This window comes from Helianthus annuus, chromosome 7 (assembly GCF_002127325.2).
Source record: "Helianthus annuus cultivar XRQ/B chromosome 7, HanXRQr2.0-SUNRISE, whole genome shotgun sequence".
NCBI classification, from domain to species: Eukaryota; Viridiplantae; Streptophyta; class Magnoliopsida; order Asterales; family Asteraceae; genus Helianthus; species Helianthus annuus.
The window spans coordinates 147,480,294-147,624,472 of NC_035439.2; the positions used below are offsets into that span (position 1 = coordinate 147,480,294).

General features: G+C 38.6%; 11 protein-coding genes, 2 long non-coding RNA genes and 2 pseudogenes across 24 annotated transcripts in view; 2 read left to right on the plus strand and 13 right to left on the minus strand.

Moving 5' to 3' along the window:
- Window positions 1–5,038: 5,038 nt before the first annotated feature.
- Window positions 5,039–11,996, minus strand: LOC110869195 (trehalose-phosphate phosphatase A). Its single transcript, XM_022118490.2, has 12 exons — window positions 11,855–11,996; window positions 9,432–9,725; window positions 9,211–9,351; window positions 9,068–9,139; window positions 8,881–8,979; window positions 8,733–8,789; window positions 8,072–8,173; window positions 7,367–7,444; window positions 7,185–7,254; window positions 7,015–7,085; window positions 6,015–6,107; window positions 5,039–5,303 (listed from the first exon to the last, which is right to left on the minus strand). Exons 2-12 carry the CDS (start codon window positions 9,723–9,725, stop codon window positions 5,253–5,255), a joined length of 1,128 nt encoding a protein of 375 aa, XP_021974182.1. The 5' UTR covers window positions 11,855–11,996; the 3' UTR covers window positions 5,039–5,252.
- A 3,056-nt stretch (window positions 11,997–15,052) lies between these two features.
- LOC110869196 (E3 ubiquitin protein ligase RIN2) lies at window positions 15,053–25,208 on the minus strand. 2 transcript variants are annotated; one of them, XM_022118493.2, is made up of 13 exons: window positions 25,038–25,208; window positions 22,734–23,174; window positions 22,078–22,155; window positions 21,789–21,875; window positions 21,460–21,581; window positions 20,157–20,253; window positions 19,967–20,072; window positions 19,133–19,290; window positions 18,917–19,054; window positions 17,943–18,010; window positions 17,359–17,574; window positions 16,489–16,852; window positions 15,053–15,247 (listed from the first exon to the last, which is right to left on the minus strand). In XM_022118493.2, exons 2-13 carry the CDS (start codon window positions 22,992–22,994, stop codon window positions 15,191–15,193), a joined length of 1,752 nt encoding a protein of 583 aa, XP_021974185.1. In that variant the 5' UTR covers window positions 22,995–23,174; window positions 25,038–25,208; the 3' UTR covers window positions 15,053–15,190. The 2 variants fall into 2 exon arrangements, with proteins under 2 accessions (XP_021974185.1, XP_021974184.1); XM_022118492.2 differs by lacking the exon at window positions 25,038–25,208 and adding an exon at window positions 24,913–24,932.
- A 4,195-nt stretch (window positions 25,209–29,403) lies between these two features.
- Window positions 29,404–32,752, minus strand: LOC110869199 (putative glycerol-3-phosphate transporter 1). The gene is made up of 3 exons (XM_022118494.2): window positions 32,617–32,752; window positions 30,512–31,539; window positions 29,404–30,231 (listed from the first exon to the last, which is right to left on the minus strand). The coding sequence occupies exons 2-3, from the start codon at window positions 31,503–31,505 to the stop codon at window positions 29,666–29,668; spliced, it is 1,560 nt and encodes a 519-aa protein (XP_021974186.1). The 5' UTR covers window positions 31,506–31,539; window positions 32,617–32,752; the 3' UTR covers window positions 29,404–29,665.
- A 5,615-nt stretch (window positions 32,753–38,367) lies between these two features.
- On the minus strand, window positions 38,368–39,652 carry LOC110867493. The gene is made up of 3 exons (XR_002551639.2): window positions 39,524–39,652; window positions 38,890–38,943; window positions 38,368–38,622 (listed from the first exon to the last, which is right to left on the minus strand). It is a non-coding gene; the product is annotated as an uncharacterized LOC110867493 (long non-coding RNA).
- A 262-nt stretch (window positions 39,653–39,914) lies between these two features.
- Window positions 39,915–40,538, minus strand: LOC110867223. The gene has a single exon (XM_022116351.1). It carries the CDS (start codon window positions 40,536–40,538, stop codon window positions 39,915–39,917), a length of 624 nt encoding a protein of 207 aa, XP_021972043.1.
- A 1,297-nt stretch (window positions 40,539–41,835) lies between these two features.
- On the minus strand, window positions 41,836–44,208 carry LOC110867224. The gene is made up of 4 exons (XM_022116352.1): window positions 43,440–44,208; window positions 43,221–43,346; window positions 42,512–43,115; window positions 41,836–42,052 (listed from the first exon to the last, which is right to left on the minus strand). The coding sequence occupies exons 1-4, from the start codon at window positions 44,206–44,208 to the stop codon at window positions 41,836–41,838; spliced, it is 1,716 nt and encodes a 571-aa protein (XP_021972044.1).
- A 1,039-nt stretch (window positions 44,209–45,247) lies between these two features.
- LOC110867494 lies at window positions 45,248–46,501 on the minus strand. The gene is made up of 3 exons (XR_002551640.2): window positions 46,374–46,501; window positions 45,770–45,823; window positions 45,248–45,502 (listed from the first exon to the last, which is right to left on the minus strand). It is a non-coding gene; the product is annotated as an uncharacterized LOC110867494 (long non-coding RNA).
- Window positions 46,502–46,769: 268 nt separating this feature from the next.
- On the minus strand, window positions 46,770–47,999 carry LOC110867226 (annotated as a pseudogene).
- A 10,108-nt stretch (window positions 48,000–58,107) lies between these two features.
- On the minus strand, window positions 58,108–60,604 carry LOC110869200 (pentatricopeptide repeat-containing protein At4g25270, chloroplastic). The gene is made up of 2 exons (XM_035975417.1): window positions 60,343–60,604; window positions 58,108–59,555 (listed from the first exon to the last, which is right to left on the minus strand). The coding sequence occupies exons 1-2, from the start codon at window positions 60,581–60,583 to the stop codon at window positions 58,249–58,251; spliced, it is 1,548 nt and encodes a 515-aa protein (XP_035831310.1). The 5' UTR covers window positions 60,584–60,604; the 3' UTR covers window positions 58,108–58,248.
- A 3,010-nt stretch (window positions 60,605–63,614) lies between these two features.
- Window positions 63,615–65,719, minus strand: LOC110869201 (pectinesterase 2). The gene is made up of 2 exons (XM_022118496.2): window positions 64,819–65,719; window positions 63,615–64,467 (listed from the first exon to the last, which is right to left on the minus strand). Exons 1-2 carry the CDS (start codon window positions 65,678–65,680, stop codon window positions 63,776–63,778), a joined length of 1,554 nt encoding a protein of 517 aa, XP_021974188.2. The 5' UTR covers window positions 65,681–65,719; the 3' UTR covers window positions 63,615–63,775.
- Window positions 65,720–73,211: 7,492 nt separating this feature from the next.
- LOC118480312 lies at window positions 73,212–74,212 on the plus strand (annotated as a pseudogene).
- Window positions 74,213–86,096: 11,884 nt separating this feature from the next.
- LOC118480509 lies at window positions 86,097–89,638 on the minus strand. 11 transcript variants are annotated; one of them, XM_035975425.1, is made up of 5 exons: window positions 89,383–89,638; window positions 89,213–89,285; window positions 89,058–89,124; window positions 88,834–88,973; window positions 86,097–87,451 (listed from the first exon to the last, which is right to left on the minus strand). In XM_035975425.1, exons 1-4 carry the CDS (start codon window positions 89,600–89,602, stop codon window positions 88,911–88,913), a joined length of 423 nt encoding a protein of 140 aa, XP_035831318.1. In that variant the 5' UTR covers window positions 89,603–89,638; the 3' UTR covers window positions 86,097–87,451; window positions 88,834–88,910. The 11 variants fall into 11 exon arrangements, with proteins under 11 accessions (XP_035831318.1, XP_035831315.1, XP_035831312.1 ...); XM_035975422.1 differs by having other exon boundaries at window positions 86,098–87,451; window positions 88,834–88,983; window positions 89,051–89,124; XM_035975426.1 differs by lacking the exon at window positions 86,097–87,451 and adding an exon at window positions 87,522–87,722.
- Window positions 89,639–91,124: 1,486 nt separating this feature from the next.
- On the minus strand, window positions 91,125–105,177 carry LOC110867230 (ethylene-responsive transcription factor CRF4-like). The gene is made up of 2 exons (XM_035975429.1): window positions 104,798–105,177; window positions 91,125–91,476 (listed from the first exon to the last, which is right to left on the minus strand). The coding sequence occupies exons 1-2, from the start codon at window positions 105,158–105,160 to the stop codon at window positions 91,180–91,182; spliced, it is 660 nt and encodes a 219-aa protein (XP_035831322.1). The 5' UTR covers window positions 105,161–105,177; the 3' UTR covers window positions 91,125–91,179.
- Window positions 105,178–107,271: 2,094 nt separating this feature from the next.
- Window positions 107,272–107,985, plus strand: LOC110867499 (ethylene-responsive transcription factor CRF4-like). The gene has a single exon (XM_022116485.2). The coding sequence runs from the start codon at window positions 107,272–107,274 to the stop codon at window positions 107,983–107,985; it is 714 nt and encodes a 237-aa protein (XP_021972177.1).
- A 36,049-nt stretch (window positions 107,986–144,034) lies between these two features.
- The window catches only part of LOC118480313 (LOB domain-containing protein 24-like), a 532-nt gene continuing 387 nt past the window's right edge, over window positions 144,035–144,179 (minus strand). Inside the window, exon 2 of the mRNA XM_035975095.1 lies at window positions 144,035–144,179. This exon is cut by the window's right edge and continues 140 nt beyond it. Within this exon, the coding sequence (XP_035830988.1) occupies window positions 144,035–144,179 (145 nt within the window).

Consider the following 144,179-nt stretch of genomic DNA (forward strand, 5'->3'; position numbering starts at 1 on the left):
ATGTATCAACCAACAATAATTTCAATTTTTTGGAGATAGATAAATAAATGGAACACGATCTCAAATCTAGAACCACAGAGAAGAGGAGAAGACATTACAGGACGATTTGGGTGGACCAGTGTCGAGTCAATTAACATGTGGGAAAGTGATGTAAGCAGTTTGTGACAAAATGTGACAACTAAGAAATGGGCCCAATGGGTTCGTGAGGACCACTAACCATGGATAATATTCTTATGTGGGCCCGGTACGTGTACAGGTGGAAAAGAGAGGGACTTGATTAGAGGTATCCAAAAAACTCGAATCCGGAACTGAACCCGAAAGAAAACCCAGACTTGGGTATTAAAAAACTGGGTATTCTAAACCCGAACCTAACTTTACCCGAACCCGAGTTTTTTGTATACCCGTACCCGGGTTTTAGTGATGTATGTAAGCAGTTTATGACAAAATGTGAACATGTGTTACCACCGCGTCGTAGGGCTTTTCCGGTGCCAGATCAGCAAACAACGCCCAGCAACACCGCCACACTGTGGCGCAGGTGGGAGCGCTGGGCAGGTGACTTGGGGCTGGCCACAACGTACGTGGGGGAGAAATGGTGTGGTTTTCTAGGTGTTTTTCTAATTTTAAACGAGTTACAGGTTTGCACTAAATCATGAATGAAGGTTTATGAACGGCGATTGTTGTGTAACTAAGGGGCTGTTTGGTAGCCTCTTAATGACCAATCAGATGCTACCTCTTAATGGTTTAAAACCTCTGAATGAATAAGAGGTAACATCAAGTCTGAATGGTTAAGAGGTAACCTCTAAATGGTAAATCATCACATGTCACATTCTTCTACCTTCTCATTGGTAAAATTCTTAATGGTTTCATTAAAAGGTAGCCTCTTAATGACCATTCAGAGGCTACCAAACAGCCCCTAAGTGAGTTAAAAATATATTAGGGTTGAATAAATTGTTCCTTGACCAAATGTAGTTCAATCCTAGACGTTGAACATAGTTCCAGACTTCAAGAACCTTATAAGGGAAAAAAAACAAATAACTAAAAACTGATGCTCAAAATAATCAGTCACTTTATTATTTCTGATCAAACGTGGCCTAACCCAGATTCCCAAACTTACCCAGTAAATATTAATCAATCAATTTAGAAAAAAAAAATTTAAAACAGAAGCAGTACTGACTCAAAACCCAAAGTTGACCTGGTCAAGAAAAAAGTGGTTCAACCTAGGGTGTAAACAAGTCTAGAGGCTCGAGAGCTACTTGTTATTGACTCGGTTAAAAGATCGAATGAGCCGAGCTTTAATGAACCCGAGCTCGAGCCTGTAATAGAGCTCGTTTAGTTATCGAGCCCGAGCTCGAGCCTAAAATACAAAGCTCGTTTAGGCTCGATAATATAATAATAATGATGATAACATTGGCGAGTCGAACTTTGGTTCGTTTAAGCGATATTGAAGCGAGCTCGAGCCGAGCTTTTAGCTTGTTTGATGTTGTTCTCGAGCTGAGTCGAGCCGAGCTGTTAAAATTATCACATTCGCTGCATTTCAATGACTTATATTAAGTTTCATGTGTGTGTATTAGTTACACATACATGTTATAATTTATTATTATTTTTTTTAGTTGTTTAGACATATCTAATGGTTTGTTTTTTGTTATGAATTGGGCTTATTGGACATCTCGTGGGAGCGGCTTATTGGACATCTCGTGGGAGTTATTTGGGCTTTGTAGAAGGCTAAGTAGGCTGGTTTTTGATGTCGGAAATTGCTTGAGATAAAAGAGAGTCTTCAAGATTTTCTGATTAATTCACTAAAGGTTCATATTCTCTCTCTTAGGGTTTTTAGCAGTGTGTAAACACAGATTCGTCTAGAATCTGTGATTAGTGTTAACATCCGTTAGTCGTGAGAAGATTATCATATTGATAATCTTTTAGGAGTAGTTGAAAGATTAGTTGTGAATGTTTCTTTTGTAATCAGGTCTGTTCGATTTATTGTGCAATTTCTTAGAGATCTGAGTTTAATTCCATGTTTTATAACACGAGCTCAAGCTTTGGGTTAACTCGGGAGTCAAGCTCGAGCTCAAATAAGTAGGCTCGAACCTAGCTACAAAACTCGCAACCCTAAAAATCAGATAAAGCACGTGTAGCAAATGCTGAATTTTCCCATAATCTGAATGACGTGATACCATTCTAGCAAATGGAACAAAACTCGCAACCCTAACAATCAGATAAAGGACGTCAAAAATAAAAATAAAAAGGGGAGACTATTTGCACACTTGGGTGTGTAGATAGTCAGTCCAAAAAGGGTTTTTTGGTCCTATATGCACACCCTGCAGTGTTGAGCTGTGGCCATAGCGTGGCGTTTTGGTCCGGTCAACCAGATAAAGACTGACGGGTGTTTGACGGGTCTGTTGACCGAACCAAAACCCCGAGCTTTGGCCGCGTTTTGGTCCTGTCAACCAGACACCCGGTCAGTTTTTTGTCTGGTTGACAGGACCAAAACGCGGCCAAAGCTCGGCGTTTTGATCTGGTCAACAGACCCGTCAGACACCCGTCAGTCTTTTGTCTGACTGACCGGACCAAAACGCCGCGCTTTGGCCACAACTCGACACTGCAGAGTGTGCATATAGGACAAAAAAAACACTTTTTGGTGTGCATATAAGCATTTGGGTGTGCCAATAGGTATTCTAAGTTTGTAACAGTTGGTGCAATATGGTGTACAAGAGGTGTAATCGGAGTTAAATTCGGAGTGAAATTTACAATAAGCAAACATAGTACAGAAAGAAACAAAAAATAGCTACATACCTAGCTAGAGATAAGTCACCAGATCAAAAACATTGACAATACTGTAAACATATTTGATACGAAGAGCAACATGAAGAGGTGTTTCTCGGCCAGGAACATCACGACTTTCGATCACAGCAGAAACAACAACAGCCTCTAGCTCAGCAGCTACTGATTCATGAGTTAGCCATCAACATCGATCCTTTGAAAAGAGCAGTAGAGAGATGATGGCAGCTTGCAAATATCCTTTGTAACGCACTTGAATTCTAAACAATCAATGTAGGGGTGTTCACCGGTTTAGTTTACGGTTTAATTGGCTTACTCGGTTCGGTTCATGGCCGGCCCTAAGGGTGGGCGGGGAGAACCACCGGCCAGGGCCCGATATTTCGAGGGACACATTTTTTATGAAAAAAACCCGATATGTATATGTAAAATATTGTTTTAATAGGGTACACTCATACAAACACAAATATAGGCCTCCTTACAAAACTATTCTTATGATTTAGATTAGTTATTAACCCCTTTGACATTAGGTTTAGACCTTTAGTGAACTCAATACCCAATTTCGTTAAGGTCTAAGGGCACATTTTTTCGAGCTCGAACAGGGTACACGAATTCTCAAGGCCGGCCCTGGTTCAGTTTTCAAAATTTGTACCCCAAACCAAACCAAACCAAATTCAACCGAATTCAATTCTGTTTGGTTTAGGTTCAAAACCAAACAAACCAATTTCAATCAAATTCAACCTAAGTACGTTTTTTCCTGATTTATACTCATGTTTGTGTTCTGAATAGCAAGTCTCGACAGCTAATTTAAACCGAATAATCAAACCACACAGCATATTAATAAAAGAAAGTTTCAAAGCAAAATAAAACAAACAAATAGTTTTACAACACAAACACATACTTAAAATTTCAGAACACATAGATAAAATGAACACATAGATAAAATGAAGAAGCTTCAAACAAGTCTACTGCCACAAAATATATATAAACTTCAAACATGAGTCTCTCTTCAACTTGAATGACCCTACATTACATAAAATGAAGATAATTTAATAGATAAACACACACACACACACACACACACACATATATATATATATAGTGAAAGTGTATTGTACAATTTTGCTTAACGTATGCTGTGAAAATATAACATGCGTGATTAGGTTTTTAACCCCATGCGTGATTTATGATTTTGTACATGCGTGATTATGGTTTTCAACATGCGTGATTAGGGTTTTTGAGTTTTATAACGTGCGTAATTTCATCTCGTACACATCGTGCGTTAAGGAATATTGTATGTTAACCAACCCCTCTCTCTCTCTCTATATATATATATATATATATAAAGTGTATCGTACAATATGTCTTAACGGACGTTGCGTACGCAATGACAAAATCGCACGTTATGTTACAAAAACAATGAAAATCGCATGTTTGGAAAAAAAAACTGAAATCGCATGTACATAAAAGGGAAATCGCAGGTTCCAAAAAAAACTCAAAATCGCATGAACGTAAAAAAAGTGAAATCGCATGTAAAAAAAATGAAAATCGCATGTTATAAACCAAATTGCACATGTTGATACTGAATCTCGTACGCAACGTACGTTAAGGCATTTTGTACGTTAACCGGCCTTTATATTTGTACGTTAACCGGCCTCTAATTATTATATAAAGGCTAGTTAATGTACAAAATGCCTTAACGTACGTTGCGTACGCGATGCATTATCAACATGCGAATTGGTTTATAACATGCGATTTCGTTTTTCCTTTATCACATGCGATTTCAAAAAAAACTTTGAACATGCGATTTCATTTTTCCTTTATACACATGCGATTTCTAGGTTCCTTGAAACATGCAATTTTAATTTTTTTGTAATATAACGTGCAATTTTACCATCGCGTACGCAATGTACGTTAAGACATGTTGTACGATATACTTTTTCTCTCTACATATATATATAATATAAATATGTATTCTGACCAACATTTGATGCAACCATGGGGATGCATATCATTTGGGCTAATACATTTTATATGGTTTAACTCAAAACTAACCTAAACCCATTTAAGTTGAACCCAGCCAATGAATTTTATGTCAGGTTACCCCTAATATTATAAGTTGATTAATAAACATATTTTTTTTGTTTTATGATATTGGTTGTAATTAATGATAACCTATTCTATGCATTTGTCCTTTGTTTAATTAGAAAAAGATTAAGAGATAAGTAGACTTAATGATAAAAAACAGTTATTATGAAGTTCATACTCGACAAAAATAATGGAATTGCTATGAAGATCGATAAAATTTACAAATATATAATATAAAATTCCAAAAAAAAAAGAGAAAAAAGATTTACAGTTGGCTGATAAGGGACTATGGGAAAGTGCTCATTTCTTCCAACTCCAATTCCTGTTGTTTTATTATTTATAAATAAATAAATTATAATGACGTCATATAATCTTCCTATACGTAAGTCAAATCATGGAACCAACTTCTTATGGATCACCAGCAAGTTGATAAATTCCATCACCTGTAATATAAAAACAAATTTTATATAGTTGGCAAATATTAATTTGATAATTCTGTTAAAAAGGTTTAAACCCCCAAATTATATACAAAACTTCAAATTTAAACCCCCAAATTACAATTTAAAACTTGATTTTAACAATTAGGGGTGTAAACAAGCCCAGAGGCTCGAGAGCTACTCGTGATCGGCTCGGTAAAACTTGATTTTAACAATAGGGGTGTAAACAAGCCCAGAGGCTCAAGAGCTACTCGTGATCGGCTCGGTTAAAAGCTCGAACGAGCCGAGCCTTAACGAGCCCGAGCCTGAAATAGAGCTCGTTTTGTTATCGAGCCCGAGCTCGAGCCTGAAATATAAAGCTTGTTTAGGCTCGCGAGCCTAAACGAGCCCATACAAAATTTTAATAATATATTAATAATGATAATAACATTGATGAGCCGAGCTTTGGCTCGTTTAAGCGATGTTGAAGTGAGCTCGAGCCGAGCTTTTAGCTCATTTAAGGTTGTTCTCAAAATACTTCGTGCCGAGCTCGAGCTTTGGGTTTTACTCGCGAGCCGAGCTCGAGCTGAAAGAAGTAGGCTCGAACCGAGCCAAGCTCGAGCTTCATAAAAACCTAACGAGCCGAGCTCGAGCCTGGTCGAGCTCGAGCTCGGCCTGGCTCGTTTACACCCCTATAATAACAATTTAAGCAATAAAAGTGATGAAACAAACACAAACCTCTGATGGATCTCTAAGAGAATAATATGCGCTGCTTTCTTTTGGGGCAGGAGTCACCAATATGCCGTAACCACGATTACCCTCTCTTAGAAACTGTTTAATATGTAAATATTCAACCCGTTAGCGTATTCACTAGGTGTTTAAGTTTTAAGCATCAGGTTCACAGGTTCGGGTAACGGGTCAAAACAGGTAAATTAGTGTCAAATACGGGTACAATAATTATGTTAGTTCAAAAATAATCTTAGTTTTTCCGGACACAATGATTTAAAGATTGAAAATTCAACTTGGGCTACTTTCAACCAGTCTGGCCCGTTTCATTTTTAGCTGGTAATTTTGTCGACCCGTTCTTTAGGATTAAAAATAATTGTTGACTACTTTCAACTAGGGCTGCAAACGAACCAAACGTTCGGCGAACAGTTCGTGAACCGTGCGGCGGGAAGTTCGTTTGTGTTCGTTCGTTTATTAAACAAACGAACACGAACAAGAAATTTCGTTCGTTTAGTTAAATGAACAAACATGAACAAAGGCCGTGTTCGTTCATTTATGTTCGTGAATGTTCGGTAACGTGTTCGTTTGTCTTGGATAGTTCATTTGTGTTTTTAGTTTTTATATATATTTAAATACTTCAAAATTCCGACAAATTAAATATCTAATAAGTGTTAGTGTATTATATATTCTGTTCATGAAAGATTGTTTGTGTTCGTTTGTTTCCATTGGTGTTCATGAACATTAGTTTGTGTTCATTTGTGTTCGTCAACGTTTGTTGCCTAAAATTAACAAACAAACACAAACGAACACGAACAAGTTCATTTCCTTAACAAACGAACACGAACAAGTTCATTTCCTTAACAAACGAACACGAACAAGATCTTGTTTGTGTTTGTTCGGTTCGTTTGCAGCCCTACTTTCAACCAATCTAGTAGTTTTGTCGAGTGTCGACCCATTCATAAGTTGATAACCTTAATAAGTAAATGGACGATTATGATATAAACAGATTTACCTTGAATGCATCTTCGTCGGTTCTGTCATCTCCTACATATATAGGGAGCACATCATCACAACTACTTAAACCTGCAAAGACAGCATTTGTGTTTGGAAATTATGTTATTATATAAACAAATATAAATATATAATTAAAGAAAATAGAACTAAAACTGGAATATTACTAACCAAGTGATTCAAGTAAGAACTCAACAGCCTTCCCCTTGTCCCACTTTAGCACAGGGCGGATCTCTAAAACCTAAGTATCCACATTAACAAGATAAAAAATTAAAAAAAATAAGAAAAAACAAGTTCAAAAGAATTAAAGAAATTACTCCTATTTTCTATTATGCGAAATAAAGACTTCATACCATTCGCCCATGTGTCAATCTTAGACGCGGATAGCGTTTCAAGGTGTCTTGGACGTAATCTGCCACTGCTTTCCAGCTCTGTGATTATGAAAACATTAGGCTAGTGGGTATGGTGATGGACCATCCTTGGAGGATGATCCGCCACGTAGGCGCCACGTCATATTCCTCCCAAGGATGGTCCATCCTCCAAAACTAGAGGGCATGGTAAGATGGTCCTAGTCATAGTCCTCCACCACTTTTATGTTTTTTTATTTTTTTTAATCTTCAACTTTTTTTTAACATTTAACAAATATACTAACAAAATATTTTCATTAATATTAAAACCACATTACATAAACATAAAAAAAACATAAATTAAAAAAAAAAAAAACATAGAGTTAAATTTGGAGGTTAAAGTTGTGAATGAAAGTGAAAATGGAATGGAAATATATAATTTTTATAAATATGACCGTTTGTTTGTTTGTTTAAAATGGAAAATAATTTTTTTTTTCGACGGTAACTTTTGGTTGGGCCCCACCTTTTTTGGACCGTCGCAAACGGCGAGAAGTGGACGAGGACGACGGGACGCGGGGGGCGGCATGGTGTTCCCTCCGTCGCCGGACCAGGACGGTATGGGGACGACCCCCATACCGAGTAGCCTTATATTTAGTAAAAAAAATCATATTTAAACTAATAATATTACAGTCAAGAAGCAAAACACGATACCTTCTCATCTACATTCCGGTAGTGCACCGAGACACAAAACTTGTTGTTTTCAACTTTTGCTCCTTCTATATTTTTGGTTGTCTCAACAAGGGACGTAAAAACCTGTTTTAAACATACACACACCATAAATATCTCCCAGTACAGAAATCTATCGGTCAAGGGCTGCAAACGAACCGAATGAACACGAACAAGACGTTTGTGTTCGTTTGTTAAGAAATATATGTGTTCATGAACGCTCACCGAACAAAATTTACTGTTCGTGTTCATTCGTTGAGGAAATGAACGCGACCATTTGTTAAGTTTAAGTAACGAACGTTCACAGACACAAATTAATGGTCATGATCAGAATATATAATACACAGATACTTATTAAGTATTTTATCTGTCGAAAGTTTGAAGTATTTAATTAAAATAAAAAAAATTGAAAACACTAATGAACTATCGTAAACAAACGAACAGGTTACCGAACGTTCACGAACATAAATGAACAAAACAACCTCTATTCATTTTCGTTAATTTAACTAAACAAACAAAATTTTTTTCGTGTTCGTTCATTAATTAAACGAACGAACACAAAGAAACTTCCCGTTGAACGGTTCAGTTTGCTTGCAGCCCTAATAATGTGTGTGATACAAAACTAAAAGCAAGTTCGAAATTTAACCTCGTTGATCATTGGTAAAAATTCACTAGCAGGCTGGTACAAATTTCCTTCGTTAACCTATATTAAATAAAATAATAAGATTTAAATGACCTGAATATATGTGAAAATGTTGATTCACATAGTTACCGAAAAAATAATAATTCGGTACCTCAGTGGTATGATCAGCTGGAGACTGAACCGGACACATTATGTCCATCCCGTGACTACCAGCATAATATAGTTCTTTCAGTCCTACAAACTTGCGTACCTGAAGAAAGATAGCAAAATGACACATATAAGTATCCAACCAGAGAGTTTAAGTAAAGTATTGGTAAAACAAAATACTTTTTAAGTACCTTTTCACGGCTTCTGCCGCTAATAATTGCTGTCGGAAAGCATTTTGCTACATTTCTAACAGCAGCACGCATCTGTTTACAAAATAGAATATTAAACATAATTCTAGCCAAAATTAAGATAACTAAGAATTTAAGATTCTCACAGCATTAGACATGAAGGCATGATCCGGATTGTCGACAATCGGGGACAGTGTCCCGTCATAATCTAGAAACAATGCAATCCTCTTTCCCTTCGCGTTATTCACAATATGTTCAATGGACGTAAGCGCAGACGGATACTTAAGCTGCACAACAAAACAATAACAGAAAAAATTAATATCTGGTTTCGGTCAAGTACTAAACAGGAGCATGTTAAGAGAAATACCATCCAATTGTGGTAAGCAACATCCGCATCATTCGGTGAAAACTCATTGCCGTTATATTTCATTATATTCCTCGGGGAAGAAGATTTCATGGCATCCAACCAGCTAGTAGAAAGAACGTCATCAAGTAGTCCCGGTTTTCTCCATGGAATTGTCAGAAACGGGCCTTGAGAGAAGACTTCGGAAGATGAATACGGTAGCAACGAGTCGTGAAAATCTAATTTCGGTTTGCTAATCGGTATGGGATCAGTGAGTATGGGGGAATTAGACTTAAGATCCATCGAATCTCCAAACATCTGTTTAATAAAGTTTAATTAGATGATATAAACAGAATCTGCACAACAGTCTTAACCAACTGACTGTTGCGCCTTAACACATAGTAAAACAAAGTGAAACAGAATACAAACATGATGGTGAAAGAAACTTCACATAGGTATGTAGATAGTTTAAACAATAACAATGTCTAGTATACCTTGAGAGATATATAATAAAAGTAAGATTTTAAAGCAGTTCTGTTGACTCGTTTGTCGATATATTCGGTAAAAGTTAAAACATCACCAAAAGTAGAAGCTGGCCGGAAACAAATACATGGAAGAGAAAGCAGGGACCGAGTTTTAGTGCACATGGTGGGGGCTTGAATGTTAGAAAAAACAATAGCATATGGAACAAGACATTATGGTCCAGTGTATGGGTAGCATTAAACAGGACAAGAATACACGCCAACAAATAAAGATGAATCATGCTAACAAAAGACCCCTGTGTAGGAATATCAGATACAACCAAACAAACATATAGTTGTCTGAACATGACCAGTCAATGTAGTGAGACAAATGCGCGTCTTATTCACGTCAAACTCTCACTAAAAACAAGCATAGCCACAACAATACAATACAATATATATAACAATACAAATAGCTAAATACTACCTGTGTGTTTATTTATCCAAATTTATCCAAGATAATGAACTCTCATTTTCTTTTGTTTCTTTTTTTCGTTTGTTACATGTTAGCTTTAAAATGGAAATACAGTAAACTACAAACTAAGGGTTTGACTACATAAAAGAAAACACCAGTGAACATTGCTTATTATTGTGAGTGACATAATGAGCCAAAATATTGTTCAATCATAGAGGTGAATGAACCAAGACAGCACACATCACACTCACATTAAGACAAGTGAATAAATGAGTCCAAACTACAGGCATTAAACCACAATAACTCACAGTGTCTCAAAACTAAAAAAGTGAAAGAAATGAATGGCGATCAAGCAATCAAACAGTACTCGCTCTGTTTGAAAACAGAGAATGCATTTTCAAGATACATGAAAACTTATTGTTCTCAGCAATACTATACAATGCAATAAAAAGGGACTGCAGATTCATGAAGTTTATAAAGCCTCAATTATATATGCAAACAAATACATTTAAAAACTCTCATAGCCAAAATTCATTGACCTAACATTCAAAATTCATGTAAAACTCCACAAAAACAACGTTAAATACGTTCGCAAAACAATCAATCCTAAATAAACCTACCAAAAACAATAAACAAATCATGTAAACAAACATAACTAACTCCTTTTACGGATCAAAATCGAGCAAAAGCAATTCAGATTAAAACTTATAACATTGTTACCACACATACTTTCTTCCTGTAAGAAAACTGATCCTAAAACTCCAATTCAACTCACGAAACCGAAACGAAACACCTACATAACCTAAAACATGTAAGAGCTCTCTATCACATCTCAATCAATGGAATCAAGTGTCTCAAGTACAAACTATAACAAACTACAAACCGATCGTAACAATATACACACTAATATACGTATATAACCTAAAAAAACACACGAAAAATATCATCATTCATCAACAATCAAATCAAATCACTAACCGCAACGAAAACTAACAAACTACAAACCGACTGCAACAATACATACACTAATATACGTATATAACCTAACAACACACACGAAAAATATCGTCATTCATCAACAATCAAATCAAATCAATAACCGAAACAACGAAAATAACAAACTACAAACCGACTGGAACAATACATACACTAATATACGTATCTAACCTAAAAAACACACGAAAAATATCGTCATTCATCAACAATCAAATCAAATCAATAACCGCAACGAAAATAACAAACTACAAACCGACTGTAACAATACATACACTAATATACGTATATAACCTAAAAAACACACGAAAAATATCGTCATTCATCAACAATCAAATCAAATCAATAACCAAAACAACGAAAATAACAAACTACAAACCGACTGTAACAATACATACACTAATATACGTATATAACCTAAAAAACACACGAGAAATATCGTCATTCATCAACAATCAGATCAAATCAATAACGGAAACGAAAATAGCGAAAATACGAAGAGAATAAACCGGCATTACCTCGATCGAATTGAGGATTACAGAAACCCTAGGTGAACTGAACTGAGCTGAACTGATATATAGAATTATTATAGATACAAAACGCGTATACGTACGGTTATGAAGAAGAAGAAGAAGAGAAAGAGAATGAGATGGTTAAGAAAGGGGTTTATATAGGGGTTGGAGGTTATGGTCGTGCGTCACTAATATGGTAAGAGTGTATAGCACGCGTGTGAGTGACGCGTGAAATAGTATGTGTCAATGCCACGTGGATATTGAAGAGTTGAGGAGGTGTGTGACAGTTAGATCTGACGTGGCCACGAGTAGAGAAAGTGTGGTCGGTTTCGGCGCCAGCTGGATATGGAGCACGACGGTGACGGTTAGACTAGAAGGTATGGGGGCCGGCTTGGCCCGGCTTGGCCCGGCGCCGGACCCCCACACCGCCCCCCTCTTCCGGCTTCCGGCACAAACGGCGACCCACAGCCGGGTCCGCCGTGCCTCCTTCTTCCTTTTCCTCTCACATATACCTATACATATATACATATATATACATAAAGGGGTTCATCCCCCACCCCCCTAGGTCCATCCCCTCCAAGCCACTCCTACGTGGCGCCTATGTGGCGGCTCATCCCCTCCAAGCCCATCCAAACCATACCTTCTAGTCTTACGGAAGCTTTGATGTGGACGCATTAACTTTCCTTTTGAGAGTTGGTTTCTAATTGTAGAAATACATATTTACTATAATGAGGTTTTGGAATGTGATTTTGTTGTTTTCTTAAACGAAACCTAAAATGGAAATTATTTTTGTTGTTTAGTAATCTGGTGGATAAATAAACCCACGATCTTTTAATATAAAGATTACTCTTGTGATTACAATCATTTTTTGTGAATTTATGTATAATTCATGAGATGACATTGAAAATTCTGTAATTCATTTATATGTAGCAATGTTTTAAAAACTGATTTTTAAGTCATACCGGGTTGTGCTTTAAAATGGTTCAATCAGTTGAATCGGGTTGTATCGGGCGGTTGAACCGGGTTACTGGTTAACCCTATAAATTCAATAAAATACAAATTCATCTCAAAAAACAATCCAATCTCAACTAGGATTTATGTAAGTGGTCATAGTTTTATATAAAAACAACTATTTTTATTGTAAACTATTAAGCATTTTAAGAATATTTTTATTAGTTATAAACAATATTGCATTGTATGAGGTAACAATTTCAACAACGACAAAATATTGAAATAGAAGGCACTAGATTAACTACCGAAAATATGGAAGATCAATATTACCCTAATATTGTATTTTTTTTTAAATTAAAAAATCAAATCTTAAGTTAATGCAAACTGATTCAATGGTTTGAACCGGTAGAACCGGGTTTACTGCCGGTACATAAGACATACAGTATTCGGGTTTTACCGGCCTTTATCGTACCGGACTCATGTCCGATATCCGGTTTAACCGGTATAACCAGCCGGTTCATACTGGTATTTAAAACATTGATACGGACAGGTAAAAGAAAAAAGAGATGGAAAAAGAGTAAGAGTATCGATTTTGATAATCATATCCAAAGTAAAATTATATATTTGTTCGAAACGAAAGTAACATTCCCTCTATAATTCATTTTTTTAATTAGTTTGAGCTAATCTTTCTAGAAAGAAATAAAGAACTTGTACTCGAAAAAAAGAACTTGTACTCGAAAAAAAGTTAACTTTTATATTGTTCGAAATCAATATAAAAATTAAAAACTTTTTTTATAAATATATTGCTAATACAAGTTCACTAAAAAATTATAAATATTCTAGTTAGTACGTATTGAGTTTATAAACACTGTATATTTATATTATACTTCTATAACTGGTTTATAATCATATTCAATGTTTTAACTACCGGTATGAACCGGCCGGTTATACCGGTTAAACCGGATATCGGACACGAGTCCGGTACGATAAAGGCCGGTAAAACCTGAATACGGTATGTCTTATGTACCGGTTCAAACCATTAAACCGGTTTGCATTATCTTAAGATTTGATTTCTTAATTTTAATAAAATACAATATTAAGGTAATATTGATCTTCCATATTTCTGGTAATTAACCTATTGCCTTCTATTCCAATATTGTGTCATTGTCGAAATTGTTACTAATAAAAATATTCTTAAAATGCTTAATAGTTTACAATAAAAATAGTTGTTTTTAGATAAAACTATGATCAATTACATAAATTCTAGTTAAGATTGGATAGTTTTTTGAGATGAATTTATATTTTATGAAATTTATAGGGTTAACTAATAACCCGGTTCAACCTCCCGATACAACCCGATTCAACCGGTTAAACCATTTTAGAACACAGTCCGGTATGACTTAATAACCGGTTTTTAAAACATTGATCATATTAGATCATGCGTAATGAGCATTGTAGTGATGTGAAGAGGTTTAATAACAACCCTAACATCCAAAAAAATTATATATTGTTTTATACACTTGTGTAATGGTTAACGCTCCTTAATGCCCCACGTTGACAAAAGCTTGTTACAGAATCGAACTTGAGACCAGCTTCATCCAACCCTGTCCATGTAGATTGAAGGCCAGCATACCAAACATCTTTTTTTGGAACTTAGATAACTCATGGAACCATCGATTATAATTATCTAAAAAGTTAGTAAATTGAAAACATCAAAGGTAGTATTTTAAACACATTTTTTTTTTGTTTTGAAACAACCCACCAACGGAAATTAATCTCATACATTTTTTCCCGACTCATATATTTAAATTCCTTCACAGAATCAAATCACTTCTCTAAAGTCGATTCCGTTACTTTTTTACCATAAATTTTTCGAAGAAAAACAAAGAATCTAAACGAGGTTTCCCCAAATTGCTAATGAACCACAAGTTAATGAGTGGATCGCTAATGAACCACGTACATTAAGGGAGGAGGGAGTCGTCCACACGTCCTAAACTCCCCAGAGTTTCCCGTGTGACGTATCAACGCAGCATCAGTTTTTTCTTCACTTTTCCCCAAATGCACAATGTTGTCTCAACTTTCCCCAAATTTCCTAAAAACTAGAACCCCCCCCCCCCCCCCCCCCCTTTTCGTTTTTTTCCCACTAATGAATATATAAATGTACCACTCTAGGAGAAAGATATATTAGTATATATCGTTATGTAAATTACATCCCCACTTTAATGATTTACCGAAACAAATAAGAGCTGTGAATTAGATAAAATTGATTTTATTTATAGTCTAAACCACCGACGAGACAACATCAAAGGGCTATATAGTTGAACAACTTTATTTTGTGTAGACCCTTTCTATATACATTAGAATAAATCTTACACATGGCCACACTGGAAGTTACATTTGAAGAAGATTATTCACACTAACAGATACTGAATTTGTTCGCTGCAAATCCTGCACAATTCAAACCAATTCAGTTTTCACCACTATTTTCACTTTATAAATACCCAAGCTTGCATAAACTGGATCATTCATAATCCTAAACTCAAGATTAAGGGAGTTAACTATAGTCAAAGTTAACCAATTAAAACACCCAACCACCTACAATTTATTTTATAAATAACTAGTGCGGCACGTATGATTATAAAAGTTATATTATTTCAATACTTTCTTTTGATTAGTACGCGTCGAAGGCGTCTGTTCCTAAGGACAACCAACTTTCAACCCGTTTCACCATTTGTCAAGAAAGATGATTACCTTTTTCTAGACAATTTGACCCTAATCTAACTTATTTATAATAAAAATAGGCGTGAATTTCAAGGATTGTCCTTTATCTTTATACCCATTTTCAGACACTGTCCTTTATGTTTAAAATTGACGAGTTTTGTCCTTTACGTTTTCATATCATACACGTTTTGTCCTTTAGGCCTAACCCAGTTAGTTTTTCAGTTAAATTTGGTCATATGCTTTACACATGAGGGCATTTTGGTCAATTCAAAGGTAAGTTCAACAACAGATTTACAGCTCAAAGCTTCTGCAACCTTTGAATTGACAAAAATGCCCTCATGTGTAAAGCACATGACCAAATTTAACTGAAAAAACTAACTGGGTTAGGCCTAAAGGACAAAACGTGTATGATATGAAAACGTAAAGGACAAAACTCGTAAATATTGAACATAAAGGACAGCGCCTGAAAATGGATATAAAGATAAAGTACAATCCTTGAAATTCACTCAGTGTTTTATGCATTAACAACTATGCAGTTAATATCGATGATATATCGGTTATCAGTCCCGTTAAATATCGGTCAGAATATCGGTACCGACAGTATCAGCGATCATGTCCGATATTTGACCGATATATCACTAAATTTCAAGTGTTAAATTGCTATATATATAGATTCTGCATGATATTAAAATTACTGATATATCTCACCGAGATAACCTATATCTCAAATATCGGTCCTTGACCGATATCTGATACACGTTGGGCAGCATTCAAACCATTTGACCGTTTCTTTTTACAGTTTGCGTTTTTTCAATTTATTTAATCTGTCAGTTTGACCGGTTAGCGATTGGAATCGATCAGATTATAAGCAAATGGTTTGAAATTACCATCTCCCCTAATACCTAACCACCTATACCAACCACACAGCAGATTAAAAATATTGACTTCTGTAAGAAAAAAAATGATACCCGCAATATTAACTCATCTGGTACATGTGGAAGCACTTCACGAACTGTTTCCGCCATTGCAAGTAAATGTGACAAGTCATCATCTGAAACACGCGGGGTAGTCGTAGCGAGTGAACCACCAGCATGCCCTCGATGTCTTATACCACTGGTAGAAGGGTTGTTTGAACTTGAAGTAGATGTGCTAGCCTGAGATGGACTTATAGGCCACAGATTCCATGAAGAATCTTCAAGGGCAGTTTGGGCATAAGTTTCACCAACAGCTGCAAGTTGCCTCATCATCATCTGAACTCTTCCCAGACCCGCGGGTCTTGTAGATGGATCCGACCCATCAAACCCCAGCCAACCCGATTCTGATCCTGACCCCCTGTATGACATATGCAGTGAAAATGAAGAAACATATCTTTTAGATATAGATGTTTTTTTTTTGGAGTAAAATGTCATTTTCGTCCCTGAGGTTTGGCCAGTTTTGCAACTTTCGTCCAAAGGTTTGTTTTTCCACATCTAGATCCAAAAGGTTTGAAATCTTGTCTTTTTCATCCGGCTCGTTAACTCCATCCATTTTTCTCCGTTAAGTCGAGAGGTATTTGGTCTTTTTTCATTTTATGTAAAAGGACCAAATACCCCAGAAAAAAGACCGTATTGCCCTTTAAGTTAAGAAAAAAGACGGAAATACCCCTGACTTAACTGAGAAAAATGGATGGAGTTAATGAGCTGGATGAAAATAGCTAGATTTCAAACCTTTTGGATCCAGATGCGGAAAAACAAACCTTTGGACGAAAGTCGCAAAACTAGCCAAACCTCAGGGGCAAAAATGGCATTTTACTCTTATTTTTTTCACAGAAAATGTTTTCGATTAATTTAGGAGCAAACCTCCAATCGTCACGTTCAAAAGGGGTCTGAATTTGATTTGGGATTACACCAGTAGGAGTATTTTGTAGATCAAGTGTAGAGCTTAACTGGCGGGCAAGTTGTTCGTCACTTGAAACATCGCCAGAATGAGGCACAGAATTTCCTTCGGGTGTGCCCACAAAGAGCGGTTTTCGACACGTGGGGCAGGAATAGTTGTCACTTAAACCTTGGTCTAACCTGGTATCGCGTATCAGCATGCCAACTCAACATATTAATCATCACATAACGACACAGCAACTTTAATTAAGATATATATATATATAGAGAGAGAGAGGAAGGTTAACGTACATTACGGCTTAACGTACATCACGTACGACAGGTAATTACGCACGTTCATTTTAAAATCACGCACGTTATAACTCAAAAATCCAAAATCACGCATGTTAAAACACAATAATCACGCATAATGAAAACATTAATCACGCATGTTTTGGAACAAATCACGCACGTTGTTGTACGTGAAGTACGTTAAGCCGTAATGTACGATATACTTTCTCTCTCTCTCTCTCTATCTATATATATATATATATATATGAAATTACTACCAAGATCTCAGACACGAAAGATGGAAAAGATGATTGCACGAGAGCTTCTTAGCCTTGGCCATTGGTTCCTGAAGATAACCAAGGTGTCATGACAAGAGTCATCAGATAGAGCAGCTTTAAATAGGACAACTAGGCCTGTAAACGAACCGAACCGAATGTTCATCAACTCTTAATGAACTTGTTCGGCGGGAAGTCCATTTATGTTTGTTATTTAATAAACGAACGAACATGAACAAAAAAAAAAAAATTCTTCATTTAATTAAAGGAACGAACATGAACACACGTTGTGTTCGTTCATTAATGTTCATGAACGTTCATTTATGTTCTTTTATTTACCTTTGTTCGTTTAAAATTCTAATAAATACATAGATAGTTATTTTTTTATTTTTATATAAATATAAACATAAGAGGGGCTTTCCAACTACTTATATAAATATAACTAATTAGTAATTGGACTTTAAGTAGCAAAAATGGGTTTTCCCATTGAACTTATCGTAATTGATCACTTATTTATTTATTATTTACATATAAAAACTAATTATTGTTAGTATGTATGAACCCTAATTTAGATGTGTTTTCGGATGAATTATAATGTATTAGACTTGCTCGTTTGTGTTCATTAATGTTAAATTATATTTGTTTATGTTTGTTCAATTGGGGTCATTTGTGTTATGTTCATTGACGTTTATGTTTATGTTTATTCAATTATGTTCATTTAAGTTTGTTGTTTATGTCCGTTTGTGTCCGTTTACGTTTGTAAACTGTTCATTTAGTTTTTAAACGAGCAAACATGAACGAACACGAACATGCTCATTTCCTTAATGAACGAACACGGACAAAAAAAATTGTTCGATTATATGTTCATGTTCGTGTTCGGTTAAATTCAAATGAGCGAACACATACATGCCTATGTTAGAGGTCGTTCGGTTTGTTTACATGCCTAAGGACAACAAAACTAAAGTTAAAATGATTACCCGGCAAATTGCACATTCATCATCATAAGATTGTATCTCTTCGGATGTTGCATCGGGGAGAGCCCCGTGAAGAGTTCTCAAAGCTATCCTTAACTTTACAAACCCTCTTATACGCTTTGCGATTGCACTTAACAAGGCCTGTCTATCACATAAAATTAATAAGCAAAAATAGCATGACGTATTTTTTGTTTTTCGGGTGGGTATTAAAGAACTTACACGTATATTTAAGAAAAGAACTGCATCTACAAGATGGAATGTCATGCCATGAAGCCGCCAAATATACACATAATGACCAAAAGCCATTAACAAAGTCATAATATCAAGAAAAAAGCCAAGATTCCTTAAAATAACACTCTTCCATTCCCACAATGAACCTGAACATAAGCATCATGTACAGAATACGAAGGTCAGACATGGAATTTAAGGAATCTAAGTCATACAAACTTGAAACTAGGGGTGTAAACAAGCCGAGTGGCTCGCGAGCTGCTCGAGATCGGCTCGAGAAAAAGCTCGAAACGAGCCGAGCCTTATCAATCCCAAGCGGAGCCTGAGCCTAAAATAAAGCTCATTTATTTATCGAGCCTGAGCTAGAGCCTGGCATGTGAAGCTTGCCGCGCTCATCGAGCCTTATCGAGCCTTAAAGACTTAAAGTAATATTAGTTTTTATAATATATAATAACATTACCCCTTATCTGAAGTTGTCTAGTAAACGAGCCGAGGCCAAGCTCATTTAAACTTGTTTACGAGCCAAGCCCGAACCTAAAACTAAGCTTGTTTAGTAAACGAGCCCAAGCTTCAATTATCAAGCTCGCGAGTCTAACAGAGTCCATTATTTATATTGTTTTTGTTTAATATATTAATTACCAGGTAATAAACAAGTCGAGCTCGAGCTTGAGAAAATACCAACGGGCAAAGCTCGAGCTTTGAAAACAAAGCTCGAATCGCGCCGAGCTTTCATAAGTTAATCGAGCTCGAGCTTAGCTCGGCTCGTTTGCACCCCTAGTTTTTAGTTGAAACATCAGATAATAGAAAGAAAAATTAACGTCTTGCCTGCTGTTGACGTATCCAAAAGCTTTGATATTTTGGAATTTGCGGTGCTGCCTGCTGAGTGATGTAGCCATATATCAAGCAGTTGAAAGCCATGAACCAAAATGGCCTAAACCAAGATGTAGACCCAAAATAATTATCATTCATGTTATGAAAATTAACATAAAAAAGAAGATAATATAGATCAATGTACCTGAAGTGTTTCGAAAGCTACGCTAAGTGGTTCAAAGAATAATAACAAAAACATAGATGATGGTATTCTTTGGTATATGAGTAGGCACGTCCGTATCCTGCAAATTGAAGTAAGAATATAGGAGACAAATAAGCATGAAAATGCTACCTAAAACAGAGTTGATGTGACATAAGCCCTTCAAGAAGATCGTGAAAGCAAATATTGTAAAGCAGCAAAATCACATTATTCAGATACTCATAGTTATTGTCCAAACAGTCAAACACGAATAAAGGTCTCAACTATTTACTTCTTCAGACAACATGTCAAAAATATTTTGAAGTTTGTAATTCGATTTAACCAAGTATAACACGTGAGCTTCCAACTAGAAATGCAGACTTTAAAATAGATGTTTTAGTTTCCGTAATAACAGAATCAAAAGAATCACCACTTTTGATTCTTACGTTAACATCATTTCAGGCGGTGAAGCGGTCTCGATGGAAATACATTTTGTAACAAATCATGTAGATATATTAGTTAAACCAGAATCTTCACATTGAGGACAAGTCATTCACTATAATTTAGAGGAAAGTACACGGATGGTCCCTCTGGTTTACCAAATTTTGGATTTGGTCCTTAGCTTTTCAAAAGTACACGAATGGTCCTGGTGGTTTGCACTTTGTAACGCATTTAGCCCCAAGCTTTTTCCAAAAGTAAATGGATGGTCCATGTGGTTTGCACTTCGTAACGCATTTAGTCCTTACCTTGGACCTACTAAAAGACTAAAACCTTTAGATTTGTTGGGTGGGGACTAACTAAATGTGTTACAAAGTGCAAACCACAAGGACCATACATGTACTTTTAAAAAGCTAGGGACCAAAGCCAAAATTTTGGTAAACCGCAAGGACCATCCATGTACTTTGGGCAGAATATGACTATGATCGTGAACTCTAAGCGAAGTTTCTAACATGCAAAGTTATAGTTCAAATTGAGCAAAGTCATTCAATATAATTTAAGAGGAAAGTACACGGATGGTCCCTATGGTTTACCAAAATTTTGGATTTGGTCCCTAGCTTTCCCAAAGTACACGAAACGGTCCCTGTGGTTTGTACTTTGAAACGCATTTAGTCCCTAGCTTTTTTCAAAAGTACATGGATGGTCCATGTGGTTTGCACTTTGTAATGCATTTAGTCCCTAACTTAGACCTGCTAAAACCTTTAGATTTACTTTTAGAAAGCTGGGGACCAAATCCAAAATTTTGGTAAACCACAGGGACCATCCATATACTTTTTGAGATTCATGAGATAGAAAACTTTTTAGTAAATACCAGACTGCGTCGACAGTGACAACCAGCAACAAAGCGGAATATACACGAAAATAAGTCCAAGGAGTTGCAGAAGGAGAGGCGTTCAAACGTTCAAGGCGATCCCTGGCTATTGCTTGAAACATCTGTATAAGTAAAAATAAAAATAAAAATAAAAATAAAAATAAAAATAAAAATAAAAATAAAAATAAAATAAAAATAGAAACCATAAAGATTTCCAAGTATTCACATCCCCACAAATAACTCTAAAACGGCGTTTTATTAAATGATAATAACAATAATAATAATAATAATAATAATAATAATAATATTAATATTAATAATAATAATACCTTTAAAGAGCATAAAACAGTCAGCCATGTTGACCACAGTCCTGCTTGAACTATTGTTGGTGGGATTACCAACGGAAGAAATGTTCCCTGTGATGACATCATCAATAGTATTAGTAAATCAGCAATTCGAGATTAATTAGTATATTAAGTTAACATAAGTTCTGGATAACATAGTTGGCCAAATAGTCGAAATGATCATAGCAAGCTACGTAAACACATCATATATATATATGAAGATAAATATCAAAACCACAATCTAATTGATAAGAAGCTACTGCATACAGCGTACCTTGTAGATAACATAATTAACTAACCGCTCCACCAATTTCCGAGATTCAGCCGCTTGCAGCTCAACAAAAAATAGTGTCTGCAGGAAGAATGTTTAATCAAAGAAAGACCAGTATACAATATGTAACGAAGAGAACAATTATTCGGTTAGTTTGTCGGTTTTCGGTTCGGTTAATAACCAAAACCAAAACCAAACTTGGGCTAAAAATTTTGCTTAGAAATACATGTAATGGAGGTATATAAATACATGAAAAAGATGTATAAATAAATGAAATACATGAAAGGGAGGTATAAAAGCTAGAAATATATGACAATACAAATGGTTCGGTTTAATTTCAGTTAACCAAGGGTACAAAAAAGACAATAACCAATTTTCGGTTAATTCAGTTTTTGGTTAATCGGTTTTCAGTTCGGTTTCGGTTAATGGTCCGGTTATTGCTCACTCCATGACTTCTCTAGACACTACTTAAATTCAATGGCTATGAAGAAATAGTTTTTGGTTAATCGGTTTTCGGTTCGGTTTCGGTTAACGGTTCGGTTATTGCTCACTCCATGACTTCTCTAGACACTACTTAAATTCAATGGCTATGAAGAAATAAATGCATGCACGTATCTACTTGTATTAATGCATATATAAGACACAAAAAACCTGAATACCTTAAGAGACAAGATGACCAGCATAAAAACGTTGAGAACAAAATTGACCACCAATGCAAAAGTGGTATAAGAACCCAACAATAAATCCAGTACGCGATTGGCAACCCCAGGGTGAAGAAGATCTTCACCCATCAAACCATCAGACTTTAGTTTCACATACGAAAGCTCTGACCAGTATCGGAGGCCGATAAAGCTCAATACGGTACAGACTGCTGAAACGGCTAAATAGCCCACACCCATGGGATACAAGGAAAACTTCATCGGGACAACAACAGTTCGAGGATTTCATGAGATAAAAATATACATGATCCCCCTTTTGCCCGCTGAACTGGTCACTATGAAAAAATTATGGAGAAGCCCACAAACTATAAGTTAGTTTGTACACCTCCCATAAGGGACCCTTCAGAGTAGCTCCCGAGATCAGATCTCAGTATATGTGACCTGCATCAGACGATTTGATATTAGTAACTGATACATCAGATCTCACTATAAGCATGTTTCCCAAAACATGCTTTGGAAAGCAAACAAAACATCTATGCATCTATAACTATCATACCACTTATGAACAAACCCCGATGATAACCAATGAAAGTAGCTGAAAAGAACATACTTCTAGTAAGCATCGTGATATTCTAACTGATTAGCTTCGGATACTCTTTACTGCATGACTAAAAGCTATACTAACTCAAATCGAGCCCAATGTGGACCAGCGTCTCAGCAGTTGAGTTATTGGTCTTATACCTATGCAGTTAATGCGGTAAAATATCGGATATCGGTAAAGGACCGATATTTGAAATATAGGTTATCTCGGTGAGATATCGGTGGGATATCGGTAATTTTAATATAATGCAGAATTTATTTATATAGCAATTTAACACCAATAATTCAGTGATATATCGGTTATATCGGTCAAATATCGGTGATATATCGGTCAAATATCGGTGATATATCAGTGATATATCAGTGTTATATCGGTTATATCGGTCAAATATCGGTGATATATCGGTTATATATTGGTTATATCGGTCAAATATCGGTCAATATCGCCGATAATATCGGTACCGATATTTTGACCGATATTTGACACCGATATTTTATTAAGGGACCGAATGACCGATATATCACCGATATCTCACCGATATTAACTGCATAGTCTTACACACTTATTACATTAAACTTTTTACTTATGAAAGATATTGCATATGAACATATCCCATTTAGCCATGGTCCTCTATATGGTCGAGATGTTTATGGCCACCTAACATCTAATTCTCTTCGGTGCACAAACCTACACTGCTACACAATTCACCTAATCTTCTCCATAATTGTTAATGGCGAATAGCGACAAATAGCGATAAGGTACCTATATTCTACATAGCGAATAGCGATAAATAACGGGCGGCTATTTTATAATTAGCGATACACTGAAAAAAAAGTTTAAAAAATATATGTATATTATATCAAAACGCCCTGGTATATATGCTATTATACATGTATATTTAAAAAATACTTAAAATCCAGCTATTTTATAGCTGTATTTAATTTCTATTATATGAAGAAACAAACTGTCGCTATTATCGCTATCTATCGCTACAACCCTAACAGCGAGCCTAGACCTATACGCTACGTAGCGCGCGATAGCAATCGCTACGCTCGCTATTGACAACTATGATCTTCTCACGTCATCCTCGTCTATTAATAAGAAGCACGAAGATAAAGATCATTTTAACGAATTATACTTTACGAAAATGAAACACAGAGTCCATCAGGCAAAATAGGAATTGTAGCATTTGATTAAGTAGGTCAAATCTCGACGAAAACTACCAGTCTTCCAGTAATGATATTTGCATAATACTACAAATACACATCGAGTTAACAACGCGAAGCTCACCTATCTCAAACCTCACCGACACAATCCACTACATGATCAAAACAAAAACAAAAGATGCCACTAACTTTCAAATTGATCTAACATTCTAACTAACTAAACCGAATCCAAAACTTCACATATAACTGAAAAGTGAAAACAATTAACAATAACAACATAACATCAACTACAAGGATCAATCTAGATCCAATTCCAAAAGTCAAACTAACATAGAAACCCTAGCAATCAACAAACAGAACAATCAAACAACGAAATTAACATCATATACAGATTCGCTTACGGCTTACGTACAAATCGAGCAAGTACACAACAATTAACAAACAAGCATGAAGCATATTATGTTGATGAGCTGATTGCATCTAGATTATACTATAATATGAAATTATGATGGATTAGGTAAAGAAAACAAACGGAACCTGTATTGATTCACGACGAAAACGTGAAGTCTTGCCGGAAAATTCTCCGATCTTCACACACAGAGAGAGAGAGATTAGAGAGAGAAAATTAGGGCAAATTTTGCGGGAAACAAAGAGAAAAATATAAATGAAATGGAAAAGGTGAATATGTAATATTATCTTGATGTTCTTGCGGTTCTTTTTTTTTTTTCTTTTCTTTTTTTTTTTTGTCTTTATTGATTTACGAACTTTGTTCGGTATAATTTCGTTTTCTTGTGGTTTCTTTCATTAAAATTTAAGGGTTGTGTGTCACACAGCACAACCGTCTCTGAGAATTCACGAACCTTTTTGAGCTAAAAAAATGTGTCCTTCTGTAATGTTTATTATTATTTAAAAAAAAATCAAATTAGTATTAGGTTCAATAAACTTAGAGTGCCACTTCTTAAATTATGTTTGAACATGATATAACGTTAATCAGGTTTTGAGTTATCGTGTATAATATATGGAATTAAATGTATTGTGTTTGGGTTGATCTGTTTAATTAATGAAACACGACACGGACATGCTAGCTTGTTTAATATATGGAACTAAATGTATTGTGTTTGGGTTGATCTGTTTAATTAATGAAGCACGACACGGACATGCTAGCTTGTTTAATAAAATAGGTCAACCAATTAATTATAGGCGAACCTGTTTATGATCGATTTAACTCTTTTTTTTACAAAATACCAAATTGATTAACGGGTTTACAACTTGTTTACTATAGCCAACCTGTCAACACGTTAAGATAAATTGGTTAAATGGTTGTGTTCGGGTTACTAATTTTAAGTGTATGTGGGTTATGGTTGATGCTTTTTACACGGATAAAAGTACGGGTCTTGTTCTTCAACCCACAAGTTTGAAGCCCTTCAACCCGACACAAATAAGACCCTTTAAACGCACAATCAATTTTAGCTAGGTAACTACGACAACTATGTAATGTAATTGTACATAGGGATAGACAGACATGAGATTGAATTCGCTTTTCAAAAATTCTAAACTAAAAAGTAGTCCTCAATCCGTTCTTAATACATTATTTGGTACCGACAATGAACTGATTTTCGCACCCCAAAAGTTTATAAATATACAACCCATGTAGTCATGTACACACTCAACTATTATGATTAATGTGAAATTCTGCTTTAGGGATGTATCTATATGTACATCATTCCCCCCCTTTTTTTAACTAACTCGTTTTTGTTTTCGTTGCATTTCACATGATTGTAAAGAGGATAAGTCACGAAAAAAATATTCATGTTCCAACTACCTCAAATTCAACGTTTCGAAAATAGACAGAAAAGTCATGTAGTTGCCTTGAATCTAGAGAAGAGACCCCATTTTTAGGAAAGAGAAAAAAAGCTAGTGTAATTTGAGGATGATGTCATGTTAATTTACACACGTTCTAGTCTAGCCAACATAAATTGACTTGATGTTAATGCTTTAAAGTTTAATTTAAAGTTTAAAACTATTAAGGGGCTGTTTGGCAACATCTGAACGGTTAAGTGCTGAACTAGTGAACTAGTAAGAGGTCTGAACCATTAAGTGCTGAACCAGTAAGAGGTCTGAATCATTAAGAGCATGTATAATGCTTAACCATTCAGAGGCAAATGTCTGACCAATTCAGATTAGAGGTCTTAACCATTCAGACTCTGTATACATCTTAACCATTCAGAGGCAAATGGCTGAACCATTCAGACATCTGCTCGTGAAACAAACAGTCTGAACCATTAAGTGCTCAACCAGTAAGAGGTCTGAACCATTAAAAGTCTCGTTAAGAGGTAAACAATCAGCCCCTAAGTAATTTAAAATATAAAATATATTTTATATTTATTTACAGCTTATAGTGCGTGTTCTTATTTTATTTTATTTCCATAGATTTAACAAATCTATTAATTTTAATAAAACGTATTTTGGAGTTTTTAATATTCTATAGATCATGTGGGTTGGCATTTCAACTAGGGAAGTTTCCAATACAATCATGTAAAATCAGATTTTTTTTTTCTTTTCAAAAGAAAAAGTAAAATCGCAATTGATTTTCTAAGAAATATATTTGTATCATTTAAACTATCTTAAGATCTCAATCAAACCCACGATGTTATCTCGACTCAAACCTAATTCCAATTCGATTTCGAATATTCGAACCGGGACTTTATCCAAACGAATTTGGAAATTCAATTCTCAAATCGAATTCGAATCTAAAACTTATGAACCAAATCGATTATTCAAATTCGACATTTTCATTGTGGCCTACACATACTACTTGATGGTAAAAGCATTTCATAAATATATGCAACATCAATAATAATAATAATAATAATAATAATAATAATAATAATAATAATAATAATAATAATAATAATAATAATAATAATAATAATCTAAAGTTGTTAAAAAACAAATCCACGAAGTAATGGCAACTTCCAAGTTACAACCAAGATTTGGGTTTGGGTAAGGGATTTGATTACAAATAATAACATAATTTACTATAGAACTTAGAAAATGCAAAGAATAGTTTGCAATGAATATAAATTACTAGTTTAAACATTAATAAAATGCTAAACTTATATACAAGGAAACAAAGTTATTATTTTTTTTTTACTATCTACCCTCAAGTTTAAATACAATCTAAAATAATAATCTATTTTATTCCAAATTTCTAAGTGTTATCGAAAGAACGCCGTAACCATAACATAAAATAAGGTGAATCGTAAACCAATACAAAAACAAACAAAAACATTACAGCTAGAAAGCACTTTTCCATACCAAATGAATATTATGAAAAATTATTAAATTATATTTGTGTTCCATAAAACTTATTTTTCCTAATATATTGGTTGTCAAATAATAATCACGTGGACAGGTATATATAAAAAGAAGTTGACTTGTGACCATACTAGTTATACTTACATATAAACCATTTTCTTATTTTTCAAAAGTATATGTTTCTACTCGTTAGACCCATAAAAAATTTTCATGAAAATACTAAGTTAATATATATCCAAACTAGACTTGCATTTTCTTGTCTACATTAATGTTGTTTCTATATGGATATGGCATAATGCATAAGTGATTTAAGTGCATAACTACATCTTAAGTGGTCCGATGTAGGACATCTTGAGTACCAACCCATATTACCTTATAGCCCAAAGCCCCAAATAACCCATTAAGTGATAGTATTTGGGCCAGTCTGGGCCACAGGAAAAGGCTTTATGGTCTACTCCCTAATTGGCTGATATGCACAAAACAAATTATTATAAAACCATAGAAAAAATGTATCGTAGAATTGGCCTTAACGTACATTACGTACGCGATTAGAAATCGCATGTTATATGAAAAGAGCGCATACGTAAAGGTGGAAATCGCATGTTAGAAGAATTAAATTGGAGTAATTTCGCATGTTATTTTTACGTGAATATGTTATTTGGAGTAATTCATGTTTCTTTATTTTTAGAGTAATTTCGCATGTTGAAGAATTAATAGGTATATTTGGAGTAATTTCGGATGTTGTTTTATTTTTACAAATCGCATGTTGAAAACACAATCGCGTATGCAATGTACGTTAAGTCATTTTGTACGTTAACCTGCCTCAAACCATATATATATTATCAAGGAAGTAGGAAGTCAAGAAGATATAAATGGGTCAATCAAATCTATCACAGATTCACATCACCGACTGTATTTGAACTTATGTGCAAAAGGATAAGGAAAGTAGCATGGTTGCTACTGAATATCGAGCGTCTGTTTTGTCTATACCCAATTTGGTTTCTTAATAACTTTTTAAAGATATTAAGAACATGAAAATTTAGTTTAAAAGAAATTAGAAAACTGGGATTTTTGTTTTAGTTGTCAAATGCTCTTTTGTTTATATTTTTTAACATAGACGTTTTGATCAAGATTGAGTTACATGTAGAGAGACAAATCTACATAGGCGCGCGACGTTGCTAAATTCCGTCTGTTAGATGTCATGTATGTGTCTAACACTCGAGTTACACTAATTGAACAAACATTTAGAAAAAAAAGAGTTAGTAAAATGGATCAAAATATTAGATGTCATGTATGTGTCTAACACTAGAGTTACACTACTTGAACAAACATATAGAAAAAAAAAAGTTAGTAAAATGGATCAAAATATTAGATGTCATGTAAGTCCAACACTCGAGTTACACTAATTGAACAAACATTTAGAAAGAAAAAAAGTTAGTAAAATGGATCAAAATATTTTAGAAAGAAAAAAATTTAGTAAAATGGATCAAAAATTAGATGTCATGTATGTGTCTAACACTCGAGTTAAACTAATTGAACAAACATTTAGAAAAAAAAAAGTTAGTAAAATGGATAAAAATATGGAGGTTGTAAAAAGAAATTTAGTAATTTGAATCATGAATTTTATTATTACATGTACAAACATTAATAGTAAACATTAATACACATCATCTCCTCCCACTACTTAAAACCTAGGAGAAAACAATTATGCTATACAAGGCCCTTTAATCTTTCCTTCTCCTTAGAAGCAAAGACCATAAATTGAAATAATTTTATCCACACATCACACATTGTCACAAAATCTTCATTTACACACAATCACCAATTTACCAAAAACCACTAGATAATCACACTTCTTCAACCACACCGGACGGAGTAGCGCCATCACTCGACCCCCGTTGTAAATCGTTACATTTTGCCGTCACCTCCGCCACCACAAGTTTAGTCAAAAACAACCCCGCCACAAAGGCCGACAACATAAGCATGGTGAAAACCGCACTCCAACTTTGAGTTGAAATGTAACCTGTTAGTACCGGTCCAATAGCAGCACCGATTGATCCTGTCCCATCAATGATTGCGGTCACTGTCGCGAGTGCTTTAGAGTTTCCTTTTAATGACTTGTGGGTCCCTAGATCAGCTGATACCGCGGTTGTTATGAGAGCATATGGCCCGTTGACAAACATCCCAATGATTAGCATGAGAGTGATGTTTATTGACATGGATAGGTGTCCGTAACTCCGGTATAGGTATAGTGCTGGAATCGCACAGTATGTGAAGCTCGCGGCTGTAATGGCACGAGCATCTAGCCGATCAGATATGTGACCAGCTAGGATTCCCCCCACCACGCCCCCTACATCAAATAATGTAGATAAGTTCCCGGCTGCAGTGCTCGACAAGTACTCGCCATTTATAGCTGTAAAAAGTCAAAAACACAATTAGTTTAACCCACGTGTGTAACTCACCCAAATAGTAAAAAAAACTGCTAGGAGTGGCGGAACTAAAACTTTTTCATCATGAGGGTTATCTTAAGTCACTTTCTCCTTTGACAAAAAATATAAATTAAAAAAAGAAAGTCAAGTTTTTGAGAGAAAACACTTTAGATTTTATAGCAAAAATTATACAATTTCCGGTTTAGCGGACCCCCTTGACCCTTTGGTTCCACCCCTATCCACCAATAACACTGTAACACGTACCTGTATGACTAATGTAAAACGGAAGCCAATAAAGGAACGTGTAAGCAACCAACTTGGCGAAAAAGAGGCAAAACGCGAAAGGAGCAACCCCGGGTATTTTCCAAGCTTCGAAAAACCCGACAGCCGAACCTTTCTCCGTGTCCGTGTGGACCATGTCCGAGCTCAACAAAGGCTCGGTTACTCCCTTTTTAGGCGGTCCAGATTCATCATTCTCTCTCTCCACCCCCACTGACTCCGGATCAACCGGCAAAAACAAGAAAACAACAACTCCAACAACCGCAATCATCAAACCCGGTACCACCATGGACCATCCCCACCCGTATTTCAAGAAATACGCAGCGATCAACGAGCCAGAAATGTTCCCAATCGACGTGTGGGCGTTCCAAACACCCATGATGAGCCCTCTCTTACTCTTCCCAAACCAGTTCCCCACAACCGCAACAACCGAAGGCCATCCGGTCGATTGAAACAACCCTGCTATCATTTGAACAATCAAATAGTAGTAGAACACATGAATGTTTGCCCAATATCCCACACCAAACAATGAAGTAAACAAACCAGTTCCCACCATTCCAATTGTTAAAAAGATTCTTAAATTCATTCGATCACCAATATGTCCCGAAAAGAACATGCCCAAAGCATACACAATCAAGAAAGCCAAGTCAATATCTCCAAGCAATACTGTCCCGTTTGATCCGTTAAACGGGGCCCATCCATTCCCCAAAACCCACGAAAGCGCGTTGGATAAAAACGAGGGGGATTGCTCAGTCTCGTCTGGCGTTTGAGGATCTAACGCGCTTTTGATAATGCTTGTGGTTTTACGCGAAGCATGGTAGCTTGTGTAAGCTAGAAATGTAACTATGAGAACAATTGCTTGATGGGATTTGAATGAAATGTTTGATTTTGTAGTGCTTTCTACAAATGTGATTCCTGGAGGCTTTGTGTCTCTTATGTTTCTGTTTGATTGTTGGTCTGGTTCTGGAATAGAACCCATTGATTAATTACTACTTTGAAGGTTCAAAACCAAGCTGAAAAAGATAAAGAATAAACCAAAAATTAAATAAATTTTAATAATAAAATTGAATTATTTTACAAGTATGAATGAAATTGAATTATTTAAAAAAAAAAAAAATTAGCGATTAGCTAAAGAAACACTACTGGCACACTATCCAGACGTCAATGATGTGTCACACGCACGATATGTCGCACAAAAATCAATGTTTAGCTAAGAAACACCACTGACATACTATCCAAACACCATTGACGGGTCATACGCAGGGGCGGAACCACCCTTTGGCCAAGGTGGGCGGCCGCACCCCTTGAAAAAAAGTTAGTGTATGTTATGGACAAAAAACCCGACCGCACCCCTTGAAAATATAGTTGAACACCTCATCCGCACCCCAACAAGTAATTTCTGGGTCGCCACTGGTCATACGGACCATGTCATGTAAAAAAATTAACGCTTAGCTAAAGCAACACCACTGACACACTATTCAACGTGTCACACAGACCGATGGATGCCCTGAGAGTTATTGGGATTGATTCTGTTGGCCGTTTAAAAAAAATAAAAGATAAAAGTGCCAAAATAAATATTCCATAAAAATCAAAATAAAAATTATTCCTAAAAACTTTGGAACCATCTACAGTCCAATCAACATCACAGGAGAACCTGATTAAACAAAAACACAATCTAATTTCAAAGTAATTCAACTGCAAATTCAATAAAAAAAATAAAAAAAAATGTTGGATATCTTGCACCAGAAGAATAAATAATCCAATCGGTCCAACGGGCTACGCTAATGTTGTGACCCGAGGATCGATGAATTCAATCTTTTAAAATCTTAGTTTTGCTATTTAAATTCGGTTTGCGGCGCAACTTGTTGCCCGTTTCACTTCTGTTTTGATCTGTTGAATCTTATTTGTTTATATCAAATCGTTAGAGATATATTTAACCAACCTAATTTAAGTGGATTAGATCAAAATATATTGATCTAATCTAAGTTTTCAATAATAATAATAATAATAATAATAATAAGATCATATATTCAAGAAGATCATTAAAAAGAAAACAAATGTAAATGAGTTAAGATAAAGTTTGAATGTACCTGTATTGTGTTCTCTCTCTAGATTTCCCAGTTTCTCTCTCTATATGTATATAATATGTGCATGCATCTGTGATCAATACTTTTGATGTTCTTGTTTGAGTTGATTGGCTAATGGTTTACTCAATTTCAGCAGTTGCTGTTGGAAGCTTAATAGAGAAGATGTACATGTACTTATATTATTTTTATTTTATTTTTATATGGGGCGGTTTTAATTACTTTGGGCGTAAATTACCGTATTGCCCATGCTTTTTCTTTGTAATTGCTAATAAGTTGATTGCTTGTTTCTATTGGTAGATTGACTTTTGGGAGTGGAAGATGACGGTATTGCCCTTTGCGTTTGCACGACGGTAGACTAGACTTTTATTATATACGTATTAAAAAATATAGAGTGTTAACAAAAATATTTTTTAATGACATATGTACTTTGTGGTTGGATCAAGTACACGACACTCGTACGAAGTATACGCAACAACTATAGGAGGACAAGTGTAAATGTGTAATTGGGAGCAAGTTCCTTCTTAATTTTTAAACAGCTATAACTTTTTTATATGTTAATATTTTTATATAAAAGTTATATCGTATTAACGAGAATTTCATTCTGTTTAATTCGAGCAACCTATTGCTATAGTTTTAAAGAAATTTACAGGATTTTAAATACTCATTAGTCCATTACGTGATTTTGAGTACCCAACATACCACTACGTTATTTTGAATATTTGTTATGTGATTAGACATTCAACATAAACCATTAATTGATTGCAAATTCAGTATAAATCCATTACTTGATTACACATTCAATATGATTTGTTATAACAACTATGCTTATTATGTGATTACACATTCAATAATAAGAACTTGATTGTTTATGATTTATTACATGATTAAATCTCTAATATAAGACATTATGTGGTTATTATAGGTTGATTAGGCGAATGTTTCGTATATAATTTATCCTTAATACGTGATTAGACCTGAAATATAAGTTATTCCATATGAAATATTATGTATTACATGTTTTTGTTTTTTACATAGTCACTCAGTGTGGTTTTCACATAAAATACTATAATGAAATCAAGTAATTACGAAATGGCTATTCAAAATCACGTAGTCACGTAGTAATACATAGCTAACTATTGTTACATAACGACGTAATCGCTTACTGGGGTTTCACATAAAATACTATAATAAAATCATGTAATCACGTAATGGGTATTCAAAATCCTACACGTAATCGTGTAGTCACTTACTGGGTATTCAAAATGTTGTAATTTTTTTAAGAAAACTATAGCAATCGGCTGCTCGAATTAAAGATAATGAAATGCTCGTTAATACGGTGTATTTTTTTAAACATTAACGTATGAAAAAGTTATAGTGGTTTAAAAATCAAAGGGGGAAGTGGCTTTATAAGTCATCAATATTGATTTTCCTTTTTTGCTATTTTACCCACATGTTCTCCTTGTTTTTAGTTTGTGAATTCTAAATTTGGGGATCATTTAATCCCAACCAAATTTTGCAAATCAAGGGCCGACCTTCTCCCCTACACTCTGTACGCTTCATGCGTTCTCCTTGTTTTTAGTTTGTGAGTTTTAAATTTGGGAACCTTTAATTTCAACCATTAATCTTGCAAATTAAGGGCCAAACTTCTCCTCTACACACACTCTGTACACTTCATGCCTCTTATACAATAACCTTTCTCTATATATTTTATATCTATGAAGTAAGTAAAACGAAATAACAAGCCAAATATATAAAATTAAAATATGATTGTGTAAAGGTAATTTTTGTTTACATTAATTATTGTGTAAAAACTACATATGCAGAAGTGTCTAGTATGAACTAACAAAGCATGGTAATTACAGTTTATTGAAGGCGTGCGATTAAGGCGTATAGACCTTGTCTGGGTCAAAGCACAAGACGTAAAAAAAGCTAGGGTTTAAGAAAAAAAAGCACACACTGAAAACTAAAATAGAAATATATTATGCATCAGAAAAATAATATTCTACCAATAAAATAAACAAACCTATTATATAATATTTAATATTATTTATTTAGTAACACAAGTTCTAAAATATTAGTGTATTTAGGAAAGTAGTTTTTGTTGGATGAAAGTAGATATTTGGCTAAAATCTTGACTGAATGTGTGAATGTGTGATTCATCTGGCCCCGATTGTGTGGAGATCATGAGTTGCCAACTTCATTCTATGGGAATCAAGTTATCAAATATAAGTGTGAGGTTTGTTAACATAGAATAACATAGAATTAAATTAAATTTCAATTGGAAAACACTTCATTTATTCTTGAAGATCATGAATATCAAATTAAATATCACGAGATACAAGTCCTCACTGTTTAAAGACCATGGATCTCAAATTCATTATGTGAGAATAATGTTCTTTAGGGCCCCTCAATAAAAACCAAGCTTTTAATAGAGTCGGTTTCCCGTTTACCCACAACAAAGGAGCCGCCTTCACTAGGGAGATGGCCATGGGTTATAATGCACTCTTCGCACAACAAATCCACTTTGAAGTTGACTTATTTGCTTGGCCAATCATCGGAATGTGTTCAAGATATCACAAGGGCCCAATATCTCAATAGCGCCTATGTCTAAAGCTTAACTTCATATCCAACAATTCACTTGCATAGAATTGAAATACTTAAACACTGTTTTTTTTCCAAGAAAAATGAACAATTTAGGGAAGCTTTATATGCTATCTTGACAATTTAAGCTTTCATTTTTTATTTTTTTTGAAAGGTAAACTTCATAAGATGTAAACTTCATTTGATTATTCTTTACAAAATGAGAGTTGACCACCTTTTATTATCTATAACTAGAGATGATAGAACTTACAAAAAGATGTAAATATGTAATCAATGTACCCACCTTAAGACACTTTTAACTTTGCCTAACAGGCAAATTAAATCCTCCAAGTGTGATTAAAATTGGACTCTAGACATAATAGTTGGTTACATACACTTTGAACTTTTTTTAAAAAACTTTTTTAGTTCATTTTTTATAATTCTCAAATAGTTGAATTTATTGCTATTGCTAATTGCTAACACAGTTTAAATGGTAACTTATCATTATTTTATACAATAATACATTTAAACATTTAAACATTATAAATAAACAACAAGTTATAGCTTTGTTGGTTGTAATGTTAGCTTTAGGTGATTTTCAAAAAAAAAAATGAATTATGTGGTTGATAAGTGCCACGTCATGCAGCCACCATACCATCTCACATGCATTGCCCGCATTCATTTATATTATTATTCATTTATAATATTATTTTTAGTTATCTCATGCAGTAGGTTAGTAGTAGTAGTGGTTTATATATTACAAGTTAGTGGGTGGTTTTCCATATTTCCATGTTCATGCATTTCGTAAATTCTTGTAGCCTATAAGGCAATTGTTTTTAGTTATTGAAAGTATGAAGAAGAAATTATCTATAACTTTCATCCATTTTCTAATCTGAATTCCTTCTATTTTGTTTAGGCCAATCAATTATCGGTTAGAATTACAACAGTAGTTCATCTTCATACACCTGTCCACACTTCCCCACCATAAAACCAGTGGTGCAACTTAAGAAGAGGGGGGGGGAACTTTTCGTTCAGTAGTGTTATATATGTAGTTTTCGTATAGAAATTTTTTGGTATATACGTTTCCGACCCCCTGGTTCTATAGAATTTTTTGGGTATATACGTTTTCGACCCCCCGTCTTCATTGTCAAGCTTCGCCACTGCATAAAACCCTTCTTTTATCATATTTTATTTGTTACATTGAGATGCATAGAAGGTTGTACTGGATTAATAGAAATGTAATGTGCTACTTTTGGATTACGTACGTTGCTCTGACAAGTGTAACCTTCCACCACCACATCACAATGGATTTTTTATAATCGGCACCACATTGGCATCAGGTTTGACAAAATAGCTGTCGTTTGGCAGGTTTGCTGTCATTGGCACCACATTTTTCGGCTTCGAGATGATATGTAGAATATTATGCCACAAATAGTTATTCTTACTAATATGTGTACACAATAGATTTGTTATAATCCGCGCTAAATAAAAACTGAGAGCCGCAACGACTCGGCTCGATTTAGTGTGACGTCCGCGCACGCTTTTACGTGATGTCCACACGTGTTGTCCGCGGCGCAACGCCCGCGGGGTATTATTCTAGTTACCATCATATTACATAAAGAATAGGATATTTATTATTTGTATGTGTTCAATCTATGACGATTTGTAACTCATTTTTTAAGGGTAAGAGGGGTGGTCACCTCTTGAGGGGTAACTTTTCGCCAATGATTTCTTGTCATGTCAATTTCCCTCTCCAACTCTCCTCTTGCTCTTAATCACTGGGGTGGTTCACCCAAACCATTTTTTTAAAAAAAGGAAAAATGTACGATTGGTTGGAAGTGGGCCCCACTATGCATCCCTCTCTCTCCTATTCCCTCATCTCCCCTTGTGCGGTGAACAATCACTGAATTCACAGTCACCGCGCGGTGACTTGATTAATGGCGGCGGTGTTCTCATGAGGCGAACTACTTTACCGCATCATTCCCTGCACCCACCGCTTTCACCCTAAGTGTACTAAGTTGCATATAAACATCATTGCATTTACGTCAAATTACCCAATAAGTCTCTTTTGTTACATAGAGGTATGAATGCATTTAATGCACACCAAACTTTCTCGTTCAACCAAAAAAAGGCCCTATCTATTCTCACACCCCTTTTGTCTATTTTGACACCCTGAAAAGCTGAGCTTTGGTCAAAGCTTAGCGCTTCAGGGTAATACTCGGCGCCTTGGCCAAAGCTCGGCGTTTTGGTGGTTTTTTGGTTTTTTTAAATATGATTTTAATTTAAAAACGCACCTATACTTGTCGAATTTTGACGTATTTTGTTATTACACGTCATTTTATGAAGTATATGGTCTATACGACACGTTCTAGATATGTTCGGTTACGTGTGTTGCCGTATTCCATGATTTCATGTGATTATGATTTGATTTCACTTGTAGTCCAACGTGCCGTTTTGTATGTATACGCGTCCTACCGGATCAATACTTGACGTATTATGTCATTAAATGTCGTATTATGATGTATATTGTCACTATTGTTCCGTACTATCGCGTATTTTGGTTGTACGGGTCATGTCGATGACATTTGGTAACATGATGTTTATTGTTTGTAAGTGTCGTATTGGTGCGTAGATTGATTCTTATGGCGTATTATGTTTCTATTGGTCGTATTTTGGCCGTACGGGTCGTGTCAGTGACATTCGGTGTTCGGGTTGGCATGACAGATGATAGAAGCACATCTTTTGAACAGTAACAATCACAAACACAGTTTTGGTTTTCAACTGATTTAATTGGATTAGAATTATACATACTTAACCTACATCTTGAACATTTTGGGAAAACATTAAGGTCCGTGGGTGTGTACATTATCCTTTGGTAATAAACGTACCTATACTTGTCAAATAAAGCTGAGGATCCTCATCAAGTGGTTGTGGTTGTGTTCGTCGATGGTGGACATTTCATCCATGATTCATTGGTCATAGAGCAGTGTTTGACCTTATACCATGCTTCGACAGGTCCACTACGTACCGCCTCCACCACCGTCGTGGTGGCTGGTTCCACCGATCTCCATTTTTCTCTCTCTCTGTGTGTGTGTACATGTAAGGTCTAAAACTTTAAAAGACACTAATGAGCTTCATGTGACAACATACCAAACGGGTCAAATAATTTATAGGTAAAATTCTGCATTTAACTTCATATTAACTAAGAAAATAGTTACAAAGAGTTTATAGCCCAAATATTTCATGAAGACCAACCAAGTCTTTAACTACACATTTAACGTCTAACCACTACCGGGTTAATTAACGTTCAAAAGACCCATTTAAACAAAAACATTTAACCAAAAGTTTAGACCATGACTAGGATCTTCGCGGAAGCGTGCATCAATAGTGTGTTCGGTCCAAGTACTGCCATTGATCAAGTTGCTTTACCTACATACAACCAAACCATTAAACATTTTAAATCCTAAATTCATAGGACATCAAATTATTAGTCGAACCATGGTAAAACCTTTTTAAAACTTCTTTCAAACATGAAATTCTCAACTTGGCGCATTACCCATTCAACTCATTCAACCCATATCCTTAACATTTTTCGGCTTACACTAACTCATTACAACTTCACGATTTCATCTCCAAGTTATTGACATTTCAATTATATACATTACCAATAATATTTTTGTAAGCAAGGGAACTTACCTTTGTCGTGTTTTGCTTGCGATCCGGAATGGCTTGCGTCTTCCTCTTTCACTCCTACAATTCATAAGCAACATTTTTCAATCTCATGTCTTTATTTCTCATTCTTGTCCTAGATAGAATCACGTTATAAATGACAAATTTCTCGACTCTAGCCGTCTAACATCCTAATCACATGAGATTATCTTTTTCACATAAAAGCTCTTCATTCAAGCATTTTAACAAACACTTGGTGTGCATATTACTAACAAAGCATATTGTACAAGTATTCTATGCATTCTTTTCCTATTTTTCAATATTAACCATCATAGTCAATTAATTTTCACATAAACAACACCTTATATCAAACATTCATTAATATTCTAACACATACGATCCTTACATCAATATTGCATGAATTTGGTTTAACAAGATCATCATATTCTACTATCTTTCTAACCTTCAAAGTGGGTTTTTCATATATCATCGAAATAATTAGAATTCAAGCATGGTTTATCCTTCATATAGTGTTTCTAACATATATTCATAATCAATTTCAAGGAAATTTCATGTTTCCATCAAGACCCACTTATGGAAATTTCATGTTTCCATCAAGACCCACTTATGAAGAATAACCAAACCATAAAATTCGACTTACCATTCGATAGACTAACTTAGTTGAACGTTTCTATGTGCACATGCAGTGATTTAGGCCATGGATTCCCTTTCAATTTGATGATTCTATGATGTTGAGGGTTTGGTTCTTGCTTTCTTGTTCCAGGCGACACCCACACACTGAAAACGTGTGTGGTGTGTGTTGATTTTTCTTTTTAATAACTTAACTTTCCTCATTTCCTCCTTTAGTCCCTCATGTATATACATATGTTTTTAATTGACTAAAACTTAATCTTTTTAAATTAACCTTCTAAGTCTACATTCTAACTAGATTCACATTTTAAGTAACAATACATATATATACGCATACTTATAAGTTTTTGGGGTGTTACAAGTCTACCCCTCTAAAAATAGGTTTCGTCCCCGAAACCCGATTACGTACCAAACAAAGACGGGTAGAACCTTCTCATCTCATCCTCCGATTCCCAAGTGAGATCTGACCCCTTTCTGTGTTGCCATTGGACTAATACTTGCTTGATTTGTTTGTTGCGAAGAGTCTTTACCTTGGAATCCTTTATAGCTACCGGTCTTTCTATGTAATTCATCTTCTCGTCTACTTCAATGTCTTCAAGGGGTACATGAGCCGTTTCATCCGTTAAACACTTCCACAATTGTGACACATGAAAAGTGTTGTGAATCCCTTCTAATGAGGAAGGTAATTCTAACCGGTAGGCTACCTTTCCAACTCGAGCTAAAATCCCAAACGGTCCGATATATCGGGGACCCAACTTTCCTCGCTTACGAAATCGAATTATGCCTTTCCACGGGGACACCTTCAAGAACACTCGGTCCCCCACTTGGAACTCAATAGGGCGTCTTCTTTTATCCGCATAGGACTTTTGCCGGTCTTGCGCCGCTTTTAATCGAGCCCGTACAACGTCGATCTTTTCATTGGTTATCGCCACTACATCATTCGGTGCGAGTTCCCTTTGCCCTACTTCTCCCCAACAAACCGGGGTTATACACCTTCTCCCATACAACATTTCATACGGCGCCATTTGTACGCTAGTTTGGTAGCTATTATTATATGAAAATTCTACTAATGGCAAATGTTCATCCCAATTTCCCCCCGAAATCCATAACGCACGCTCTCAACATGTCTATAAGAGTCTGGATGGTTCGTTCGGATAGACCATCCGTTTGTGGGTGGTATGCGGTACTCACATGTAATTGGGTACCCATTCCTTCATGAAATTTCAGCCATTAACGGGAGGTGAATCGCGTATACCGGTCTGAAACAATAGACACCGGTACACCATGGCGAGAAACGATCTCATTCACATAAATTTCCGCTAACCTTTCCGAGGAATAAGTTTCCCGAATGGGTAGGAAATGGGCGCTTTTGGTAAGGCGGTCGACAACGACCCATATTGCATCATGCCCTTTCTTTGTCTTCGGTAGTTTGGTTACAAGATCCATGGTTACATTTTCCCATTTCCATACCGGAATTTCTAAGGGTTGCAATTTCCCGTATGGTTTTTGATGTTCCGCCTTTACTTGGGAACATGTCAAGCATTTAGATACATGCTTAACAATGTCGCGTTTCATTCCCGGCCACCGATAATTTTCTTTCAAATCCCGGTACATCTTAGTGGCTCCCGGATGAACCGAGTAACGGGACTTGTGTGCTTCTTCTAATAATAAGGTCTTTGCTTCACAATAACGCGGTATCCAAACCCGCCCATACCTGGTTTTTAATCCATTCGTGTTTACTTCAAGTTTATTTTCAAACCCTTTCGTTCTTTCATCTTTCGGATCACCTACATTCAAAGACTTATCTTGCGCCTTTCGTATTGTTTCAAGGAGGTTTGGTGTAACTATCATTTTCATCAATTTCACTCGAATAGGTGGTGGGTATTCTTTCCAGCTTAGTGCATCCGCCACAACATTAGCTTTACCCGGATGGTAAAGAATGTCACAGTCATAATCCTTGATCAATTCCAACCACATTCGTTGCCTCATATTAAGGTCTTTCTGCTCGAAGAAGTATTTAAGGCTTTTGTGGTCTGAATAAATTGCACACTTTGCTCCATAAAGATAATGCCTCCAAATTTTTATGGCAAACACTACCGCCGCCAGTTCAAGATCGTGGGTTGGATAGTTAATTTCATGATGCTTAAGTTGTCTTGAAGCGTAGGCAATAACCTTGCCTCGTTGCATCAAGACATAACCCAACCCTTGATGAGATGCGTCCGTATATACTACTAAATCTTCCGTTCCCTCTGGCAGGGTTAATACGGGAGAGCTTGACAGTTTCTCTTTTAACATTTGAAAAGCCTTCTTTTGATCATCGCCTCATTCAAACTTTTCTTCTTTCTTTGTCAGCTTGGTTAGAGGAAGGGCTATTTTGGAGAAATCTTGGATGAATCTCCGATAATAGCCAGCTAGACCAAGGAAACTTCTTATTTCACTAACATTCTTCGGGGGTACCCATTTTATCACGGCCTCTACCTTAGAAGGATTCACCAAGATCCCCTTTTCATTAATTACATGGCCTAAGAACTGCACTTCCCTGAGTCAAAACGCACATTTAGAAAACTTATCATATAACCTTTCCCTTCGAAGCATCTCAAGTACTTGACGTAAATGACTCGCATGTTCAGACTCGCTACGAGAGTATACCAAAATGTCATCAATAAACACTATAATGAACCGGTCTAACATATTTCGGCATACTCTATTCATTAGGTCCATAAAAGCGGCCGGAGCGTTAGTTAACCCGAATGGCATTACTAAAAATTCATAATGTCCGTAATGGGTTCTGAACGCGGTCTTCGGTACGTCCTCTTCTCTTACTCGTACTTGATGGTAACCCGACCGCAGGTCGATTTTTGAGAACCAACTTGCCCATTGTAATTGATCGAAAAGATCATCTATTCTCGGAAGGGGATATCGGTTCTTTATCGTGAGTTTGTTGAGCTCACGATAGTCGATGCACATTCTCATCGACCCATCCTTCTTTTTAACAAACAAAACGGGTGCTCCCCACGGAGACACACTAGGGCGTATGAAGCCCTTATCAAGAAGTTCTTGTAATTGAATCATTAATTCCCGTATCTCCGCGGGTGCCAACCGGTAAGGGGCCTTGGCTACCGGCTTGGCATTTGGTTCCAACTCGATACGGAATTCGACTTCTCGCTCGGGTGGGAGTCCCGGCAATTCTTCCGGAAACACATCCGGGTATTCGTTCACAATCTTAGTATTTTCAGTTCTCGGAGCATCACATTTTGTGTCGACAACATAGGCTAAGAATGCCTTACTCCCATTCTTCACATACTTAACCGCTTCTAAGATGGTACAAAGTTTTGTCTCTACCTTCCTTTCCCTATGAATACTTACCCGTCTTCCACTAGAAGATGTCACGTGAATAATTTTACTTTCACATAAAATTTCCGCATGATGACGGGATAACCAATCCATACCTATTACTACCTTAAATTCTCCTAAGACCATGGGAATCAAATCAACATCAAAATCTTCGTCTTCTATAGTAATCTTACAGTTTCCACATATCTCGTGTAAAAGGTAACTCTTACAATCGGCTATTTCTACTTCAAGTGGTGTACACATTCTTTCTATCATGAATAAAGGGGAATGTACAAACTCACTAGAAATGAATGATCTACTAGCTCCGGTATCAAATAATACATAAGTGGGTATAGAGTTTATCATAAAGATACCTGAGACCACATTCTGGTGAGCTCTTGCTTCTTCCGTGGAGATTTGGAACATTCTTCCCTTAGCTTTGGCGGGTTCTTCCTTCTTTCCTTCCTTCTTCACCCCTTGTTTGAGCTTCGGGCACTCGGCTTTCACATGGCCCGATTCGTTACAGTTCTAGCACACTCTCTTAGGGTTTGGGCAATTGTAATATGGATGCCCTTCTTGCCCGCAGTTGTAACATCCTTTCTTCCCCAACAAGCATTCTCCCGAATGGGGTTTTCCACACGTTTTGCATCGTGGAAACCCTCCTTTAGAAGCTTCTTTCTTTCCTTGCTCGTTTGTCTTAGGTTTCTTAGAAGAACCTTGTGTTGATACCTTCTCAACTTGCCTTTTCTCCCCGCGCTTAGCCTGCCTTTTTATCTCAATTTCCCTATCCCTTACCTGGTCAATAATCTCGTCCAAAGTTTCACATTTAGAAGGAGTTATGAACTCCCGAATTTCAGCTTTAAGCATGCCATGATAATGGATAATCTTCTTCCTCTCTGTTCCGACTATTTCTTCGCAAAACTTCAGCTGATCAAGGAAAGTGTTCGTGATCTCATTGACTGATTCATACTTTTGTCGGAGTCGGAGAAAGTCTTCTTGGATTCGATCCACGGCTGATTGTGGACAATGGTACTTAATAAAAGGTTGTTTGAATTCTTGCCAAGTCAAAGTTTGAACTCTATCCTCTCCGTTCTCCTTACTATACGAATCCCACCAATCTTTAGCCCTTCGTAAAAGTTGCCCCGTGGCAAACATGACTTGATCTTCTTTGTCACAATGACTTCGAATGAACACTCCCTCCATGTTAGCTATCCATCTTTGGCATTCGATGGGATCAATTTCTCCATTATAAGTTGTAGGCTTACATGCCATGAAATCCTTGTAGGTGCACCGTCGTGCTTCCTTCTTACCTTGTATCCCGGTTATCATTTCTTTCAACTCATCCACTTTGCTTGTTATCATAGTCTCCACCGTACTTAGTACTTAGCCCTCCACTTCTTGTGCTAGCTTTGAAACATTCGCATCAAACGCCTTCATTGCTTCATCCGAAATTATCTTGTTTAACTCGTTTCGAGTTATTCGTTCTGTGGTATCCGTGTTTCCTCCACTTGCCATCTACAATTTAAATACTTATGTTAAACATCACTATATTCGTTCTCCTCATCTTTCTATACATCATTCGTTCTTAGTAATTCATTCTCATGAATCACATACTCATCCAATCTTTCCTTACAAACATTCTAGATGTGTAATTACTTCATCCATTCGTATGTAAAAACTTCTCATTCTTTCACACATTCATCATTAAAACATGTTGGCTATATGGAATTCTTTAGTTTCATAATCAAATTGGGGCATTCCTAGCATTTAAACGAGTACTAGAACTTAATTTAAAAGCTTCGCATAACAAACGAGCAAAACAGGAAAATCGGATAAGGAGGGGCCGTCGCCGACGGTCTCTGCATTGTGCATAAGTTAAAAGGTGTTCTGTTGAACCCCTCTTATGTTAAGATGTGTTTCTTTTGCACTCCTCTTAAGTTAAGAGGTGTTTCTTTTGCACTCCTCTTAACTTAACAGGTGTCTGTATTCCACTCCTCTTAACGTAGGAGGTGTTTCTTTTCCACCCCTCTTAACTTAAACGCTGAACAACTTGAAAATCTCATTTCCAGGCCCTTCTTCGACTCGAAACAATCCCGCGGAGTCCCGGAGTCCCCCGTAACATTCCCCGGACTTCTCAATTAATTCCTTATTGTAAACTAATCATAATCCCTTCCCATTTTCCATAAAAAAAAACGTAGCTTGAAATCCTTTAGTCACTTACTTGCGTGGTGCTTCGGAACGAACACACTTTCATAAGAGCTTTCGGTTTGAGTCCGAGCACCATAACGTGCTCGAATCTCTCAAACCTAGGCTCTGATACCAACTTGTAAGGTCTAAAACTTTAAAAGACACTAATGAGCTTCATGTGACAACATACCAAACGGGTCAAATAATTTATAGGTAAAATTCTGCATTTAACTTCATATTAACTAAGAAAATAGTTACAAAGAGTTTATAGCCCAAATATTTCATGAAGACCAACCAAGTCTTTAACTACACATTTAACGTCTAACCACTACCGGGTTAATTAACATACAAAAGACCCATTTAAACAAAAACACTTAACCAAAAGTTTAGACCATGACTAGGATCTTCGCGGAAGCGTGCATCAAGAGTGTGTTCGGTCCAAGTAGTGCCATTGATCAAGTTGCTTTACCTACATACAACCAAACCATTAAACATTTTAAATCTTAAATTCATAGGACATCAAATTATTAGTCGAACCATGGTAAAACCTTTTTAAAACTTCTTTCAAACATGAAATTCTCAACTTGGCGCATTACCCATTCAACTCATTCAACCCATATCCTTAACATTTTTTCGGCTTACACTAACTCATTACAACTTCACGATTTCATCTCCAAGTTATTGACATTTCAATTATATACATACCAATAATATTTTTGTACGCAAGGGAACTTACCTTTGTCGTGTTTTGCTTGCGATCCGGAATGGCTTGCGTCTTCCTCTTTCACTCCTACAATTCATAAGCAACATTTTTTAATCTCATGTCTTTATTTCTCATTCTTGTCCTAGATAGAATCACGTTATAAATGACAAATTTCTCGACTCTAGCCGTCTAACATCCTAATCATATGAGATTATCTTTTTCACATAAAAGCTCTTCATTCAAGCATTTTAACAAACACTTGGTGTGCATATTACTAACAAAGCATATTGTACAAGTATTCTATGCATTCTTTTCCTATTTTTCAATATTAACCATCATAGTCAATTAATTTTCACATGAACAACACCTTATATCAAACATTCATTAATATTCTAACACATAGAATCCTTACATCAATATTGCATGAATTTGGTTTAACAAGATCATCATCATATTCTACTATATTTCTAACCTTCAAAGTGGGTTTTTCATATATCATCGAAATAATTAGAATTCAAGCATGATTTATCCTTCATATAGTGTTTCTAACATATATTCATAATCAATTTCAAGGAAATCTCATGTTTCCATCAAGACCCACTTATGAAGAATCACCAAACCATAAAATTCGACTTACCATTCGATAGACTAACTTAGTTGAACGTTTCTATGTGCACATGTAGTGATTTAGGCCATGGATTCCCTTTCAATTTGATGATTCTATGATGTTGAGGGTTTGGTTCTTGCTTTCTTGTTCCAGGCGACACCCACACACTGAAAATGTGTGTGGTGTGTGTTGATTTTTCTTTTTAATAACTTAACTTTCCTCATTTCCTCCTTTAGTCCCTCATGTATATACATATGTTTTTAATTGACTGAAACTTAATCTTTTTAAATTAACCATCTAAGTCTACATTCTAACTAGATTCACATTTTAAGTAACAATACATATATATATGCATACTTATAAGTTTTTGGGGTGTTACAGTATATATATTATAATTGTAATTTTATTTAAAGGAAAAAAAGAAAATTAAAAAACGAATGAATCCGTGCTTAAACCGGTTGAGTCTTGGTGACACACGGCTAGCCACTTGACGATATCTTTGATTTGGGCCTCGGTCGGGGTTACCCCTAATGGGTAGTACTTTGTTTGCTTATAAAGTGTCACACCGTCATATTTCACTAGATCCATGATGCTTGGACGTTGCGCCACGATGCCCGTTAGGGAATCGCGAAGAAGCATATCGCATAACAACGTTTGTGTTCATAAAATGTGTTTTTCGGACATTTGTGCAACTAATTGTAGTTTCGTATTTAGTTGTAGCCTGGATGCTTGCATTAAAAACTCACACACGTAGCGTAAAGGGAATGGGATGTAACAAGCCGACGTGTGATGACACTCAACGCGTCATCTTGGATCACGCGAACAGGCGTCGCGCGACAATCATCTATCATTCTAACCCGGTTTTGTCTAAACAAAAATCTCAAAGCTTGAGGGATATCTGTTACGGGATAATGCAAGCCCAAATACAGGTCCAAATCGCTCGGTTTGCTCCCTGCCACAACCTCACCATGTTCGTCTTCGTGAAACTTATACACCATAATCCGATCATAACTCGTGAGCTCCCTCACACTTCGCATGACGGTATCGCACAACAACTTAACATCCCCACCGGGTAATGACTGTAAGTTCGAAATGGCTCGGACCGCAAGCTTTTGCGACTGGACCGCCCCGAAAATTGACAGGGCCGGATCCTCGGTCCGGACTGGCTCTAAATCAATCACAATCCCAACATCAGTCCTATGCAAAATTGCATAAAAGGTTCTACCCGAATTCTTCGAATGAACCCAAACCGGGTTCAAAAATGTAATCTCTCGTGCCCGAAAAACCCGTTCGAGCAACACAGAGCTCGAGGGGGTGAACAGAGTCCTAACCTCAGTGCCAATGGTCAAGACTTCTTGTTTTTCAATGCCCGGGATAGACTGGGCACAAACCCCAGGATCTCCCAAGCATTTTTTTTCTAAACGCGATGACTTTAAAACTTGAGTCATCGATTGCAATCATGCAACCAAATGGTTGTATGTGACCACCTCTTTGTATTTTTGATAAATATTCAGTTATTTGTTGCTTGGGTATTGACGATTGCGACGTGGTTTTAAGTGATTGTGAGTAATCAAAAGACTTACCAGAGCCACCAGATTATTTATAAACAACATGTAGTCTTGCATCAACTGTAAACTGTGCAGTGGCTTTGTTCATTTTTCTACTTCCAGAAGCCATTTTTCTTGAAATGTTTGTAAAAAAGTAATCAAACTTATTGTTATTTAATCTCCAAAAAAACAAAACCCAAATGTGTGATTGGGTTGTGTGAATTCTCATGATGGAATTTACTAAATTTAGTGTGGGTTTTGTGTTAAGTGTGTCCTTTTGAATGGCTAGCTCTATTACTAGTACTGAAATGAAAGAATTGTGGTAAATGTACAAGTTTTTATGCATAGTGTACATGTATTGCAACATTAAGATTCTGACTTATGAATGATTATATTGAAAAAGGCCCCATCTATTCTCACACCCCTTTTGTTTATTTTGACACCCTGAAGCGCTGAGCTTTCGCCAAAGCTCATCATATAGGTCCGGTCAACCAGACAAAGGCTGACACGCTGGGCTTTGGACAAAGCTCAGCATATAGGTCCGGTCAACCATATAAGTCTTTATCTGGTTGACCGGACCTATATGCTGAGCTTTGGTCAAAGCTCAGCGCTTCAGGGTAATACTCAGTGCTTTGGCCAAAACTCGGCGTCTTGGTGGTTTTTTGATTTTTTAAATTTGATTTTAATTCAAAAACGCACCTATACTTGTCGAATTTTGACGTATTTTGTTATTACACGTCATTTTATGAAGTATATGGTCTATATGGCACGTTCCGGATAAGTTCGGTTACATGTGTTTCCGTATTCCATGATTTCATGTGATTCAGTTTTGATTTCACTTGTAGTCCAACGTGTCGTTTTGTATGTATACGCGTCCTACCGGATCAATACTTGACGTATTTTGTCATTAAATGTCGCATTATGACGTGTATTGTCACTATTGTTTCGTACTATCGCGTATTTTGGTCGTACGGGTCATGTCGGTGACATCCGGTACCGTGACATTTATTATCTGTAAGTGTCGTATTAGTGCGTAGATTGAGTGTTATGGCATATTATGTTTCTATTGGTCGTACTATGGCGTATTTTGGTCGTACGGGTCGTGTCATGACATTCATTGTTCGGGTTAGCATGACACATGATAGAAGCGCATCTTTTGAACAATAACAATCACAAACACAATTTTGGTTTATAATTGACTTAATTAGATTAGAATTATACAGACTTAACCTACATCTTGAACATTTGGGAAAACATTAAGGTCCGTGGGTGTGTACATTATCCTTTGGTAAGAAACGCACTTATACTTGTCGAATGAAGCTGGGGAACCTCATCAAGTGGTTGCGGTTCTGTTCGTCGAGGGTGGACATTTCATCCATGATTCGTTGTCCATAGAGCAACGTTTGACCTTATACCATGCTTCGACGTGTCTAGTGCGTACCGCCTCCACCACCGTCGTGGTGGCCGGTTCCACCAATCTCCATTTTTTCTGTGTGTGTACATATAAATGTGTGTGTGTGTATATATGTATTATAATTGTAATTTTATAATTGTTATTTATTTAAAGGTAAAAAAGAAAATAAAAAAAAGAATGAATGTGTAACAAAGGATAATGATCCGGTAGGATCAGAGGCGCAACTTTCAAGGGGCCGAGGGTGGGGGGCGCCCGACCCTCCGAACTTTTTGCTCATTAGTGTTATGTATGTACATTCTGTATAGAATTTTTTAAGTATATACATTTTCATCTCCCCGGTTTTATAAACTTTTTTTTTATTTATATAGATTTTTTAGGTCCGGTGACTTCCGACCCCCGGTGGAAATTTTCAAGCTTCGCCACTGAGTAGAACGCGTATACATACAAAATGGCACGTTGGACTACAAGTGAAATCAAAACAGAATCACTTGTCATGTGTCATGCCAACCCGAAAACCGAATGTCACCGACACGACCCGTACGGCCAAATTACACCATAATACGACCAATATAAACATAATATGCCATAACAATCAATCTACGCACTAATACGATACACACGGACAATAAACGTCACGATACCGGATGTCATCGACATGACCCGTACGACCAAAATACGTGATAGTACGGAACAGTAGTGACAATACACGTCATAATACGACATTTAGTGACAAAATACGTCAAATACCAATCCGGTAGGACGCGTATACATATAAAACGACGCGTTGGACTACAAGTGAAATCAAAACATAATCACATGAAATCATGGAATACGGCAACATACGTAACCGAACTTATCCGGAACGTGCCGTATAGTGCTGATCGGACCTCTATGCTGAGCTTTTGCCAAAGCTCAGCGCTTTAGGGTGTGAAAATAAGATGATGGGTATGTGAATAGCATGGTCCAAAAAAATTGGTAAACCACTAAACCATCCATTTAATTTAAACTGAATAATAATAATAATAATAATAATAATAATAATAATAATAATAATAATAATAATAATAATAATAATAAAACTTTAAAAATATAATGTTACCATATACAATTGGCACACTATATAGTTTAGTGATCATTTTAGCATAAAAAGGTTGTGATTGACTTTAAATAAGGGAAATTCTATTGGTACGCTGGCGTTGTCTTTTCGCACACTTTTTCAATTCAATAAACATCGTATAGGCCTATACGATGCGTATTGAATAAAGTAAAAGACATGACAGACTGATACGTGCAGGTGTTGTCTGGCGGCTGGCCTAATACGCATCGTATAGGCATATACGATGCGTATTAAGGCACTAAATTTTTGAAGTTTATTTTTTGGTGTGTTGTGTTTGGTTTTTGGTGTTTTTGGGTTTGTTATTGGTGTTTATTATTGGTGTTTATTATTGGTTATTTTTGTTTTAATGAGTTTTAAAATCTTCATTATTTTTTTATCGTTAAGTATCGTATTATAGCGTATCGTATTATTTTTTAAATTTTTTAAGTTTATTTTTTGGTGTGTTATGTCCAATGCAAGGATCTTTGAATGCGAGCCCGAGAAACAAAAGGGATTTTGAGCAGTTGGTCGATGACATGATAGATAAAAATCTTGCAATGAAAGCCAGTGCAAAAATGCGGATATGTTGCATAATTCATTTAGTTTCTATTCGGTCATGTTTCCAAACTGCAAAACACGAATATGTGGTTTCATCGAATTGGTGTGATTTGGTAGTTACCTTAATCACATCTTCCATTGAGTCACAGATCCAACAATAGACGATATCTTATCCTTCATATATATTTCACAATCAAATCAACTCATCATTCGATTTAAGCGGTGTGTTCCGATCAACGTTTTACAGGTGATTATGAAACCCTAAAACGGAACATAAATCTAGATTGTCTATAGAAGCACTGTTATCATGTGTCATATGGTAACAACTACCAAGGGGATATGGAAGTTATTGATACAGACTCTTGATAATATCACTATATCAACAAAAGTCAACACATTTCCATTCATTAAAACCAAATTTCAGTACATTATAGCTACAAAACATAGTCTACAACAACATGTTCATTGGCTGAATACAAATACATAGACAACAAACAGGATCCAGCTGCAAATCAGGTAATACTTCCAAGTTCTTTCTTTTTCTTCAAGTGTTCTTCTTTGTTCTTGACTTATCTTTAACTTATCTTCATACTCGTTGAAAAACAGAATCACAGTCATTTTCCTTCAATTTCCAGAACAACCACTAGCAATACAAGTTTGTCACCAGTACAGTTACTGTGAGCCTGGTGAACTTTTAATAAGCTGTCATAGTTGTCAAATTCGTTGTGTGCATTCATATTGTTTGAATAGTCACACCCAAGAAATTAACATCTACTAACCGTACTGTTATTACATCCAAGACGATTTAAGTGAGTCCTATGAAGCAATTGTCTGTCTATTCAATTGAGAGGAATCATTGCTTTACATCCCCGTTGAAAAACAAAATCACAATCCTTTTTCCTTCAATTTAGGGAAAATGAGGTTGAAAGATGATAACCCAACAGTGGTGGATCTCATTCTACAGCTCCGATCATCATTCTTTTCAGTAGAGTTTGAACAAGTGGCCAAAACATTGACAAAACGCGAATATCGTATTGATCAGGGGGTTATATCTTACAGGCCTTTAATACGCATTGTATAGGCCTATACGATGCGTATTACAACCCCCCGAATTTTCAAAAATTTAGGGGGTTAATACGCATCGTATAGGCATATACGATGCGTATTATATCCTCAAAATTACTGAAATACCCCTTTTTTTGGGTTAAATTCAGGGGTATTTATGAGAAATTGCGAGTTTAATACGCATCGTATAGGCCTATACGATATGTATTAATCTGCTATACGATACAATATAGGCCTATACGATCGAATATGGCATAATAAGAAATTTTGCTTTATCGTGTTTCCCTCGGCTTGACGCGTATACGTGTCGTTTTTTGACGAACTTTCACATATTTTGTCATTTTATGACGTATACCTTCAACGTGCGTCGTTTCGGTGACGTTCGGTTGCGTGCGATTATCGTATTATATGATTACGTACAGTTTTGTTTGAAAACCACTTGTGTTGTATAGTGCCTTATTACATGTATACGCACGTAGAAATATCATTAGTTGCGTCTTTTGATGTATTTTTGTGTATTTTGACGTATTTTATCGTATTGTTGCGTATTTTAGAGTATTTTGACATATTTGAGCGTATTCTGACGTATTTTAGATTATAACCTATTTTTAGGTTATTTTAACGTATTTCGACGTATTTTTAACGTATTTTATCGTAATTTGATGTATTTTAGTGTATTGCAACGTATTTTAGCATATTTTCATGTATTTTAGCGTATTTGAACGTATTTTTTTTTTGCGTATTTTAGAGTATTTTAGCGTGTTTTCGCATATTTTAGCGTACTTTAGAGTATTTTAACGACAATAGGGCTCCAGATCTTATGCCCACCTGAGACCAACCTCTGGATTCCACGTTCTCCGAAATCGATTTGGGTCACGCGTTGAATGATAATATTAAAAACCGACCGTCTTTCACCAAGAAGGATAACACAAACAAGTTCTCCACAGTTTGTCAAGAACAGCCACCAGCAATACCAGTTTGTTACCAGTGCGGTTGCCGTGAGCTTGAGAAACTTTTAATAAGTGTCACTGTTGTCAAATTCGTTGTGTACATTCATATTGTTTGAACAGTCACACCCCAACATTTAACATCCACTAACCGTACTTTTATTACATCCGTGACGATTCAAGTGAGTCATATGAAGCAAGTTCAATTGAGAGGAATCATTGCATTACATCCCCGTTGAAAAACAGAATCGCAGTCATTTTCCTTCAATTTCCAGAACAGTCACCAGCAATACCAGTTTGTTACCAGTGCGGTTGACGTGAGCCTGAGAAACTTTTAATAAGCTGTCACAGTTGTCAAATTCGTTGCGTTCATATTGTTTGAACACGCTATCCGCCCCGTGTAGTTTTCCGTCCAAAGTGCTGCTTTTTCGCCCGCGTGACAGAAAGCTACCTTAGAATATTAAATCGACACATTCGATACGCATTGTATAGGCCTATACGATGCGTATTACCTTTTAAAAAGGGGACATTGTCAGCCTTTGACTAACCTTGAAGTTTGAACCAACTCTAATACGCATCGTATAGACCTATACGATGCGTATTGAAGGTGTCGATTTAATTTTCTAATGTGTGCCAACAATACAATACGAACCAAGTAAATAGATGGGCTCAGTTGACATTTACCTATTTATTCTTTGCGTCTCAAAGAGGAAACTTTAAACAGATAAGATTAATATAGGTTGTATGTTGCGTGTGTTAATAGGTCCGAAATTAATTATTGAAAATGAAATGTAATAACTATTTAAATATTTTCATAGAACTTTAATTCAGTGCTTTGAAATTAATAAAGTTGAAACCGGCTTTCAAATAAAATACAAAAAGATAAACATAGTACTAAAACTATATATATATATATATATATATATATATATATATATATATATATATTTTTCACTAGTGACCCATCATAACCCTCAAAACTCATCAAAATCACCCATGGCATTATAGTTTAGTGGTATCTTGGTGGTGAGATAAGACTTATGACCATTAGGTCATGGGTTTGATTCCCACAAAGGGGGTTTTTCCCAGATTTATTGGGTTTCCTCCTGAATTGGTGTATTGACATTATATTGCTAAGTGGAGATGGATATGATCGGGTGATTCTGCTGGTGGCACGATGATACTCCAGTGGTCCGTCTGTGATCCAAATTTGCCGTTAAAAAAAAAAAAAAACTCATCAAAACCTTCATTATATATTATATTAAATTAAAGTAAAAATTTAGTTAGAAAACTTACTTTTTTAATATATGATAAAATAATAAGAAATTCAGCGTCCTTGCTTTTTCAAGATACCCTTAATCACAAACTCACAAGCATTTACATGTATAGCGTTTTGGCAATAAAATAATACACTATTTACTTATGTACATTTTAATATTTTAATAAAATAATAATAATAATAATATTGTTCAACAATATACCTACAAAATATGTATTTGGCAATGACAAAATAAATAAGCAAACATGTTAGCCAGCAATATATTAGCTTCGTATCAAATACATAATCTCCTAAAAGTAGATTAGCTTCGTATCAAATACATAATCTCCTACGAAAGGTATCAAACAGACTTCGAATGAATCCACTTAAGTGGTATTGGAACCGTCTTATCAAACCCTACATATAAGATATTAGATTTATGCTTTTATATTTTTTTCTCGTAGATTTTAGAATTTTTGTTTAGATCATTATGTCTGTTTATTTAGCATGGTGTATTTTCTATATTTGCGTCACTGTATCTTTTTTCCTCGACATTGTGTTATATTTTTTTTCAGTATTGTGTTATATTTTCCTCGACAATGTGTTATTCTGTGAACCATTGTGCTTTTGTATCCTTTTTACTTTTGAAAGAGTTTGTTTGACAACTTCAATCTTTAATTATTATTTAAAAATAATTACTAATAAGTGTGCTAAAAAATCAAGTTTGCCTGCAATAAATTTTATCTGTTTTTTTATTGTTTTGAGAATTGTTTTATTCTACAATAATGGTAATTGTAATTTGATAAACAAGATTATCTTTTCTACAAGAATGTCATATATGGTCATCTTATCTATTACCTTTTCAAAATTAAAATATCTAAGCAGTACAATAATTGCTTATCTAAAGTCCAAACATCTTATAGAACATACATAACTAATTATTTATGCTAATCACTTTTAACCTTATATTTAATAGAAAGAACTAACCGATGACGTGCAGTGTACTATGAGTAGCCCATGGAAGCACTATTTACTCTTCACTCTCTTATTTAATACCAAAATATTTAATAAAAAATTAAGACTTATGTATTTTTCGTAGCTTTTTTTTTTCATAAACGATAGAAAAACTACATAAGAATGACAGGTAAACGGGCAATAAGCAGCGCAGGAACCCCTTTTTGAATAGCAAATCCAATTCTACTGAAAATAAAACTTTTGTTTTTTGGCGTCGATAAATTGTTGTGTACGATACTCTGCACTCAAATCTAGAAACAAGAGAATCAAAAGTATCAAAGGCAAAAGAAATGAAATCAAAGAAATATAATTTTACATCATTTTTTTAAAAGATAATAAGTAATATCAGAAGTACATGGACATAAAATATGTAATTGGACATCGTGGTTGATCAATTTTTTTCAAATAATAAAATGATGAACGAGGGTAAAGTCGTCAATTCAAGGAGAAGACTTTGAACGTGGCAAGAGTGTAATTATGAGTTGATGAAAGGGTAAATTGGTAAATTAAGCAGCCGGATTGTTGACATAAACTATGCGGAGGCGGGAAGAAGCAGCATATTCGCATATCCGCATAGGATTATTCGTTACGTCATTTATCCCATGATTCACTACGTGGGACCCACTTATCCTACATGGCACACATGCTGACGTACTTCTTTCATTAACCACTCATAGGACTACACGTGGCTTCACATTAATGGTTATGCTAACAATCACATGTGAGAATAAGCTGAATTATTGTATTTAGAGAATTTTTTTTTGAACAGCTATTGTATTTAGAGAATTAAATGCAGTTTTTGCTTTTTTAAAAGTCACAATCTAACCATTAATTTAAAAATAAGATCATATCAAATTATTTGACAATTTTATACGAATACACGATACGAACCTACATGAAGTTAACATGTATTGTGTATGCCATTAACAGGTATCGTGTACCAAACAGGTAGTCATGAGATTACCTGTTAATTTTCGTGTATAAACAAGTTAAATACCTGTTTACCTGTTAATACCCGTTAGTGCACGATAAGAAATTAAATTAAATAAAACTCATAAGCCATGTGCGTGTGGGTTCGTTTATTCCTTTCTATTTTCATTTCTCATCCAATTCAAGAAAATAAAACCCTAAACTCCCTCTGTAACTCTCAGATAGCATGTTGTGTTTGTGTTAACAGATATTAACAAGTAATTTTCGTGTATAACAGTCGAACAGTTGTGTTAACATGTATTAACAGGTAATTTTCGTGTATATCGTGTTGTGTTCGTGTTTGAAAAAAAGGACATGATAAGTTATTGTGTCGTGTTCGTGTATGGGATTTCGTGTATCGTGTCTTATCGTGTACGAGTATACACGATATGCCAGCCCTAATAAACACTGTAGCTAGCGTCCCCTACAATGTTGTGACTTTTTTTTGTTGTTTTTCTCAAGTTATCTTTGATCGTCTGAATTAACTAAGTTAGTGGTTTTAAATTTGGCCTCAAAAGATAAATGACAACATTTCTTCTAAACATAGCCGTCTATAAGACGATCGGGTGTGGGGGTCGTCCCCTCCCGGTCTTGGGTCGTCGGCCACGTCGCACACGCCCCCCGGGGTCGTCGCGTCCTTCACTCCTTCCCGGCTTCTCCAAGCCGTTGGAGACGAGGCAAAAGTTGTGGGCTCCCCTTAATTATGCTCTGACTTCTCTCTCTCCCCTTTATTATATATTATTATATATTGGTTTTTATTATAGGTTGGGTAGTCCTCCACACCCTTGGGTAGTCCACAAGGGGATGGTCCTCCACTCTTGGTGAGGTGACGTCTACGTAGTGGGTAGTCTCTTTGGGGACTAACCAAACCACACCCAATGGTCGTGGAAACACCACCACCTCCAATTTGTACCAGAAGTACAGGAGCTGAAGTCGGTCCCCCACCTCTGATTGTAGATCTAAAACCCTAACCCCCAACCCTTTCTATTTCTCAACCGTGGTTTTGGATGAAGATTAGGCTTTTGTCAAAAATTAATCCAACTTTTGTTAATGAAACGTACATTTTTATGTATCACATCTAAAGTTGGTCATTTTTTATGATCAAACTTACAAACTGAAGCCTATTAAACACCACGAAGCTGGTTACGTACATTTTTATGTATCACATCTAAAATTCGTCATACAGTAAGTATAAAATTTCCCATCGTACTTCTAACATTTTTGCATGATGATTCGGATGTCAGTTCGCAAGGGTAAGGGGTGTCATCATGTCACATGTGTCTTTGAGGGTATCTCCTCGACTTAGAAACTTAGACACTTATAGTCAAAACAGACTTGAGAATTATTAATCTTCTGTTACATTGTAACATTGATAAAGCACGCGTGTAATAACGGATCATACTCTTTACACGAGTGCTTTAATGTCCTAACCGTAAGTAAGAACTCGTTATTTCTATTACATTGATAAAGCACGCCAGTTTTTACAGATCATATTCTTTATATAATACAACGATACTAATTTCATAAATAAGTATGGTACATTGATCCACAAGAGCTAAACACTCTCTGGCGTAACACACGATGGGACGAAAACCCGAATGGGCTCATGATAGAATCTTGACACCTCTGATTGATTCAGGTTATCTGACATCATTTATTAGTTAACATAGTTTTTAGTTAGCCCACGTTTGTTTTTTCAACTGAGCCCAAGTACATTTAACTTGAAGCCCACCTCGTTTCCTCCCAAAACCAATGAATTGGTCCATCTATTTTTCCGAGTTATACACAGATAAATAATGCATTGGGCTAGAGGTGCAGAAATTGGGTATTTTTAATAACCGGTTCCGGTAATGGAACTGGTTTCGGTTTCTCGTTCTAAGGGTTGGAACCAGTTACTACTATAACCGGTTCGTCGTTTTAATTAATAGAAAACGAGTAAACATTTTTGAGATGAGTAACAAATTTGTTATCATCATCTTGAATTTGTCACACTCATACGTTTCATACTATAAGATGAGTAATAAGCTTATTAATTCTTTACAAGTCGAATCCTCGGCTCACCATCATTGTTCTAACTCTTTCCACATCTTCCACACGACCCGCTTCACCATAAATCTGCATCAAAAGCTTGAAATTATGGTTGTTATCAGGCTCCAACTCGAACAGATTCTCCGCAGCAATTTCCCCGATTTCTACATTCCCGTGAACATAACAAGCATGTAATAACGCTCCCCAAACTGTCGGACCAGCTTTGAGTTTCATTTTATCCGTGATCACTTTGTAAGCTTCGACTATCAATCCGGCTCGACCATAAAGATTCACCAGACATGCATAGTGTTCCATACTTGGATTTATTCCATATTTATCCGTCATCGTAGAAAACAATCTTTCACCCTCTTTTACCAATCTCAAATGAGCACACGCTGTTAATACCGAAACGAATGTAATCGTGTCGGGGGACATGTTCGCGCTCAACATAAGCTGGAAGTACATAAGGGCATTCGGGTGTTTGTTGTGCACTGATATAATGCTGTTCCACGAAACCAAATCTCTCTCAGGCATTTGATCGAACACCTGTCTTGCTCTGTCCAACCTGCCATTATTCGAGTAAACGTAAATAAGCGAATTCGCAATCGGTAAATTCCATTCGGTTCCTTTACGAATAACCCATGCGTGAATCTCCGCCACAAGTTTTTCGGGCAGCCCGGGTGTAAGAATTGTGGAAATAGAAACCGCGTCTGGCTCAAACCCGTCTAACATCATTTGTCGAAAAGTCACCAACGCGTCGAATAACATATCGTGTTTAACAAAACCAGCAAGCATCGAATTCCACGAAACTATATCTTTTAAAACAATTTTATCAAACATTTTACGCGCCATCATAATGTCACCACACTTCGCGTACATACCAACCAACCCATTAAGCACAAACCGATCATTCGCATACCCTCGTCGAATTATCTCACGATGAACTTCCTGACCGACACGAATCAAACCCATGCCACCACACGCTTTAAGCACACGCGGAAACGTGAACCCGTCGGGCTCTACACCCTCTTCAATCATTTGGAAATACAATGCCAATGCATCATCATACAAACCCATTTCGGAATAACCGGATATAAGCGAATTCCAAACAAAAGCAGAAGAGTTTCTCACATACATTACGTCAAACACCTGGTGTGCATCCTCCATATACCCGTTTGACGCATATAATCTAAGCAGTTTTGAAGAAACACCCGCGTTTCTACGTAAAAGTTTGGTGGGTATTACTCTATGGATCCGGATACCGAGTTCGATTGCTTGTAACCGATAGCAGGTTTCAAGAAGTGAAGAGAATATACAGGGCCGTCTCCGAAAATCCTAAAAAAATTTTTGGCCCTGTTCGAGATAAAAAATTTGGGCCCTATTCGCAAATCTTCATATAAACATATAATTGATTCTATGATAGTATCTACGTAACTCACTCTTCACTAATATTCATGACTTAAAAGTACACATTTTGGAGAGAAAAAAAATTATTCAAACTAGAGGTTATTGTATTAAACTGTACATATTCAAACTAAACATTAAACATATAATAGGTTATTGTATTGTATGAGTTTTCAACTGTACATATTCAAACTAGATTTTAGTGAAATACCTGAACGGTGAGTTACGTACATATTCAACATATAAAAATTAATATATGTTTGTTTTCAACTGTACATATTCAACATATTCAACGATTAAGACAAAAGAAAACAAACATAAAACATTCAAATACCTGAACGGCTGAAGTGAATCGCGATTCGCAGGGAAGGAAGGTGCAGCACTGCAGTGGCGTTTGGTGATCGATGGCAGGTGCGATTCGCAGAAATACGGCTGCAACGTTCTTGATCGATGACTTTGTCACTTTGGTCTTTGAATTTTTGATCAGAAATCCTCGCACATCGCACGCAAGCGACTTTTGATTTCCCTCAGCCTGCAGGTTTGGGCCTATAATCAAGTTTTGACAAATTTTGGGCCTGTAAAAATAGTGGGCTAATATTATATATAAAGAAAACATAAAAAAATTTGGGCCCTTTAATTGTTTGGGCCCTGTTCTGGTGCACACCCTGAACACCCTTATAACCGGCCCTGAGAATATACGGGGATCATCGATGTTTATGCCGTTTTTTACAGAGGTTTCGAGGTCTTGTACAACGTTGTAAAGTGCTTCAAGTTTGGTCTGTGTTGAAGGGTTTTGGTGTGTAAGAAGAAGCTGGGTTGGAGATGATTTGGGGAAGGAGAGTTGTGTGAATTGAGTTTGTTGTTTTCGATTTGGTTTCTTGTTTGTGTCTTTATTCAAACAGAAAGTGTTGATGAGTTGATAGTGCATGCCAATAGCCATGAAAGCTTTGTTGTTGCAATTGATACAATACTTGTTTGTGACTTTGTGTCGTAAGAGAACAGGTTAACTGAATGCAATTCGGCACGTATTAATTGGTTTTGTTAATTATGTTACCGGTACGAGCTATAGGCCTATAGTAAAGTCGAAAGAAAGAGAAAACCTAAAAAGTAAAGTAGTAATATGCCGAGTAATATATTTGAAACTAGTTTTATGTTGATCGAAAACTATGATATTGGTACTGATACGATACCAACACTCGTATAGATTAAACTTGTGATACATGGTTGTGCTTTATTTTTTTTCTCAACATTGTGATATAAATGTATCTGATAAAAAGATTGTATTCAAAAAACTCCATTTTAGAAAACCTTCGAATACAACTCCGTTTAAAAAAAAAAATTATATCGAAGTATAGAGAAATATATTTAACGCAACCATGTATTTTGTCTTCATAAAAAATGAATGAACAAAAGTTATATGGGGAGTGGGGGTGGTCACAAGTGATGGAAAACATTCCAATCATGTTCTGTCATGTCAGTAACCACTATTCTGTCACTCACAAGCATTTTTTAGTGACGGTGGCCGGTCATCACTAGTGATGGAATTCCAACGTACAAGTATTAATACACAACGTACAAGTCATACATATACAATCAATTTTTACAACGCGTGAAGCTTTCCACGCGTTATAAGTTTCACGCGTGGAACTCAATGGTGGCGACAGTGTTCCGATGCTCATCACTCGTGATAGGTAGTCCATCACGTACCACCCCGCCTCCCCTAAGAGAAAAACAAAATAGTAAAATGCCAATATGATTCTTGAGTTTAGGCCAATTTTGTTACTTCAGTCCAAAAATGAAATTGTTTGTATCTAAAAATGAAACATTTTATGTAGGTCTTTGAGGTTTCATTTTTATTGTTATTAATTTTCATCTAAATAACAAGTTAGATTAGAATTTTTGTTAACTTCTCTATTTTTTGTCATTTTCCTCATTTAATTAAAATTATGACCTAAAATGATGATTATACCCTTTATTTAAATGAGGAAAACCACAGTAAAAGGAGAAGTTAACAGAAAATTCTAACACAGTTTGCCAGTTGAATGAAAATGACAACAAAAATGAAATCTCCGGAATATAGATACAAGAAGTTTTCTTTTTGGACTTTAGTGGCAAAAGTGACTTAAACTTAAGGAACATTTTGGCATTTTACTCAAAACAAAACTATAGGGTTAAAAACGTATATTATTTATAGCTAATTTTACTATATAATTACATGCAAAGTTACTGTTCACGCAAGTTGATAATTGTTTTAAACTAAAGGATTAAAAACATGTATTATTTATAGTATTGTTTGATGTTTTAACCAATATGACATGTTTCTATTTTTAGCTGATTTTACTTCCTTAGCGTTCTTCTAGTAATTATATGTTCTAATGTGGCAAAACCGACATATTGTTTTTAGTACTAGTTGAAACTAACAAGTTAGATTTGGTGTAGTGGCAACTGGCAAGGTAATCGACTTAGACAGGTTGTGTCCTTATGTAGTGATCGAAAATGGTATTTTTAGTATAGTATTGTAACGTATGGTAGTAGTCTAATCAACCAAATTTGAAATTATATCTTTAGTTTGAAAAATAATACACATTAAAAGTCGAAAGTTGCATGAGATAAGTTAGACTTAATTATTGATTATATATAAGTAGTGGTTTAATTAGTCTATACTATATAATAAAAGAAACCACTTTAGGGACACGTGTCATCATATTAGAGCATCTTTTATAGATAATTATTATTTTAGTTTAATTTCTTCTAATTAATTATAAATAACCCTCATACTAAACATTATTTAATTTAATAATATATATTATATAGAATGTTAACGGAATTAAGAAAAGATAGAATAACATCATCGAAACTAGATGGGTTATTATTTGTTTTTTATTGTAGATAAACCATCTACTTAGTTGTAAATAATCTTTATTATTTAATATAAATTGTAAATAATTATTATTTAATTTAAATTATTAAATTTAATATATGTTTCAAACATTTAAAAAATAACGGATAAAGTTGCATAAAATATCTTATTATTTATTTATATTAATTACTAGGTTAAAAATTATATCTTAATAATTGAAACAAATATCGAGCATTTTCATAACAAGAGTGGAGGGAACGATTTTCTTGCTTAACAAATTATTTATTTATTTAAGAGTAAATTACAATTTTTGCCCCTGTGGTTATATAACTTTTACCGTTTAAGCCCCAAAAAAGATTTTTTTAACATCTGAACCCCTGACGTCTTTTTTTCTAACCCTTTTGGCCCCTAACATTTGACGTTGGGGGCTCAGATGTTAAAAAAAAAAATTGGGCTAAAAGGATAAAACTGATATCCACATGGGCCAAAATCGTAATTTAAAATGCAAGAAGAATAATAACTACATTTATCATACTAATGAATTTATCCAAAAATAACCATTCATTTAAGATGCAACTCACGTCCAGGTATTTAAATTTTAAAGTTATATATAATTACCAATATTTATACTTATCTAATTAATTTAAGTATTATTTTGTAGCTATAAGTTTATCTAATTGGCTAATTGCTATATGTCTAATCTCGACATTTCAATAATTTTTAAGAACTAATAAATTAAGACCACTGTTATTTAATTAAAACTTAGGTTATTAAATGTATGTTCAAATGACATTTAAAACTCATGAGAAAGTGGATGATACATTTGTCTTATAATCGATGGTTCAAATGCTTTCATATTTATAAACTTGACAAAAATCACAAGTTTTGATCATACATGGCATAAAATTTTGTTCGGATATTAGAAAAGCGTCTTAAAATATCGTTTTTTAATCATTAAATCTCTGTTATTAACTATTTAATTTTTTATTTACTTAACCCGTGTAATACACGGGGTTATAACCTAGTTTTATATAAAAAAAAAATCAGAGACTTATTATATAATTATCCGGAAATTTTGAGTAAACTCTTATTACATGAATGAAAGAAATTGTAACAAAGAAAACAAGTATCAACAAATATACCAAAAAAAAAAAAAAAAAAAACAGTCAAAAGGAATACACAAATTATCCAACAAAAGTTCAGTTAGATACCAAAAAAAAAAAAACAGTCAAAAGGAATACACAAATTATCCAACAAAAGTTCAATTAGAACTTAAAGTCCAACAAGAAATGGCACACCGGTGTTCGGCAACCACGACTGGGCCGCGATGAAATTCGCAACGGTAAACCTCGAAGCCTCATTCGAGCTAGTGATAACCCGATACCCACGCCACTTGACTCTCCGGCTAGTCGAAGAACCCGGTCCAGTGTTCATATATTCTCCATAATACAAAGTATTAAGAGCAAAGTTCCCATCCCATTCTAACCATCCAGCCGGGTCCACCAAACTATCCATATAATTTTTCAAAAAAACCGTTCGAGAATATTGCTTCCAGGGCCGGCCCAAGAAGGTTTTAAATGAGCCCAATACCGGTTTTAAGTCGGATGCAGCCATGATCCGAGAATTCTGAATAGAGATCCCGGTGTTTTGGTTCGAGTCGGTTCGGCCTTGGGCCGTGATGGTGATCTTTTGGGAAGTCATGGGCCGTCTTCCGTAGATCATGCAGTTTTGGAAAACTACCGCCGCGTTGCCGAAGATGAAATCGACAGTCCCGTAAATGTAGCATTCTTTGTAGAATTGTCGTTGCGAGTGGACGTAGAGGGTGTCTTGGTATCCTTCGAAACCGCAACGGTAGAAGACCGATAAGTCGGACCCGGACCGTAGAGCCACGGCTTGGTGGTTCTGTGGGCCCGCGGTGTTGCGGAAGGTTATGCCACGCGCAATGAATCCGGACCCGATTACAACTGTTGTTAGATGGAAACAAAACGTGTTAAAACACCATCAACTTGTTAAATGTCACACATATTGTCTTTCAAAAGTTAATATTTTATTTTGTGAAATTTGAAGACTTTTAACTACCAACAAATATAAATCTGTTTAGCTTTCTTGATACGTAAGCAAGAAATCTTCTTCATTTTAAAGAACTTTATGCTTTGTTTAAATCCTTTTTTTTTTTTTTTTTTTTTTTAGCCGGGATTTTAGTGGGAGTAGTCTGTCTATTCCTTTCTAGACATTACAAAATAATTTGCTACGAGTCAGATTTTTTTTTCTCTATGTTTTTTAGATACGTAGAGAAATAGAGAACGGTTACTTACTGACGGTGGCGGAGTCAAACGTCGTGGAGCCGCCTCCAATGCTCCGGCTACCGGTGATGATGGTGTACTTCATCCCATCACCAACAAGCATTATATTCTTCATTTTGTTCCCAATCTCAATATTCTCTCTATAAACCCCCCTCTTTATATAAATAACAAACCTCCCACTCCCACTTCTCTTCGCCGCGGCATCAATCGCGGCCTTAATCGTCCTATAGTTCCCTGAACCATCCTGAGCCACGACAATATTTGCCCTAGGAGCTGAAGTCTGCAAAAGCTTTCTATCGCCGGGCCCAAACCACTTCGGAAACCCATCTTTATAACTCTCGACGGGCGTCCCTGAACCATTGTTGATAGCTAAAGTGTTACTAATAAGCTTAGTCACGTTATTATTCATGAGTGGCAACATGTAGTCGGAAGCATTAACCTCCACGAACCCAGCGCGACAAGTCTCGAGGTTAGTCAACGCGGTACTAAGCCACGTTTGCGCATCAAAAGTGGTGCACTTGGTGGTTGGGTCTAGGGTTTGGTTTAGTTGCAAAATGGTGCTTTCATATAGCTTCAAACAATCAGCCCATGCAGCCCTTTCGCGCTTGTTACGACACTTTTGACCTAGCCATTTGGTGTGGCTCTCGGCGTTAAGTGCCCTTTCCATGGCTAGTTCCAAAGCTGCCTTTCGAAAATCAGATTTGCCCATAATGTGACCGAATTTGTGGGACTTGTTGCTCATGAAATGCTTGCATGGCTCGGGGTTAGGCGTTTTTTCGCACCACCAGTTCGCGTCGTTCGGTAAGGCTGAGGAAAAGAATGCTGAAATGAAGATGGTGATCAGGAGTATGAAAAATGAGATGTTCATGGCCATGTTGTTATTAGTTTGTGTGTTGGTGGTGTGTTTGTGACATTTAGGGTATAAGGTGAGACTATTTATAAGGTTTTAATGTCAAATATAGTATGAATTGTGACAAAGTTGACATTTGAAATTGTCACCAATTCAAAAACTGGATGTCGTTGTTAGAAGAAAGATTCTTCCAAAAAGTATAAACCAATCTGTTTCTTGGTGGTGTTTAATTTGTATACTAGTTTTCAACATGCATTGTTACAAATATAATAAGTAACTAATATAAAAGATGAATAAAATAAACTAGGGATAATATATAACAAGCACCTGAATAATAAAAATATTATCCCCAATGTAATGATTTAAGGTTGTGGGAAGTTGGGCGGGGATGCCAGACAACGTACGCTGGCTAACCCACACCGTGCCAGTGTTAGCTACGGCGCTGTCCAGCTAGCGTTGCTTTGAAGCCGGGCGTTGGGCGGGTGGGGAGAGGGGGGATGTGAGTTGGCTAGCTAGGATTGATTGTTGAAATTGGAATGTTTGAGGTACCCGTTAGCCATAGCCGTTGAGCATGGCGGTTTCAATGTAAAAAATCATATATGAAAAAAAAACTTACAAAATTTTACCTACAAATATCCCCCCACACATTCATTTTTTACCTACAATTTTTTCCAAATCTTCTTCAACCAATCTCACACCAATCTGAAGATCGCACTTGTCACATCGATCGTCGATGCACGACGTACGTTACAACGCGGTCAAACCACGTATTGGATACAATCGTTCCAGCAATACCAACAACACGTTGGGCACGCTTGTCATAATTTAAACGCCTGCCAGCACAAGTGGCGTGAACTAAAACCGAAGTTGGATCGGTTTAAAGTTTGTTTCCACCGTGTCCCTGCGGGGGACCTGAGCCATGGCGATCGAATGGAGATCGTGAAGATCGTGTGGAGGCACGACGGGAATCCGGAATTTAAGTGGGTGCCCCACTTTAACATTTATTGAACTTTGTAATTTTTTTTAAGGAATTATTAACTACTTTTGTTTTAATTTTTTAGGATTTAATAAGTATTTTTTTTTTAATTTTTAGAATGTTATGTAACTTTTTTAAAAAAATTAATATCAGTTTCTTTTTTATTTTATAAATCTTAAGTATATAAAAAAAATATAAAAAAACAACATGGAACACCAACGCCGTCAACCCACGCCGCTTCCACACCCCACTTTTTTGGGGTGGTCTGATAAAGTCCTCAATCGCCACATGTCGAGCAAAGTCCTAGAAAGCCTTAGAAAGATAAATGTTAGACAAGGGATTTAGAGTAATTTAGAGTTGTGTACATTTTTAAAAAGTTCATATGCGTGTTATCTAAGAGTGTGTGTTATATATGTTCCTGTAATTTGTAATTTTTTTTCTGTGTGGTGTCTGCAACACGTTTGTGTGGTCAAGTAATGGTAGAAAACTTGACCCTGGCCGGGAAAACCGAAACTCAAAATAATTGGGCCGTGTAACACACGAGAATTCAAGCACAGGATTAGGTATGAGATTAACTATACATTTTTTTACAGGTATGAGACAAGTATGATATCACATTATGTGATACCCGCAAAATTACCTAAAACTGTTCACATTTGTGTTTACTGGCATCGAAACATGGTATATTGTATATTATAAAAAAGTATAACAAATATAGAATAATTTTTAACTACAAGATTATTCGCTAGAATATTGCTATTAAGATATTGAGTTTTTTTAAGCATAACGACCTTAACATTGCTGTTTAAAAGTATATATATATTAAAGACTAGCTTATAAGTATTTGGAGAATAATATAATTTCATTATTTGGTCAAAGCCAGATATAATAGGTGCACACCAAACCTAACATTCTAACAACAGTCTCTATGAAAGAAGATTTTTTTTTTTGAAAGGCCTCTATGAAAGAAGATGATCCATGCATGTCTTTAAACAAAACATAATACCAACAAACATAACCTTTAGGATTATTGTTAAAAATCTAACTACCACTCTTTACCTAAATTCTTTAACTTTTTTTTGAACGGTAAGATTCTATGATAGATAGAACAGAGCAAGCAAATGTTGTAAAAACCCAACCTAAATTCTTTAACATACACGATTTAATTTCGATATTGATTACCTTAATGCGTATTTTATTTTAAATGTTTGCGGAAAAATCAATGATTCAATGAACCTATAATCCATAGAGTTCTATAAAATTGATGATAAAAATTAGTAAAAAGAGAATGATGTATAAGCTAACATGATTCGAGAAAACCCTCTTATTGAGGTTTTAAACCTGAGACCAAAAAGATGCTAAGAACGCGAGGTGTGGGGGTTTGGATTGCGGGTATTGCTTGACACGTGGCGGGTGTGAGATCCGTAAGGTAATTCTTCAAGGTGTGGGGTGGCGTGGCTTCGGCTGGCGTGGCCAGCCATGTGGATTTTGATATATTTTTTTTGTTTAAATTATTTAAAATTTCATTTAATAAAAAAAAGCAACATAAAATTAAAAAAAAAAGATTTAAAACTTCATGATTTATCCATGTCATATTTTTTCATCATATCTTGTTTCATTTGCAAAGTAAATTCCAATTCTGGGCCGGTAAGGTGATTGACGGGCATGGCGAGAAATTTCATATCTTCGCGTTTTTCTTTTAGAGATGTTTTTTTTATCGTACGACGCTTGGATATTTTTCCACATCTCGATCCTTTGTTGTTGGATGAAATTGAATGTGTCGATTTTCGTCCCAATTTCTTCCAACTGGTTGGTGTACAACCTTTTACCCGAGGCCGAACTAGGGGCTGAACCAGAGGCCGAACCCGATGCCGAACCCGATCTCCCTCTTTGAATCCGCTTTTTTGACGTGTCTCTATCGGGTGGGCGGGAAGGAGAATCATCAAAATCATCCAAATTAAGATCAAGCTCTTGATCACGAGCATCAGACTGAACTTGAGACAAGGGTGTTCTTGCCCTTTTGGATGAAGTTGATTCGCTAGCGGTAGGGACTTTCGCCCATTTAGAAACGTACCTACATATACCCCAACAATGCATGTACTTGAACTCGTGCTTCTAAACCGTGTGGATGGCCACGTGTAAGGGGTATTTGGGCCAGGTTTGTTCGTTGACGGTTTTATGGCGGGCTAGGGTTTGGGTTCTCTTGGTAACCAAAGGGGTTGGTTGGGTCGTAGTTTCACTTCAATGGATGCATTGTAGAGGATTAAGTGGGTTGAATTTATAAAAAATATAGAGATAGAAGAAATAGAGAAGTAGAAAATGGTAAAAAAATTGTAAAAAACAGGTGAGTATTTATAATGTTTAAAAAGAAATAATCTATACTATATAATAAAAAAAAATCTGATTTGGGACACATGTCATTCAATGAGAGCATTAATAATTTATAGATAAATTTTAAATTTCAAATTAAAAATGTGTTTTAAATCTAATATGTAATTTATGGATTTAATTTTGATTTGAAATTATTAAAATAAAAATCCGTAAAATTTGTAACCATTTAATCAATGTTTTTTTTTTAGAAAAAACCCTTATTTTAATGTTAATGTAAATTTCGTAAAATTTTCTTTCCCTTATAGAATCAAACTAGCTGGAAGTTCCCGCCGCGTTGCGGTTCGGGGCTTACAAAGTTAAGACCGCGACTCTGGCGTTGCGGTTCGGGGCTTACAAGTTAAGGCAATTAAGACGCGACATATATAAATTTATAAGCATGTTGCTCCACTTTATGTAAGGAGATCAAAATTAAGACGTAATATAATGTCAATATTATGTGATAACGTCCAATGTATAATCACCATTTCTCTACACATTATCAATTTTAGACTTGCATCAAATTAAAATTATTATAAACTTCACCAACATTTATAATAAGTCTAGCATTTTTTATACCAACTGCCGTATCATTTCACATTAACCAGAGTGTATGCTTCTGTTGACATACCATCACCAACTTCTATCCATAGTATGACAACACAACACAACACAACACAACACAGCACCACACCTACTCACCCTTACCACTCACCCTTCAATTATGATTTCTTGCTTTTCTCAAAAACCCAAATATACAGACAAATCTTTTTATGTCAGTGCATTTATTTGCTATGTAAATCAAAGCATGATTTCAGTAATGAGTCACCATCTTTAACATAGTTACTTACACAGTCGGAAGGCCACCGACAACATAAAGCCAACACCCATCTCGCTCAGTTTCTCTCTCTAGAAAGTCTCTTCAAAATAAGACATCATAAGGTCTATAAATGGCGAGATAGCCGGAGAATGCATGCAACTTAGAGAGAGGTCTTCAGAGAGAGAAAGAGATGAAGACACAATGGCTTTTTCTGGGGGGTTTAAAACCCAAAAGAGAAAGTTGTCTCATCATATAGAAGAGATGGACATGCAACAACTATGTATCATAGAAAACACCATATAAAAAGGTTTCCACAAATACTCCCTCTATCTCGACAGCCACCTGCAACCAGGGAAACATGGCGCAACCACATAACCACCACTATCTTTATCTCTCTTGGACGACAAACAAACCAACCATCTCAATCGTTTCATTCAGAGAAAATAAAGCAAAGGCTCAGACAACACAACATGATAGCCTCTAAAACAACTTGAAACAATCGGTACCACAGTCAAAAATATTTAAAGCCTATAGAACAGAGTAGTAAATGTATAAGTAATTATGGCTCAGATAAGGTATAACCCATTCTCATCATCAACCCAACCCTTTACTTTTTTGCACATCTCAGTTTAACTTTGCATAATCTTCATAATTTCATCTCAGATAACCTTAAGGTCATCATCATCGAAAAAGACAAAAGCATAACCGATAAAACCCTAAATCGCAACAAACATCGCTGCCGGTCTAAAAAACACGGTGGAAAACCTCAGATGAGTGTTGCATCATCATCATCATCATCATCATCATCGGCTCAACCACAACAAACGTCGTCACCGTTGAGATTGTCACAACGTAGAAGGCGTCTCAACTCCGTTGTCTTCGACGGCTAACATGAAGATCAGCCGGAGACAAAGAGGAAAACGCCTTAGATTTTGCCGTAAAAGACAAAAAGCTACCGTCGGTAAAAAACGGCTGTAGAACCCTAAATGGTATAATAGATCTGTACAAAGTAAGAAGGATATGAGCTTATGTGACGGTGGTGGGGTTATATACCCCTACAAAACCACCATCTCAGAAAAGTAGACCACAGTTTCAATCAAAACCACCATACAAGCATATATTGCGCATCGTACAAACAGAGATGCACACAAATGTTGAAAATTAGAGTTTTTATATAATTAGATTTAACATTGAAACCATGTAGTACAACCTTATATTAACCGTCAAGCATATGGCTTTACCCTCCTGTCTCCATAACCGAATGTACCGAAAACATGTGCTCATAAAACATTTCTCTTATATAATAATAGGTTAGAAACCCATATAATAATAGGTTAGAAACCCATGTATTACACGGGTTTAATAAATGTAATTTTATATTAAATAAAAAACAATATATTTTTATAAACCTCATTTATTACACTTGTTGAATAAATATAATTTTATACATTAAATAATAAAAAATTATATCTTTAAGAACCTTGTGATTTGCGGGTTGAGTAAATGTAATTTTATATGACAAATAATAAAAAGGTTATATTTAAAAAAAAACCTTGTGTATTCACAGGTGGAAGAAATGTTTTATAAGAACCATCACCGCAATCACCTCATCCATCATATATCGAGTATATTTGTTAGTTTTTTCTATAGATATAATTTTTATTAGATTCATTCAACCGGTGTAATAAACGAGGTTTTTTTTAAAGATATACTGTTTTTATTATTTACTATACAAAATTACATTTATGCAACTCGTGGAATACACCAAGTTTTTTAAAAATATAACTTTTTTTATTATGTGGTATATAAAATTAGATTTATTCAATCCGTATAATACACGGGGTTTATAAAGATATAACAAGATATAACTTTTTATTGATTGATATATAAAATTACATGTGCTCAACCCATACAACACTATACAACACATGAGGTTCTTAAAAATGTAACTTTTTTCATTATCTATACTATTATAAAAAGGAGAAGTGATGGATAGAAATGTAATTTTACCATACGCACAAGTTTTGAAACAACATGTACAAAAGAGTAAAAGGCATTTGGGAGGGGTAAAGTGGTCAAGTGCACATAATTTAAGACGCTGAAGGGGGTAATTTAGACAATTCATTCATCTTCTCTCTCTGATGGGCAGTCAATTCCCTAAACGTATTAATCTTTAGGAATCCGAACAGAAACCCTTATGAAAAGGGGAACTTGATGAGGCGGGCGACGATTCGTAGCATTAACCGACAATGGCGATTGGGAGATTTTAAAGGTGCCTGCTAGGGTTAAAAGGCCAAACAATGGCGGATGGTGGAGTTTAAAAGCAGAGGATGTGAAAGCAGAGGATGTGGTTTACCAAGGATTTGGAGCTTCAAAGGATTAAGTTGTTAATGGAGTCGCAGGTGTAGCAGGACAAATTGGAGCGTTTCAAAGACTAATTCAGAATCTGGTATAGTTTGTCACAGTTATTTCACCATTATGAGAATGAGAATGAGAATGACTCCTGAAATTGATGAACCCTAGGTGAGCCCTGAATCCCTAAACCCATCTCTTGAAACTGATGCAATTTGTGTACAAGCTTATGCATATTTCCAACAATCTAGGCCCTAATTTCTTATCACCAACGTTTTCTCAACTCTATTTCTGTTAAGATTTGCAGATAAGTCATTCTGGAATTGTGTTAGATTCGTATATGAGGAACCCTAAAAAGATTAGGTTTTTTGCTAAATTTTGTTCGAATGTTCGTTGATGAAGCGTCGTTGGATGATCATGCTTCTCCTGGTTAAATTATAGGTAATCTTTTCTTTGATTTCATTGTTTCTGTAACATTATAGTGTATATTTTGTATCAAGTCTTTTTAATTATTAATATTCATGTATTCACCTTAATAGCAACAAAACTGGACATGAAAGTAATGATTTTTACCCTTAAAAATGCTGCAGGTATGTATTAAAATCTTAATAGCATCATCACTTTAAATAACTTCAACCCGTTTGACCCATTTGTCCAGTTTTCTTCACAACATTATTTACGGGCACAAACACTTTAGCGTTTAACGTGGTTGAAGATGCCAAGGAGACGACTAACTGGTGGGTTATCAAGAGATTCAAGATGCAAGGTTAGCCTTTAGTGACCAGATAAATTTTGGTGTTATAAATTTTCATTTGTAATCTGTTTGTTGTTGCCTTTTTTTGGTTTTGATGTATTATGGGGTTCCTTGATTAGGTTTTGGTTAAAGAGGACCTTGTGTTTTGGTTATGAATAAATTTCTGTTTGGCTTGTAAAAATTGCAGTCTCCACTGCTTGTCGTGGGACCCACAGAGGTAAAGCTCAGGCACTAAAAGCTCAAATGTCGAGGCCAACTTGCAAAGGCCGAGGGGGTAGCAGCGGAAATGCGGAATTATGAGTTGGAGTTGAGAAACTCGAGGCCGAAAGAGCAAGAGTTTTTGGAGAATCATAATGCGAATTCACAGATGTCATCTATTGACTTCTTGCAGCCTCGGACGGTTTCAACGGGTTTAGGGTGGAATATTAATCTGGTTTTAATAGTTAAATCTTGAATATTGATATGGTTTTGATAGTTAAATCTTGAATATTAATTTTGGTTTCGATAGTGAAATCTTGAATCTTGAGTATTAGTTCGGTTTCAATGTTTAAATCTTGAACGTGGAATATTAATTTGGTTTCAATAGTTAAATCTTGAATATTAATATGGTTTCGATCATTAAATCTTGAATATTAATATGGTTTCGATCATTAAATCTTGAATATTAATATGGTTTCCATCGTTAAATCTTGAATATAATTTGGTTTTTATAGTTAAATCTTGAATATTAATTTGGTTTTGAACTTCACATGTTTATATGATTTGTGTAATAATATTGCTTTTGTAATCGTAATCAAGGCTGACAGACTTAGGCAAGCAGTACTTGAAAAGGTGCAAACGAACGAGATCCAAATAATCTCACATGTTGAAGATAAATTCATCGAAAGGCTTCGTGAGAAACAAGCCATGGTGGAAAACATTAACAAGAAGAACATGGAACTCGAAATTCAGGTTGAAGAATTAGCCATGAAAGCCGACACGTGGCAGCAACGGGCGAAATACAACAAGAATATGATCAACACCCTGAAATATAATCTTCAATAAGTGTACGCGCAGGGGGAAGATAGTGAGGTTGACGACACGGCTTCATGGTGCAATGGTCGGGCGATTGATTTCCACTTGCTTTGCAAGGGTACTAATGGCGCAATGACGTGTAAGGTTTGTCGGGTGAATGAAGTGTGCATGCTTTTATTGCCATGTAAGCATCTTTGTCTGTGTAAAGAGTGTGAGAGTAAGCTTAGTATGTGCCCATTGTGTCAGTGCTCCAAGTATATAGGTATGGAATGAGCTGGTGTTCAATAGAAGAGGGCTGATCTGGATCAGTTAACATAGGTGAATGATGTCTGAATGATCCAACAAGCTGATTTTGGCGTAGGCATAAGTGGGAGAGAGGACCTACAGGCAGCAAGTGTGTTGATTATAGTATTGGGGGTAACCTTGAATCCCAGTTTTTCTACTTGCTGCTGATAGAAGGATCATAAAGTTGTTCAAATGCAGCACGGGAGCTGGGCCCTGCATCGAATGTTTAAAAGAAGACCTAGTTGCAGTCACATACATCGGAGCAAGCAAAATAGGTGAACTTACTTACATTTTTTGATTAAATTATATTCTTTTTTAGGGTGAATATGAAATTGAATTAGGAATCTTTTTCATTCTTTTGTAGTTCATATGATCAAACATGTATATAGCCTAGTTTTTTTTGTTTTTATAACTCATACAAATAAAGTGGCAGTACTTGTAAGTCACATTAAAAAAATAATAAATAAATGAAAAAATGTCAAAAATACAATACTTGTTTTCATTGGTAGGTTTTGCACTCATTTTTATGTTGGTACATCATTGTTTTAGTGAGCCAAAAGGATTGGACTATTTCACCGTCATTGGAGGTAAGTTCTGGTTCTATTTATTCACAAGTATCAATACAAGTCTTCCTGTTCGGTTTAATGATACATCTGAAATAAAATGTACATTCAACTATTCAAGAAAGAAAAGGAATTTTTCAGCTTCACTGTTAGTTACCAGAAAGTTCTATTCGAAAGAGATGCATGTGTGTTATTTATGTCGATAACATGTTATTTTTCAACCTGTGAAGCTTATTTATCTGGCGAGTCAAATGGGTGACACATTTTAAACGGTTGGTGGGTTGTAAACAAATTATAATCAAGTTGAATGGGTTAAACGTCTGGCAAGTTGTAATGATGACGTAAACGGGTTGGTGTATTGATCTTCGATGTAGATTTTAACCTTTTGGTTGGAGTCCAATTTTTTTATAACATTAGTGGAATGGTTTGTTGATAGTGCATTTTTAGAATGTTTCTGATGTATCTTTTGGACTTCACATGGTTTCCTACTTGGTCATTTACAATCCATCGGTCTTGACCCCAAAATTGTTTGTGGTTCATGTATGTCTCAAAGGAATGTTTCTGCTGGGTTGTAGCTTGTAAGTTAGATAACAGAATAGCACTAAACCATTTTTATCTTGCAACTCATGAGGTTACACTTTTGGATTGTGTTTTATTGTATGCATAACTGTTATTTTTTTAAATGGGTCAAATGGTTAATTTTTATTGGACAAGTCAAATGGATAACAAGTGACAATAAAAAATGGGTACTATTTATGAACGGCTCAAATGGGTAGTTTTCTATTGAGCGGGTTAAACGGGCCAAGTGACCCCATAATTTTTGTCATTTATTATGTTATGTGTAGTACCGAATTTTGGTTGACAATCTATACGTGGTTAGATGGCAGGGCCGGCTCAAGTGAGAGTGAAATAAAGCAAGAGCTTTAGGTCTCCATTTTCCTAGGGCCTCAAATTCTAAAAAAATATATTATATGTTGGTAATTTTGGCTTTGAGATTGTTAACATTGAGGTTTATAATCTATAATTATGCATATACAAAGATGATATATGAATAATAGGATCCATGGCATTTTTTTTCGTTTACAAAAGGGCCCCAGTTTTGCTATCCGCTTTGGGCCTAGAAAAATTTTGAAAATTTTGAGCAGGCCCTGTTAGATGGGTATTTTTGATGACTTGTACCTGATGGTCCGGTTTTTGGCTGTGGCTTTCGGCTCGGATGGATTAGCAGTAGGCGTTTTACCTTGCCGCTATATATATATAGGATAAGGATCATGTGAGAAGTGATAGGCTAGTTGAGAAACTTGAGAAGCATTCTGGACCACACATTTTTCTAAGCCTTTCGTAATATACACATATGTATAGTTTAAAATTGACTATATACATATATGTATATTGAGTTATACACATATGTATATAGTCAATTTTAAACTATACATATGTGTATATTACGAAAGGCTTAGAAAAATGTGTGGTCCAGAATGCTTCTCAAGTTTCTCATATAGGGTGGACTTCTCTTAGGATCCCTACCCTATATATATATATATATAGGGGAATGCTAAAATGAGAACCACCTCGAGTTGTAAGAATCGTGAGAACTACACCGTAGGGGCGCGGTGGACCAAATTTTTTTTTCATGGACGTAGATTCGTGTATATAAACACCATTTGTAAAAAAAAAATTCAAAAAAAAAAATGTCGTGGGTGTAGTTTTGAGCGCCACAAGTTTGTGTTTACGGGACCCGTAAATCTGGTCGGAAAATTTACGGGTCCTGTAAACACAAACTTGTGTTGCTCAAAACTACACCCACGACATTTTTTTTTGAATTTTTTTTACAAATGTTGTTTTTATACATGCATCTACGTTTCTGAAAAAAAAATTTGGTCCACCAAGGCCCGGATCAAAAAGTTCTCGCGGTTCTTACAACTCGAGGTGGTTCTTATTTTAGCGCAATTCTATCTATCTATCTATATATATATATATATATATCTATATCTAACTTATATATGATTTTTTCTATCGTTTTAAGGTTTGAATTATGTTTACGCCTCGTGTTGTCGACTCCGCCGCAACGCGCGGGTTCCCTACTAGTAATCTAAAAAGAGAATTGATTCAAAGCTCAACCCATAGTTTAGAACTAGTTTGATGTGGTCATGGATTCATGGTTGAGGTGTTGTGTTATTAGTTATTACCTATCATAATCAAGTAATCTCCACTAGCGAGCATGTTAAAAGCGTAAACATTACATGTGACAAGTTTGATCTATTCATAAATGTTTAGTTTGGCTTATATTTAATTTTTATTCTAAATGAGTAAATTATAAAATTTAGCTAAATAATTAAGAAAAAAGAATGAGATAAACGTACCTAGACAAAGTGAAGGTAAGTGGACATAAAGTTGTGTGAATCTAGAATTGGTAAAACGAAACCAACCAAATGTCTAGGCCTCATCATTTAAGAAACCCCCACCTCTTCATTTATTAGTTTTACTATGTTCAAGTGAATGAAAATGTGCCATGTTGAAAATGGACGCACATGACGAATGCCATTCTCATAAATAAATGAGCACTAAACTAGTAGATGTTACTCTCACGGTGTGGGCGTTTACAAGCTACGTGGAAACTTGTCAATCAACGTCGTATACATCAGCCTGGTCACGGCGTGGAGGACGGTGTGGGTCATTTGGTGGTGGAAATCCCACAGACGTTGAGACCAAATTCGTGTTGACGTGGCACGTTTCAATTGGCGTGGGAATTGGCCGTTTGACAACGGTTATTTTTTTAAAATTTTAAAAACTTAACTTTTTAAAAAACATAATTTTACCCTATATAAACCATCATCTTCTTCCATTTCTTTTATAAACTCTCATATTTCACCCAAATTTTTATAACCTCTCTCCTATTTTCACTTCACAAATCCGAAAAATTTCAACCATTCCTTGGATCGAAGAAGAGGATATCGCATTGTGCGAGTTGTGGGTCGAAGCCTTGAGCCACTACATGCTGCATAACTGCTCAATCGATCCGTTTTGGGGGATCGAATTTTACAACACTTTTGCGTCAATAGGGGTGAGACCACCCGAATTGTGGACTCATTTTTTTCTCGTTTTAGGGTTATCCATTTGGATTGCGAAAGATTCGAGACGGTGCACACCGTGGTGGAAAACGCGAGTGGTGACCTGGGGAGGACGACATAATACAATCGCTCTCATCAACTTTAGACACAAACACAACCGTGAATTCCGTCACGTTTCGGCTTGGCAGATTATTAGATTTTTTATGTAGTATTTTTTAGGTTTTATTTTAGTTATGTAATGGTTTTTATTTTTAAATATGTAATGTTTAATTATTAACGTTATTTGTTTAATTATTATTATTGTATTTTTATAAATTAAATAGATTTTATAGAATTTTTAAATATAATTTAATAATAAAAAGTGTGTCACGTGTCGAACAAGACCACTCTTCCACGCCTCTTCTCACACTCCCCGTTTTTGCTCCACGCCCCCTTTCTGACGCAAGCTGATGTGTCCTCCACGTATCCGATAATGCTCATTAAGAGGTAAACAAACAGCCCCTTAAATAGTAAAACCCAAAAAAAATACCAAAAGCTGTGAATTAGTAAATAGATTAACACTTTTTTTATTGAGTGTTAGTAAATGGTAAAAATATGTAATTATTAACAAGAAAATAACATCAATTTACCGATTTCAATACTTAAAAAATATATATTTGTCAAAAAGTATAAAAAGAGTGTGTGTGTGAGCATAAAAGGGAAAACATAAAAAAAAGTTATTAATAACTAATAAAAGAATATAAACAAAAAGTACCACATTCCAAAGAGGCATGATAGCCAAAACATGAGAGCAAAAAGATGCCCACCGAAATAAATTATTCTATACATTTGCAATTTTGTACATAGCAAAATATTGTATAAGCTAAATATATAATACAGTAAGCAAGAAATTAGCCAAGAAGTTAAGCAAATGTAAAAAAATCCAATTATTTAAATACATTTAATAGATGTCCATTTATAAGATGACACGTGTAGGTAGCTAAGACTATAGGTAATGATTACTACCCGCCTCACGTCCGGCTTCAAACCCACGCCAATGGGGCCACGCCCAAACCCACGCCCCAACCCAAGCCCCAAGCCCCATACCCTATAGCCTAAGGGGCATTTTTTGCCATATCACCATCATAATGTTTCATGTAATGGTTAAGACTTCATAATGCCCTTTTATGTATTAGTTTCCTTATTTTTCTTTCTTATTGGGCATTATTCTAGAAATGCCCCCTCCCCTATAATACCCATGAGGAATAGTGTAAGGGCATTATTAAAATCTTTCACACCCTTATAAAGCCCCATTACATATGGTCTAAGAGGGGGGGGGGGGGGGGGGGACAAAAAATTGTTCAATAAAATAAAAAAAAAAATACTGATTTTACTAAGTTTAAAATCCTATTTTTTTCCCTTTGAACGGCAACACCCAAGAAACGCCTAAGCAATGCGCTCAAAATTTTTTCATTTTATACCCTTGCTCCGATTTGAACCCATGACCTCCCACTAAGAGACAACAGACAAAAGTCACTACCAGCTGAGCTAGTCCTAGTTGGCATTTAAAATCCTATATAAAAGCAACACCAACCATAAATCATCTGGTGAAGACATGGGTCGTGATAAAAGCAATACGTTTTTTTTTTTTTTGAACGACAAATTTGGATCACTGACGGACCACTGGAGTATCATCGTGCCACCAGCGGAACCACCCGATCATATCCATCTCCACTAGGCATAATGCCTATACACCAATTCAGGAGGAAACCCAATAAATATGGGAAAACCCCCTTGTGGGAATCGAACCCAGGACCTATTGGTCCCAAAACTTTATCGCACCCCCAAGATGCCACTAGGCTATAAAGCCATGGGCGTGATAAAAGCAATACTACCCTAAACTTTTCCTTTATGTGCTTCCAATTTACAAATATTCATTCCTAGCTACCGTTATCAATTAATGATAATGTTAAATGTTTTTTGTTTTATTAAGTTCACAAGGTAATCTGATCTTAATGTTAACTTGTTTTTAATTGTCACGTTTATAATGATTAATGATCATGAAATCAAGAGTTTGAATTCCACACATGGGTTGGTTCCTATTTTATGATTAGACTTTATTTTTAACTGACCAGTTGAAATATGTTAAAGGGTAAAGTAGATTAAAATATATGTCAAATGTATCTAGATGTTTTCGATGTATTATATTGCTTTAATTAGAATAAGCGTTAATGAGTTTGAACCGTGACTCGACATTTTAAAAGTGATTTACACAAGCTCATTTTCACCAAAGCTGTTTAAACCCTTTATGATTAACTACCTGTTTTTCTTCAATTTTTTATTTGGTAAAATGTTAAAACTACATGAAACTTTGTAAGGCTGTGGAGAATGGGGCGTTGGTTGGGGCGGGGGATGCCCTTCAACGCCAGCTGCTCCACTCCGAGTTGACGTTGGGCATAGCGTTGCCCCTTTGACGTGCGTATTCTGCCTGGCATGGGGCGGGGGGGGGGGGGTGGCAGGGTGAGTTGACTGGCTTTGTTGGCTGGTCCAATATGGCTGGCTTTGATTGGCTACTTTAATTAAAAAAATTCACATGGCTGGCCACACCAAGCTAAGCCACGCCACACCAAGCTAAGTCACGTCACACCACACCCCTTGTTTTTCACAATAAGCTTGTAGATCTCACCCTCACTACGTATCGTGTAAAGCCACGTCATTAGCCTCCCAATAAACTTGTAGATCCCACCATTTGTTTTATTAAGTTCACAAGGTAATTTGGTCTTAATGTTAACTTGTTTTAATTGTCACGTTTATAATGATTAATGATCATGAAATCAAGAGTTTGAATTCCACACCATTTGTTTTATTAAGTTCACAAGGTAATCTGGTCCCATTTTCAATTGGATGAAAAAGAAAGTAAATACATGCCTCTGAAAATAAAGTAGGGTCTGTTTTCCTTTCTTAAAATGGAAATTTCTTATCATCACCACAGCCTATCATTGCCCCCACCATTTCACATGAAAGACAATGCTACAAATTTACTTTAATTTTTTTAAAGGAAAACTTCATCCACCAAATTTATTTTCAAACAGTGACGGAACCAGAACTTTATAAGTGGAGGGTCAAAACATAGTTGTTTTTTACATTATAACTAAACACAAAAAAATGATAATTAGCTAAAAGAATCTTAACCTAAAGGATATGGTGTGATGAGAAGATGTTTCCCTTATACTTGAAGGTTTAAATCCTTATTTCTCAGTTATATATTTTGTTAGGATGAAAGTATTTTACAAAGTAAATCAATTAATAAATCCAAACGTAAATTAGTAAAAGTTTTTCCTTAATGTAGATAATATGGTAAATGGATAGCAAAACTTTAAGAAAAAACAAATGAAATTATTATATCCAAATGCTATGTACAATCCTGAAAATTACTTGCTACTTTAACTTTTTTTTTGTTTTAACCAAAAGAAACAACACAATTCACCCTTCAAACCAGAATGCCAGCCAGGTAAACTTTATTAACCCTATACTCTATTATTTTGTCAATGTTTGACTGGGTGGGATATAGGCCTAAGGCTACTTTACTTAATATAAAACAAAATATAATGCTTCTTCTTCACCAAACTACCATAACCTGCAATTCCACAACCGACTAACTTCCGTCCACCGGAAAACATTTCGATATGCTTCTTTTTCACTCGTCTTTTCTCAGTTTTACTACTAAGCCAAAGTTATTTTTGAAGGGTCAAACAAATAAAATATTTTCGAGTTAATACCTATAAATAACAATTCCGGCCGGCCATCAGATCTTCCCTAACACAACACCACCGTCACCCGCTCACCACATTTCAATCTTCCCTAACACAACACCACCGTCACCCGCTCACCGCCATCAGGCACTTTATCGATCATCCTTCGGTAAGTATTTTTATTGCTTTTGATTAAGATTGATTGGAGTTACAGATGATCCGTTGAACTATCTTAATTTAATTTATTGATCTACATGATGTTGTTGCTGATTATGATTCTGTTGGTTCAATTTGGGCCATTATGTTTACTCTCCTCTGTTCTTGTTAACAATTTTTAGTAGATTATTGATATTTGTTAAAAAAAAAAAAAGTTTGATCGTACTTTCGTTTTACTTTATTATTTGTGTGATCTAAGATCTCGAGGGTTTACTTGTCGTCCCTGCCCCACTGTTGTTTCCGATTTGAACCAGCTATGGGAAATGCCTATTTGCTTTTTATAATTTCTTGCCATTATTTATTTATTTTTTTTTTGGGTGTAGACTAAGTCGAAACTTTTGATTCTTTTTGTACTTTGCTCTGTAGTGTTCTTAGGATCTTGGGTCAGTCAATTTCTTTTATATTATTTCCTAGTAGTGTTGTACGGCAGGTATAAGATTAGACAAGTTTTGTAGAGTCCCCATAAGGGTGGGCGGGGCGTAATTCGGGGAGGGGTTCGGGGAGGGGTTTCACCGATTAGGGGGGCGGCGCCATTGGAGCGGTGAACAAGAGAGAGGTAGACAAGGCGGTGGGCTCTCGCCGATGGAGAGAGAGAGGAAAGATGGTGGGCCAGCCCACTTTCAACCGATCAAACTTTTTCTTTTTTTTTCTTTTTTTTGTTTGAATAAAAAAATAAGGGGAGTTAAGAGGGGAGTGGCGCCATCAAATTGGGGTGTTAGGGGAGTTTAAGAGGGGAGTTGACGTGGCACACGGGGATTGGTTTGGCGTAAGAGAGGGGACTCACCTATTAGGTGAGCACCCCCTTCACCCTAACACACACACCTCTCTCTCTCTCTCATTCTCTTTCTCTCTCACACACTAAACACGCATTCATTTATGGAGATGAATTGGTGGTACAAGTTTTCTTTTTGGTTGTGAGATGAAAACGATACCTCCTTTTGATCTGCTTATTATTCTTCTATATTTGCATTTCTATTTGCTTCCATTTTCTCCTTAAACAACCACCTTCATACCCAGGTTTGAATTTGAGTGATTGTGTTCTTGAATTCTTTTTAATTGGTTGATTTGTTGCTATTTCAATTACTCTTTCATGGGGTTGCTTTTTTTATTTTTTATAAAGATTGAAGTTTTCATCATCAAGAGTCAAGAGTTTGTATGCTTCTTGAATTTTGTGTTCAAGTTTAAGGTTTTGGGTTTATGATTTTATGATCTTTTGTTATGATTTTTTTGGGGTTTTTTTCTCAAAGTGATTTGTACTATTTCAGTCATAAGCTCACTCTTCTTTTTCATGATTTTATCCTGTCGTGTTCTACCGTGCACTAACAATTAACATGTTTTGTTCTAATTAATCTTCTTTATCACACCCATTTGAAATCTTTTCTTGAATCTTGATTTTATATGAATTTACAAGGCTTGTTGTATGAGATTCTTGAAAAAAATAGTTCAAATCTTGACAATTTAATCTTGATAATTTAATTCATGGATTTGGGTTGTTTTGTTTTGGGATGATGTTAGTGTTAGTGGGTTTTGATTATCAAGGATTAGTTGTTTGATGTGAGTGATAAAATGACAGTTTTTAAAGTTGTGTTTTAATTTCATTTCACCTTAAAATTAACAAAAGTATTATAAGATAAAATAATATAAAAAACATAATTATTACTTCTGACTATAAAATAAAATAACATAAAAAACATAATTATTACTTTTGATTTTAGAATAAAATAATGTAATAAAGTAAATAACATAAAAAAATAATTATTACTTTTGACTTTTATAATAAAATAATATAATAAGGAATCCCTTAGCATTGAAGATAGTCTAATATAATAAGGAATCCCAAACACGCCTTTGTTTATTTGATATGTGCTAATGTTGTTGTGGATTGCGGGTATTGCTTGACACGTGGTGGGTGTGGGATCCGGAAGGTAATTCTTCAAGGTGTGGGGTGGCGTGGCTTCGGCTGGCGTGGCCAGCCATGTGGATTTTGATATATTTTTTTTTGTTTAAATTATTTAAAATTTCATTTAATAAAAAAAAGCTACATAAAATTAAAAAAAAAAAAGATTTAAAACTTCATGATTTATCCATGTCATATTTTTTCACGATATCTTGTTTCATTTGCAAAGTCAATTCCAATTCTGGGCCGGTAAGGTGATTGACGGCCATGGCGAGAAATTTCATATCTTCGCGTTTTTCTTTTAGAGATGTTTTTTTATCGTACGACGCTTGGATATTTTTCCACATCTCGATCCTTTGTTGTTGGATGAAATTGAATGTGTCGATTTTCGTCCCAATTTCTTCCAACTGGTTGGTGTACAACCTTTTACCCGAGGCCGAACTAGGGGCTGAACCAGAGGCCGAACCCGATGCTGAACCCGATCTCCCTCTTTGAATCCGCTTTTTTGACGTGTCCCTATCGGGTGGGCGGGAAGGAGAATCATCAAAATCATCCAAATTAAGATCAAGATCTTGATCACGAGCATCAGACTGAACTTACTGAACTTGAGACAAGGGTGTTCTTGCCCTTTTGGATGAAGTTGATTCGCTAGCGGTAGGGACTTTCGCCCATTTAGAAACGTACCTACATATACCCCAACAATGCATGTACTTGAACTCGTGCTTCTAAACCGTGTGGATGGCCACGTGTAAGGGGTATTTGGGTCAGGTTTGTTCGTTGACGGTTTTATGGCGGGCTAGGGTTTGGGTTCTCTTGGTAACCAAAGGGGTTGGTTGGGTCGTAGTTTCACTTCAATGGATGCATTATAGAGGATTAAGTGGGTTGAATTTATAAAAAAATATAGAGATAGAAGAAATAGAGAAGTAGAAAATGGTAAAAAATTGTAAAAAACAGGTGAGTATTTATAATGTTTAAAAAGAAATAATCTATACTATATAATAAAAAAAAAATCTGATTTGCGACACATGTCATTCAATGAGAGCATTAATAATTTATAGATAAATTTTAAATTTCAAATTAAAAATGTGTTTTAAATCTAATATGTAATTTATGGATTTAATTTTGATTTGAAATTATTAAAATAAAAATCCGTAAAATTTGTAACCATTTAATCAATGTTTTTTTTAGAAAAAACCCTTATTTTAATGTTAATGTAAATTTCGTAAAATTTTCTTTCCCTTATAGAATCAAACTAGCTGGAAGTTCCTGCCACGTTGCGGTTCGGGGCTTACAAAGTTAAGACCGCGACTCTGGCGTTGCGGTTCGGGGCTTACAAAGTTAAGGCAATTAAGACGCGACATATATAAATTTATAAGCATGTTGCTCCACTTTATGTAAGGAGATCAAAATTAAGACGTAATATAATGTCAATATTATGTGATAACGTCCAATGTATAATCACCATTTCTCTACACATTATCAATTTTAGACTTGCATCAAATTAAAATTATTATAAACTTCACCAACATTTATAATAAGTCTAGCTTTTTTTATACCAACTGCCGTATCATTTCACATTAACCAGAGTGTATGCTTCTGTTGACATACCATCACCAACTTCTATCCATAGTATGACAACACAACACAGCACCACACCTACTCACCCTTACCACTCACCCTTACCCCTCACCCTTCAATCATGATTTCTTGCTTTTCTCAAAAACCCAAATATACAGACAAATCTTTTTATGTCAGTGCATTTATTTGCTATGTAAATCAAAGCATGATTTCAGTAATGAGTCACCATCTTTAACATAGTTACTTACACAGTCGGAAGGCCGCCGACAACATAAAGCCAACACCCATCTCGCTCACTTTCTCTCTCTAGAAAGTCTCTTCAAAATAAGACATCATAAGGTCTATAAATGGCGAGATAGCCGGAGAATGCATGCAACTTAGAGAGAGGTCTTCAGAGAGAGAAAGAGATGAAGACACAATGGCTTTTTCTGGGGGGTTTAAAACCCAAAAGAGAAAGTTGTCTCATCATATAGAAGAGATGGACATGCAACAACTATGTATCATAGAAAACACCATATAAAAAGGTTTCCACAAATAATCCCTCTATCTCGACAGCCACCTGCAACCAGGGAAACATGGCGCAACCACATAACCACCACTATCTTTATCTCTCTTGGACGACAAACAAACCAACCATCTCAATCGTTTCATTCAGAGAAAATAAAGCAAAGGCTCAGACAACACAACATGATAGCCTCTAAAACAACTTGAAACAATCGGTACCACAGTCAAAAATATTTAAAGCCTATAGAACAGAGTAGTAAATGTATGGGAAACCCGCACGTTGCGGCGGGGTCAAAAAGTTAGTTTGTTTATCAATCATTTCGTTTTATATTACGTATCAACTTAACAGTTACGGATCTGGTTCCAGGATCTGATACAGTTTAGATACGCACAGAATTTGTTTTTCAGTAATTGCAGCGAATCAACACTTATTGATCGTAATTCAGGCGGATCTGAAATTCTACATTTGAACAGATCAAGAAGTGTTTTGATGACAGATGTTGCACTTGAAAATTCATTCTGCACAGATCTGCACGTTCAAACACAAATCAGCAGACCTGTTTTATGTTTATACGCTGCAGAATCAGTTTGTATTAGCTGAATCATCTCAGTACATCCGCCGTTATACACACACATATTTCGGATCCGCACATATATTCGCGCAAGTCTGAAAATGGTGTTCATCTGCAGACTTATACAATTGTAGAATTCCGTTCGTTTATCCGCAGATTCTGGTTCATTTGTTAGAAGCTGTTAATACGAGAACAAATTAAATCAGTTTGCACAGATTATAGTTGGAAGTTGTTTCACGAATCCGCAAGACTGAAGCAAGTCCGAATAATAACGAATCTGATTTTGGATTATTCGTAAATCAGTGAGTTGATTCATTTGCTGAAAGTTTGACCATTCGCTAAAAGTTAGTTCAGTCGAAACTCAAAAATTCATTCGCTGGGAATTGCGCTAAAACAAGCTGAAAGTTTGTCCATTCGGTCGAGTGTATTGCATATTCAAACTTTATCCGCTGAGTTAGATCTGTAGTATTTGTTCATTGGGAACTGTTTCGTTTGCGCAGAAATATCCATCGCAGAAGTGTTAATTCGCAGAACTTGGTTTATAGTTCATTCGCTGTTTATCCGCTGAAACAGTTTCTTTTCGCTGAGTTCATTCACTGAAAACACTCATTTCTACGCGAACCATTTCTACTCGAACGATTTCGACCCGCACCGTTTCAACTCATACCGTTTCGATCCGAACCGTTTCTATGCGAATCATTTCAACTCGTACCGTTATGACCCGTACCATTTTGACGCGAACCATTTTGACGCCCGTTTCGACGCGAACGGTTTCGACCGTACCGTTTCAAATCGAACCGTTTCGACCCGTACCGTTTTGCCGGGAACCGTTTCGATGCGAACCGTCTTGGTATGCACCGTTTCAACCCGAACCGTTTCGAACCGTATTGTTTCCACCCGTACTGTTTTGACTCGAAGCAGGGGTTGTGGGTGTCGGGGTGATGGATTCCAATTCATTTGACAACCAAACACAACAAAAATGGAATTGAGATTTCAATTCCAACAAAAAAAATTCCAAAATGTTTAAATTTTAATTCCGCGAACCAAACGCCGCCCCCTAAGTTGATGCCACTCAAACTTAATTGTTCAACACATCTGCATGCAGGAGTAGTTGACGATTCACAAAACTTACACATGATAATTCATATAGATTACATATAGCACATGCATACACATGTAACTGTGATGAGGATATTGATACAATAGGCTTCTTTTGGATTGTTTTTAAGGTTTAAAGATAGAAAGTAACAAATCTTATATCTAAAATGAGTAAAAAAGAAAACTTTTCTGGCTGCCTCTTTAACATAACACGCCATCTTTCCACCAATACTTTATAGAAATACAAGGACGCTGAGGGACCTGACCTCTTGAAGAAGCAAGAAATTTATTCAGACACCGAGTACATATATAAAAAAATCAATCAGACCTCTTAAAAAACAAAATCTTTCTAAATAAGTTATAAATCCCTTTGCTAACTGAAAGTGAAAAAACCGACACCCACGTATTCTTGGTGTACATTTCAATAGCATCTGTATATGAGAATCGAGTCCGGCTCCCAAAACATTATTGAGAAATCTTCGACTAACCAATCTCAATCGCATAATAATCAACCGTGAATATCAAAGACAAAATACAAAATACAAGTATCTGGATTCACGCCATAAGCCGTGAGTATCAAAGATTCAAAGACAAAATATCAACAACGGCTCCACTCACCACCAGTTGCAGTGGTGGTTCTTGTTAAGAAAGAACATGCCATCAGAGAACTTGTGTAAGAAATTATATACATAAATTTAAAAAAATCAAAATCCTAAACAAAAATGAAATTGCTATTATTCAATCTAAAATTTTATTACACACTTTCGTTTCAGATTCTTCTGTAAAAAAATGTTGCAAATCAAGAACATAACCGCCAGCAAAAAAATAGAATCAAACCACCATTCTTCCACTACCGTCTAGGTTGGTAAATGGGGCTGAAATCAGCGAGGTGCAGCAGCTTAATACGTTGCTGGGACAGCCGCGGTTGTCGAATAAACCGGACACGTGGTCGTGGGTTTTGGACGGGGTAGTTTCACAGTTAAAGACGGGATTATGAGGATGCAGCATGTTCCCCCTCCGTATGTGGTTAAGCGAAATAATAAGGTGCCGAAAAAGGTTGAAATTGATTAATACCCATAACAAAATTATTAAAATATAAATCGGGTTTAAGTAATCGGGTTTAAGTAATTGACAAGTATTACCTTTGACTTAGAAGTCAAACTGTGGCACATCTATTATACTCCATATCATATTCTCAATAACAAAATCAATAGACGCAGTTCAATTTAATATTTGTTCAATCGATGGATATATAAATCAGATAATCATCTAGAATAAAATGCCTAAAAAATTATCAACGAATAAAAGCTAAAGAACCTAATTTCATGTAATTATCATGATTAAAATCAAAATAAAAAGTTTTAAAAAAAAAGACTCACTGGTTTTGGGGCCAGCAGGGTGATTCCAGAGAGGCGGCTGTAGCTTCGACGTCGCCATTGAAAACTTTAGTTTCTCTCTATAGAATCTTTAAAAGAGTTTGATTAACACCAATGGTAGGTGAGCCTTTTTTTCTTCTAGTCTGAACAACCCTTTAAGAAATAAAAGTAATATGAAATTGAACCAAAATTGAATCAATAAGCATGAAATTGAAGGCACCTGTGACCTTTTGGCGTTTATGAGACGGGGGATTATCTACAACAGTTATAAATCTGCCAATTGCATATTGTAACCTAACAACACGATTAACAACAAACAGATAATAATAATAATTGAATCGTAAAATCTGGATTAATATTCAAACAGTTGAGATCGGTGTACCTTGTGGATCCACTGACGAAAATCGTAAAATCTGGATTAATCATCAGCTCCAAGATCTTTTTCGGGGCGGCCTCTGCATTCATATAAATTCAAGAACACAAAGGACTAATTAGTAAATGTGCACGAACAACACAAGTTAACAATTGAAAATGAGTGAAGAATTTTCATACCATCTATTCCATGCTGATTAAGCTCTTCTACAAACTGTTGATGAAATTCCAACAAACAACTCGAGGCTTCTTCAACGAAAATCATTCCTTTCTTGCGCTTCATCTTCCTCATTATCCCTCCCTTTTGTGTTTTTATAGAGCAGAGGGGGCGACGGAACTGCTGGAAGTCCAGACGCTTCATTTGCAATTGAAGAGTGAAGACATGTGGTAGGGTTTTCATAGGGGAAAAGAAGAGGCCGGTGTGTTAAAAGGGGAGGGGCAATAATGAGAGAAAATGAGAAAAAAAATAGGAATTTTAACTGTGCCATCTTAAAAAAGTTGTTTGAAATTACTATTATGTCCATGGAAGATGCTTTATATAGTTATCTATCTATACTATATAATAAAAGAAACCAATGAATGGACACTTGTCATTATTCTAGACCATCTTAATTATAAATAATTATTAATTAATTTAATTTTAAATTCAGAAAAATGTCGGTTCCTTATAAAAGTCATAATCTATATCCAAATTTAAATTCCAAATGGATAACTATGATCTCAAAGCATTAAAATTCTAAACAATAGTTAATTGGTTTTATTAATTCAATTTTCGTCTATTCATTTACATTACTTTTATCTGTCTAGAAGTCTTTTTTTCAGACATTTCAAATGGTATGGGACATATTACATTATCAATAGTTTTTATTGGTTTCCTTACTAATTGTAATAAAAGTAATTATTTCGTACAATTCATATTGGTTTATAGCTTTGGATACGGGCATACCTTATATTAATGTTAGTGATAGCGAAAGTGAGGAAACTATATTTGGATGGTAGAAAATATAATATTATGCCAACATTAATCCTTCTGGATGATCTATTATCAGATAAATCAGACACGTTACCTTTGAACAAGAAAATGTCAAAACAAATATTAGTAGTGGTACAAAATTTTAAGTTTATATGACAAATCCTAAAACAAATAACATATCATAGTATTATGAGTGGCTATACAAACTCCAATATTTATTTTGTATTTGGTCTGCATATTACTCTATATTATATATACTTAGATCATATTATCAACATATTTTTTATTTAATATAATAATTATGATTCACCCCGTGTAATACATGGGGCAATATTTATTATATAGTTTAAATGGTTCAACTCCTGTAACACACGGGGAACTAACCTAGTATAGATAATATTCATTACCAGTTACCACACACTACAATTTCTCATTGACTTCCACGTTACAAGTGAGAAAGCGGTCGAACCCGATATTATACATTGTGAGCCCGACCAGGCCCGCGTGCTTATCTTTTGAATCTGCAGTGCACACCATATCGCCCACTAAATGCTTCTCACCCTCACCTACCGGTCAAATAAAATCGTCCCTTGCCGTAAATCACGCCTCCTCGTGTGATCACATTTTAATATCCATTAATTATATTATATTATATTCCTAACAAAATTTATATATTTTCTTTGTGCAGAATAAATCTTATATTTTCGTTGCTAAACTTATTAATCACAAGATATTATTTATTAATTAATTTGATTTTAGAAGGAAATAAAGACTCACATTAACATAACAATTCGATTAAAAAAAATACCACAAGTCTTATTATACCTCTAAGGAAAAACTCACTCAAATCTTCTTTTTTCGAAGATACATCAAAAAGATATCCTAATAATTTATAGATAGTAATAATATTACTCTTATTACTATTACACGAATGATGTCGTTTTACAAAACTGTTTTCGGTGCAAAATTTGTCGGGTGACCCGTGACCCAAACCCAACCACTCCTCAGAAACATCCTGTCATCAGAACATCGGCCGGAGGAAAGTCACCGGTGATATCTTGAAAGTAATCATCCACTTTTAGTATAGATGACGATGTCACATCAAGCATCATATCGTTACACATTCCAAAATCTTCATCCCACAACGTCTCGGTTGCCCATATTTGTGCATCCTCGAACGGTACCGCTGCTGCAAAGTTATCGGTTACATAATCTGAAGATGGAGCCTCGCTTGTTACATAGATCGGGTCGGGTATTTCGAACTCGTTTAAAAACGGTGATTCAACTTCAATCTGAGAGACTTCTTGATGAAACAATGGTTAACCGGGCAGGGTTAACACACTGGTCTCGTCAAGAAGGGTTAATCCCTTCCTCTCGAGGATCGCTGGCTGGATCACCGGTGGTTGATCTCCTGCACAAGGAAACAAGCCGTGACTCGTAACAAGGAGGATGGGGTGGGGGGTGCTCCTTGTTACCACTCTCCGGCGTGAGAATCAGTAGTTTGCTTGAGAAGCAAAGTAAGATAGTAGTAGTAGTGAGAGAGTTGTGAAGAGATACCTCAAACCTGGTTTGGGGTTGGTATTTATAGCCGAGGAGTGAAGGAGGATGATGATGGATGGACTGACAACGTGCTGCACCTTTGCAGGTGTGTCAGGCTTGTCGGTTGTGGAGGTTACACCACGTCAGTCCATTGCTTACGTAGCTCTGACAGGTAACTGCCATTGGTGCCACTTGCACTGTGGTGTCAGTCCCACTTGTTGAGTGCATAGGATGCGGTGCAAGCCGCATCGCTACGTGCGGTAACATCTGAAGTTACCGCGTCTCCTACTTGTGACCAAGGAATACGCGAGATGCGGTGCTAGCCGCATCGTCGTCCGCGGAGACTATTTGCCTGCATCCCTTGTCGTGACGAAAATGCCCATATGGTGCGGTGTCAGCCGCACCGTTACGTTCATCTTCTTCTATGCCTAAGGTAAGGCTTTCTTGTATTGATAGAAGTGTTCACTGGATGCGGTGCGATGCCGCATCGCTGTGAATACTTCCGTTTTCGTACACCAGATGTGATGCTGTGTCACATCACTCTACCGTTCTCATGTTCCATGCAAGTCCTCCTTCGTTACTAGATAGATTGGATTCAACCCTTGTGCCGACGCGTTCTCGCATGGGCACAAGTAGGTTGTTAGCTAGTGGGGGTTTTGATAAGGGTAATGGTCACTCGCGGTCGATGCTGACGCGAGATCTGGGACCATACCCCTTCAAGTCCCCCCAGTCTAGTGTTGCTGCCACATACAAGTTGTATGTGGGAGGAGTACTGGACTATGGTGTTTGGAAGGTAGTTTGCAGTCTGGAGAAGATCCTAGACCATGTGTGGTCTTTTCTGTATGTAAATCAAGCTGGAGGTCTGGAAGGGTTATCTGACGCCTCTTCCGTATCGGTGAAGGAATCTCGTCTGATGCGAAATTCTCAGCCGATTTATGTCACCAGGTGGCTTGCCACCTGTTGTTGTGCCGAAGGTCTCTTGGAGACTTTGTTAGTAATGCTGCACAAACTTCGAACCAACCTCTGAGATGGTGGTTTGAACGTATGCAGAGGTTTCCCACCTCTGAAAGGTGGTCTTTTCTTCAAACCAATTGTTGAATTGGTGCATGAAGAAGAAAAGAAAACTTTTGGATCAATCTCTGAGATTGGGATCAAAAGTAGTGGATGCTTGTAAGTGCTTTGCTCAAGCTCTATGTTCAGCATCTAGTTACGAGATGACGATCCCTTTTTTGTTGGGTTTTCGTGTTCGTCGTCATAGCTCTCTAGTAACCGCACGTCCTTTGCGGTTACCTCGTTGCGTCATTGTTGGCCATGTTTGGTCGAACAATGTAGATTTGTACTATGGGTAAATAACCATGGTCATAGGCAAGGGTATGCCCACCATTGTTTATTCTATGCGGCCCATAGGCGGGCAAACAAAGTCATAAGCAGACTTGTTACCGCTGTTCGGACGCTTGCTGTTTGATAAGGGCTCGTTGAAACCGCGTATCTGCGTTCGTTTTGGAGCCACTTACCTTCCCGCTCCAATACCGAGTTTGCCTTGAAGTAGCATTGCTCGGTGATGTGGAGCGAGCTTGGCTCTTCCGTAGCAACCACTCTGCGGAAGCTATGGTTATGTCCGTAGCTCCTCGTGAGTGTCTGTGGTTTCGCATTACCACATTCGCTCGAAGCGGGTGTGTTGCTTGGATGTAGCTCTTGAAGGTTCAGGAGACAGGGTTGCTGATGTGCGTTCGCGTACATTCCCTTCCTTCCTTTTGTTAAATAAGGTGTTCGTGTACCCTCTGCGGTTGTGAACCGGACAGGAGGGATTTGAAGCTTGAAGAGAATGAAGGCAATGTGGTTTACCTGTGTCTGAGATGCGGTTCAGTCCATCGGACAACGCTGGTTCTGAGCATCTGACACACCTGAACGGGCTCGTGTGTGTCATGTCCGCATATTCCACGTGTGCTCGTGGGTAGTGCGGATAGGTAGTATACCCCCTTATAGTGTAGAGATATATATTTTTACCTATTTTTAGGGGTATGTTAAAAAACGACATGCGGTATGGGTTATGGTGCGGTATACCAGAGAAACCGCATGCCGCTTATAATTGGATAATGTAGTCGCTTTTTGTTGCATACGTGGCTGATCTCACGTGTGAGTTGGTGGAAGTTGGTGAGATCTTCCTGGCATGTGCTGAAATGAAAGGACGTTTGCACTGCCCGAGGCATTAAATGCACTGTAGCAAAGAGTGTAAACGTCTCTTTTGTCAGGCGCGTGGGCGGCCACGCGCGCGTGATAACCGTCAGCGAAAACGGCGCTTGACACGTGGTGTCATACGATTCGCTCTTTTTGAACGTGACGATTTGTTTTCTCCCTCCGCATTAATTGCGATGGGTATATAAGGGGAAACCGTTCGTGGTTTCCCCTCACTTGTTCGAAATTTCAAAAATTTGCCGGTGAGAGAACCCTTGTTCTTTGTCTTCTACGACGATATCTCTTGAAGTTCCGGTGAGGTTTTTAGTTTTTCTACTCATGTTCTTTCATATCTTTGATATTTTCTGATGGCTGAACCATCAAATCCACACAATGTGGAGGGTGAAAACCCAGAGCCATCTTCGCCGGTGGCGGCGGAGGAGGAGGAAGAGGGAGCCGCCGGTGGTGGTTTACCGGCGTTAAAGTGGACCAGGAAGAGCTTTGATCGTCTAATGCTTGACGTTCAAATGCCCTCTGAATATGGGGCAGTCTACCCAACTGAAGGTGACACCGGTGCCGACGCTCCGGCCGGTTACGTGACCATGTGGTCGGACTTTTTTAGTGACTGCAATCTCCGGTTACCTCTGACCGTTTTTGTTGTCGAGGTTTTGGAGTGGTACAAGGTCCATATCTCTCAAATGAGTCCGTTTGGTATGATTCGGATTCGAAATTTCGAGTTCACCTTTCGTGCTCTTGGCATAGAGCCCACCGTTGGAGATTTCCGACGGTTTTATCAAATGACGGTGTCCATGGGGTTCTTTTCTTTCCGTCAGCGAGATGGTACTCCCAAGCTGATGACTCCTCCCAAGGGGATGACGATGTGGAAGAAGAAGTTCTTTTACATCAAGGCTGCTGCCATTGTTGCAAGGATGACGTTTCGGAATGTGACCGAGACGATCATCGCAGAGACCATTGCGGTCCCAAGTGTGAAGACGGTGGAGTGGTTTCCGCGGTTGCAGACTATTGAGTCTGTGAAGTTGACCAACACCCAGTTGTGGGTGTTGCGGATGATGTTGATGCGGAGGAACAAGAAATCGAAACCCGTGGTGCGGGAGAAAAGTGGTGGTACGTAATTTTCATTTGTTTAACTTTCTTATCCTTGTATGCGTTACTGACTTGTGCGATTGTTATCAGAGGAGGCTCCTGTATGGAGGATGTTTGCCCCGGACTTCAAGGGTCAGGTGGAAAAAGTTGTTTGTGCGGACGGGGAGGAGGAGTTTAATGTTATCATCCGCGATAACTTCCGGGTGCCTACTGAAGCCGCATTGACAGTTGAGGTGCCGCGGGGTAAAGGTATGTTTAGGAATTCTTTACCTTTGCGATAACAATAAGGGTTGCACGGACTCACGTCGTGCATGGTTTTCATGCAGGTGATCTTGGGGCCTTAGGGGACCCTGATGCGAAGGGTGTGCCTAAGAGGCAGACGGTGAAAGGTGTGCGCTTTCGCCAAAGGAAAATATCAGAGGTCCCTGTTGTGCCTCATTTGGTACCGCAGGCGGCAGGTATTTCTCACTCTTCTTTTCGTAGAAACTTGGATTATGTGATAGTATCTGATACCCTTGAGGGTTTGGGTACAGCTGCGGGGAAAAGGCAAGTAGAAGAGACGGCTGCTGGTGCCGGTGGACCGAAACGTCGGAGGCTGCAGTCTAAGAGGACTGTTCCGACATTGAAGAAACCTGCGGTTACTGTTGGTAAGTTTTGCATAGCTTGTCTGAAATGTTATGTATAACTTGTTTTGACCGCTATTTGACTTTGTTTTTTGCAGAGCCTCAAGATGAAGATTTTTCCATCTTTGATGCTCCGGAGTCACCCCCGCGTGCCACGGGTGTGGGTGCAACGGAGGTGCCGTCGACACCTCCCGTCAAGGTGGTGCCTGAGTCAACCGTGCGGAAGGAGGGTACCGCAGAGAATGATGCGACCCAGATATTTGACACTGTTGACTCGTCCAACAATCTGATCTCTCCCAATGAGGGAGATAATTTGAGTGTGCGGTTCGCTGATACTGGGAAGCAACATTCTGATGCCGAACCGCAAAAAACTGGCGCTGAAGCGCGGCAGCATGATGCTGAGCCGCAGAAGTCTCCTGTTGATAAGGGTACCGGCTCGTCTGCCGGTGGTGCGGGGTATGATGGGCCTCCAATTCAGCCTGGGGAGTCTAAGTTGGAGTATTACTACCGCACTTACACCCAGGGTCGCAGTACTGTGTATCACCGACCCCCCTGGACTGTTATGCAGAGGGATGATATTTCCAATGACCCTTCTGCATGCAGGGAGATTTTGGGTGGTCTGGGCACCCCTTTTGAAGTGTAACGTGCCCGTGCTGCACCCCGTGAGCTGCGCATAAACCAGCTTTCCACGATGTTGATAGGGTCTTCCATAGTGGCGAATGCCATTTTGGAAGATTACAAGGTGTTGGGCCGCCGCGAGGAAGAAGCTGCTCGCATGCGGTCTGAAGCGGAAAGGTTGGTTGAAGCTGCTCGTGCGGGTGCGGAGCAGCTTGAGAAGGATCGGGCTGCTTTTGAGAAGCAGAAACAGACCGCGGAGTGGGTTGCCGCTGCTCAGCTTAAACAGGTTCGTACTCTTGCCAAACTCCTTTCTGATGAACGCAAGAGTTGGAATGAAAAGTTGTCCAATGAGCGTAAGAAGTGGAACGAATCCTGGGCTAAGCAGAATGACACTCTGTTTCGTGCTCGACAGGAGTTAACGAATGCCAGGGCAGCGAACGTTGCCTTGGGCCAGGAAAAGGCTGCAGCTGAGGTCATTGCGGTTAAAGCACGGCAGGCGAAGGCCGAGGCCCTAAAGGCGCTTGAGGAGGCCAAGGAAGCCGGGGCGCGTGCTGCAAAGGCCCTTGAAGAGGCCGCAGAGAAGGAGAGCCGTTCTTCTAAGGCTCTTGAAGAGGCGCATGCGGAGCGCATTCGTTTGGATAAGGTTGTTGCCAGCCTTCAGGTATGTTTCGTTACCTCTGTTGTATGTTTCCTTCATTGTTTCGAAAATGCTTATCGAGTGAAGTGTTTGCTGTTTTTTGACAGGCTGAGGTTCAGACCCGGGAGGTCGCGGTTACCGACCTTACTGCCCGCGTGTCTGTTGCGGAGGAGCGGGCTGATGCCGCTGTTGAGGCCAAGGAGGCCTTGGTGTCCTCTTTTGACCAGTTGGAGGCTAACCGTGAGTGGTTGCGGACTCACGGTATCGCGCGTGTAAGTATCCGCTGCCTTTATATTTGCTTGGATTAACATCCGAGACTTATGCTCTTTTTATTGCAGATTGTTGAGGCTATCATGGATGCCCCCGAGACCGCAGCTGGCTTGGACTTGGTCAAGCAGCGTGCTCGTGACGCTGGTTTTAAAGCTGGTTATAGCCGCTGTATTTCCCATATGAACGCCATGTCTATAGGCGGTGAGATCGAAGAGCGGTCCGGCTTCCGGGATGTGGATACCGAGTCGCTTCTTAACGCGGCCGAAGTCTCCTTTTATGATACGTCCCTTGCCTGTGTAGAGGAACTGGACAACTGTTTGGAGACTGCGGACTACGTTGATCGACTGCGGATGCTGTATCCGGATGCGGAAGAGGAAGCTCCCGCTGGTGGTGCCGGAGGAGATGCGGGAACCAGCGGCACAAAATAGGATTTAGGTTGGCTAGCGTGCCTCCTTTTTGTTTTCCTTTTGTATAGAATAGGAACTTTATGTAAATCTATTAAGCATCCCGTGGGTGCTTGAATTTTTTGAATATAAAGTTTTTTGTTCAGTTTGTACAAGTGTGTTTAATTCTTGCATGTCTGAACGTATGTATGCGTAACTTTACCCATTTATGTACGGGGTCAAGTATACTCCATACTTTTGTTGTATGAGTACGCGTCAATTCTGGTATTTACCGCGTTAGGGTTTTAGAATTGTGTAAGCTTTGTAAAAAACTCATATATCCGGGACTCTACCCATTTGTGAATGAGGTCGAGTGTACTCCATACCTTTGTCGTATGAGTACGCGTCAATTCCATTGTTTGCCTTTTTGGGCTCAGGAATTGTGTTAAGTGTTATCAAAAAACTTGTTTATCCGGCCGGATAAATATGCAAGTATTTTTGCCTTCTGCTGGCCTATTACAATATTTGTGTGTGGATACCACTTTGTATGGGTATCGCGAATGAAGATTTTGCCAATCTGTTTTTGGGATACCGCAAAGTGGAACACACATTTGTAATAGTAGTAACAAACAATAATGTACAAAATTGCTTATTTATTTATTTGCAAATGGCCTGCGGCCCGATGGGTTACATAGAGGAATGTAAGAACATGGCTTACATATAACAGCGTCGAAGTTGTTGTGCATTCCATGTACGTGCGATAGGTTCGCCTTCTAGTGTTTGCAATTTGTACGCGCCTTTCCCTAAGACCTCTTTGATGAGGTAGGGTTCTTCCCACTTGGGGGCAAGTTTGCCTGGGCGCTCGGCATTAGATGCCTCATTGTCACGTAGGACGTAATCTCCTGGGTTGAAAGTACAAACGCGGACGCGCGTGTTGTAGTACTTTTCAAGTTTAGATTTATATTTGGCCTCGTTGATGGCAGCGTTTTCGCGCCTTTCTTCCAAGAGGTTCAAATCGATCCTGCGTTCCGTGTTGTTGTCTAGTTTTTCAATAGCCAACATTCTAGGAGAGGGGAGACCTACTTCTGCGGGGATCACTGCTTCTGAACCGTAGATTAGGCTGAAGGGTGTTTCCCCATTGCTTGTTTTTGGGCTTGTACGGTGAGCCCATAAGATACTTGGGAGTTCATCGACCCAGCCACGCCTGGCCGTTCCCAGCCGCGCCTTGATCCCTTCGACTAGGCTTTTATTGACACTCTCAACTTGGCCGTTCCCTTGCGGGTGTGCGACTGATGAGAATATGTGCTCAATATGTAGTTCTTTTAGCCATTTTTGAAATTCGTCGGCAGCGAAGTTGGTGCCGTTATCGGTGACAATGCACATTGGTAATCCGAAACGGCAGATGATGTGTTCCCAAATGAACTTTCTTGTTATCATAGCAGTGGTTGAGGCGAGCGGTTTTGCTTCTACCCATTTTGTGAAGTAATCGACCGCTACTATGATAAATTTGACCGCACCCGGAGCTTCAGGGAATGGTCCCACAACGTCAATTGCCCATTTCTGAAAGGGCCATGCAGTTGTGACGGGGACTAAGTTGTTCTTTGGCCGCAAGGTTTTTGGGGCATGACGTTGACAGTCAATGCATTTGCGTAACTCTTTGACGGCGTCCAGGTGCATGCCGGGCCAGTAATACCCAACATTCATGATTTTGGCCACTACCATGCGTGGTCCAGCATGTATGCCACATATGCCCTCGTGTATCTCTCGGATGAGGTATGTGGCATCCTGCGGGTCGACACACCGCAGGAGTGGCCCGAGGTATGACTTTCGGTATAAGATACCGTCTCCCATTTGATAATGGCACGCTTTGTATTGTAGCTTGCGTGCTTCTGATTTGCTTTCGGGAGTCACACCTGATTGTAGATATGCGATAATAGGTGTCATCCATGATGTTGAACCGTATTGGATGACGTTGACTTGGCGCAGGGGTACCGAAGGATTTTGCAGGATTTCGATGCGTATCTCCTTTGCCAAGTGTTGGAAGCTGGTAGATGCAAGTTTTGATAGTGCATCCGCGGACTTGTTTTCGCTTCGGTTAATATGGCGAATATTGAACGAAGCGAATTTGGATATTAGTTGCAGGGCTTGCTCGAGGTAGAGGATCATGATATCCCCTTTTGCGGCATAGTCGCCGCGTATTTGGCCCGCAACTAACAAGGAATCGACGTGTGCTTCCAGATGTTGCACGCCGATTTTGACTGCTAGACGTAGTCCCGCTAACAGGGCTTCATATTCTGCCTCGTTGTTTGTGCTTTTGGATTCGAGGCGGATTGCATATGTAAGCTCTTGGCCGTCAGGGCTGACGAGTCGTAGACCTGCACCCGCACCTTCGTCGTTGGAGGCACCGTCTGTGAATAGTGCCCATGTCTCTGAGGAGGATGGCGTTGGTGCAGGAGTTTGTGCTTCTTCGCATTCTTGGATGCGATTCACCGGTACTTCGGCGGCGAAATCAGCTAAGATCTGGCCTTTAATCGCGGGGCGTGGTTTATAGTGTATCGTGTGCGCGCCCAGCTCGATTGCCCATTTTGCTAATCTCCCAGAGATGTCGGGTTTGGATAGGATCGGGCCGATCCTGTAATTGGTTAGCACTGTGATGACGTGGTTTACGAAGTAGCGTCGCAACCGTCTTGAAGCGTGCACTAATGCTAGCACCAATTTCTCCATTATTGAGTATCTCGTCTCTGGGTCGTTGAGCATCTTGCTGATGTAATAGATGGGTGTTTGAACCCCCTTTCGCTCCACTATTAATACCGCACCCACCGCGTTATCCGCGGCGGATAGGTATAATATGAGTGGCTCCTCCTTGCGTGGTGCGGTTAGAGTTGGGAGTTGTATCAAACACTCCTTCATTTCCCGGAAGGCCTGTTCAGCCTCTGCGGTCCACTGAAATTGTTCTTTCTTTGAACAGCTCCGCAGGGTCTTGATGAACGGATAAGACTTAGCTGCGTGGTTGGCTAAGAATCTGTTGAGTGCCGCTAGCCTGCCGGCTAGCCGTTGCATATCCTTCATTGATGAAGGCGATGGCATGCGCTCGATCGCCTGGACTTTCTCCGGGTTTACCTTGAATCCATCTTTAGTCACGATGAACCCAAGGAATTTGCCTTCTTCCATTCCAAACGAGCATTTTCCTGGATTGAGCTTTATGTTAACGCTGCGCAGAGTTTGGAATGTTCTTTCGATGTCCGTGAGCATGGTATCCTCTTCCATGCTCATGACGACCAGGTCGTCCATGTAGATTTCGACACTTTTGCTTATCTGCCCGCGGAAAGTGTCGTTCATCAACTTTTGGTAGGTTGAGCCCGCGTTGCGCAACCCAAACGGCATCTTTGTATAACAGTAATTTCCGGTGGGAGTCCGGAATGCCGTTTTGTCTTCATCTTCGATTGCCATTTTTACTTGATGGTACCCTTTGTAGCAATCGAGGAAACACTTCCATCTGAATGGTGCGAGATTATCGACTTTTTCGTCGATTTCTGGAAGTGCGTAACAATCCTTGGGGCAGGCTTTGTTAAGGTCTTTGTAATCGACGCACATGCGCCAGCCCCCGGACGGTTTTTCTACCATGACTGGGTTGGATAACCATGTCTGGTATTTAACTTCCCGCAGGATGCCTGCGGAGAGCAGTTCTTCGATCTGCTCTTGCATCGCCTGATTTTTTGCTGACCCAAGGTGGCGTTGGCCTTGGATCACTGGCTTAATACCTGGTAAGGTATTCAAGTGATGTTGCGCAATATCACGTGGGACCCCGGTCATATCTGCGGGTGTCCACGCGAAGATGTCTTGGTTCCTGAAGAGAAGCTGCTTCAGTTGCGCTTTGGTGGTCGGGGATAAGGCGTGACCCAATGTGACCTTTTGTTCTGGGTATCTCGCCTTGAGAACCCATTTTTCTGGTTGGTCGTTGGGAGTGGGCCTTGCGACCTTGGTCGGACGTAATTCGTCCGACATCATGACGTCCCTGCGGGCATAGATTATCGCGACCCCCGATTCGGTTGGGAAACCAACAGCAGAGTGGGGGACGGATGTAATCATATTGAAATCTCCTTGGGATTCTCTCCCGAGGAGTACGTCATATCTGGAGGTGTGAGGTAAAACCATGAAGTTTACCTCTTCTGTCCTTATGCGGTTTCCGCTGGAAAGACGCACAGGAAAAGTAATCTGGCCCAGGGGAAAGACAGTTTCCCCTGCGAACCCGGTTAACGGGTAATCTACTACTTGCAACCGATCTTTGTCCTCCTGGTCGAACTGGTTGAAGCATTGTTCGTAGATTATATCAGATGTACTGCCCGGGTCGATGAATAGATGCTCGGTGCAGTAGTGTGCCAGTTGGCCTGAAATAACGACGGCGCGCCTATCGCGCGGTCCGCCTCGGACTTTTGGAAAGACGACTTGCTCGTCTTTCCAGTCACATTCCGGCCTTCTCGCCGCTTTGCGCGGCCTGCCCTTGCCTCCGTGGATCATGTGGGTGGAAGCCACGTGCATGGTTCGCTTCCCGGAGGAGGTACCTTCGCCATGAGGGGTAATGCGCTTGGTGGATTTTTGCCCACCTGGCAAAAGGTGTTGCAGTTTTCCCTCCTTTAAGGCGCGCTCAATCTCCAGTCGGAGACTGATGCAGTTGTTAGTGGTGTGGCCCGAGTCCTTGTGGTACTCACAGTAGAGTGTGAGGTCCTGATTTTTCTTGGACTTCATTGGTTGGGCCGGTCGCAAGAACTGTGGGTCTGCAAGGAGGACCTCACTTGGCGACATGGTGATCTCGGTCCAGTTGCGGTCCCGAGAATCCTTTTTTGATGCCCGACTGTCTCGGGCGGGGTTGTAGTTCCTTGAGTCGAACGTGTTGGTTCGCGGGAAATACGGTTTGGAAATATCACGATTTCCAACGTCCCGGTTGCGTTTATTCTTACGCGTGGACCCTTGGTGGGACGTTTCAGCTTGGGGCTTTGCCTTTGCTACGTGCGGTTCGAGTGACCGCTACGTCTGGGCGTATGTCTTGACCGCGGTCATGACATCCTCCCATTTTTTGGGCAAGCCCTCCTTGCCAGAGATGGTCATGATCATCTCTCTGTCTTTGACGGCCCGGATGAAGTGGTTTCGTGCCATCTGGTCTGCCACGTCACCTATCTCCAGGCACTCTTTATTGTAACGGACGACGAATGCCTCGAGGGATTCGTCGTCTCTTCGCCAGATGTTCATGACGTCCAACGAATCACGTTCGTGGCGTCGCTGCTGGCTAAAATGGGCGAGGAACTTGGTACGCAAGTCCTCGAATGAATCCAGTGATCCCACTGGCAAAGAATCGAACCATGCCCTGGCCAGGCCCGTAAGGGTCTGGGGGAAGAAATTACACCAGGTGGGTTCATCCCACTGGCCGTTGATGCCCGCGCCCATGAAGATGTTCATGTGGTCGTCCGGGTCGGTCGAACCACTGTATTTCCCAACGTTGAATGGGAATTTTGTCGTGGTGACATGGGCGTTGGCAATCCGCGTGCCGAACTTGGAATTTTCGGCCGCTGCCTTTGGCCTGTATGGTTCATTCGCAGGGTGCTTAGCCGCCCTAAGGTATGTGTTGCGGGGGTGACTGGGAGGAACGTAGTTGCGTCCTCCCGGTCTGCTGCTGGTGTCATGTGAATCACCGCGGTAGCTATGGTCGTCAGGGTCGGTATGACCGTACCCTTCGGTGTATGGTTGTGGGCCAATCGGCTCTGAATGCCTGGGCCGCGTCGGGAAGTTGACCGCCTCCTGTCCTCGCCATGGGGGCCAAGGCGCGTATGCACTGGTCCTCTGGTATGGGACCCGTATGAGGAATCATCCTCGTTGAGGGTGTGGACCGAACAGTAAGACGATCCGCGGTCATCACGTCGGCTTCTTGAAGCCAGGCGTGAATGTATCCTGCCGTCGTATTGTAAAATACGCTCAGCAGGGGTGTGCGGTGCTGGGGTAGGCCCAGCGCGTACATTCGCTTCCGTACAAGCGCGGTTGTATGCTACTGTTAGCAGGGCTGCCTGTTGCTCGTACCAGGTATGAACGGTCATGCCTGGTGGGATCACAGATGCGAACTGTGATAAGTCATGTCAAAACATAAAGGAGGGACTCCTTTGTGTGGACGTGCCGATGTGTCCGGGTTGGGAGGTCGAGGCATTGACCCCTACCGGAGGTGGGATTGGGGGATTTGGATTATCCGCAGTGTTGTTTTGGTGATCAGTCATGATCTTGAGAGAGGGAAAAAGATGGTTTAGAAAATGCTAAGAGTAGCGGTGGGCGCCAATGATGAAACAATGGTTAACCAGGCAGGGTTAACACACTGGTCTCGTCAAGAAGGGTTAATCCCTTCCTCTCGAGGATCGCTGGCTGGATCACCGGTGGTTGATCTCCTGCACAAGGAAACAAGCCGTGACTCGTAACAAGGAGGATGGGGTGGGGGGTGCTCCTTGTTACCACTCTCCGGCGTGAGAATCAGTAGTTTGCTTGAGAAGCAAAGTAAGATAGTAGTAGTAGTGAGAGAGTTGTGAAGAGATACCTCAAACCTGGTTTGGGGTTGGTATTTATAGCCGAGGAGTGAAAGAGGATGATGATGGATGGACTGACAACGTGCTGCACCTTTGCAGGTGTGTCAGGCTTGTCGGTTGTGGAGGTTACGCCACGTCAGTCCATTGCTTACGTAGCTCTGACAGGTAACTGCCATTGGTGCCACTTGCACTGTGGTGTCAGTCCCACTTGTTGAGTGCATAGGATGCGGTGCAAGCCGCATCGCTACGTGCGGTAACATCTGAAGTTACCGCGTCTCCTACTTGTGACCAAGGAATACGCGAGATGCGGTGCTAGCCGCATCGTCGTCCGCGGAGACTATTTGCCTGCATCCCTTGTCGTGACGAAAATGCCCATATGGTGCGGTGTCAGCCGCACCGTTACGTTCATCTTCTTCTATGCCTAAGGTAAGGCTTTCTTGTATTGATAGAAGTGTTCACTGGATGCGGTGCGATGCCGCAACGCTGTGAATACTTCCGTTTTCGTACACCAGATGTGATGCTGTGTCGCATCACTCTACCGTTCTCATGTTCCATGCAAGTCCTCCTTCGTTACTAGATAGATTGGATTCAACCCTTGTGCCGACGCGTTCTCGCATGGGCACAAGTAGGTTGTTAGCTAGTGGGGGTTTTGATAAGGGTAATGGTCACTCGCGGTCGATGCTGACGCGAGATCTGGGACCATACCCCTTCACTTCTGGTGTTGGATAATCAAATAGACTAATTTGATTATCCAAATATGGTACATCTAATTCCAATTGGTCGTACATCAAATCTCCAAAATGACTTGAATCCTCTTGACCTGTTTGACACTCCAACTTCTCCTGACCCGACCCGTTATCGGATTGACATTCCTTTGCTTCCTTGACTGAGTTGGACTCGCTCTCGAACCGTAACACAGAAGTGGGAGACTGAAGATTGTTAGACTCAGCGCCAGACTCGTAACCGGAAGTTGACGGAACACTGACTTCCGGCGTGGTTTCTTTCGCCGGCGGTGTGACAAAATTTGTTAAAGCGTCGGGCCCACGTAGTTTAATAGCAGCATTGTCGTACACCATGGCAGCTTCTTCAGCAGTGTCATTGATCGGACGTAACATGTCGTAGCTATCCATGTTAACTATCAATGGAGAAGAGTGAGAAAGAAAGAGAGAGAGAGTATGAAAAGAACACCAAAAGAAGTTGGAAGTTGAAGTTACGATGAAACATTGTTGGAAATTTATAGGACCTGAAATGAAAGTGGGGTTTAATTGAAAGATGAAGAAGATGATAGTGACACATTGTTGGAAATTTCGAATTAAAAGAAGATTCGTTGCAGGAGGAAACATGAAGTGGATAGACACACTGTTGGAAATTTCGAATTAAAAGAGGAAACATGGAGTGGATATATCCAAAACTGATTATACATCAGCAAAAGGTTGTATTGTTTGCTGGTCATGTAATTAGAAAAACTATTATTATTTTAATATTATTATATCTTTTTTTTTAAATACAAATATAAAAATAAATATCGATGGATGATAGTGACACATTGTTGGAAATTTCGAATTAAAAGAAAGATTCCTTGCACGAGGAAAACATGGAGTGGATATCTCCAAAACTGATTCTTAAAACAATGGTTAACACAATGGATAACCAAGAGGATCGTTTCACTTATGGGGTTCAACCTCTTTTCCAGCTCGTAGCAACGGCCTGAGATCTGCAAAACAGTAACACCGTTAGTCTCGTTAAGAGGGGAAAGGGAGGTTTTCCCTCTTAACCAGGCTCCGGCGTGAGAATAAGTACTGTTCTGAGAGAAAGAAAACAGTGTGTGTATAGAGTGAATATGGAGAGCCAAAGATCCCGAACCTGAATGATGAAGGGTCCTATTTATAGCCGGAGGGTGAAGAAGGGGGAAGCAGCTGTGCCAGCTGTAGGTGCGCGCCAGCTGTCCGACCAAGGGGAATATTCTTTTGGTCTGCTCTGTCGCGAAGGGTGTAGTGGTACACGTGGCGTCCTTGCATTCGATGGTGCTGGATACCTCGTACTGGTCATGTCAGCCCTGCTCCCTGGATTGTCGCAGGCCTATGTGGCCTTCTGTGAATGGTGCCACGTATTGTCCTTTATGTTGGGCAAAGCATCTTTGATGCCAGCTGAGCCTTGCCCGGATGTCTTCTGGAAGCTTCTAGAACATCCGGGTGACATGGATGCCTTGTGTGCACAAAAGTGGTGTGATCCCTGCCATGTAGGCAGGGAATTGGGACCATACCTCTTCACTGATTATACAAATAATCATTATTCACATCAGCAAAAGGTTGTATTGTTTTCTGGTCATGTAATTAGCTTTTGAGAGTGTAATATATATATCCAAAACTGATTATACAAATAATCAACTTTTGGTTGTATTGTTTTTCTTACCATTGATTAGTTTTAATTATTTCATGTTTGTATAATCACTTCCAAAACACAGTCTCAAACAACCAAAATTAACAATAAATTAAGGCGGTGTTTGAGACTGTGTTTTGGAAGTGATTATACAAACATGAAATAATTAAAACTAATCAATGGTAAGAAAAACAATACAACCAAAAGTTGATTATTTGTATAATCAGTTTTGGATATATATATTACACTCTCAAAAGCTAATTACATGACCAGAAAACAATACAACCTTTTGCTGATGTGAATAATGATTATTTGTATAATCAGTTTTGGAGATATCCACTCCATGTTTTCCTCGTGCAAGGAATCTTTCTTTTAATTCGAAATTTCCAACAATGTGTCACTATCATCCATCGATATTTATTTTTATATTTGTATTTAAAAAAAAGATATAATAATATTAAAATAATAATAGTTTTTCTAATTACATGACCAGCAAACAATACAACCTTTTGCTGATGTATAATCAGTTTTGGATATATCCACTCCATGTTTCCTCTTTTAATTCGAAATTTCCAACAGTGTGTCTATCCACTTCATGTTTCCTCCTGCAACGAATCTTCTTTTAATTCGAAATTTCCAACAATGTGTCACTATCATCTTTTTCATCTTTCAATTAAACCCCACTTTCATTTCAGGTCCTATAAATTTCCAACAATGTTTCATCTTAACTTCAACTTCCAACTTCTTTTGGTGTTCTTTTCATACTCTCTCTCTCTTTCTTTCTCACTCTTCTCCATTGATAGTTAACATGGATAGCTACGACATGTTACGTCCGATCAATGACACTGCTGAAGAAGCTGCCATGGTGTACGACAATGCTGCTATTAAACTACGTGGGCCCGACGCTTTAACAAATTTTGTCACACCGCCGGCGAAAGAAACCACGCCGGAAGTCAGTGTTCCGTCAACTTCCGGTTACGAGTCTGGCGCTGAGTCTAACAATCTTCAGTCTCCCACTTCTGTGTTACGGTTCGAGAGCGAGTCCAACTCAGTCAAGGAAGCAGAGGAATGTCAATCTGATAACGGGTCGGGTCAGGAGAAGTTGGAGTGTCAAACGGGTCAAGAGGATTCAAGTCATTTTGGAGATTTGATGTACGACCAATTGGAATTAGATGTACCATATTTGGATAATCAAATTAGTCTATTTGATTATCCAACACCAGAAGTCTCTCAGATTGAAGTTGAATCACCGTTTTTAAACGAGTTCGAAATACCCGACCCGATCTATGTAACAAGCGAGGCTCCATCTTCAGATTATGTAACCGATAACTTTGCAGCAGCGGTACCGTTCGAGGATGCACAAATATGGGCAACCGAGACGTTGTGGGATGAAGATTTTGGAATGTGTAACGATATGATGCTTGATGTGACATCGTCATCTATACTAAAAGTGGATGATTACTTTCAAGATATCACCGGTGACTTTCCTCCGGCCGATGTTCTGATGACAGGGTGTTTCTGATGAGTTGTTGGGTCTGGGTCACGGGTCACCCGACAAATTTTGCACCGAAAACAGTTTTGTAAAACGACATCAGTCGTGTAATAGTAATAAGAGTAATATTATTACTATCTAATAATAGTAATAAGAGTAATATTAGTACATGAATGGTTTTTGTGTTATACTGTTATGCATGTTTTATGTTTTTATTTTATAGAAGTAATCGATCTTGTACTATCTCATAGACATGTTTTATGTTTTATACAAATAATGGCTCTTGTACTTTCTCATAAAAATTTGTGACTGCAATAAAAACATGTTAAATTCATATAAAATAGTCACTTTATTCTTTTACTTCAAAAACAAATATATAGAAACGCTACCCATTTATATCTTGACATCCGCTAATAACTCTCTCACAGCCTTTGACGATCCAATCTACACCGTTCCTGTGGTTCATAACATCCTTCATCACTCAATTTGAGCATTTGTTAACAAATCTCTCATCGCCTTTGATGATCCCATCTGCACCATTTCTATAGTTCATAACACAAGTATATAGCTATTGAAGACTCAAAAACCAGTTGATACGAGCTGGCCAGAGTATAGCTTCAGATGACCCGGCAAGAGACCTGCAAGATCACAAAAGACAAGCACACCGTTAGCCTTGTCACAGGGAGGGGGGCCTCTCTGTGACCAAGCTCGGGCGTGAGAATAAGTATTTGTGAGGAAGAAATAAGTCAGGGAGAGAGAGAGTAGCGATTACCCCTTGCTGGAAGCTTTGGCGGGGTATTTATAGCTTTTGGGTGTGCTGACGTGGCAAGTTAGTTAGGGTCGGACCAGTCGCTATCATGACGGTTATGGAGGTGGGGCCTAGTTAGTTACGTCGAACCGTCGTGGTGTCCGGTTCGTTTCGTGGTGTAAGGCCCGGTCCGATCTGTTCGTGGCGATGATTCGGTCCGGTTAGGGACGTATCCTCATCAAGTCCCCCTAGTTCGTAATGTTTGTCTAGCAAAAATATCGAACTATTTGTCGAAGTATTCTGGGGTCCATGGTCTTTTGCTTGGCGGTTGTTTGTTGATTTTAAAATTTTGAAATTGGGCGGTGATCTAAGATTGGTGACCGTCAGTCGTTTTAAATTTCCCGCCCAATGTGACGGTTGGTGCGCGTCAGTTATCATGACGTGTCGTCGTTTGACTGGGGCTTTGAGGCGGTTTCACATCCCTATAAAAGGGGAAAGGTAATCTTTCAATTTACACTTTATACCTTTTACCTTCTTCATCTTCCTCTTCTTTTTCTTCTTCATCTTTGTTTGGCGATAAAAACGATTCACTTGTTCAGGTTAGTAAGTTCTTTTTCCTATTATGGCAAATAAGAGCAATCTTTCTGGTTGCTTTAACGTCTTGACTCAAAAGGGGTTAGACTGGTATGTGGAGAGTTATGCGATTCCTAGATCGCTAAACCCTGTACTTCCGAAAAAAGATACGCCTATCTATCCTTTCGTCCCGGGGAAGATTGGGATTTATACTCGTTTTTTCGACTACTGTAACTGTCGTCTGCCCCTGACGAAGTTCTTGGTTGAGGTTTTACTTTTTCACGAGGTACACTTGACTCAAGTGAATCCTTTTGGCCTTGCCAAAATCAGTCACTTCGAGTTGGCTTGTCGTAGCTTAGGGTCCGAGCCGGATTTGGATGTGTTCCGGGCCTTCTACAAGTTGAACCGGTCCGGAAATTGGTATACTTTCGAGGTTAGGGATAAGAATTCTTGCTGCTATACATGGATCACCACGAGTATAAAGGACTGGAAGGATCACTTTTTTCTAGTTGACGACCGGTGCGTTCCGGAATTTATGGCGTGGAGGGTAAAGAAGTCGAAACTCCCGCCTCCCCTTCCTGAAGATTTTTCGTATAACGAGAAGCTGTACGCCGATTTGATAAAAGAGGCCGGACGTATACAGAAATATCCGGAACACATCCTCGTCATGGGTCGGATCAGTACGATGTGGGCCGAACCGGAGTGGTATCCTACCCTTCGGTGGAACAAAGAGGGTTAGTTGTATGGTGCTCCCTGTACATTTATGTGCTACTTATTTATCTTCGAACTCTTTTTTTTTTTTTTTTTTTTTTTGTTGGGTTGGTAGATATTACTTATCATTTGTCTTCTTGTGCAGTTATGGGTTTGAAGGAGGCGCTACGGTTGAAGTCCTTCGACTCGAAGGAGCTGGATGTTCGTGCTACCAAGACTCCGAAGGGCGATACCCCCTATTTGCAACTTGTGCAACAGAATCTTTACCCGATTCGTAAGCCGGAGGCTCCTGGTGGTCAAGGTGGTTCGGGTTCGGCCCCTATTGCATCACCGGTTGCTCAGATTCAGGCGATGGTTACGGCGGATGATGCTGGGGGTCGGAAAGCTGGTTCGTCGATGACGAAGGGTTCTGGTTCTAAAATTATTATTGAGGATGAGGGGGTTCATCTCTCTATTGGGGACACTGAGACGCGTGCTAGTGGTGAAAAAGGAGGTAATGATCGGAGCGAAGATGGGAACGCCTGAGGGGATGGTGAAGATGAAGGTGAACAGCCTCAGATTATTTTGAAGAGAAAACGGGCTGCTCCCACCAAAACTGACCCAAAGGCCAGGCAGCCGAAAAGGACGAAGGCAGATTTCAAAACAATTATACTCGATGATGACGATCAGGTTACCGAATTTTCTACCGCCGGAGGTGTACTAGCAAATTTGGATGCTCATCTCCATGAGGGCCGCACCCCGCGGGATCATCCGCTGCAAACTCCTTTGAGCCCGTTGTCCTTTGGTGAGGGTGGTGTTAAGGTTGCTACAGACTTGCGCACATCCGACCCCAAGAAAATCGTGCCTTCTCCTTCGGGTAAGTTTACTACGGGAGTTGCGTCTAATGTGTCCAGGCCGAGCTCTTCGCCGTTTGATGGTGGGGACAGTGCTTCTTCCTCCCCTCTATGGTATGACACTGAGGCTGTGTTCTTGTCTCGGGAATTAGGTTCGGGCGGCATTGAGGACATGGATTCGGGTCGGGCATTGGAGAAGTATGTCCCGGAATGGTCGTTGACGAACAAGGATCGGATTGTGGATGCTTTGTCGGCGAAAATGGCGTTATTCCATTTTGGGACTCCAGCGGAGCATTCTCATTATCGAAAGATGAGCGGCCCGGAGCTTGGAAATGCCCTTATGGTGAATCAAGCTCAGTCCAATTCGTTGGTGGTGGAAGTGTATAAGCGTTGGATTGAGTTGGAATCGAATTGCAACAAGCTTCGACGCGAGGTTGCTAATTTGGAGAAAGAGGACAACGTTCGTTCGAAAACGAAGCAAGAACTGAACTCTCTTCGGGCTCAGGTTGATCGTTTAAAGGAGCAAAACTTAGAAGCCAAGGAGGTTAACAAGTCATCCCAAGCTTCGGCTGCGGCCGCTTATGAGGCTCGAGATAAAGCTTTTCAGGATTTGGAGACTTTTAAGTCGAAATTTGCTGATTTGGAGAAAAAATTAACCGGTGTAGAGATGAAGCATGCCGCCGAGCTGAAGGAAATGCAGGCATCTCATGATCAACTTCTGGCTGATTACCATCGCTTAGTTGATGGTATGTTCACAACCTTCTCTTCTCCCTATTTTTTTTATATATATTATTATCATTGATCCTTTTGAACGTTGTTTCTTTGTAGCTAAAGACGAAATAGAAAGAGCTCGTGACAGGGAGATCGAGTCGCACAAAACGACGATTGATGAAGCGAAAGGGATGTTGATTCGGTGCGAGCGTGACATGATTGAATCATACGCGCAATTGTCGGAGCTAAAACTTACCAAGCAATGGTTCTTGACAGATGGGGTTGCATGGGTTGTCAAACTGGTGCATCAAAGCCCTGAACTGGAGAAGGTGGTTGCTGACCTGGTCAACAGTGTTAACGCGGTTGGGGCAAATGAAGGGATAAAGCAGGGTTTTAAAGCTGCGAAGGATCTGGTTGGCTCTGCGGAAGAGGTTCCAGATTATGATGCCGGAGCTCAGGGTGCCCTAGATGCTGCGGTGAAAGCTTTTGATGAGCTTAATATCTCCGTTCTTGACAAGGTAGTGGATTTGATAGATGAGCCCCTATCGGTTATTCAACAAAGAAGCAAACTTCCCATCGTTGGGGATGATGATGACATAGTTCAAGTTTGATGTTTTTTTTTTTTTGTAATCGTACAATATGTTCTGTCAGTATGTTTTGCTCGAAACAGTTTTAATCGTTCCACAAGGAAGCATGACTAATTTTGTATTTAATTCAGTTATTTTAATTTAGTTACTTAGCATTTGGTTTGCGTCCAAACCTTTGCCGTGTACTTAAAAAATCTCTCTTTAATTTGGCGATCGCACCGAATGAAGGTGCTTCGCCTGCTTAATAGATTTTTATTCTCTTTTGAACTATTTAAGCCTTCTCGATCAGCGCGAGGCATGGGTCATGGCCCGTTCGTGCACATTTAGGAATTTTGTTCGAACTTATACATATGCTACCTTTATGCTTATAAAGATATAGATCGCTTTATTTACTGGTTCGGGGAAAAACATCCCGATTACAAAGGAAATAAAAGGTTATCGGGGTAATACCCTCCCGATTTACATACTGAAATTTGGAAATACTAAAAACGTAGATTAGCGATCTTCTTCAGCCGCAGCTGGTTGTTTACATGAAACACTTTTTCAAGTGCACCCCATTCCATGTTCGAGGCACTGGGGTTCCGTCGAGCTTTTCCAGCACATACGAGCTGTCACGGCCCCCGACCTGGTTTGACCCGTTTCGGGAGCCGCGGGACAGAAAATCTCGTGGTATTTATTTTTATAGCGGAAGTCTTAACAGGATCGTTTTAAATTTAGAAAATTTGCCCGAGTATTATTTATTTACATTTAGGATAAACCCCGTAAATATCAAAATTTCATTATTTTACAAACATGTTTATTTATTTTATTTGAGCCACCACTCCAAGCTTGATAGTGCTCCGTAGCACGTGTTCTTAATTCAGGAGGGCACCTGAAACATGTTGTAAAAAGGTTTTGTCAGCGGGGAAATACTGAGTGAATCATTCATTTTGATAAAAATGACACATAGTTATAAATTACAGCATAAGAGCGATTACTATGGCAGTATCTTAATTAATATCTGGTCTTGCCACCCGTGTGACGATGGTCATACCACTATTGGGTCCAGTCACCCAATTAGTGACGTTTTTGTCACTGTTAGGTCTTATTAGCCTAACCCATGTTAGGGCTTATTGCCTAACCGTGAGAAATTAGTAATGTGCACAATACCCCACTAACCAGCGGTTAAGATAACCACGACTTAATCCCTGTAATTATAATACTTTGAAAATAATTTGAGGTATTGTAATACTTACTCACAAACGGTGAGAAAATAATTTAAGAAGAATGACTCACAAACTGTGAGAAAAGAGTTTATAAAAGGGGAATGACTCACATTGCAGATTTAGCGGGCAAGGTATAAGCCTACTGATTTGCCTTGATTTAACCTAATTTAATAATAATGCACACACAATAGGTTAGTAACTAATTCAGCAGTTACGTCCATTCACGAGATCAAACCCTCACAATGATTAACAAGTGCAATACTTAATAATTCAATCGGATTCGCAACGAATAACAGAGCATAGTCCGAATTCGAACAGCACTCAAATATTCAAGTCGAAATCACGATGAATAATCAAAGTACAAGCTCAATTTGAGCAGCACTCGGACAATCGTTGGATAGTTATAATCGATCGGACGTTGAATCGTAATAGCAATCGAGTTATTACCCTGATTGCGGCAGCACTTCGTGATCGGTGTGTGTTTTGTGTGTACGATATTCGCTATAACTCGATGGTTACAGAGAATTTGGACGTCGATTTTGTACCAAAGTTCAAGTGCCAACGTCCCTTATTTATACCTGAAAATTGTCCTCCCTCGCGCCACGCGAAGAAGACATACATACCCGTCGCGTGGCGCGACGGGTCTATTTCTTAGCCTAGGTTGTTTCGTGTCCCTATTAGCCTTGGTGAGCAAGTTAAACGAATCAATTTCGTTTCTACAGCAATTTAGAAGATAAACATCACTAGGGTTTAACCCCCCCCCCCTGAGTTTTAGGGGCCCTGATCCTGATTCCGATCGTTACGAAAATTTTAGGGTTTATGCGGAATCACTTGGGTTTCTCAATTAGGGTTTCCTTAATAATTAATTACCATCCTAATTATGGATTTTAGTGGCAGTTGTTACACGAGCCCTTCTCGCTGGCTTCCTTGACTCGGTATGGCCCTTCCCACTTTGGGGTTAGTTTGCCGGGGGTTTTGGCGCGGCTTGCGTCGTTGTTTCGGAGTACATAGTCTCCAACCTTGAACTTGTAGATTTTAGCCCGAGCATTGTAATACTTTTCGATTTTCTTCTTATACCGGGCCTCTTTGATTGCCGCTATGTTTCGGCGTTCTTCCAACAAGTCAAGGTTGGACCGGAGTTCACGTTCGTTTTCTTCCCAATTCTTGCACCTTTGATTTGGGAGTCCGATCTCGGCCGGAATCACTGCTTCAGTACCGTAAGTCAAGCTAAACGGTGTTTCTCCGTTGCTGGTCTTGTGCAGTGTTCGGTGCGCCCACAGGACGTTTGGTAATTCGTCCGCCCAACCTTTTCCCTCCTGACCTAGCCTTCTTTTTATGCCGTCGACGATGCGTCGATTGATCTGTTCAACCTGCCCGTTGCCCTGGGGGTGGGCAACCGAGGAAAAAACTTGGTTGATTTTTAAATTTTCACACCATCGCTTGAAGGGATTTTCTGCAAACTGTTTTGCATTATCACTTATGATGTAGAGCGGAAGACCAAATCGGCATACTATTTGTTCCCAGAAGAATCGTGTCACATTATAGCCGGAGATGGTTGTAAACGGCCGAGCTTCTACCCACTTGGTGAAATAATCCACCGCGACCAACAGATATTGAGCGCTTCCGCTTGATCTCGGAAAAGGTCCGACGATATCAACGCCCCATTTTTGAAAAGGCCATGCGGCGGTTACTGGTATCATTTCGTTTTTAGCTCGGAGGCTGATTGGTGCGTGCCTTTGACATTCGTCACATTGCTGGAGCTCTTTAACGGCGCTTTCATGCATCCCGGGCCAGTAGTACCCTGCGTTTTTTTACCTTTGTTACGATCATTTTGGGTCCGGCGTGGATACCACAGATGCCATAGTGTATTTCCCGGATGATATAACTAGCTTGCTCCGGGTCCAGACATTTTAGCAACGGTCCGAGAAAGGTCTTTCGGTACAAACCTCCTTCCTGCATCTGATACTGGAGGGAGTTGATCTGAATCTTCCTTGCTTCCGCTTTGTCGGTTGGCAGAACGTCATGCACCAAATAGTTAATTATCGGCGTCATCCATGTTTGTGGTGGAGCTTCGACCTGCATTACTTGCGGAGCTGCGATTGATGGTGCAACTAAAACTTCCACTCTTACTTCTTTGGCTAGGTGACTGAATGATACCGATGCCAACTTGCTCAACGCATCCGCCTTTTTGTTTTTGCTACGGGGGATATGCTCGACCCTACATGCTTCGAACGAAGCCATTGCCTGCCTTACTTGTTCGAGATACTCGATCATGTTTGCTTCCCTCGCCTCGTATTCTCCGTTTACCTGATTTGCTACGAGCAGCGAATCTACATGGGCTATAACATTCTTTGCTCCGACTCTCTGTGCTAGGCGTAGGCCAGCTAAGAGAGCTTCATACCCAGCCTCGTTGTTGGAACTCTTGAATTCTAGCCGGAGCGCATACGTTACATCCGTTCCGTCTGGATCGGTGAGAATTAGGCCCGCTCCTGATCCTTCAGCACTAGAGGCACCGTCGGTATACAAAGACCATGGCTTCTCTGGAGCTTTATCTGCCTCTTCAGTTCCTTTCTCCTCCGGTATTTCCACCAAAAAATCCGCTATCACTTGTCCTTTCAACGGACCTTTAGTTCGGAAGGTGATGTTGAATGCGCCCAACTCAATTGCCCATTTCGCCATTCGGCCTGAGACCTCGGGTCGTCGGAGAACGTGTTGGATTCTCTGGTCCGTTCGTACCTCAATTGGATGGGTCTGAAAGTATCGGCGAAGCCTTCTTGAAGCATGGACTAGGGCCAAGGCTAATTTTTCCAGGTTTGAATATCTTGTTTCGTAGTCTTTTAACGTTCGGCTTACATAATAAATGGGGATTTGTTTTCCAGTTCGGTGGGCAACTAATACCGCGCTAATGGCTCCGAACGATGCGGCTAAATATACCGTTAATACCTCATCTTCTTCTGGTACGGTGAGAGTTGGCAAGGTGCCCAAACATGTTTTAAGCTCTTCAAAAGCTCGTGCGGCCTCTCCCGTCCATTTAAACTCTGATCTAAAGCTCTTTCTGAGAACGTCCATGAATGGGAGCGATCGGTCTGCAGCTTTTGACAAAAACCGATGGAGAGCAGCCAATCGTCCATTTAAGGACTGAATTTCTTTAACCGATGTCGGGGGCTTCATTGTAAGAACAACGTCAATCTTGTCAGGGTTGGCTCCTAAGCCTTTTGACCCGACCATGACTCCGAGAAACTTGCCTTCTTCTACCCCGAATGTACATTTTTTTCTGATTTAATTTCATGTTGATGCTTCGGAGCCGAGTAAATGTTTCGAGTATGTCTTTTAGCATGGCGGCCTCATCATGACTTTTTATCACGATGTCATCGACGTACACCTCCACGTTTCGTTCGATCTGATCCTTAAAAGCTTTGTTCATCAGACGCTGGTACGTAGCACCGGCGTTTTTCAAACCGAACGGCATCTTGGTAAAACAAAACACTCCTTCATTGGTGACGAAGGCCGTCTTATCCTCATCTTCGACCGCCATTTGTTTTTGGTGATAGCCTTTGTAAGCATCCAGAAAACATTTTAGCCTGAATGTTGCAACGGAGTCAATCTTCTCATCTATCTCCGGGAGAGGAAAACAATCTTTCGGGCACACATTGTTTAGATCGGTGAAATCGATGCACATTCTCCATGAGTTATCTTTTTTTCGTACCATAACGGGGTTTGATACCCATGTTTGATACCGAACCTCCCGAATGATTCCTGCGTCTAAGAGGCTTTTAACATCTTTTGCAATGGCTCTGGCTCGATCCGGTGCCATGTGTCTCTTTCTTTGTGCTATTGGTTTGACTGAATCTTTTACGTTTAGGTGGTGTTGTGCCATCGATCTGGGGACTCCCTGCATATCGGAGTGCTTCCACGCAAAGACGTCTATCGAGTTGCTTAACAATTCCCATAAAAGTTTCTTCGTTCGTTTTGGGAGTTGAGCGCCGATAGCCACTTGTTGTTCGGGGAAATCCGGATTGATTGCCCATAACTCCGTAGGTACTTCAGACTTTTTAGAGCTTGTTTCTGCCGTATGTCTTACTTCAGCGACCAATGAATTCGATTCTGAACAGATGGTTGCAACACCGGCTTCGGTAGGGAACTTAATAGCTCCGTGTATTGTCGAACTAATTGCTCCAAGAGCTCGTAACCCGGGCCGCCCGAGTATTATGTTGTGCGAAGAATGAGTTCGAACAACAAGGAAGGTTAGTGGCACCGTCCTGCTTTTGCTACCGTCTTTGAATGTGGTTGGAAGAGTAATCTGTCCTATCGGACGGACTACCTCTCCTGAGAAGCTTATCAGTGGGGTAGATACTTCGATCAACTTCCTTTTTGTTTGGGGATTCAACTGTTGGAAACACTGGATATACATGATCTCAAAGGCGCTTCCTCCATCCACGTAAATACGTCGAACCAGGTGTCCGGCGACAACAGCTGAAATTGTGATCGGTCCGTCTCGAGCATCGTCGGGGTCGATCGGAGGGAAGTACGTTGGTTGGTGCATCCACGCCGCCATATGCTGGTTCGACCGCTTTACCCCTCCTGATTCGGCAGACCGGATCATATTGATTCCAGGCTCGGTGTTCGGATTGTCAACTACTGTTGCTGGCTTCTTTCCATCTTTTACTTCTTTTACAAGATGTGAGAGTTTACCGGATCGAACGACCTTTTCGATTTCTTGCTTTAGAGCCCAACATTCATCAGTTGTATGGCCTTTGTCTCGGTGATACTCACAATATTTCTTGGAGTGCTTATCCGAGGTGGGTCGTTGCTTCGATGGCGTGGGGAATCGAGTATTTTCCGTGCTGAGGATTTCGCTCGGCGATTTTGATAATTCAGAGAAACTGTTGAATCGTACGTTTCCTGTCCGAAAACTGCTTCGATCGGATTTTTGATACGGACCACGGTTTCTGTTCCAGTTATTGTTCCTATCTTTTGGTGGTGATGCGTTCCGTCTCCATGATGTGGTTCGGGCTTTGGAGCTCCTGGCGGTCGCTTCGTTCGTGTCACACCCTGGCTTTGCGGAAGCGTGGTTAATTTGTGTGACTTCTTAATACCATAGCTTAATCATAACAAAGCTATATGAATTTAAAAACCATGCAAGTCATCCATTAAGTTTTTGAAAACATCATACAATACCATTGTTTTAACATGCAACCATAACCTTGTTCAGTAACATTACAACTTATAACAAAACATAAACGTGATTTAGGGATTGTGTCTTGTCCAGGTAAGAGACACAACCCTAAACCCTGATGACTTCATGACCAGTGCAGCAGAAAACGTTCCATACCGTGCCAGATCCGTTTAATTTCCTGAAATACATGTGAGTTGAAAAATCAACAATAATGTTGAGCGAGTTCATGCGTAAGTGAGTATGTAAAACCTTTGTGAGTATAAAAATAGTTGTGGTATGTAGCAGTGTAAGAGGACTTGTGATCACCAATGGTTTGCAAGGCCACTGACATATGTGAAGTGCAAATAGGGAGACTCAAACCTAGCAGATTTCGCCACGGCAAAGTATGTGGACAAAGTCACCCCACGGTCCGTTTCTAGTTTGGCCGGGGGCTGGGCTCGCTACACCCAGATAGATCTACCGCTCCTGTCCCTCGGTCCCTCCATGAGGACTAATGGCCCCATGTTGTTCCTATCCACTCACATGATCGTATAACACCTCCTTACGTTAAACATACCGTTGTAAAGTACTCGTAAATCATAGTAACATGTATTTCACCCCCGCAGTTAAGTAAACTGAAAACGGTTAGAAAAAAAGGGGGACATGAACTCACCGAAGTGTGTCTCTAAAAAGGTATCTCCCAGAAAATCTGCTGTGCGACGACCTACACGTACTAACTTGTATTAGACGGACGGTCGTGCCTTAGTTAAGGTTTAATGTCTTTGGGAAATAGTTAGACAACTATTTCGTGTTTACACTTCATAATTATTTGATAATTATATTCCTTCCCAAGGATGGGGGTTTTGATAGATGTGCGTTTTCTTGTAAAACCAAAATATATCATTAAGTCTCACTTATAATATATTTAAATTCTATCTCTAAAATATAAATATTTTTCCCAAAAATATTATATTTTATTCCATATAATTTTACCCAAAATAATACTGATAATAACAATAATAAGTTTATATAGGTTTGGTTTAAAGTCGTTACTTATCTACATATAGACTAGTAATGTTCTCATAAGTAAGGTATTATGAGTTTAGTGCTTTTATGAAAATATGTCAAAAATATTATTCATAACACTTGTCACAAAATATTCTAAGTGTTATTTTTGTAAAACTCCCGTTCTCTGGATTTTTAAATGTTCACAACTTGTGAACTTATTTTATAAAAATATCCATTTATAACTTCTTCATGCCTTGCAAGTATACATATAATTATTTCCTTCAAAAATTATGACTTTTCAAAAAGACCCGTCTTTTAACTTGGTGTGTCTTAGAAAAATCATTTGTAGATGTCGGGTCCATAAGACCATCAACTCACTTAGTTTATTTATTTTTCAAGAGCTCATTTTTGTTACCAAGTTTATGTGAAACATGGAGGTGATTCTTTTATGTAAACATTAGTCACCTCCTAACTTGTTAACATAAGTTTTTTTTTAAATCTTATTTTAACAAGTTAAATTTTGATGTCCAACATCATCCTTCTAGTAAGCATCCAAATAAATAATAACCACATCAAAATAATTTTATTTATTATTTTTTTTTAACAGGATTCCATCTTATTTAAACCTCATACTAGTTTTATGTTTAAGTTTGCATTTATAATCTTCTAGTGTTCTTTTATTTACATCACCACATAATTTTTAACCATCAAAAATATAAAGTAAAAGATGATCAAAGGAGCTTACTACTAGCTTTGAAGCTAGGGAAGAAACACGAGAGAAAACGAGTGGATAAAGGCAAAGTAGAGAGGTCCTTGACAATCCGAGTGCTCCACACCTCCTAAAATGGCTCCTTGCACTATGAAATAACCTTGGATGGAATGTATGGAAAATGAATGTGTGATGGCGTGTGGAAGGTTGTTCGGCAGAAGCTTTGTTTGGGGGAGAGATGAACTTGTTTAAGTTTAAGATTAGTGGAAAGTGATGGTGGTTATTTGTAGACCAACCTCTTTATCCATTGGGTTTTATGCCCTTGAAGTACACAACAATATCATCCATAATCTCTATATAGATTGCATGGGGAAAGTGCAAAGTTCAAATAATATCTTGTGGGGGTCTTGCCAGCCGAAACTTCAGCCAAAGAAAGGGGGTTTTAGTGTAAGTTTTAGGTAAACAAGTAAGTTCTTTAGGGGTGTTGAGTGTAAGTAATATTAGCTCACTCATTTTTCTCACAATTCAAAAGTCAGATGCATGGGGACTTGGAATATTTTCAAAAAGTCTTGTGTGATGATCAGATTCGTATGGTGGGGGGGGCTAGATGAAAGATATTTGGTAACTATATAAGAAATTTAGGGGTGCCAAGTGCAAGTAGTATTAATGTAAGTACTAGGATCTTTTGTTGGTGGCACATGGGAAAAATCGAAGATTGAGAAAGGGGCCATGTTTGTGCCGCCATAATCATAATGGGGAGTTTAGTTGAATCTCAACTAATAATTAAGTAACTAGTTAGTTAACTAGTTAGAAATTATGTTTAGTGTATTAGTGGGTAGTAAATTATATCGGGTGTTAGGGCATTCGGAGACCCTAACTAGCTCAGAAAAGAAAAATAGTGTCATAGACAATATTTTTAGGTCCCGGGTAAAGTCCGGTTGTACGGTTGGATATTACTCCGATAAAGCGCCAAATAATTATTTAAAGTGTCGTTGATATTATTTTTTTTTTTTTGTGACACAATTTATTCCTGATATTTTGGAAAGTGTCTAGTAATATTTTTCCAACTTTTTGCACTTTACTAATTTAGATAAATGCTGAATTTTTATTTTAAAGTGCAATTTTTGTTCTCAAAGTATGTTTTAGGCACGTCCGGTCACTATAATTATTACCTAGTGACGCAGTTCTACAACCCTCTTATCCCTACACTCTCCACTAGTGTAGTAAAATATTTCTGGCTCATACAGGCCTTAGAGGCAGTGTTTGCCTGATGCTGGCTATATCAGCATGTTCAATAGGTTATCCGTTCAAATGCTACTGTGCTTTTGTGCATCATGTTTGTCACTAAAGTTCAATAAATAAATAATGTAGTGACGGCAAGCAAGTATGACGCAAGTAAGTTCATGTATCAGTATTCAAGTAGCAGTTCATCAGCTAGTTCAAGCAAGCACAGTAATTAGGCAGTAATTAATCAGTAATTAAGTCGTACGGATACCTGGTTTTGTGCGGGTTGTCACATTCTCCCCCCGTTAAATAAATTTCGTCCCGAAATTTAAGTTCTGCTTGTAGATGCAGAGTTCTTAGGAAATAAGTGGGGGTATTTCTCTTTCATCCGGTCCTCACGCTCCCAGGTGTATTCAGGACCGTGTCTGGCATTCCAGCGAACCTTGACGAGTTTGACACTGCTCCGGCGGGTCCTGTTAACTTTCCAATCTGTGACCTCGACAGGTGCTTCTACGAAGTGGAGCGTGTCGTCAACATGAATCTCGTCGATAGGAATGGCAACGTCAACTTGAGTTGGACTTTTCTTTAAATTGGATACATGAAATGTATCGTGAACACCATTTAGTTCAGCAGGTAGGTCCAACTTGTATGCTACGGTTCCAACTCTTTCTAGAATTCTGAAAGGACCAATGTAGCGTGGATTTAACTTCCCACGCTTCCCAAAGCGTGCCACCCCTTTCCAGGGTGATACCTTCAATAACACCATCTCTCCAACTTGAAAATCCACATGTTTTCGGTTTGGATCCGCGTAGGCTTTTTGTCTGTGGCGAGCGGCTTCGATGCGTTTAAGAATCTGCGCAATCTTGTCTGTCGTCTCTTGGACGATTTCGGGACCGGCAAGCTGCCTATCACCTGCGTCAGCCCAACATAGTGGTGATCGACACTTGCGTCCGTATAGGGCTTCAAAAGGCGCGACACCAATACTGGTGTGGTAGCTGTTGTTGTATGAGAATTCGACCAAAGGTAAGTGTTTATCCCAGCTACCGCCCAAATCCATAGCACATGCTCTCAGCATGTCTTCCAAAGTCTGTATCGTTCGCTCGCTCTGGCCGTCAGTTTGCGGATGGAACGCAGTGCTCAGATTCAATTGTGAGCCAAAAGCTTCTTGGAAGGATTGCCATATCCTTGACACAAACCTTCCGTCTCTATCAGAGATGATCGAGAGGGGTACTCCATGTCGTGCTACGATTTCTCTCAAGTAAATTTCCGCAAGTTTACTAGTACTGTCTTTCTCCTTGATTGGCAGAAAGTGTGCGGACTTTGTTAGGCGGTCAACAATCACCCAAATCATATCATGACCTCTTGGCGTTCTTGGCAGTTTTGTAACAAAATCCATTGAGATTTGTTCCCATTTCCACTTGGGAATCTCAGGTTGTTGCAGAAGTCCCGAGGGCTTCTGGTATTCCGCCTTGACCTTAGCGCACGTTAAACATTTGCTCACGTAAATAGCAACGTCGCCTTTCATCCTAGGCCACCAATAGTAATTTTTGAGATCTTGGTACATCTTATCCGATCCCGGGTGGATAGAGTACCGTGACTTGTGCGCTTCATCGAAAATAACCTCCCTTAATCCACCAAATAGAGGAACCCAAATCCTTTTCCCAAAACATAACGTTCCTTCCTCGTTTGGCACCAATATCTTCTCCATCCCACGGAGATACTCTTTCTCAAGGTTCTCCTCCTTGAGAGCTTCTTTCTGCGCTGCACGAACGCGCGAGGAGAGATCGGTTTGGATTATCATTTCCATAGCCCTAACCCTTAGGGGCTTGATCCTTTCCTTACGACTTAAGGCATCGGCGACTACATTCGCCTTCCCTGGGTGATACTTTATCTCGCAGTCGTAATCGTTCAATAACTCAACCCATCGTCTTTGCCTCATATTCAACTCCTTCTGGTTGAATATATGCTGTAGGCTTTTGTGATCTGTGAAGATTGTGCACTTCGTACCATACAGGTAGTGTCTCCAGATCTTTAGTGCAAAAACCACCGCGCCTAGCTCTAAATCGTGAGTGGTATAGTTCTTTTCGTGCACCTTCAGTTGGCGTGATGCGTAAGCGATGACCTTTTGGCGTTGCATCAACACACAACCCAATCCTTGACGCGATGCGTCGCAATATACCACAAAATCGTCGGTACCTTCCGGTAGAGCTAAGATTGGCGCGTTACAAAGCTTATCCTTTAATATCTGAAATGCTTCATCCTGTTTGATTCCCCAATCAAACGTCTTGTCCTTCTGCGTGAGGAGCGTCAAAGGTTGAGCGATTTTCGAGAAGTCCTCGATGAACCTTCGATAGTAGCCAGCCAAACCCAAGAATTGTCGAATCTCGGTTGGCGTTGTAGGCGTTTCCCAATTCTTGATTGCCTCGATCTTGGTGGGATCAACATGAATTCCATCCCCATTAACCACGTGTCCAAGAAACTGCACTTCTCGCAGCCAAAACTCACACTTAGAGAACTTGGCATATAACTGCTCCTTCTTTAGTAGCTCCAGAATAGCTCTAAGATGTTGCTCGTGCTCAGCCTTCGTCCTTGAGTAAATCAGGATGTCATCGATGAATACAATCACGAACTTATCCAAGTACGGCTTACAAACTCGGTTCATCAAGTCCATGAACACTGCAGGTGCGTTTGTTAAACCAAACGGCATAACGAGAAACTCGTAGTGTCCATAACGAGTTCTGAAAGCTGTCGTCGGGATACTCTCCTCCTGTATCCGAAGTTGATGGTATCCAGATCGAAGATCGATCTTTGAATAGAAACTTGAACCTTGAAGCTGGTCAAACAGATCATCGATTCTTGGCAGGGGATACCTATTCTTGATCGTTAGCTTGTTCAACTCTCTGTAGTCGATGCACATACGGAAACTACCATCCTTCTTCTTGACAAATAAGACCGGAGCTCCCCAAGGCGAGAAGCTTGGTCGGATAAAACCCTTGTCTAACAACTCTTGCAGTTGTGTCGACAATTCCTGCATCTCAGACGGAGCAAGTCTGTATGGTGCCTTAGCCACAGGCGCGGCGCCTGGAACTAAGTCGATGCGAAACTCCACTTGTCTTTGAGGTGGCAAGCCAGGCAAGTCTTCTGGAAAGACTTCTGGGTATTCCCTCACGACAGGGATGTCTTCGATCTTCGGCTCAGCAGCCTTCTTATCCACAATGTGTGCTAGAAAAGCAACACATCCTTTCTTCAGACACTTTCTTGCTTTCAGGAAACTAATAATCCGCAACGGCGTCTCACGCTTCTCCCCGTGAACTACAATGGTCTCACCATCATCGGTCGGGATACGAATAACCTTCTCGTGACAAACTATCTCTGCCTTGTTACTCGTTAACCAATCCATCCCTACTACCACGTCGAAGCTTCCCAACTGGACTGGTAGTAGATCTAGAGTAAACTCGCGTTCTCCTAATTCAATCACACAGCCTCTGATCACATCATTGGCTTCTACCAACTTTCCATTAGCCAATTCGATTACGTAGGGAATGTCTAACTTATTAGCGGCTAGCCCAAGTATATTCTTAAATTCTAGTGATATGAAGCTATAGTCGGCACCAGTATCAAACAGAACAGATGCATAACGTTGATTTACAGGGAACGTACCAGTGACAACGTTGGGATCCTGGCGCGCTTCCTGTGCACCGATCTGGAACACCCTTCCACGGGCTTGGTTCAATCCTGGGCAATCCTTCTTGAAGTGCCCAACGTCACCGCAATGAAAACATCCCAATCTTTTTCCACTTCCTGCACCGCCCCCAACTGGCGGGTTGTTTTGATTGGCAGTTCCGGCTTGATTTGCATTGTAGCCTCGATTATTCCCTTGTGGGCGATTTCCCAAACCACCACGATTATCGTTTCTATTCATATATCCTCCCTGGCCTCCTCGGCCTCCACTAACCCAACATGATTCCTTTGAGTGGCCCGGTTTTCCACAAGATTCACAAACTTTCACGTTACAATTGCCAGTATGGTGGCGTTGGCAGTTGTTGCATTTGGGCTGGGTGCCCTGGTACCCTTTCCCTTTCTTGGTACTACCAGCTGATTTTCCCTTCTTTACTGCCATACTGACGCCTTGTTTGAAGTTTGAAAACTTCCTTTTGTTGTCTCCTGAGGACTCAACGTGAGTCTCTGTCTTCTTTGCCTTGACTTCATCAAACTTGTTTAAACGAATTGCCTCCTCAGTGAGAGCCACGCTCAAATCAATGGCTTCCGTAATAGTTGCCGGTCTGGCGGAGGTCACCATGCTAATGATTTGGGGAGCTAACCCCCAAATGAAGCGCTCAATTCGCTTGTATTCAGGCGTGACCATGTAAGGAACCACTTGAGATAGGTCATGAAATCTCTAGACGTATTCTGCAACCTTCGGTCCATCCATCTTTAGGTGCCAAAATTCAGTCTCCAACCTTTGAATTTCTGCACGGGAACAATACTTCTTGCGCATAAGCTCTTTCAATTCGGCCCAAGTCAGGGCGTAGGCAGCAGCTTCGCCTAGTGTTTGCACTTGTAAGTTCCACCAAGATAGGGCTCCGTCTAGAAACAGCCCTGAGATGTAAGTGACCTGCTGGTCGAGCGCACATTTGCTCATGCGGATGGTGGAATCAGTCTTCTCTGCCCAACGAACGAAAGCAAAGCACCACCTGTGCCGTCGAAGTTGATGGGCTTACAGTCCAAGAATTGTTTGTAGGTGCACCCTGCACATACATCATATCATAGGAACGGCATTAGCATTTGCTAAAGGGATTCATTTATGCCATGGTATGTCTTAATGACTTAGGTTTACCATGAGGAGGATTTTGGTTGCCGTTGACGTTCGTGTTGCTTCCGCTTGGTCCTTCTTGCGAGGCAGCATACTGAGCAATGGCGGCAGCAATAACTTGCTGTAGTTCTTCAGGAGTAGTGGGCATCGGCTGCGGTTGACGTCTTGGTGCCATCTTCTACAGATGCGTACGTCGATTAGGCCAAAGTAAACATACGTATATAGTAATAGTAATAGCATATAACATCTCATGTTATCAATATATCACACACAACATCCCATGTCCCAACATCCCATGTTGCAAATATCATACATACAACATCCCATGTCACAAAACATAAATAAGCAATCAAGTGAATCCAGATATAGTGAGAAAACTGCGATTGCCATATATAAATGAGACCACATCGTAAGTGTATACATACAATCATCAATCACTAGGGGCTACATCACCCCTGTCAAAAGCTACATCAGTATCAATACAACATCAAGTACATAACAAAAGTCAAGTCAAGTCATAATGTAGTCTCCCCAAAATGCTGTGCAGACAAAAAGCAATCGCCGCCTTCTCACTTCGCCTACCCAAGTGGCACCGATGAGCTCTAAGCTGGTGGTGGAGGAGGAGGGGGAAAATGGGTATACAACAAACGGCGCAACTCTAACCAGTCCGCCTCCATCGCCTGCTGTGTCCGAATAATGGAAGCAAACCGCTGCTCCAAAGTAGTAAGACGGGCAGCGTAGTCAAGGGGTAAAGGTCGTGATGGCTGCAACGGAGAGGGTGCCCGGCCATGGCACTGACATGGCTGCAGATGGGCTCTCTCCAACTCCTGTAGTCGCTGCTCGTGCGACTCATGCTGATATACAAACGACATCAATACATCCTCAATGGTGTGGCCCACATGGAACCTGTGGTATGGATCAGTGGGCGGCATAGGGGAACCTGGTGCCCAAAGCAGTGGCTCTCGTGTGGGGTCAAAGGGAGCCACACGAAAAGGTGCAGTAGTGAATGGGTCAGATGGAATCTGAGGCGTGAACGGTAAAGGCATCGGTACATGACCGAACGGATGGGCTGAAGAGCCCTCTCCAGGCCCCGCTGGAGGAACAAATGGTGGAATCTGAAATGAGAAATCAGTGTGGTGTGTGCCAGTGTGATGTGGGGGAAACGGTGGAACATCCTCGTCCGCCGGTACCCACCCGTGCTGTGCCTCCTCATCTGGAGGATCCATGTGCTCAGCAAAAAGAGCGTGCTCGGGCTCGATGGGTAAAGGATCGATAGGAGCAATAACGGGGTCAACAGGTGCAATATCAGGATCGACAGGGTCAATAACAGGATCAGCAGGTATGTCACCAACGGGTAAAGGAACAATAGGGTCAACAGCAACATGATCGCCCTCGATCACAGGAACATCTACAGGGGGATCAACATCAACAGGCTCAAGAGGAATATCAGCATGAACAGGGTCATGCTCGGGTAAAGGGTCAAAAGCAGCTGCCTGCTCTGGAGCAATGGCAGGCTCGATGTCATCGAAAGCCATCTCAAACTCAAAATCTGGGTCAATAGGGTCCACTGGGTCAATGGGGTCTACTGGGTCCTCCATAAAGTGATCCATAGGAACAAACTCTAAGTCACGATCGGGGTCGAACCCTGGGGGAACATAGGGTCGGAATCCTCCACGTCCTCGTGGTCGAAAGTGGAACTGGGTATCGGGGCAACAGATAAAGCCTGGTCAGAATCGGACCCATGGGAGAAGTGCTGCGCACTATGAGCAGGTGCGGGTACAGAAGCCACAGACTCAAAGGAGTCCGCGACTGGAGAGTGAGCAGGCGACTCCGCTGCGGGAGCGTCTGCGATCAACAAGGGATCGGCGGCAGGAAGGGCCTCGCCCTGAGCATCCTCCTCGAAAGGCTCCTCCTCAAACATATCGACGTCGTCCTCCTCGTCGTCGATAGGCAAACCGTACGCAGGAAAAGCCGCTAAGGGCATAGGAGCAGGGATCAATGCCAGAGGTAGATCCCCGGCTATAGGACCAACTGGGAGCTCATCAACGCCATCGGGTAAGGCGAATGGCTGAAAGTCATCCTCATCTGTGCTGGTGAAGTCTGACGTATAAACCTCATGCTCTGACGACTCCAGGTCATCTGATACAATACGCCTGGGGTCGGTGATGTCTGAACCACCTGAATCAGTCGAATCCATGTATCTGTAACATAAACACAGGTATGCACAAACAGTCAATCACATAGTCGCATAAGTTACCAGATAATAATCACTTAATCCACCTAGTCCCACTAGCCTCCCAGCCTCCCAGACTGTCCTTCCTAGCCTCACTAGCCAACACTCCTAGTCCCACTAGCCAACACTCCTAGTCCCACTAGCCAACACTCCTAGTCCCACTAGCCAACACTCCTAGTCCCACTAGCCAACACTCCTAGTCCCACTAGCCAACACTCCTAGTCCCACTAGCCAACACTCCTAGTCCCACTAGCCTGAACCTCAGCCTCCCAGACTGAGCCTAGAATAATGAATAAAATGTGCTCAACATTTGTTTGTAAAAAGTTTGTGGATCTGGACTTAAGTGGTATGCAGAAAAATGTTTTCGTGAGAGCCCTAGTGATCATAGTCTAGACTCAAGAAAGAATCCTAGTTCGCTATGATCAGAGCTCTGATACCAAGCTGTCACACCCTGGCTTTGCGGAAGCGTGGTTAATTTGTGTGACTTCTTAATACCATAGCTTAATCATAACAAAGCTATATGAATTTAAAAACCATGCAAGTCATCCATTAAGTTTTTGAAAACATCATACAATACCATTGTTTTAACATGCAACCATAACCTTGTTCAGTAACATTACAACTTATAACAAAACATAAACGTGATTTAGGGATTGTGTCTTGTCCAGGTAAGAGACACAACCCTAAACCCTGATGACTTCATGACCAGTGCAGCAGAAAACGTTCCATACCGTGCCAGATCCGTTTAATTTCCTGAAATACATGTGAGTTGAAAAATCAACAATAATGTTGAGCGAGTTCATGCGTAAGTGAGTATGTAAAACCTTTGTGAGTATAAAAATAGTTGTGGTATGTAGCAGTGTAAGAGGACTTGTGATCACCAATGGTTTGCAAGGCCACTGACATATGTGAAGTGCAAATAGGGAGACTCAAACCTAGCAGATTTCGCCACGGCAAAGTATGTGGACAAAGTCACCCCACGGTCCGTTTCTAGTTTGGCCGGGGGCTGGGCTCGCTACACCCAGATAGATCTACCGCTCCTGTCCCTCGGTCCCTCCATGAGGACTAATGGCCCCATGTTGTTCCTATCCACTCACATGATCGTATAACACCTCCTTACGTTAAACATACCGTTGTAAAGTACTCGTAAATCATAGTAACATGTATTTCACCCCCGCAGTTAAGTAAACTGAAAACGGTTAGAAAAAAAGGGGGACATGAACTCACCGAAGTGTGTCTCTAAAAAGGTATCTCCCAGAAAATCTGCTGTGCGACGACCTACACGTACTAACTTGTATTAGACGGACGGTCGTGCCTTAGTTAAGGTTTAATGTCTTTGGGAAATAGTTAGACAACTATTTCGTGTTTACACTTCATAATTATTTGATAATTATATTCCTTCCCAAGGATGGGGGTTTTGATACATGTGCGTTTTCTTGTAAAACCAAAATATATCATTAAGTCTCACTTATAATATATTTAAATTCTATCTCTAAAATATAAATATTTTTCCCAAAAATATTATATTTTATTCCATATAATTTTACCCAAAATAATACTGATAATAACAATAATAAGTTTATATAGGTTTGGTTTAAAGTCGTTACTTATCTACATATAGACTAGTAATGTTCTCATAAGTAAGGTATTATGAGTTTAGTGCTTTTATGAAAATATGTCAAAAATATTATTCATAACACTTGTCACAAAATATTCTAAGTGTTATTTTTGTAAAACTCCCGTTCTCTGGATTTTTAAATGTTCACAACTTGTGAACTTATTTTATAAAAATATCCATTTATAACTTCTTCATGCCTTGCAAGTATACATATAATTATTTCCTTCAAAAATTATGACTTTTCAAAAAGACCCGTCTTTTAACTTGGTGTGTCTTAGAAAAATCATTTGTAGATGTCGGGTCCATAAGACCATCAACTCACTTAGTTTATTTATTTTTCAAGAGCTCATTTTTGTTACCAAGTTTATGTGAAACATGGAGGTGATTCTTTTATGTAAACATTAGTCACCTCCTAACTTGTTAACATAAGTTTTTTTTTAAATCTTATTTTAACAAGTTAAATTTTGATGTCCAACATCATCCTTCTAGTAAGCATCCAAATAAATAATAACCACATCAAAATAATTTTATTTATTATTTTTTTTTTAACAGGATTCCATCTTATTTAAACCTCATACTAGTTTTATGTTTAAGTTTGCATTTATAATCTTCTAGTGTTCTTTTATTTACATCACCACATAATTTTTAACCATCAAAAATATAAAGTAAAAGATGATCAAAGGAGCTTACTACTAGCTTTGAAGCTAGGGAAGAAACACGAGAGAAAACGAGTGGATAAAGGCAAAGTAGAGAGGTCCTTGACAATCTGAGTGCTCCACACCTCCTAAAATGGCTCCTTGCACTATGAAATAACCTTGGATGGAATGTATGGAAAATGAATGTGTGATGGCGTGTGGAAGGTTGTTCGGCAGAAGCTTTGTTTGGGGGAGAGATGAACTTGTTTAAGTTTAAGATTAGTGGAAAGTGATGGTGGTTATTTGTAGACCAACCTCTTTATCCATTGGGTTTTATGCCCTTGAAGTACACAACAATATCATCCATAATCTCTATATAGATTGCATGGGGAAAGTGCAAAGTTCAAATAATATCTTGTGGGGGTCTTGCCAGCCGAAACTTCAGCCAAAGAAAGGGGGTTTTAGTGTAAGTTTTAGGTAAACAAGTAAGTTCTTTAGGGGTGTTGAGTGTAAGTAATATTAGCTCACTCATTTTTCTCACAATTCAAAAGTCAGATGCATGGGGACTTGGAATATTTTCAAAAAGTCTTGTGTGATGATCAGATTCGTATGGTGGGGGGGGCTAGATGAAAGATATTTGGTAACTATATAAGAAATTTAGGGGTGCCAAGTGCAAGTAGTATTAATGTAAGTACTAGGATCTTTTGTTGGTGGCACATGGGAAAAATCGAAGATTGAGAAAGGGGCCATGTTTGTGCCGCCATAATCATAATGGGGAGTTTAGTTGAATCTCAACTAATAATTAAGTAACTAGTTAGTTAACTAGTTAGAAATTATGTTTAGTGTATTAGTGGGTAGTAAATTATATCGGGTGTTAGGGCATTCGGAGACCCTAACTAGCTCAGAAAAGAAAAATAGTGTCATAGACAATATTTTTAGGTCCCGGGTAAAGTCCGGTTGTACGGTTGGATATTACTCCGATAAAGCGCCAAATAATTATTTAAAGTGTCGTTGATATTATTTTTAATTTTTTTTTTTGTGACACAATTTATTCCTGATATTTTGGAAAGTGTCTAGTAATATTTTCCAACTTTTTGCACTTTACTAATTTAGATAAATGCTGAATTTTTATTTTAAAGTGCAATTTTTGTTCTCAAAGTATGTTTTAGGCACGTCCGGTCACTATAATTATTACCTAGTGACGCAGTTCTGCAACCCTCTTATCCCTACACTCTCCACTAGTGTAGTAAAATATTTCTGGCTCATACAGGCCTTAGAGGCAGTGTTTGCCTGATGCTGGCTATATCAGCATGTTCAATAGGTTATCCGTTCAAATGCTACTGTGCTTTTGTGCATCATGTTTGTCACTAAAGTTCAATAAATAAATAATGTAGTGACGGCAAGCAAGTATGACGCAAGTAAGTTCATGTATCAGTATTCAAGTAGCAGTTCATCAGCTAGTTCAAGCAAGCACAGTAATTAGGCAGTAATTAATCAGTAATTAAGTCGTACGGATACCTGGTTTTGTGCGGGTTGTCACAGTTCGGTTGGCCGCAAGCACTCTTCCCTCGAACAAAAGCTCGAGCCCGTTCCATGAGTGTCTCCATGGTTTTTGGGAGATCTTCGTGAAGTTTTTCCACCAATTGATTGTTCCGTACGCCGTGACAGAATCCCGATACTCGGAGCTGATCAACCGCCCCACTTATCTGCATGCTTTCTCGGTTGAAACGGTCTATGAAATCTTCCACAGATTCTCCATCGCGACGCTTTATATGGTGTACCTCAGTAATATCTTTTTTGCATCGATGCTGCTGACAAAAGTTTTGCAAGAATATACGTCGGAAGTCCTCGAAGTGATCGATCGACCCCTCTGGCAACCCATCGAACCAAACTCTAGCCGATCCGGTGAGAGTTTGGGCGAACATAAGACACCAAGCCGGCATTGGCCATTGCTCGACCTTAGCCGCTCCGGCAAACGCGAACATGTGATCGTCCGGGTCGGACGTACCATCGTAAAATTTTAACGTGGGAGTCATCTTTAGCTTAGCTGGGAGTGGAGCATTGACAATCCGTAACGTGAACTTTGACTGCGAAGTCATAGACGTGGGATGATATGGCATGAGTAGCTCTTGGTCTTGGGGGTTTAAACCCAGAGATCCCTGGAGAAACAGGTCGTTTAGACCGTTATTCATCGGAGCACTTGTTACGGAGGAGAATTGTGTAACGTGTGGTATAGAAGTAGAGGTCATAGAACTTACCAGAGATCCGGAAGCGAAGGGACCGACGGAGACAGGGTTTCCCCCTGAGTAGGCATTGGTAAACAGGTTTGTTCGGAGACTTTGCAACATCTCATCTCGCTGTTGTTGCTGCTGTAACTGTCGCAACAGATCAGCATTCCTCAAAAGGAAAGCGTTGTCGAAACTCAGTAGTGGCGTGACAACTGGAGCGGTAACAGACAGCGTGGTGACAGAACTTCCACCCACAGAATTTGCAGCTGGAGGAACCGATGCGGAGCCTATCGAGGCTGCTGAAGCGACAACTACTGCTGGAGCGAGTGTGGAGTTAGCATTTCCTTCCCATATATCATTGTAAGATGGGAAAGGACTGGTGGAGATTACTGTTGGTAATTCTGCCATGACTTCGAAAAAATGAGAACGACGAAATGAATTATGTGAATTCGAGGGGATGGCACCACTGAAGACTCAAAAACCAGTTGATACGAGCTGGCCAGAGTATAGCTTCAGATGACCCGGCAAGAGACCTGCAAGATCACAAAAGACAAGCACACCGTTAGCTTTGTCACAGGGAGGGGGGCCTCTCTGTGACCAAGCTCGGGCGTGAGAATAAGTATTTGTGAGGAAGAAATAAGTCAGGGAGAGAGAGAGTAGCGATTACCCCTTGCTGGAAGCTTTGGCGGGGTATTTATAGCTTTTGGGTGTGCTGACGTGGCAAGTTAGTTAGGGTCGGACCAGTCGCTATCATGACGGTTATGGAGGTGGGGCCTAGTTAGTTACGTCGAACCGTCGTGGTGTCCGGTTCGTTTCGTGGTGTAAGGCCCGGTCCGATCTGTTCGTGGCGATGATTCGGTCCGGTTAGGGACGTATCCTCATCAGCTATCATGCCCCTAAATGATAACAATTTTGGGCATAACAAACAAAAATAATCATTCAAGCAACGTTATCTCTACAATAAAGGACTCTACTATACACAGTTCATTTTACAACACTTGGCATATATATCAATGATTGTTACAAACCAATTAACAAACTCCCCAAATGATCGCAACTGAAATCATGCTTATAGTCGACTATTGATTAGATTTTCTTGATACTTATATCATGCGAAGAAAAGTGGGACAAACGAGGATGACTTAGAAGCGGATGATTTAGCCTTTAGGTTTGCCAATGACCTTTTGGTGCATTGGGGGCCCAATGACCTTCCAAATTAGATGTTATGGGTTTGAGTGTTGAATGAAGTACAAAAAGCTTGGCGTTGAGTTAGTGGTTTTACCACAATAAGTCTTTGGACGGTGGGTGTCTTTTGGAATGGTGGCAAGCCGATGGCTTTTTACCATTGAATTTACCCGGATGATCGGACTTTTGTTGATCGTTCATAATAAGTGTGTGTCATTTTAAAAAAAGCTTGTCAACCCACGCCGCTTCCACACCCCACTTTTTTGAGGTGGTCTGATAAAGTCCTCAATCGCCACATGTCGAGCAAAGTCCTAGAAAGCCTTAGAAAGATAAATGTTAGACAAGGGATTTAGAGTAATTTAGAGTTGTGTACATTTTTAAAAAGTTCATATGCGTGTTATCTAAGAGTGTGTGTTATATATGTTCCTGTAATTTGTAATTTTTTTTTCTGTGTGGTGTCTGCAACACGTTTGTGTGGTCAAGTGATGGTAGAAAACTTGACCCTGGCCGGGAAAACCGAAACTCAAAATAATTGGGCCGTGTAACACACGAGAATTCAAGCACAGGATTAGGTATGAGATTAACTATATATTTTTTTACAGGTATGAGACAAGTATGATATCACATTATGTGATACCCGCAAAATTACCTAAAACTGTACACATTTGTGTTTACTGGCATCGAAACATGGTATATTGTATATTATAAAAAAGTATAACAAATATAGAATAATTTTTAACTACAAAATTATTCGCTAGAATATTGCTATTAAGATATTGAGTTTTTTTAAGCATAACGACCTTAACATTGCTGTTTAAAAGTATATATATTAAAGACTCATAAGTATTTGGAGGAATAATATAATTTCATTATTTGGTCAAAGCCAGATATACAGGTGCACACCAAACCTAACATTCTAACAACATTCTCTATGAAAGAAGATGATCCATGCATGTCTTTAAACAAAACATAATACCAACAAACATAACCTTTAGGATTATTGTTAAAAATCTAACTACCACTCTTTATCTAAATTCTTTAACATACATGATTTAGTTTGCATATCGATTACCTTAATGCGTATTTTATTTTAAATGTTTGCGGAAAAATTATAATGATTCAATGAACATATAAATTATAATCCATAGAGTGCTATAAAATTAATGATAAAAAGTAGTAAAAAGAGAATGATGTATAAGCTAACATGATTCGAGAAAACCCTCTTATTGAGGTTTAAAACCTGAGACCAAAAAGATGCTAAGAATGTGGTATGTGGGGTTTGGATTGTGGGCATTGCTCGACACGTGGAGGGTGTGAGGTCCATAAGGCACTTCTTCAAAAGAAGGGTTGTGGGATGGCGTGGCCAGCCATGTGGATTTTGATATATATTTTTTTAACTATTTAAAATTTCATTTAATTTAAAAAACTACATAAATAAAAAAAGATTAAAAACTTCATGATTTATCCATGTCATATTTTTTCAAGATTTCTTATTTCATTTGCGACGTCAATTCCAATTCTGGGTCGGTAAGGTGATTGACTGCAATGGCGAGAAATTTCATATCTTTGCGTTTTTTAGAGATGTTTTTTAATCGTACGACGCTTGGATATTTTTTTCTCATCTCGATCCTTTGTTGTTGGATGAAATTGAATGTGTCGATTTTCGTCCCAATTTCTTCCAACTGGTTGGTGTACAACCCTTTACCCGAGGCCGAACTAGGGACCGAACCCGATCTCCGTCTTTGAATCCGCTTTTTTGACGTGTCTCTCCCGGGTAGGCGGGAAGGAGAATCATCCAAATTAAGATCAAGCTCTTGATTACGAGCGTCAGACTGAGCTTGAGACGAGGGTGTTCTTGCCCTTTTGGATGAAGTTGAGTCGCTAGTAGTAGTGACTCTCGCCCATTTAGAAGTGTACCTACATACATCCCAACAATGCATGTACTTGAACTCGTGCTTCTAAATTACCGTGTGGATGGCCGCGTGTAAGGGGTATTTGGGTCGGGTTTGTTGGTTGACGGTTTAATGGCGGGCTAGGGTTCGGGTTCTCTTGGTAACCCAAGGGGTTGGTTGGGTCGTAGTTTCACTTCAATGAATGCATTGTAAAGGATTAAGTGGGTTGAATTTATAAAAAAATATAGAGATAGAAGAAATAGAGAAGTAAAGAAATGGTAAAAAAATTGTAAAAATAGGTGAGTATTTATAATATTTAAAAAATAAATATTTTTTTAAATAAAGTAGCCCTTTGGCAACGGCTAGCCCAAACGGTTATCTCTCACCAGTCAATCCAAGCCAGCCACCTCATCTCTTCCCCCGCCCCACGCCAAGCTTCAAACCCACGTCAGCAGGGCAACGCCGTGGCCAACGCTTGCCCGGTGTGGTTTAGCTAGCGGTGTGGTTTTTAGGAGTTAATCTTCTATTGAAATCTGATTGTACGTAATGCAATTAGTTTTAACGTGTTACAAGTTGTTTAGCTAATAAAGCTTCGCCAATGTATGTACCTATATGTAAGAGAGATAAATATCCTTAAAATAATACGTTGAAGAAACTACGAGCCCAACTAATGGTAGTATGGTACTGGGTTGAGATCCTGTACAAACAGCACATACTGTGAGAACCATAAGAACAGATCTGAACCATCCAAATTCTAGATCAACGGTTTGTGTTGATTACAATTAAAAACCTTAGAATTAAAAGATATAATTATACAACCAGGGGTAATAAAGTAAATGTGCTATTTGTGGACCCCACTAAATCTCCGAACTATCAGATTGTTCCCCTTTTTACGTCCGTATCCAACTACAACTCTTCCTTCCTAATTCATTCATCGTTATCTGTGCTAATTAAATATAAAAAGAAATAAACTTCTATGAATCACAATTTATTCAATCATCCATCGTTGTTATCTGATCGACCGAGAAAGAACAAGGATACGAAGAGTGTGCTGATCGGCTAGAAGAGGTTCGATTAGATCGAGAAAAGCTTCAATTTGGTAAGCATTTATCTCCAACTGTTCATCTTCTTTTTTCTAATTTTTAGGGTTTTTTTGGGGGGCGAAGTTGAAGGGTGCTGGTTGTTGTTGAGGGAGATGTTCACGGCCGGCGGGGATGGTGCTGACTGATCATGTTGATGATATTTTTGCCGGAGATGTGTGATATTGTTCACGGGTGCTGGTTGTTCTTGTTCAAAAAGGTGGTGCTGACTGTTCTTGTTCACGGATATGGTGCTGATATTGGTCACAGAGATTGTGTTGACTGTTCTTGTTGATGTGTGTTGAAAGTGTGCTGATTATTGTTGCTTGTTCGTGCCATTGTGCTGACTGTTCTTGTTGATGTGTGTTGAAAGTGTGCTGATTATTGTTGCCTGCGAAGATGAAGATCTCTGGAAAATTTCAAATTTTGATTTGAAATATTGCATGAATATAGGGGATAATTAAAATTTAGAATTAATTAAATACAAAAAGTCTTGTGGGTTAAGTCTAAAATACCCTTGTCTAATTTTTTTAGTGAAGGACACATGTCTAATGGTGGTTAGTTCTTATAGTTCTTACCAATATTAAGGTTTGTATTTGATCCCATCTCGTATGTTACTTATTCAAAACCTTGTCATGAGTTTTTTTCTTATATTGTTCTCTTTTTTAATCATTTTCTTTCTATTTCATTTTTATAAGCATTTTTTAGTTTGTCACAATTCCAATCAACACCATATAATTGAAGTCAACCAATCATTGGCTAGGAAAATTTAATCACCTTCTAAGTTTGATAGCCACCACTATGTTTTGGATGGTGTTTTTATTATAGTATCTTATATATATTGTTACAAACTTTTTATATACATAGTTATTCTGTTTTTGTTTCTTGTTGGTCTACGAATCTAACTTGTAATGTCAATGACACGAATGTTTTCGTATAGTTGTTGCAAGAATAAGCATTCAATATTGTGATGATGTATACCTTGCTAAGGTTATGTAGACAACAAATGACTTATGTATAGAGGCACGCATGTGAATTGAAGTTACTTGTAAACTTGAACTAGAAAATCCAGTGAAGAAATACAAGCCTAATCTGAAGGGATTAAACTAATGCTTAATCAGGTGGAGGCTAATTGATCTTTACAAGCTCTAATCCTTGAACAAATCTGCAAAACTAGACATTACCGTGAGACTCGTTGTGAGAAGTAGAGGGGGGGGGGGGGGTCTTGTAACTACCCTTTGGCGTGACAATAAGTGTTGGTATTTGGAGAACAATTGAGTGGGAGTAAAGAACATGGAATGCAGAATGATTTCAAGTTGAAGGAATGTGGTATTTATAGCCCGAAGGATGTAAGGATTGGACGAGACGCCACTATCAGGAATATTCATCTGATCCCCACTGCTCAAAGAGTTAGTGTCCGCAGAAGTTCGAATACGTCCGTGGGGTACTGATTTGCGACACGTCGCTTTCTGGATGTCCTTGTTGTCTCATTTGTGTCAACTGTTAGTGAAGGTTTAGGAAGGTGCGAATCCTCTAAGTGTGCTTGGTCAAACGTTGCTGTCAGTTATACATCTCGTCTCCTCTGCGATAGCTACTAGTGGAGATCACCTTGTACAATGATCCGCGGGCTGTGCTGTTTGTCTCCTCCGTGCTGGCATATCACCACGTGGCGCTCCACCTCGGGTTATCACGTTTGTCTTGGGGATAACTTAATTTCCTAGTCTTCTAAACATCAGTACACGGTCTCCCACTCTAGTGTTGAAGTTGTCTTGGCTAGGGGTGTAAACACGCTCAGAGGCTCGAGAGCTACTCGTGATCGGCTCGGTTAATAGCTCGAACGATCCGAGCCTTAACGAGCCCGAGCCCGAGCTCGAGCCTAAAATAGAGCTCGTTTTGTTATCGAGCCCGAACTCGAGCCTAAAATACAAAACTTGTTTAGGCTAAAGAGCCTAAACGAGCCCATACAAAATTTTAATTTTTTTATATATAATATATTAATAATGATGATAACATTGATGAGCCGAGCTAGAGCCGAGCTTTGGCTCTTTTAAGTGATGTTGAAGTGAGCTCGAGTCGAGCTTTTAGCTCGTTTAAGGTTGTTCTCAAAATAGTTCGAGCTGAGTCGAGCCGAGCTCGAGCTTTGGGTTTTACTCGCGAGCCGAGCTCGAGCTCAAAGAAGTAGGCTCGAACCGAGCCGAGCTCGAGCTCGAGCTTCATATAAACCTAACGAGCTCGAGCTCGAGTTTCATATAAACCTAACGAGCCTGGTCGAGCTCGGGCTCGGCCCGGCTCGTTTACACCCAAGTCTTGGCAAACACTTGTTTAATGATTGTATGAGTGTATAATGAAAGTTAAAGTGTGTCTATAAAGTAAGAGGGTTAGGATTCGGTTACGGATTAAAGTCGAATCTATAATCAGTATTTCAAAGTTTTAAAATGTTTCGGTTTCTAGATTATAATAACAGATTAGTTGAGTTACAAATAACAGATTATTTGTTATAAGGAAGCCAACTCGGTTTGGAGTATAAGAATTTTGTAACAACACAAAGAATAATTTATCTTCTTATATTAAAATGGTGGAAATTGCCCTTTTTTCTTCTATCAAGGCTATGTCAACTTAAGAAGTTAAGCCAATTCGATGGGCCCTTTTGTATTAATCCGTTTTTAATCAATAATGAGTTGATTATGAGGGGTTTTCTTTCTAAGTCGGTTATTTAAAAAAAAATCAAGTCTTGTTATGATTAATTGACTCCTTTGTGGATATTAATATCATACTTATAAGTGCAAATTGATCATTAAATAGTAGGTTTAATGGTAATTCAAATATATTAATGATTGTATACGATGAGTTCATATTCATGGTTAGCTTGCAACAAAAATATCATGACCGAATGGAGAAAATAGAAGAAAAAGGTAAGGAATAATGGATTTTAATAATTTCAATTATTGTCCGTTTGCATACAATGGTTCTAACTTTAAAAATTCTCATTGATGGTCTCATCTTTTCACATATTGGGTTTCAATTGACCCTAAAGCCTAACACTGTTAGTCTCTGATTGTCGGAAAAACGTTTTTGGCCGGAAAACTTAACATTTTCGTCTCAAACCTCTTTGTATCCTTATTACGCACCTTTAGGAACCTTTTCTAGTAAAAAGCCATAATTATTAAGGTCGCTGGAAAAACTTCTTTTTCGCCGGAAAACTCAACTTTTTAACCGGAAAACTCAAAGTTTTCGTCCCAACCCTGTTTGTAACCGTAGATCGGACCTTTAGGAACCTTTTTCCGACCAAAAATGTTTTTTCCGGCTACCTGAGATTAACAACGTTAGGGTTCTGTTAGTCATGGTTATTGAAGACCAATATGTGAAAAGATAGAAACGCCAGTGAGAATTTCTGAAGTTGAGACTAAATGCCATTTTAGTCCTTGTGGTTTGGGTAATTTTGCCAGTTTATCTAAATGTTTTATTTTTAACCTGTGGGTCCAAAAAGGTTTCACAGTTGCCATTTTAGTCCACTGGGTTAACTTCATCCATTTTTTCTGTTAACGAGAAGGCCAATTCGGTCATTTTATATGACTGAATTGCTCTTTTAGTTAACAAAATTACATATAAAATGACCGAATTGGCCTTCTCGTTAACAGAAAAAATGGATGAAGTTAACCAAGTGGACTAAAATGGCAACTGTGAAACCTTTTTGAACCCACAGGTTAAAAATGAAACCTTTGAACTAAACTGATAAAATGACCCAAACCATAAGGACTAAAATGACATTTAACCCTTATTAAAATATAATTCCTAAAAGTAAATAACGTAAAGATGGAAAATATAGTGGGAGTTTGTTGGTCTCACGTTGTTTGTCTTATTCAACGCGTTGTTCATGGAGCCCACTCCCATGTTTTAAGGTAACAAGCAACACATCGATCATATATACAAAGGAGAATGTCAACGTACATGAAATCAATCACCCACATATTTTTATGTTTACTAACCAACATTATATAATAACCAGATGTATCCATCATTATTTTTTATAAAACCGGATATTGAACCGAACGTTCTACTAGTTTGCTGGTCAGGCCGGTTGCACTAGATAATATAGGAGAATATTTTTGAAACCGGTTTTGAAAACTAGATATCATAATTAATTGAGTTAAATGCTTGGTTGGTCCCTATGGTTTTCAAAAATTTCAGACTTGGTCCTAGTGGTTTACTAATTACACGCGTGGTCCCAAAACTTGTCAAAAATGCAGTCGGTCGTTCCCCAACCCTAACATCAGTTAAATTTCTCAGTTAAGTCCATCTTAAATGACCAAAATACCCTTGCTTATTAACAAAACCCACTGTATCATTTTCATCACCATCATCATCTTCATCACCATCATCATTTGCATCTGCATCACCCTCAGCTGCCCCCACTCAAACAACCACCGTCGCCGCCACTCAAACGGAACCACAACGCCGTTGATTCAGGTCCGAATTTCTGTGACCATCCATGAACACCCGTGTCTGGCTCCGAACAACCAGACATCAGCGAGTATCCCCCGCCGTCGATCACCGAGCTCCGACTGTCTTTCTCTTTCTCTCACTTCAGTCTCTCTCTCTGTCCCTCTCCGTCTCTCTGATCCGTCGCCGCCGTACGCCACCACCAAATGGTGGTGGCCGGTCGTCAAAAATCGAGGGAGAATAGGGTTGGTGTGGTGAATTTAAGATGAACAGGGTGGGGGTGTTTCACCGGAGAAACCCGTCGACGGATCAGCTGGAAATACGGCCGGAGCCGGGCTCGTGACTGCCGTAGAGACAGATGGAAACAGGGGTGTGTTATAGGGAGGAAGAGGGTGCTTGTCGAAGTTAAAGGGGTGTGCGACGGCTTGCCGGAATACGGCCAGTGCCGGAGAAGCTCATCAGAGAGAGTGGGGTGTCTGGTTTGTGTGTGTGCGGCTGGTCTGTTGCCTGCTTTAGGATTACAAAATGAATTTATAGTAGGTGATGAAGATGATGATAGTGATGAAGATGCAGTGGGTTTGTTAATAAGGAAGGATATTTTGGTCATTTAATATGGACTTAACTGAGAAATTTAACTAATGTTAGAGCTGGGGACCAACCGAGTGCATTTTTGACAAGTTTTGGGACCACGCGTGTAATTAGTAAACCACTAGGACCAAGTCTGCAATTTTTGAAAACCACAGGAACCAACCAAGCATTTAACTCTAATTAATTTTATACGAGTTTGATTTACATATATGAGTTGTGATATATGAATCTATCTACACTCCGCGAGTATATGGGCAAGAATTGGCAATTTGGTGTTTGTTAACTTAAGGGTAGTGTTTTTTGGGTTGGTCGAGCTGATTTAAAAGTTGTTTCGGGTAAAATGACTAAACATGAGAAAACGTGCCTTGATAACCAACACGTGTTCAACTCATTCGCTTTTGATATTTTTGGTTTTCTTCCACCAAAGGTTGTGGACTTACTCAGTCGAGTTTAAAAGCTCATGCATAGCAATGTTATGACCCTAAGATCTATGAATGTAGTTTTTATAAAACCTAGTTTTGCTATTAAAAAAGGTAGTGGCGTAGCTTGTTGTACGTTTACCTTCTATTTCGATGTAACATTTTATAAGGCTAAGGTAATAAGAGGAGATTTAAAATAACATGCTTTAAGACACTTAATTTTAATTTTATATTTTTTAACGACAAACTTCTTTTTAATCCCTGTCGTCCGTCGTACTTGAACCCAAGACCTTCCCTTTCCAAACCCGTGTATATTAAAGAATTTAGATAAAGAGTGGTCGTTAGATTTTTATCAATAATCCTATTTGTTTAAAGACATGCATGGATCATCTTCTTTCATAGAGAATGTTGTTCGGTTTGGTGTACACCTGTTATATATTCTGGCTTCGACTAAATAACGATATCCTCCAAATATTTTAATGACTTTCTAAAAAATAGACACATTTGAACGCAATGTTAAGGCCGTTATGCTTAAAAAACTCATTATCTTAACTCATAATTAATTTATAATTAAAATCATTCTATATTATTTTATATTTATTTATATTCATTTTAATAAAATTTTGTTATTTATTTGATCGTTTAATCATATTAAAAATCCACTTATTTACAACATAGTAATACAGTCAAACCTTTTTTTATCTATAATGCAACATCTAATTACTAATTAGGTTTTAATTATCATAATCTAATACATGACTATACAATCTCGAAGACGGCCCTGCTAATTAGGTTTGTTAACATGAGTCGAGTTTGTGAGCTTCCCCACATGTTTACTTGAAATATCGAATTTTTTTAGATATTCAATCCTCTACAAATCTTCATTAAAACAGAGACGATTACAGACTAATGACAAGTAGACGGACAACAAGCTGTGCCGCTACCCTTTTCTGAATAGCAAACCCTACCCTTTCTGAATATCGAATACCGAAGGATAAATCTAAGAGTATTAAATACTTTCAAAATTTTTACCTTAAAAATAGTTTTGTTATATTTAAGATAAGATATATATTTTATCATGTTCCAAGGTTTGTAAACACATGTGTGAGTGGTTTTAGAAAATCATATCAACGTATCACCTAATATCATATTCCTCAATCAATGTATAGTTAATTTCATACCGGTCCAATACTTTAATTCCTCCTAATATTTTGGGTTTTGGTTTATTTCATCGGCATCAAATTTTTCTACCCTCATTAGACCACACAAACATGCGACACATTGTATAGAAAAAAAACACTACAAAATACATGAACGTGTACCACACACACTACATGATTTAAAACCAAAGAACACACATAAGGATATCCAAACGAAGTTAGATTGAAGTAAAAAAAAATAAAATAAAATCCAAACTAGCCACGAAACCAACAAAGACATGTTTATTATCGATTATATTCTAAACCTTAAAACATTCAACCACATCTAGTAAAACCAAGTATTTAAAGGGTCAACTAGGCCATGATCGACGACACCATTTGGTTGAACCAATGGCTCAGAATGGCTCAGTGTAGGTTCGGCTGCTGCTAAGTTAGCATCAAGAAACGAAAGTTCGGCTAGAGCTTTTGCT

Excerpts from the sequence above, each read along its gene's own strand:
- LOC110869195 (XM_022118490.2), bottom strand. The coding sequence starts at position 9,725 with ATGTTTGGAGATTCGATGGATCTTAAGTCTAATTCCCCCATACTCACT. Across the intron at positions 8,980-9,067 it reads GCGGCAGAAGCCGTGAAAAG|GTACGCAAGTTTGTAGGACT; the intron begins GTACTTAAAAAG and ends ATCTTTCTTCAG. Across the intron at positions 5,304-6,014 it reads CTCTTAGAGATCCATCAGAG|GTGATGGAATTTATCAACTT; the intron begins GTTTGTGTTTGT and ends TTTATATTACAG.
- LOC110869196 (XM_022118493.2), bottom strand. The coding sequence starts at position 22,994 with ATGAAGTTTTCCTTGTATCCCATGGGTGTGGGCTATTTAGCCGTTTCA. Across the intron at positions 21,582-21,788 it reads CTGTTTTATGCTCTTTAAAG|ATGTTTCAAGCAATAGCCAG; the intron begins GTATTATTATTA and ends TTACTTATACAG. Across the intron at positions 20,254-21,459 it reads GTCACTGTCGACGCAGTCTG|GATACGGACGTGCCTACTCA; the intron begins GTATTTACTAAA and ends TTCAATTTGCAG.
- LOC110869199 (XM_022118494.2), bottom strand. The coding sequence starts at position 31,505 with ATGGGTTCTATTCCAGAACCAGACCAACAATCAAACAGAAACATAAGA. Across the intron at positions 30,232-30,511 it reads GTTTTACATTAGTCATACAG|CTATAAATGGCGAGTACTTG; the intron begins GTACGTGTTACA and ends GACTTTTTACAG.
- LOC110867223 (XM_022116351.1), bottom strand. The coding sequence starts at position 40,538 with ATGGCGCCGTATGAAATGTTGTATGGGAGAAGGTGTATAACCCCGGTT.
- LOC110867224 (XM_022116352.1), bottom strand. The coding sequence starts at position 44,208 with ATGATAACAAGCAAAGTGGATGAGTTGAAAGAAATGATAACCGGGATA. Across the intron at positions 43,116-43,220 it reads TCACCAGAATGTGGTCTCAG|AAAGAATGTGTACACCACTT; the intron begins GTATCTTTATGA and ends TATTCATGATAG. Across the intron at positions 42,053-42,511 it reads CCGTGGGGAGCACCCGTTTT|GGAAGTGCAGTTCTTAGGCC; the intron begins GTTTGTTAAAAA and ends GTTTTGACTCAG.
- LOC110869200 (XM_035975417.1), bottom strand. The coding sequence starts at position 60,583 with ATGGCTATTGGCATGCACTATCAACTCATCAACACTTTCTGTTTGAAT. Across the intron at positions 59,556-60,342 it reads CATAAACATCGATGATCCCC|GTATATTCTCTTCACTTCTT; the intron begins GTATATTCTCAG and ends GGAGACGGCCCT.
- LOC110869201 (XM_022118496.2), bottom strand. The coding sequence starts at position 65,680 with ATGGCCATGAACATCTCATTTTTCATACTCCTGATCACCATCTTCATT. Across the intron at positions 64,468-64,818 it reads GTTTGACTCCGCCACCGTCA|TTGTAATCGGGTCCGGATTC; the intron begins GTAAGTAACCGT and ends ATCTAACAACAG.
- LOC118480509 (XM_035975419.1), bottom strand. The coding sequence starts at position 89,602 with ATGAAAACCCTACCACATGTCTTCACTCTTCAATTGCAAATGAAGCGT. Across the intron at positions 89,286-89,382 it reads TAATCAGCATGGAATAGATG|AGGCCGCCCCGAAAAAGATC; the intron begins GTATGAAAATTC and ends ATATGAATGCAG. Across the intron at positions 89,125-89,212 it reads TTCGTCAGTGGATCCACAAG|GTTACAATATGCAATTGGCA; the intron begins GTACACCGATCT and ends TCGTGTTGTTAG.
- LOC110867230 (XM_035975429.1), bottom strand. The coding sequence starts at position 105,160 with ATGGTGTACGACAATGCTGCTATTAAACTACGTGGGCCCGACGCTTTA. Across the intron at positions 91,477-104,797 it reads TTGATTATCCAACACCAGAA|GTCTCTCAGATTGAAGTTGA; the intron begins GTGAAGGGGTAT and ends TTTCATCAAGAA.
- LOC110867499 (XM_022116485.2), top strand. The coding sequence starts at position 107,272 with ATGGATAGCTACGACATGTTACGTCCGATCAATGACACTGCTGAAGAA.